Source organism: Thamnophis elegans, chromosome 5, assembly GCF_009769535.1.
Source record: "Thamnophis elegans isolate rThaEle1 chromosome 5, rThaEle1.pri, whole genome shotgun sequence".
Taxonomy (NCBI): domain Eukaryota; kingdom Metazoa; phylum Chordata; class Lepidosauria; order Squamata; family Colubridae; genus Thamnophis; species Thamnophis elegans.
In genome coordinates, this window is record NC_045545.1 from 25,506,218 (window position 1) to 25,650,396 (window position 144,179).

Consider the following 144,179-nt stretch of genomic DNA (forward strand, 5'->3'; position numbering starts at 1 on the left):
ACAATGATTTGATCTTTTAACCTGTGTCTTTCTCTCTGCTGCTTAGTAATTTATTTCACAGATTTTAAAGGCTGATACATTACAATAGCCACTTTCAGGATGCCCTGAAGCAGAGCCACAAACCATGCTGGTTAGGAATTCTGTGGAATGGACTTTTGAATGGCCCCAACTTGAGGAAAGCTAAGCTAAGCTAAACTTCTACTTGGAAGTTTATTTTTGATAAATAAGCTCAGAAACAATCTACAAGCAGAATTTTTTAAAAAATCTGTCTTATATTACATTATTCATATTTTTAATAATCTTAATTAATAATTCTAATTGTATTAAGGAAACAGGAATCATCAACAAAAAAGCCTAATTTGAAATTAAACAGGTATATAAATCAAGCTTCACTAAGAGTTTTTTTCCTATTAAATCTGGTAAAAAAAATAGAATTGTGTAATTGGCTAAAGATTCTATCACTATTTTTCTTTTTTCAGAAGTAAATCAAGACTTTCTAAAGAAATGCCAGTAAATGTATCACTGGTGGCTAAATTGTTAAAACGATGAGAATTTATTTTTTTACTGGATGTTCTTATTTTAGATGCAAGGTAAGGCCTATATGCCAATTCATTGCAAAAATAAAAGATAAAAATCTATAAGTCATGTGGTTTCTAACATCTTTCTTGGAATCCATATAATCTTTCTGAGCTAATCTTTATATTTCAGACATAGCAAATTATTTTAAACTGAATTTTCATTTTATATTTATCAATAATCTTTCTGAGCTAATCTTTATATTACAGACGTAGCAAATTATTTTAATTTAAACTGAATTTTCATTTTATATCTATCAATTGAAGAGTTTAAAGATTTTCATTATTAGCGTTAATGTTATATTTTTGAAAAATGGAGGGAGTTCTCCACATTAAAAAACTACTTACAAGTAAATTATTTCCTTTGCATGAAATTAAGTTTTTAGTTCAAATCAGAATATATGAAATTTCTGTTGGCGCTAAGGAAATGCACAGATATCAGAAATGGCTAATAGAGACCCAATTACTTGGTAACTGGCATGCATTGTAAAACAAAAGCGAAACAATTTCAGAGTAGAAAAATTGTCTATTCTTTAAGGAAGCAGAAATGTGCTTTGTAGAACTTTTGTGATATTGGATAACAAATGCTAGCAATAGGCCAATTTCACTTTCAGAGGAAAGAGCAAAGATGGTAAGATTTATAAAAATGCAAAGTATAAACACAAAGATAACTTTTCCATTTCAAACCATGCGAGCTCTAGCAAAAATCAATCTTTATCGTATTTATCAGTGAGACTGAGAAGCCAGTGAAGCTTAAGTGGGGAACATATTTTTTGGATTGTATATTATATTTTCCATAAAATTAGCTCTATAGTTTTCAAATACGAGACTCATACCAAAAGGAACTAACAAAACAAGGTATTTGATGTATGTGGAATTTCAATTTCTATCACTGCAAGATATATATTTTTCATACTGGATGATAAACAAATATATTCATGCCCAGATAGAGCCTTTAATTTTGTCTGCTTGTTTTAATGCAGACATAGCTGCTTATCAAGTACAGCTATTTTCACATGCAAGTGAGACAGTTGGATGCCAACCTAGTTAGACCACAGTTTATAAAAATACTAGTCATAAGCACAGAAAATAGCAGAACAGATACTCTGCACCTCTTTACAATGACTTCTCACACAGTATTCCTTATTCCTACTGCATTGAGCTACAGTTCAGGTACCATTTGAACAGATAGATGTGTAGCATTTATACACACCTAGTACATTAGCAATGGAGAATCAAATCTTTTGCTTTTTCAGACCCTAAGAAATGTAACACTGACTAGCAACTTGAAACCTGCTTGAAGTAGAGTATCCTGGTGTTTAAGGAACAAAAACAAAAATTCAGCAATTATTTTGTCACCTGTTCTGTGCTGTTCAAATGGCTTCTTTCTTTCTTTCCTTTTTTTTTTTTTTTTTTTTTTTTTTGCTTTCAAATACAGATCGGCCAGGCTACAAATCTTGATATGTATGGATGATATCTGTGTAATGTGTGTCCACAAGACACACACATTCAGACATGCTTCTTAACTTACACATAAGTTAAAATCTAGCTGAAAAAACACAATGCGGTGAGAGCCAGTTTTTGGCATGCAAATTGTCCTGTAAAAATAAGCACATCCATGAAACCAGAGGCTTGCTCAGGTAAAACATAAAACCACCACCACAGGATTTTTTCTCTTCGACGCTGGTTATTTGTTAGTCAGTTTCCCCTTGCACCAGGTGCAGTGAAAATAGTGGGAAGTGCACCTTGCTGCCTTTTCTGTGCTTTCCTTCCTTTTTCCATGCCAGGCTTTCCAAACTGGTGCTTGCATGCCAGCTGTTGTCCAGCATATCTGCAAGGTACCAGGATGGGGAAGTCTGCATAGAGCTTGCATAGCAGAAATATTTCTAAACCATTGTGCTCTTCCTTTACCTTCATGTTCACTCATGTTAGACTAACAAAAAGAAACGCTATCTCAGTACAAGCTTTATCTCAGCCACAGGTTCTAACAGTTATCCAAAAGTTTCTCCCACCCCACCCCTTTTTAAACTTACTTGATGTGAATGTTTAAAGCTGAAATACTACATCTGTACCATAGTCACCTCACCATTTACTCTGAGATGTTCTGAAGTTAAACCAATTAAATATTTAAAGTCATATGTGTTTATTTATGTGACTATATTTGTATGACATATGCTATCAACTGAAAAAAATAATCAATGAATTTGCAGGTGAGCTAATTTTGATATTCTTTTTGAGGCACTCCTTTTCTCACAGCTGTTAGCATTGTGTTCAAATTGTATACATTGACAAAATGCATCTGCCTCTGAAAGCTTGTCTCATTCAGCATTACTACTATTAAATTTATATATATCACAGTTTAAATTACACCCATTTCTTGAACGATAAAATGCTAAAACTCAAGTGTATAACTGCCAAAATACAGCCTTACTAGAATGAGTACAATTTACAAATACAATAATTACAATTTAAAACATGAACAATGTTACATCTAGAAGTAAATACTGTAGGACTGATCAACATGGCATTTTCTGAGAGAGAAATGTTGAATTGCTGATGCTTTCAACAGAAATGTCCTGAATACAGGATTCAGTTAGTTTCCCCTCAACAGCATATAAAAACCATCCAACCACTGCGGTCCTCAGTTATATGGATTTTCAACATACTTGCATATACTTCAGTTAGTTATCTGCCAGGTACTTTCCTGTAAAAATGATTAAAGGCATGTAAAAAGAAAAGTTAATGACATTTGTAAGGCCTAGATTTATTTTTATAAACACACCATTGTCAACTAAATATATTACCAGTTAAATCAAAGTGAGGTCTAAACAGTTGAAGAGACCATTATGAAACATGAACTTCATTGTACAGTTTTGTGGTGCAAGGGGTGGAAGTATAGATTTATTTATTTACTTATATACAGTTTGGAGGCTACGCAACTCCAGAAGTTTCTGGACATCTTACACTTCAGAAAAGAAAGAAGCAATTAGAAAAGCAGATCATATATATCTTCTGTGGGGTAGGGAGGGAGGTACACATGAAGCATAAAAGACTAAAAGCAATAATAAAAGGTACATTTTAGCACTGATAAATAGATAATAGATCACTAGATAAAAATGGTCAACCTTAGGTAAACCTAAGTTCACATTTGTCCACATAGTATCCTTCCTATGTGCTTAATGTTAGGTTTACGAAAGATGCCCTAATTAATTCATGAGCCTCGAGCCAATGAGTTGACAACTAAGTTGACAAAGTTCTAGTTCACATACAACTGGAACTATACTGGAGAACATTGGCCTGCTTCCTCCTTCAGCAAATTATATAAAATTAATATATTAAACTACTGAACATGGTTATAACATATAATCAACCAACCATCTGATAATACCTTTATTCTTTAATTGTCTCCTTCATCTGCTTAACAGACTGAGAAGATGTGCATGAGAAGACAAATGGGAAAATAAACAAGAAAGAGAAATTGCATTCTTTGCCTGCAAATGTGCAATTCAGTGTTTGATTGACTTGTTTTCACAGTTGAATTATGAACTAAAATATGTGGCTATCATTGTTCATGAAATGCTGAATTGGTAGATTTGACTAGGCACCTGCTAACACCTTGATGACTAGATGCAAATGACACTGAGACCATACTTACCACATATACTAACCCAATTCTTCTTGTTGTTGATATACAGTTCAATTATTAATTATTATTGTGGGCCTAAAACAGATGTTTAGACTGAATTTGGCATTTTTCCTACTGAATCTTTCACAAGATGAAATAGGCTTATAATTATCTTTAATATTACCTTAGGGAAAACAGAATTTAGCTTTTCCTTACCTGCTGCAAATCTCTTTTTTATAAGTGAAAAACGATACCCAGCTCCAACAAGTTCAATATCACAGCTGGACAGAGTGCTTCCTTCGCTGGTGAACTGCACAACCAGTGGTGAAGGTTTACTTGGTCCTTCAGATAACTGGAATCGTGCAAGCAAGGAACCCACTCCTTCAGACAGAAAATTCATTCAGGTACATTAATATAGAAAACAATGCAATCTTGTGCCTAGACTATAGAAAGCCCATTAGTAAAATTCTGGTTGTAACATTAGATTTGGATTTCATATTAGTCTTTTCACATGACAAACCTATGCCCTGAGATAATTGAAGTTTGTAAACCATCTTGTAAACTTTTTTTTTGAAGGCATGGGTAACTTAAAGTATTCATACTTTAAATCAGTTTATTCCAAATCATGCTTTAAGCCATTTGAGCCACTACTTGAGGAATTTAAACTACTCTAAATTGCAAAATGGCAAGGTATTCAATTAACCCAGGGGTCTCCAAATTTAGCAACTTCAAGACTTCTGGACTTTAATCCCAGAATCCCACAGTCAGCATGTCAAGTTTGAAAACCTTAGAATTAACCTACGGTATCCTTGGAATTCACAATTTATCTCAGATACACTGGATGAATCTAAAAGTCTTGTATTAGTATAACTATTACAACATGTAAATTTTACAAAGAAGTTACTACTATGGTAAACTTAGCTATGTTTGAAAACTTTGAAACAGGCTAAAGTGTCTGGTATCATGGAATCAGTCCATGGGTTAGGGTTAGGGTTATTACTAACAGTATATATATATATATATATATATATATATATATATATATATATATATATATATATATATATATATATATATATATATATATATATATATATATATATATATATATATATCCTGTTAGTAATAAAAAGTTTATTTTTAATATCTATTTAGGCACTCAGATAATATTGCCTTGTTCAGTTAGAGTTCCGTTTTGGTTTAATAGGTTACAAAGATAACTGTTCAATATATGAATATATTTTTGAATTATATAACAACATTGTCTGTATTGTTTGATACATATATACATCATACTGTGTGTATATAATCATATGTTTTCTATGCTTTCTATTCTATTCTATTTCAAATTGAATACCTTAACTACCAGATTAACTGGACCTTGAAAAGATATGAGTGATTGATCAAAGAATGATGAACAGGATAGAAAGTTTTATCAGGAATATAAACTTGTATGATTACCTCCATTTTCCGATTTTTGAGAAATATCAGGAATTCTCCACAATATCCTTTGTTGTTCAGTATTCCTAAAAACATGAAAATAAAATTGCTCAAGATAGAGAACACTGAAGAACATTTCCAGCAAAACTGTATTCCATTCTAGAATATACAGTAAAATTAAGTATCAATCCATCTAACTCAATTTGTTTATGTTACAGCTTCAATTTTTTTTTTCTGAATAAGGGGATAGAGTAGGGCTATGCAAAATGTTTTGAATTTGAGATATGTATTTATTTATTATTATTATTTTGACGCCTATCTCTAGGCAGATTATTCAAGCTTAAAACTGTTCTAATCTGTTGAGTCTCTAGTCTCAAAACTGTTCTATACTCAAAATGGCCCTGTTTCAAACTCAAAATAGAGTTATTTTTATTTTAAAATACTGAACTTCCAAAGTGGTCAAAAGTACTTTTTTAAAATTTAAAGTATTTTGAATTTGAAATGTTTAGATGCCATGCTATAAAATCAGTTTGTTACACTTATTTTCTGTATTTTAAGCTTAATGCTAAACTGTTAAGAATTCAGGAAGTTCCATATCCATTTGCATTCTGTACATATATCTCAGAGGTGTCAAACACAAGACCTACGGCCCAGATCCGGGCCGTGATATGGTTGGATCCAGCCAGCAGGGCTGTCCTGGAAAATGTAAGGGCCTGGCCCATGTCACTTCGGTCTACACAATGTAAAGAGGAAACATTGGGCCAGCATGGCTTCGGCCTGGTCTACCCAATGCAAAGATGAAACATGCCAGTAGTTTGGGAAGTGACGTCAAGCTGGCCATGCCCACCCAATTGGCCACACCCATCCAGTCAGCCATGCCCTCCCAGCCCCCCCAAGGTCAACCACAATCCTGATGCAGCCCTCAATGAAATTGAGGTAATATATTTGAATCAATAACTTGTGATACAAATAGTATCATAGCAACAATGGACCACTTCCTGGCCATTACTTTCCTGAAATTAAGTCTACAGTGAGATTTGCCAAGGGAAATCTGAAAACAAAAGTGATGGATAGATAGGTAATCCTTTCTGTTCCCACTCTGGCAAACCCTCTCTTATTTCTCAGCAATCTGTCATCTGTGTTTTTATCCTTGCTGAGGCATTGAAAGCCATTGAAAGAAGTCTCATCACTGTTATGTGCTATGAACTTTTTAAAGCAGGGATTAATTTTATAAATTATGGAGACTTTTAAAAGAGCTTTTGTTCATAGGTGTTATATTTTTTGATATTTACTGAATTAAAAATTAAAATTGACGCATTAATTGCCTTTCTCAAGATTATTTGATGGAATTTTTAAATATTTGTGCTATGTTTCAACATTGGCTGGCAAATAATTTTGATACTGAGGACCCTTCAGACAGTTTGGGGAAGACTTCTGGGGATCCTGAGACCACACTTTGAAAAATATTGCATTAAAGCAACCATGTCTTCTTTGAGGCTTCTGTTTAAAAATTGCCTTAAGGAGTTGACTCACTGAAGTCATACCTTTCCCCCCCCCCCTCACATTTGTGAAGAAGCCTGAAAAAAGTTATGGCTACCCTAATAAATTGCAGAAAGGCACTGTACTTCCACAAAGTCTGAAACCTTTATTAATAATTACAAAATGTATATGCCACAACCCCTAGTGACTCTGGGCTGTTTCCAATTGTAAAAACACATAAAAACAAATAAGAATACAAGAAATATCTTAAACACAAAAATAAACCCTTAAAAGGAACAGAGAAGGCTTCTTCTGAATGCTGTTCCCTCTTTCTCATCATACTTGAAATACTAAATACTTATTCAGACAAAGTTGTGCCAAAGTTTTAATCAGCATATGGCTCTTCATGGCTATAGCTTGCCAAGACTATTTCAGGCTCTCCAAAGATTTTGCTCAATTTCAGTTATCAAGAAAGTGCATTGATGGAATAAGAAAGAGGCAAGGAGCACCTCTGATTCATACCAAATGGCAGGTGGAAGCACAGCTTGTAGTTTTGTCACTCCACCATCGATAGGAACAAGGAATTGCACATTGTTTAAAGCTACTGGTGTAGTCATTGCCTCTATATTATACTTGTAGTCAATGCGTAGATCTGTGCTTGTGGGTTCACACCGCCAGTTCACTGCAAGATTCAGTGGAGTAGATTGAATACCCTGCGTTGATACCTTGCAAGACAGAAATAACATTTAGTATCTGTATGAGCCATCAGACACAGACAGGAAAAGAGTGTGAGAGAAATGTTTCATAATGAACACCTGAAGAGTTTGTTTGTTTGTTTGTTTGTTTGTTTATTGACATTTATAGGCCGCCCTTTTCCCTGAGGGGACTCAAGGCGGCTTACAATTAATAGGGAGGGAGTGCAAGACAGAACACAAGAAAAAAAGAAAAATGTGAATAAAAAGATAAACCAGTAAAACACAACATTCATTCAGCATTCGGGTGGGGCAAGGTTAAGGTCTTATCCCCAGGCCTGACAGGATAGCCAGATCTTGAGGGCTGTGCGGAAGATCTGGAGTTTATGCTTAAACTATGATTAGAGACTTTGCAAGATCAGAAAGGCGCTCACACCTGGTATTTAAGCATATCCACATTATAGTATGTTGCTTGTGGTTTCTGTTCAGACACTTTCTTCAAGTGAGTCATCAAATTTGGCATGTTTACCCAGAACTCCTTTGTGTTGACATCAGCATGAGTGCTGTTACTGCATTAATTTAAAACAGGAGGAACACATGTCATTTTCATCAATACAAAATATTTGTTAGTTTTGTATTAAAATTATAGTTAATTCCAGCTGAAGAATTTCCCTTTAGGCTAGAGGAAATAAACACCACAATGTGTGATCTAGTGGTGTAAAGAAGACCGATGAACCCATGTCACAGTCTCTTGGGGTAACAGATTGTTTTCTTCTGACTATTGAAATAGTGTTCATGCTTTTTAAAAACTAGATTTAAGCTAACCTAAGTATTGCACTAGAGCCAGTTTAATTTGGGAGCTTTGTCAAAGAACAGAAAAAAAGAGGTTTCAGTGCAATTAAAAAAATCAATTAATAAACCAACAACATAAGCCATAAACATGTCTTACACAAAAGTTGCAAAAATCACTGTTTCCTGTAAAAAAAAAACTTACTACAATGATATTTACCAGCAAAGAAGTTGAGGATTTGGCAAAACATGTTCCAATCTGTTGTAATTTGTCACACGAAATGTTAGAACAGCTGGAGCGGGGTTATTGGCAAAATGTCTAGTAATTCCCGCAGGAAATGACAGCACCATTTCTCCGGTAATCTTTACTATACATCTTCAGAATCAAAAGGATGCAGGCAGAGAAAAAGAGCACACAAATTATGCACAACTAGCGAGTTTTGAATCAAAACATATATATGTATACTTTAGTTTCTTGCTTTCAGCATATTCTACTCTCACTTCAGTCATCCATATTGACTTAATCTATCATACATTCATTTGGAAACATGAAAAATTGTGTTCAGAAATTTGAGCTATTGTTCAAAAGAATGCAAGTTCTTCAAATATGTCAGAATTACAAACTGAGTTATATCCACAATTTTCATCTTTTCAAAAATGACTACAAAATGTAGTCAAAATGTTTTAGAAAGCAGTTTTTAGAAAGCAAGATCAATGGCAAGGAAAAATCTATGAGTCTACACTCTTTGATTTATTATATTCCTCTGGAATTACATGAGTATAACATATGTCCTGAAGTAGCTTTAGGATGTATTTGTGCTGATTTTAGTGATTCTGAAAATGTGGTATAGTAGAATTTCACTAAGTGTACTTTTAAGGACAGAAGACAGAAGGAGTAATATGGCACTTGGTCTCCTCTTCTATTTGCTCCAAAATTTGTTCCGAGTTTCCCAGAGACTAATAGCATTGGGAAGTAGGGGAGAAAGAGAAAAACCTCTAATACAGTTCATTATCTCCTTCCAGTCGTGAGAAAGTACATTAGATTCTAATTTGTCATCCCTGGATATTAAGGGATATTTGAAGAATTAAGTGGCATATTAATACCTGGACATTAAGGGGTATATTAAGAACTCTGACAAAATGGATAGCATTAGGAAGAATATAATTAATCTTGGAAATTGTAATTTAAAGGACTGTCATTTTTAAAAAAAATATCATGTCCCATTGTCATTCCACATTTTTCCCCAACACATGTGTCTATAGAAGGCAAACATTTCCCATATGGCACCTGGCACCAACAAGGTTAGCTAAAATCTTAACAAATACCTCCCCAAAATTCTGCAAATGTGAATCAATACACGGAACATATCACCATTTATGGTGGACCTGTGAGGAGGCTAAACTTTTTTGGGAAAGGGTCAAAAATTGGCTGGAGGCAATAACAGGGGTTAAAATAGAATGGAAACCTGAAGTTTTTTTTTATTAGGAATTATGACTGCGAAATACAAAAAAGAAATGCAGTATTTAATACTACATATAATTATGGCGGCAAGGATTGCCTTTGCCCAGAAATGGAAAAACAAATTAATTCCAAGTGAAGATGAAATAATAAGAAAGGTTATGAACTGTGCCGAAATGGACAAACTAACTAAAGAAATCCAGGGAAAAGAAGAATCTGAATTCTACCAGATATGGGATAAATGGTATAGGTGGATGGAGGAAAGAAACAAAAATCAATGAAGGAATATAACAAAACTCAAAAAATAATAGTTATGAGTAAAATAAGAGGGTTAAGAATGGTGAAGTCCAAATGAAATACAATAGAAGGGGAAATAATATAAGGTGAGCGGTATTGATTGATGATTGCTATTATAAAGAACAGGAAGTTCCTGTTCGTATTCTATTGTATAAATGTGGTGTACATCTAATTTGTGTGTGTGTGTGTGTGTGTGTGTGTGTGTGTGTATTTTACATGTTTGTTAATAAAAATCTTTTTTTTTAAAGGTAAACATTTTCTCTAGATTTGTTGCTTTATTGTGAACAAATGCTACTCCAGAGGAAATGGGTGGCATAAATCCAATCCTGAATTGCCAGCTAAATGGGAAGAGGAAGGGAAGAAAGGGCATAACACTTACTTGTTAGGATCGGCTCCTTTGAAGTACGCATTCACAGTTTCAGTGAAAGCTGCAGCTACAGGGAGGGTGTCTTGTGCACCCATTGTTAAGGGGCTGGGACCTCTGGAAGAGCCTGCAACCAATGAAACCCAGACAGTCTTTTTCTCACTAAATCTTTTTTGTTCACTTCTTTCAAATCAATGTTAAGAAAAGATAGAGGTGGAGTTAAAAGTACAGGTAGTTCTTGACTTACAACCACACTAGGGGCCCAAAGTGGTGGAATAATTAAGTGAAGCATCACATGACTACAATTTGTGGTTTTCCGGTTTCCCACAGACTTTACTTGTCAGAAGCCAGCTGGGAAGATCTTAAACATGACTATAGGATGCTGTGACTTTTATAAATATGCAACAGTTCCTAAGTGCCTGAATTACAATCGCATCACTGTGGGAATGCTGTGACAAGTGCAAAGGCTGATGGTAAGTCACACTTTTTTTAAGCACTGTTGCAACTTTGAACGCTCACTAGAAGAATGGTCATTTGACAAGGACTACCTTTAAAAGCAAACTTGTCTTTTTAATCACAAAAGCAGTTTACAGATATATACAATATTTATGCATTTCTTTAAACAGCTAAGCCAATATAATTCAGACAATATCAAAACAAGAGGAATGTTTGATCAAAACATATTAATTGAAACACAGTTTTTTGCGTGGTTGTACAGTAGAACATGACCATTTGGGCCAATCATTTGAGGATTTCTATAATTGCAGTCTAGTGGTAAATGAATTTAAGATCATAATAATCTACTGGTAATAGTGAGTACTCAAATGTTGCTTAATATGAAAGAAAAAAGGGGAAGTCAACAAGAGAAAACCTAAAAATGTGTGCTGTTTGCTCAATATTATCCAAAGAAGACTTAGTGTTTAATAGATCTGATTACGATGTTCATAAACATGGGAGAATGGCTGGAGAATGACAGCCTTGGCTGGAAGGAGGAACAACCACACTAAGAAAGATAATCATTCTTGCCATTCCTTCCTCCTCTCCTAGTTTAAAACAAGGCAGCACCAAAAATTCAATATATGAGTTCTCTGAAAAAAAGGAGATTGTGTTCCAGTGGAAATTACTTTGAGATGTGCAGTTAGTTTTTTGTTTTATAAACCTCTGAAATAGGTTGAGAGACATAAAAAGATCATAGGTACCTACATCAGTCTGGTATCATTCAGTTGTTGATTAGAAATCTAGAAATTGAAGTCCTAGCATCAATGTTCCCTCTAATTTTTTTTCAGTGTGCGCAAAAAAGTATAGTGTTTGAGCGGCACATTTTCATGCCTGAGCACCTGAATGTTTTTCAAAGATGTCACTCAAGACAACAACGGCGTCCGAGGGACCCCAATGTGGTGGTAGCGGCTGACGCTTTGGGAAATGGGCGGGGGCTATGAGTTGTTGGAAAGGGACACACGCAACCCACACAACCCCGGAGTTGCTTACCAGCCTGCAATGGAATATAGAGAGGGGGGATTTATATAGGACTGGGCAAATGACAGAATCCGTGCTGAATTTTCCCTGGGAACCCCCCCCCCCCTTTTTAAAAAACATATATATTAATCTCGCCCTCTCTATTATGGATTTGATGAAGCCGTTCCATGCAGCGCCGGCTCAAATACTTTGTATTACAAAAGATGAGAATTTCATTAATTAATCATCTTCTACAAATCTCATTTTTAATACTTAATCAATAGTATACTCCCTCTTGCAGTGTGCATATATTTTAATTTTCAAAGAATACACTGGGATAAGAGTCAAACTTAGAAACCAAGTCAAGAAGAAAAGGTACAGATTTATTTTCAGGGCCATTTATGGATCTTGAATCCTTGTATATGATCAGCAAAAAGATAGTCTGTGATTTAAACTAAAACTAGAGAATGAGGATGATTTATTTAGAATGGGTTTAGTTAAACTGTCATGACTGAAATAGACTTGAATATATTATCGAGTTGTGAGCAGGTATTTTATGTGCAGCAGGAGACCACATTTAGTAGTTCAGAAAGCTTCAAGATTCAATATATAGTAAAGTATTTACTATAGCAAACCCCAGTCATTTACCTCTCTGTACATTGTTAAACAGCTTTTAGTGCTTCTGTCCAAAATTAGGAAATTCTGCTTTCTGAGTTCTAGGTTCCCTCAAAATAGGTAATTTTGGGCATCAGGAGTAAAAACCCTATTCCATACCTTCTCACTTACTGTCCTTGGGGATTATGCATTTTAACTTTTTACTACTCAGTTTTTAAATATCCTATTTAATGAAAGTCCTTCATCTCACCTGCCTTCAATGTGTATGCCCTATCGGAGAAAAATGTGAATACATTTAAGTACTTTTAAACTTCTAGAATAAATAAATAAAGTTCCATACATACATATAAACATAAATTAAGAAATAAATTAAAATAACTTATTTGTTCCTTTCTAACAATGCAGTAATCGTAACAATCATTCCTTCCAAACTCTTAGAACCCAAATAATTAGAAAAGTCCTAGTCTAAAGATTTTTTGTTGAGCAGATCATCATCCACATCATCATCATCATTATCATCCAAACTATCAGAGAACAAACGTGTTTATGTAAAAGACAGCCAAGAACAAACAGTGATGCAAATTAAAGACTGGATGTTAAAGTGAATATCAAAATGGTGTAAAAAAAGAGAGTCCTGAACAGTATTCTGGTAAAGAAAAGCATTATTTGGTCAACTTCTGCAAAAGATCCAGGAGAAAGTGGATAAAGATAAAATCTGGCAATGGCTTATAATTGGAACATTAAAAAAAATCGAAGACTCCACTTTGGCTGTGCAAGAGAAAGCTATTAGAACTAATGCAATCAAGGCCAGAAATGAAAAATTAAATGATTAAAAATGCAGATTGTGCAAAAAAGTAAAAGAAACAGTAGATCATATAGTCAGCTCATGCAAGATGACACAAATTGATTATAATCAATGACATAATGCAACTCCCAAAACTGATTCATTGGAACATTTGTAAAAAAATATATACAAGTTATGGAAAATTGGTGGGAATATTAAGTTGAAAAAGTTGATGATGAACAGGTGGGATTTTTAAATGCAGACTGATAAAGTCTTAGCTCATAATACACGAGACATAACTGTGGTTGAACATACAAACTGTGGATGAATTGATGTGGCAATACCAGAGGATAGTAGAATAGAAGACAAAGAATTGAAGAAGAACATGAAGTAACAAGATTTGAAAATTGAAACTGAAAGAGTATGGCATAAACCAGCTACGATAATCCCAGTTGTCACTGGCATACTGGGTGCCATACGAAAAAAAACTTGGAATTTAGAAGAAGAAAAATTCCATCTGTCAATTGCAAAAGGCCACAATACTTGAATTCACCTATATATTACACCGCTGCATTATGACATCCTAGATTTTTGGGAAGAACTTGATACGTATGGAGACCAACACCAGCTAAATAACTGGCAACTCTGATTTCACATTGTTGTGAACAGATAATAATAATACTTTATATTTTTGTCATGCAAGTGAAGGGAACAACTGTACAACAACCGGGATTAAGCCTAAAGTAAAAAAAATATGTGATTTAGAATTTGTCCAGGTCCCATCACAACTATGGGCCACTCATCGTTTCTCAAATACAGGAACAGATATCATCCTCCACCAACTCTCAGCCCATCACAAATATATGCCCTGCCTATGTTTTGGAGCTCTGCTTCAAAACTATTCTGAGCAATCTTAAGCATTTCCAAGCGATTGATCTATCACATTTCATTCCAATCTAACATACCCCCAGCACTATTTGACTACAGTATCTTGCATGCTCTCCCCAACTCAGCACCAAGTTTCTGCCTGTATGATTATTTCATCCTTCTACTTTCTTCCTGTTCTTCTTTCAGTTGACTCATTGATGGCTCATAAAGGAAATGAAGTCCAATAAAGACTTCCGGCTACCACGTGCTTCCTATTTTTGCAAAATAGCTTTGTTCTATCCTTACATTTTCAGGTGACCACAATTTGCATAGGTTGGTTGAAGCATAGTCTTGTTTATTTCTCCTTCTGTGTATGTTGTACTGCAAAGGCTCCCTCCTCCACAAACCTCTTTTTAAAAGTCTTTTGGCTGCAGTGTAGGCATGTTGGAATGCAGGTACAAAATTTCAGTGAATAGCAATAGCAATTAGACACATACCATTTTACAGCCCTCTCTAAGCAGCTTAGAGTCAGCATATTGCCCCCAACAATCTGGGTCCTCATTTTACCCACCTCGGAAGGATGGAAGGCTGAAAATGGAATTTATTTGCTTCCATGAATCTGAATCATCAGTTCTTTAATACTGCACAATTAATACTTATTCTGTATGGAAATAACAAAAACCATATAGTATAGATAGTCCTCAATTTACAACCACAATTGACCCCAAAATTTCTGTTGTTAAGCAAGGTGGTGGTTGTGAGTTTTGTCCCATTTTACAGTGTTTTTTGCCACAGATGTTAAGTTGCAGATATTAAGTGAATTGTATAATTGTTAACTGAATCTGGCTTCCCCCCATTGGCTTTGTTTGTCAATAGCCAGCTGAAAAATATATAAATATATGCCACTTGCCAAGCCCCTGAATTTTGATCATGTGACCATGGGGATTTTGCAACATTTGTAAGTGTGAAAAACAGCCATAAATCACTTTTTCAGTGCTGTTATAAATCAAAGAGTCACTAAAGGAATGATTGTAAGGACTACCTGTATAGAGAATTGGGGAATTGACCTTGAGAGAAATAGGCAGGAACTGTTATATAAATAAAGAGGGACTGAAACTTTCCTGAAGTCCTGGGAATCAAGATAGTATTTGGAAAAGACTCAGGCAAGGTTCTCCTTGATTCACTGGGATATAACAGGGTGAGGAGAAAAGTACAATCAGGGTAGCTTATCTCAATAAAGTGCTAATGTAGAACATCTGTCTATGATATGATGGACATAATCAATCAAGTACAGTTCTAGTTTTCTTGGGGAGTTAATTTTTTGGTCTGATTCACCCCAAAATGCTGACTATTATTCCCATTACTTATTTATTATAGCATCAAGGTAACAATGGGCAGAGGGAGGAGAGAATGGACCTGTGTTAATGTTAATGTTAATGGAGAGAACACAGAACAACTGTGCTAACAAACATCTGGGAAAGCACAGGAACAGAATGGGGATCAGTCAAAAGGTAGCAAAGGAAAAGACATGGATTGGTGGACCAACCCACAAAGGGCCAGACAATGAGCTTTACCTGCCCAAATGCAGAAGGCAAGAAAGAGGGGAACAACCAGTGAAGTTCTATGGTAGCACTAGATTGGTCCATTGGTAGCACCAAGCTAACTCCATTGACAATCCTCTGCCATACAGAGAGGAATTTGTAAAGCTGGCTTCAGAAGTGGCCAGGAGCTGTGAAGGAGGCAAGCAGCTTAGACCAGCGGCCCTCAACCTTTTGGGCACCAGGCAGCATGCAAAACCACGAGGGGGCATGGTTTTGCATGCTGCCTGCATTCTGAAGATGGAGTTTCACTTGTTTGCACAGACCAGTTGCTGGCATTTGGAGCGGGGAGGTCTGGCTTAAACTGTAGAGTTTTGCCTAATTCATGAAGAACAACAGAAGAAGTTGGACTGTTATAAATTCATAAACATATAAGAAAGGAGTCACCCAAGGAATTACACTTTTTCATTTAATTTCCTACAAATAGTCTCTACAGATTTGAATAAATTCATTTCCTAACACATGATCTTTTATGTTCAGGTTTCTGAGGGTTTTTTAAATTCTATTTTTGAGTTTAACAATAAGTAACATTAAGAATTGTAGTAAGTTGTTAGTTTAGCACTCTTTGGGTATTGTTGATTGTATTCCTATATATTTCCTGTATTTTTAATTACTTTCATTATTGTCAAAATATGACAATACATCTGAAATAATTTAAGTCTCTTCTAAGTTTTTTTAATGCATATGGAAGTAAACAAATCTAAATAACATGCATTTATTCACCTGAAAAACAGCGTTGTGCCAATGTGTCAACATTTGGATGTAAACACCTTGTTTAATAAGCTATTTGCAAATAGAATCAGCCTTTTTTTTCAGAAGATAAAAATGTTCTGAAAATACATTTCTGGGCAGAAATCATAAGTAACAGCATATGAATACATCTATTATGTAAGTCAATTTCTAATGTGTCTCACTCTTCATACCCAGATGCACAGATATGCCATTGCATTTTCCAGAATAAATGCACGGAGAATTGCCATTCATTCCAGTGCATTTATTTTTCAGGATAAATATTACTGTCTACTTAATTAGCATGAATGCACAAAATATTTTATTATGTACCATACTGCAGAGATTTCTTCAGAGCTAGGTTGGTATAGTGGTTAAGGCACTACAGAAATCAGGGGGCCACGTTTTCTAGTCCTGCCTTGGTTATGAAAGCAACTGCTCACTTTGAGCCAGTCACAGTCCTTTAGCCCGAGGAAGAAAGCAATGACAAACCACTTCCATGAAGGAGAAAACTGCCGAGGCTTGTTCAGTAAATTGCTAGAAATCAAGGCACACACAAAAAAAGAGGTTTGTTCCTACAGGGTTGGTCACCAGAACCAGAGTGTGTAGAGCTTTAGATGTAGATTGGGGTATTGATGGCTATTAAGTCATTGGCTGTTGTTTCCTTGAGATGCCAAGCCCCTGTCTCCTAAGTACCTGATAATCTGGGGTAAATCAGCACTTCTGCTGAGCAACACACAACAACCACCATATAAATACCGCACAGAATAGCCCAATGCACACACTCTGCTAGAGAGAAGCTCTCTGAAGATGGGGGTGTCCAGTCCAAAAGCTCGGAAGACCAAACCTCTGGTCCTGGTAACTGGCACATATATTTGCCTTCATTTGCGAGGTTTGTTCCTGATTCTCCCAAACAGTTATGAAGCATTGCGGTTGACATAATTTAATGGGCAGTCAAAAATTTAATAGGCAGACAAATATTCTTTTCTATTGTCCCAAGTGTTTCTGTTTTTCCAATCTGTTCCCAACCTAGTTAATCTATTAGCAGCACCCGATTATACCACTGTTACTATTGCCCTTTGAAGAATTGGACACTGTGGGATTGGAGTATTAAGAGGAAAGCAGCAGTTTAATGCATAGGCAGAGGAAATAGTTTTTTGCAGATACCTGGAAAGTGACTGCTGTTTTTTCCCAAAAATACATTGTCCTAGAGACACCTTTAATTTATTCATTTGTCAGATTGATATCCTGTTTTTTTTCCTTCAGGAACTCATTTTATCCTAAACAATAGCAACCCTGTGAAGGAGAGGAGATAAAAGACAGTGAAAGGCCCAAAGGAAGCATCCAGGGGTGAGAGTGGATTTTAATCTTACTTTCCTGTGTGCCAGGCCAGTTAGAATTTATCTGGATCAGTGGGTACCTACAATCCATGTGCTATATTTACTGTTGCAGATGGGTAATGCAAAGGTATACGGGCATGGGCTTCCATTAAGACATTTAATAAATAAGTGAGTGTTAAAATGCTATTAAAATAACTTGTCTAATGTTGGCTGATCTGTTTGACTTTTAATATGCATTCTGGGCGTGTTTTTTTTTAATGCTCTTTCAGAGCACATTTAAAAGTGCAAAGTTTTTGTGCTGATTTTACATGACTTAGGATGTGTTTATGAATTGTGTGCAGGTTTTTGAAGCAAGTCAAGTTTCAAGACTATTCATTCTATGTTACTTTGGTACTGATGATAAATAATTCTGCTCTTTTTTTCCTGTGCTGTGCTAACATCTATTTTTCAACTTTTGCTTACTCACCTAGTTCACTGTCTGGCCATATCTACAATTTCTATTTATTCATGCAGTTAATATAGTTGCAGATACTATTTATTAATACTAATAAATAGTATTACTATTATTAATACTAAAGTGTTAATGCTAATATTATTAAATATTACTACTACTTAAAATTTTATATTTATAAATACACATAATTATTAAAAGGAATTTTGCATTGGAGCATCAATTACAAAATTACTTTTAATAATCCTTGAAAACAAAAAAAAAAACAAAAAGCCACAGCACTGTGTTTAATTTAGTTGACTTGACTATTTTTGTTTGTTCTTTTCAGAGAGAGATTGCTTGCTCCTGTTAAGCTGTTAAAACATCTAGGTTATTTTTAACTGAAAATATATTTGTTAAATAGATTACCTTTTGTTGTTTGTGTGCCTTTACATTTGCCTATAGACTGTGTTGGAGTTTAATTTAACAAACTGAAACATTATCGAGAAAGTAAGGTGCTTCCCCCCCCCCCCCGATTCAGTCAATTCTATCCTTTATTAGATTTTTAAGATGTTTTGAAACAATTTTTAAAAAATCAACTGCCAATATTATTATATTGCAATTTGGGCATTGTGTAGTAGTGAACATGAACTGTTCCTTTTTGTATTCTGGCAGTTCTGGAGTGAAAAACAAGCTTTCAGTGTTTGAAATATGGATCTATATTGTCCTGAATTCAACAGATTATCAAAATATCTTATGCTGATATTTAGTCTACAGGTGTGACTCCTATTTATTTGGGAACAGAGTCAAGATTAATAAAGGATTAATGTCCAGAAAGGTGGTGCAAAAGAAGAGGTTTTTCTTGCATCCAAAAACAAATATTTGCAATTAATTTTCAATTCACCCTGTATAAAAGAATTTTGAAAGTAACAATTCTGACATTTTTTTTCTTCTTTTTTTCAGATATTCTCTTGTCCTTTGATAATTATAGAATATAATGCAACCTGAACAAATCCTCCCATATTTAAGGAAAGAATAGAATATATGCTTTTTGTCTTTTTTCTTTCAGTTAACTTCCAAAAATTCAAACAATGTAATTATTTTGGTTAGAATACATACTGTAAGTTAGAAACCTTGAAGTTCTGGATCACTTACTTCAATTTTAGGTTTTTTTTCCCTATTTCAGTTTTATCTTTCTATAATAGAATAGAATAGAATAGAATAGAATAGAATAGAATAACACAGTTGGAAGGGACCTTGGAAGTCCAACCCCTTGCCTAGGTAGGAAACCCTACACCACTTCAGATAAATGGTTATCCAACATCTTCTTAAAAACTTCCAGTGTTGAGGCATTCACAATTTCTGGAGGCAAGTTGTTCCACTGATTAACTGTTCTAACTGTCAAGAAATTCCTCCTCAGTTGTAAGTTGCTTCTCTCCTTGATTAGTTTCCACCCATTGCTTCTTGTTCTACCCTCAGGTGCTTTGGAGAATAGTTTGACTCCATCTTCTTTGTGGCAACCCCTGAGATATTAAAACACTGGTATCATGTCTCCCCTAGTCCTTCTTTTCATTAAACTAGATATACCCAGTTCCTGCAACTGTTCATCATATGTTCTAGCCCCCAGTCCCCTAATCATCTTTGTTTCTCTTCTCTGCACTCTTTCCAGAGTCTCCACATTTTTTCTACATCGTGGCAACCAAAACTGAATGCAATATAGTGTGGCCTTACCAAGGCATTGTAAAGTGGTATTAATACTTCATGTGATCTTGATTCTATCCCTTTGTTTATACAGCCTAGAACTGTGTTGGCTTTTTTGGCAGCTGCTCACTCTCTCACAGTTACTACTATTGAGCAAGATACCACCTACACTGTACCTGTGCATTTCATTTTTCTTGCCTAAATGTACAACCTTACTCTTTTCACCATTGAATTTCATTTTATTAGATAGTGCCCAATGTTCAAGTTTATCAGGATCCTTCTGTATCTTAAGCCTATCTTCTGGAGTGTTGGCTATTCCTGCCAGCTTGGTGTCATCTGCAAATTTGTTGAGTTCCACATTTATCCTTCATCCAAATCATTGATGAAGATGTTGAAGAGTACTGGGCCTAAAGCAGAGCCTTGGGGCACTCCATTGCATATTTCCCTCCATGTAGATGCAGTTTCATTGACAACTACACATTGAGTGCAGTTGGTCAGCCTGTTACGAATCCATCTGGTGGTGATGCTGTCTAACCCACATTCTTCTACTTTATCTAGTAGTAGGTTATGGTCTACTTTATCAAATGCCTTACTGAAGTCTAAGTAAATTATATTGACAGCATTCCTCTGGTCCACTAATTTTGTCACTTTGTCAAAGAATGCAATAAGATTAGTCTGGCATGATCTGTTTTGGACAAACCCATTCTTTCAGGTTCTGTTCTACTAGAAGTGCAGCTACCATATATACTTGCAGGTAAGTTGAGAATTTTAGATGCCAAAATATATCCCAGAAATAAAATAAAAACTAGGATTATTTGATGCCTCTTTTGTCTGACCAATATGTAATACATTATTAAACCCATTGTTATTATGGGATTGACTTTCTTGCATTTTTCTTTTGCAAACCACAAACAGGGCAGTGGAAAATAACACTAAAACAGTTGAATAATGGCTCATAACTTTTCTTCAAAGTTAAATACAACAAAAGCTTATATATCAAATATTATTTAGTTCTTATTTGAAATAACTTCTGATTTTACGTGCTTCTATTAATAATGGCTCATAACTTTGCTTCAGAATTGTAAATACAACAAATGCTTATATATCAAACGTTATTTAATTCTTATTTGAAATAACTTCTGAATTTACATGCTTCTATTCTTTACTCAGCGACATACTATAAATATAACTTATATGTTATTTATATAACAGCCAAGAGTATATGATTATTCAAGGGTTTTCAAATTAACTTCTATTTTTGAGAATAATAAATTCAAAAGCTATTCAAAAGCAATAAACCACTGCAGATGCTTTATATTATGGCCAGGCCATATATTTCCTCCCCACAACAGATGGACTTGAAATACAAGCATAAGCATTTATTTGTTAACATCTAAATACAAAGCTGAGTCTGGAAGTACTTCCAGATTGGAAATCTTATTTGGGGGGGGGGAGGGATACTACCTATCCGAAAGAAATTTCACTCTACCTAATCAAGAATACCTTTATGTGTGGATTAAATTTCAATTTGTTAAATACTATCCATCTTATTACTGAATTTGTCATAAAAAGTACTTAGAATAACTCATGAGTCATTAACTACACACCCAGCTCTTGGCTCAAAGAAAACAACCCCATTTACACACATCACCATATACAGGTAATAGGTAATATTCTCAAATCTTTAGTGCTGCTTTTGTACAGGGGCTAATAGTTCTATTCTACAAAACTCTTCCTGACTCAACAGCTGCTTTTTGTAAAAGTGCTTTGCAGAGTCATTTAGGATGTGGTTGTACATCACTGTTAGTGTAAGACGTGCATGTATGTGCATCTGGTTCTGGTGAAGGACAGATTTACCAGGGATCAACCACAGAGCATTTGAAAGGCATTTTCACTTCGTGGAAATCTACTTAAAATCCATTCATGTAAGTTTCCCATTTCAGATGAGAAGACGGCAGTCAATTTATTTAACCTGCCTTTCTCTTAAAACACTCAAAGTTGACATAGTGGATAATGTAAGTTTATAATATAACAGCCATGATACAAAAGATGAGAAGGAAAGAGGGAAAAATAAAAATGATTCATTCACCAACTATTTACACAAATGGCAATGTGGAATCAGGAAGAATCTTGGGGAGAAAAAAATCTAATGGGGAATTTTACCAGCAGGTTATAAGAAGCCATTGTAAGCCAATTGCCAATAAAGGAAGTTAATGGGTAAGTATGCCAATTCTTAAGTAGGTACACCGGGTACCTACTCTCCATAATTTCTAGTTAGAGTGGCCAAGAAACATGATGATGGAGACCAGCTTGCCTGAAAGGTCTAACTATGAAATGGTTATTCCTCTCTCTTTCATTGAAGCAATTTTCGAGGAGAAGCAATCTGGATAGGCTCCATGTAATTTCTTTTTGTAAAAGCCTAATCTTTCCATGCTTAAGGCATAACATCTACTTTGAATAGAATTAAGGTAATTATTAAGTCCTCGGTAATGTTTGAAGTTCCAGTCTTTTTCATTTTAGGGAATTTCAGTGTTGATTACTCAACTATGAGATCTAAATAATCTTTCTAGAATCTTCTATTGCATTTCCATAATGAAACAATTTCAAAGGTTTGACATAAGTAGTACCTTTTGCAATTTTTAATAATAAAAAGAAATATTTTCAGTTTTTGCAAAGTTTTGTTCATAACTAAGACAGCTTGGTTACTTTTTAATTTCAGATCCATAGAAGGAATTTTTCTTGTTTATCTATTGCATCTCTCAGACAGAGCTAATATTATTGTTATGCCTTATAGTTTAAAATTCTTAACATCTGGGAAACTCTTCCAATTTCACTCATTTTAGAGAGAGGACAAGGCGCAGTATTATTAATGGGAGTGGCACCTTAGCTTCACCGGATCTGACATGTGGATATCCAAGCAGCTTGGTTTCTATTTAATATCTATATGATATTTCTGTCTCCTCAGAGACAGGCTAGAACCTAATTATTTCTCTAAATTATCTGTGGATCCTGTCTTATTTCCAAACATATGACAACTGTGGATAAATGTATTCAGAGCACAATAGGGTGTTTGAAGCTGTCTTGCTCTTGTAAAAACAAAACATCTTTATCAGCTACTATCTAATTAATAGGAGTCTTGTGAGAAATGTAGGGAAAGTATATGCAAGTATATGGTTAAATTAAGCACAGTACTGACCACAATGTATAGATGTGTGTAGTTCCCAAAGATTTTGGAACCGAAAATAGCTAAATGGCTATTAACCCTAAATTGAACCAGGCATTGAATGTTTGAACTACTGGAACAGAAATAAGAGCTAAAAGATTAAGCTACCGTTCTTCCTTAAATTATTCGGTAACTTTCACTAAGGTCTGTATAATCAAAGCTATGGTTTTTCCAGCAGTAATGTATGGCTATGAAAGTTGGACCATGAGGAAGGCTGAGTGCCAAAGAATTGATGCTTTGGAATTGTGATGTTGGAGAAGACTTTTGAGTCTTTTGGGAATCAATTCTATGACGAGTTGCAGTATGACTCTACACATGTATTGCTAATATTGCTTACTTTGATCTAGTGCAATGCATTGTACATGAGACTGAATGTCATTTATAAGCTGTAATTTATGTAATATGCTGCTGCTTCCTTACAATGAACATTACAGAATGCTTTGGAGCACAGCAACACTGGCTGCCTAAAAGCGTCTATACTTCTTCAGCTTGGAAACAATGTACTGCAGAAAGAATATATTTATATTGAAATTGGGCTATAAAGCTCTTTAGAAAAATCATAAAAGTCTTTATTTGGTTAGCTTTCAATCTTTTGTATTAATTTAATGAAACCCAATATATTTTTTTAGAATGTGTTTTATATTTTTAATTATGTTATTCAATTTGAAGTGTCAATTGCTGATTTATTGTGTTTTGTTGTATTTCAAATAAACCAATTTAGGCATCAGAAAAACAATCTGAAAATAATTCCCATGCTGCATCTGAAATCTCACATTTTATAGATTTAGTGCTTATTTAATTACTATAATGGAATATGATTCATTTATTAGAGATTTATCTACTATGTTTAATTATATAAAATGTTCTTGTTTTATCTCTCTTTTAAAAATAACAACCTCAAAGATTTTGTTTCTTTGTTGGGGGGAGGCAATTTGGCATAATACAGAAACATTGGCACTGGAAATAACGGATGCTGGCTGGTTTGTTAATCTATAACAGAGGTGTCAAACTCAGAGCCCGGGGGCTGGATCCTGCCCGCGAGGTCCTTAGATCTGGCCCATGGGGCCGCCTGGAAACAGCAAAAAGCTGTCCCACAGTTCCTCTGCCAGCGAAAATGGAGTTCAGGATGGCAATGTGTGGCCCTCCCGAGCTTCGTTTTCACTGGCAGAGGGTTGCAGGAGGCAGTCGCAGCTGAAAACGGAGCTTGGGATCCTGTTTTTGCTGATAAAGCACTCGGGCCACCACAGGAGCCCCCAACACCAGTGACATCAAGCTGGTCACACCTACCCCGGCCATGCCCACTCCAGCCCCCCAAGGTCAAATACAACCCTGATAAAAGCCCTCAATGAAATCGACTTTGACACCCCTGATCTATAATATAATCTGCATCAGTGATTGTAATGCCAGAGAAGAATTCCAGTTTTAAAAAAAGGCTGCAATAGTTGCAATAGTTTAAGGCACTGTTTCTCAATCTTGGCAACTTGAAAACCTGTGAACTCCATATTGGCTGGGAAATTCTGGGAGTTGAAGTCTCCATATCTTCAAGTTGCCAAAGTCGTGAAACTCTGGTGGAAGGGAATGAAAAGACATTTGTCAAATTATTTGATTGTCTTTCTTGATTATAGATGACTACCCAACCATTTATTCTACAAAATTAATTGAAAACATAACATTATCCTACTTATCCTACCAGAAATTGATTTGTCATTGTTTATTGCCCAGATTGTATATTCATTCCATTTTCACTTCCATTTTCAATCAATTCCATTTTCAATCAATTCTATTGCATTCTTGAACATCTTTAAGTGTTCAAGCCTAACAGTCTCCAAATAATGAATCTATTTTCAGTTATGAAAACAGTCCACCTGATCATTGTGCATTTCATTCAGCATTTGATCTAAATTGTTATGGATACTATGGCCTTAATGAGAAGATCGTATGGACTTAGGGAAGAAAGAATCCAGGCTAGAAACCTGCTCTATTTACTACCTCAATATCTTCCTCCAATTCTGAAGATGTCAGAGTAACGTGAGCACAAATACATACATTATGTACAGTAAAATTGCCAATTATAACTGGGGAAAGTAACTTGATATGATTGTCATGCTTTACTGTAACAGATAAAAATAATAAAAACCACAAGACCATAAGAGAAAGAATTAAAAAACCACAATCTTAGCAGAATCATATCTCTGCATAACCAGCAATTTCATATTCTTCCTCTCATTTTTATTCCTGAATGAAAAGTAGTTTTAGCAACATAATATTGGATATGAAGGGAGAAGTTTATTCTTACGCAGTCTAACCACAGTCCCTGCATACCACATAAGGCGGCAATAAAGCAGCTATGGGAAGATTTGACTACACAAATACAGGTAGTGTTCTGACCCAGGCTTCCTTAGAAAGCAAGAAGAAAAGTCTTTGTCCCGGTGAAACCTCTTTTATTTACATCACTGTGAATTCCTTTCATTCACAGTCAGCAAGGCTTACCAAACAGTCTTTCAGAGGAATGTTTATCCACATGCACCTTATCTCGTTTGGAGCCTGCCAGGTAACTAGTTTCCAAACACAGGGCAAGACAAACCTTGTCTCTTATAGTCACAAACAGAACTTTCCACTCTTGAAATGACTGAATGAATGAATGGTTTCTTGCAAAAGGGCACTCCCAGTTTGCTCTTCTTTTGTTTCCTATGGGAGGGGCTAATCACCTCCAAGGTGATTACTTTACTCCTAAATTGACCCTGCTTTCTTAGTTGTTCTTGTCCTCTGGCAGCTCTGTGCATGCGCACACTGCGAACAGGCTCCAGCTGTTCTTCTGCCTCACTGCTAACTTCCTCTCTCCCTCTGATGCAGAGCCCTCGTCTGAGCTTTCCTCAACCCCCAGGACTGGCCCATGTTCTTCCCCAACCTCCTCACTGTCCAACTCTGCTGCCAGCTCTGCTGGCCACTGGTGGGCCACAACAGGTAGTCCTTGCTTAACAAATGCAACTGGGATCAGCAATTTTGTCACTAAGTGATGCATTCACTATGAAAACAACAGACAACCACAATGGATTTACAATATCACATTTGATTGTTGAGCAAGTAATTATGCCACATTAAGCAAGATTTCACATGACTTCAATTTGTGATTTTACCATTTCTCCATTGAACTCAGCTTGTTGGAAGCCACCTGTGAAATGTGCAAAGGACAATCCTGACCATGGGACCCTGAAACAATTGTAAACACCTGCTGGTTGCAAAGTGTCCAAATGTGATCAGAGGGATGATTGTAAATGTAAGGACTGGTCATAAATTTTTTCCAGCACCATTGTAATGTCAAATGGCCACTAAACAGGGCAGTCATTAAGCAAGGTCTATTGTAATGTGAAAATTAAGACACTCTCCACCTATGTGTTGCCTATCTGCTACCAACTCCTAAGTTATTATTTTCTTTGATTTAAAACCAAAATGAAACGTAAGGAAAATTACTGAACTGTTCATTATACAGACAATCAAGGCGCAACATAATATAATCTACTTCTATATAATATTTTTCAGAATATATTAATCACCTCTGATTATATTAAATCTTTTTACACATGAACAAATTTAATTATATAGAACAGTCAAAATGTCCTCCTCTGAACCTGTGCTATCAATACAAAAAGTATACAAGTAGCTAGGTAAACCTGAAATAGCTGGACTGCAGAGCTCATTAAATGTTAACTATCACAACCTAAAATTCTCTAAAGAAAATATTTTTCTTTCTCCATAAGAAAACACTATCAACTAAATGTATTTTAATTATTCAGATACACAATCCAAATCATTCTGAATACCAGCTACTAAAAATGAAGCTAATGAAAAACTTTAAAAAAAAAAACTTTTTAAGGCCACGTACTTTTCCAATAATAATAATGATTTGAAATGTTATTTTTGACATTTTTCATTGCCAGCAGTCCAATTAGTTAATGACTTTATATGAGAAAATGTCACAAGCTAAATTTTAAACACTTTCCAACCTCACATCACTCCTTATCATTATGGCCTGAGCTGTGCACAAGGGAAGAAAAACACTCCATGTATAATTAATTTCTGCATCTCCTCAAATCCAAAGCTGGAAGATCATTTACTCCCACTCTAAAGCCCCTAAATCATTTCTGTACATATCTATTACCTTACAATAGGCTAAAGAAAACTTCAGTTGTTGACTAAAACTTCCTTTTATCTTAAGTACAAGTATTTTTTAAAAACCCACCAATGACATCAGAATTCTTACTCCTGAGATAATGAATTTCATTGCTTTATATAATCAGTACCAGGTAACACTAACGACACATGTCTATGGATTATAACTTCTAAATGTGAAGAATCAGGAATGTTTTAAATATTTTAGACACATGGAAAATTTTATCATTAATTTCTAAAGTTTTCAGAATTATACACAGCAAATGAAAATCAATATTTCTAAATAAATGAATCGGTATCTACTTGGTAAAAATGGATCTTATGCATAGAGATCATTTACTTTAACATTTTTGTATAATTTGGGAATCTAATAGCTGAAGTTGGTAAGATTAACAATTATAACAAAACAAGGGATATCAGAAGCATTACTTTTTGGAATAGGGGAATAAAATTTGAATTAAAAAAGCCTATAATATGCTTTTTAATTTTATATATAGTACTATTTGAACAATTATGCTCCTAATGGATAGAATTGCCAAAATATAAATTTTGCACGGGTGTGCTATTTACTGTATATAAAAAAGCAGTTGCAAACAACATGATCTCTGTTTAATGGGATTATAATTTAATACTTGTAAGGACTAGTAAGGATGCAAAAGGAAGAGACCAAAGTTAATTTAAAACATGATTTTCAAAACCAGAAAAGTGGGTGTTCAAATCAGGGAGCGAGCACTATGACTCACATTTTTCTTGAGTCATTTTTTCATCTGGTTCTTTAAACAAAATAAAATGTATCCAATACAAAATAGTGCTTTCTTTCATGAGAATACATTTTGTATAGAGATTAAAATCACAATGGGTTCTCCCACTCTATCTTGGCTTCCAAGGACCTGCAGATACAGTTCTGCAGAGCAATTATTGAATGTCATTTGTACCTCTATAAGTGGCACAACCAAATAAGATAGACAGAGACTTCAACTAGTTAGGACTGCAGAAAAAATAACTGCAACCATCCTGCCTTCCATTGAGGACCTGTTTACTCACAAGCCAGAAAGAAGGCTGTGAAAATATCTACAGACCAGAGGTGGGTTCCTACCAGTTTGGACCAGTTCGGCCAAATAGGTAGTAATTTGGCCATGCATGCGTCTGAACTGGTTTTATCGGCAGCGCCATAAGCAGCACCATCTTGTTTTTTGCTTCTGCACATGTTTACTTTTGCGCATGAGCGCATAGTGCACATCAAGCACGTGCGTGTAAAGCTCGTCCCTGAGTGAACCAACAGTAAAAAAAAATCCAGGACCCACCCCTGCTACAGACCCCTCACATCCAGAACATGAATTGTTTCAACTGCTTCCCTCAAGACAATGCTAAACAAACAGACACAGAGACAGTTCCCTCCCCCATGCTATCACTCTGCTAAACAATTAATTCCCACAACACTGTCTAATACACTGGGATGTCAAACTACTTAGTAGGGCTGTATTACTATTACTCTTATCCTTCTCATCTTTCCTATTATCTATTTCCTTAGCTTCTTATGACTATAACTTCACTGTTTGTATGTCATGATTTTGTTGATTGCTTTAAAAATGTAATTTTTTAAAAGGAAGGCTGTGTTAAAAGTCTGCAGTTTAACATCTTTTATGGAGATTTATCAAATGTTTATTTACATAAATAAGTGTATATCCATATTTCTTAATATAAAAGTTAAATGCACACTAAATGCATCTTTAATATAAAATATCCAAAAACATCATCTGAAGTCAGAAGGCATTTCAAACTGTGAACTGATAGGCTAAAGGACACAAATGGATGGATACGATACTAATAAACAAATAAAAGAAGATCAAACAAAATTGGAACGAATATACTGAAGTACTGGAGGGTAAAGATGCCAAAATCCATGATAACATAGAAGTCATTCCCCACTTACAAGAACTTCTAGCACTAGACTACTAGCTCAAAACTCCAATCATTACCAACTTGGAAGGCTGTAGGAACTGACCCACTTAAAAGAATAGAGTAGAGTAGAGTACAGCAGAACAGAAAAGAACAGAACAGAATACTTTATTGGCGAAGTGTAATTGGATAAACATGGAATTTGTCTCCGGTGCATAAGCTCTTAGTGTACATGTAGACAATTAGGTAATATAATCAGTATACATACAAATATACAAATAGTATGTACACTCAAACAACAAGTGTACATACAAACAATAGGTAATATAAGGTACAAATAAAAGAAGGTAGTAGAAAAGATGAGTAGGATAATAGTAATATAGCCCTACTACAGGGTAAATATTCTTAGGCATAAGACAGTACTGTGATAATTAAGTGTTTAGCAGAGTGATGTCTGTGTGTAGTTGTTTTGGCAGACACAAAAAAGCAGCAAAGTTACAAACTATGGCAGCAAATCTGTAGAATAACACAGTGACCAAATGATTAGAGGAGATCAATCTACAGAGTAATATGGAGAGAGAGAGAATGACTGAGACTTAACACAGTATGCAAACTATTGTACAATATTTTTGATTTCACAAGCTTGCAAAATAATGCTTTGGATCATCCAACACAGATTACAGTGCTGCATGGAAAAAAAGATGCCAGATGTTTAAACTGGCTTTAGAAAAAGAAAATGAGATTGTATTGCTTATGCATGTAGGGTAATTGAGAAAGCCAAAGAATATGAAAAAGTCAGTATACGTTTCCTTGATTATAGAAAGGCCTTCAATGGAGTCAATCGTGTCAGTGTGCTCAGAAAAATGGGAATCCAAGAACATCTCATTGTCCTCAACTGGTTCTAGGTCAGCAAAGGAGTCAGAGCAGGTTGTAGATGCTTCCCTTATGTATTTAACCTATAGGATATATGTATACATGCACGCATACTTTCTCTCTCTCTCTCTCTCTCTCTCTCTCTCTCTCTCTCTCTCTCTCTCTCTCTCTCTCTCTCTCTCTCTCTTTCACACACACACACACACTCATACATACATACACACATTAAGGGAAGACCCTGATAGCCAAAATTGCAAAGGATTTGCGAGTTCTAGTAATAAAAGTTAAGTGAACAAATGGGATTAAAATTAAAGAAAACTAAACTGATTACAATAGGTATGGCAACAGCTAATTAATTATAAATGGGTAATTCATAATTTTAATCAACTGAACAACACTAATTTACAGGGGGGGAAATCACTTTTACTTTCTAAAAATACTAGTGTATAAGCCAAGCAGTTAATTAGTATAATTAATTAATTACATGTATTAATAGAACAATAGTTTATTAATTGTTTGGGATTATGATGGCAAATTCTACAAGTAGTAGCACAAACATTATCTTTATGTATATATAGTGTAATGACTACAAAATGCAAACTTGATTGCAAAGCATACTAGAAGCCTTGGTTGACAGAGTCAAGTTCCTTGGTGATCAGTAACTGAAGTTTTTTTTTATGTTTACTGTATAAGTAGCCTCTCTTTTTACCTTTATATGAAAATAATTATAACAGTCGAATGGACATTGTAGCAATAACCCAATTTAAAAATGATTCTTTTTGAGCCTATCATGTCCACTAAGTAGCCATAGCATTAACTATACTGAAAAGTAGAATAGGTTTCTTTATTTAGGAGAAGCCAATGGGCTTCTATTAAAATATAAGAAGAAGGATGTTTAAAGGTCCAAGCCAATATGCTATGCACTACTTACCTTCAAAAGTCAAATAAAACTTTCCTCTGTCAAACCAGACGAGAGAAGGCTGTTCATTCTCTGTATGGCCGGGAGTTGAAGCGGAATGGGAAAGGTTAAGGAGAGGAGAGAGAAGGACATAAGTGTGAGTCAGAAAGGCAGGTTATTAATCTCACTACAGGGAAAGAGGAGGTGCTGCAAGTTGTTAATGTGCAAGGAAAATTGGGAAGGATTTTAATCAACAACGGTCTTGTTTTGTTTTGGGAAGAAACAAAATAAGCAAGTATGGAATCCTACCAGATGGGAATAACTGAACTTCTGAAAAAGTGATTGAGATTTTTTTCTCTCTCTCTTCTTTAATGCTATTTTATTTTTTCTTGGTGGGGTATAATATCAATGACTGGTATCAGTTTAATTCCAATAGCTTTGTGTGGAATTTGCTATTTACATGTCTTTTCCCTTTGAAAATTGAAGCTGCAATCTTGCAAAGTTGTTTGAGCATGAAACATTTAAAAATAGAGAACCAAATAATGCTATAATTACATCTTAAAACAATCATGAATCAAGGGGAGGCCTGAAGACGTTTCTGAAGCCACACATGCACTATTTGTAAAGGTAACATACACTGTAAATCTGCTATAATGGATCTTCAAAATTGATGGCCTTCCCAAGGGGATGTTAATATCTGGCGCAGAGTTTATCCAAGTAGCAATGCTTATTTGAGATTAATAAACTGGTGGACAGAATTTCTGTAATGCTTGTTAAGTGCAGAGTTTTATCCATCCTTTTTACTTTATTAAAATTCCAAAGGAAGAAGCTTTTAACATTTCTTGTCAGCAATTAGAAGGTTTTTTTGACTTTCATTACTTAAAGATTCAGGCAACAACATGACTAACAATTGGAATTACGTGACCAACTTCCATTACTGAAATTAACGCATACCTAATTCTGAAATTCCTGGAAACAATACATGTATCCATATAGGCATGTATGTATGTATGCATGGATGTCTTTGTGTCTCAGTTTTGGAAGAAGAACATATATAATTAATTTTTGTGCACAATAGTAAATTTTGTTATTCCTGTATCAAAGTATCAAATATTATGTCGCTACTTAGAAACTCATTTGAGCATTCAGAAGATTGCATTTTTATGTGCAACTTGAGTTCCTCTATATCAGCTATGCATTTAATGCATTTGACTCTCATAGCAGTGAGAGTGGTAATGAAGAAAGCATTTTAAAAACACACAACTCTGCTTGTACGGTACCTGCAGATGTTTCATAGTGCCTTGCAAACATGGACAATTTGTCATTATAAGTATCATCTTCCGAAACCCACAAGCAAAAGAAATGCAAAAGAAAAACAATGAAAACACAAATTCTAAATGAAAACCTAATTAACCAAATCCACATTTATTACAATAAAAAAAGTTTTACATAGAAATGGTGGACACATCTCTTTTATTATCAAAGTCATGTTCAATACTACCACTAAGACAAAAACAAATATAAGAAAGGGCAAATGAATGAACAAAAGCTATGCGGTATTCTTTTGGACAAAGTATAAATGTACGGAATAAATCTCAGAAACTAAAAGAACAATGCGTGATAAAATAATGTAAGACCGAGAAGCATGAAATCTCTGTGCTGCTAAACATAATTCTTTATTTCAAATGAATGTGTGGGCAAACACTTCATTTTTTTTTACTTTCATAGATTTAAAAGTTTGTCCTTCCTAGCTCCTCCTGCCTATTGCATTTATCCCCTGCCCCTTTTTATTGTGAGCCGCCCGGAGTCCTTCAGGATTGGGTGGCATACAAAACAAAACCAATAAACCAATAAACAATACCTGTTGAAGTGGGTTTTTTTTAATCCAAGACCTTAATGGATTTCTCTGTTTTCAAGTATATTCCATTCAATCCTTCTTGCAATATGAATATTTTTTTCCCATGTATATCCCCTCTCATCGGATTTTCTGTAAATGGGAATAGCTTGCATGTTTTGTGATCCAGCTGTGATGAAGACCCAGGAAGAAAGGATCCTTCTCAAGGGACAAGTTCCTAGCATGTATTTTTAAATCTATGTTGATTGTTCAAATGAAAGGCCCAAACTAATCTTTGTACAACCAAGATGGGTCAACTGCAATTGCCACTTCATCCCCACAATACAAACTGTCCATCAAGTTTTTCCCTTCAGCTAGAAATTATTACATCCTAAGCCATTCAGGATAATCAGCACACCTTGTGACATATGCAGTTGGCCAAGCCCATTCCAGCTCATTCAATAACCAACTACATTACCAATTTTGACAGCATCAAGAGGCTTTTGGAGTAAATTATGCTTTTGAACAGATATGGTAAGTAAACATTCTTATTTTTAGAAGACTAAAATCCATTTATTGTCTTCCAAAGCCAATACATTCTGAAACATTCCCCAGTGTGTGTTCCCCCCCATCTTGTAAGAAAAATTTAAGGGAGATGGTTAAAATTAGGGTACCTGTGGGAAATACGGTCCTTCCCTCCGTCCCTGCTCAGCGAGAGCATGGGGAGAATACAGAATTTGACATTTTAATGATTGTTTTCTTCATTTAGAACAATGAAACAAATTTTTGAGCATGGCCACAGACAATCAACAACATCAAAAGGACAAAACAGCTCAATTTAATACAAAAAACTTATATTCTTGTGTTCAATAACACATTAAAAATAGTCTTAAAAGTGGTTTGCCATGAATTTGACCATTTCTTTGGCTCTCTGTAGTACAGAAATACAGATTCAACAAATTTCAAATGTAGAAATTAAGAATTTATATTTATATTTATATACACACACATACACACACACACACACACCTAGTTTGAGTTATTTTAATATTCTAACCATAAATAATGCTTAGCCATTCATTTGTAACACATAAGTAATCATTAAATATAACGATAATAAAATAAAATAAGAACCAATGATTTCTTAGCCATTTTTCTTTCATAATTCTCATAATCAGTTTGTACTACAGCCTGTCTATATCTCATTATATATTTAACAAAATATCCAAGACCATCAATCTACTGTAAATACAACTGGAATATTTGGTAATTTTAATTTCTATAGAAGGTTTAATTAAAGATATCTGAGCAGTTCCCCTAAACAAAGTAATTGTTCTAAGGTAAATTATATATGGCTAATTAAACATGCTTTTGTTTTATCAGTCTGCAAGATTTGCAACTGTAATTTCTAAAATACTCTTGATGTTTGAAGATTTGATGCATGTTCCTTAAACACTCTATTGAATAAATTCAGTTTTCTATAAAATGCACAAATACATGGAACACTCAGCTTCATGTACAATACAAACTTTTGAGTCACTGATGACAAAGTCTACTAAAAGATCACATTTTACAATATTATAGCATTGTGAGTTATTCATTCCACTGATTGATATACACTGATAAAACGTTCACGGTTTTATTGACTAACAGCAAATAAAAACAGAGATAAATAATGAATTTGCAAAGAAATCAGAAAAGTGCCTCAGACCCTCTTCCCAATTTCACATTATGCATAATAGGCAATGAAATTAAATTTAGATTTTTCAGAAAGGCAACAAAGATTTTGAAGCACTTGATTAAACGTTTAACAACTTATTAGTTGAATGCATGCTCTAGCCAAAAGGAAATTCATTTCCTAATAACAAAAGCAATTACAACAAAATAAGAGTTAAAAGATGGAAAACTTTCTGTAAAGGGTAAGAAATCACAGTGTCCAGCATGTAAAGAAAAATATAATCATATCAATTGATTCTGATTTCTCATATTGTCAACTTTGATTTATTGTGAAAGAATATTCAAACTGTTGCCATGTTGACTTCAATCAGAATAATTAGGTAGATAATCAAAATGCCTTTTCTGTCCACATAGACTAGAAAAGAGTTGAGAGAAAATTGACATAAGAGGGGCATAACAGAAATGGCGATAAAGCAGAATTTTGATTAATATTAGAATGAGAACAAATAACAGCAAAGAAAAGGATGTAGCCTAGCAATAAATGAGAATTAAATGCCACAAAATTGATGCATAAAAGGGCACAAATATTGATGAAACAAGAAACAGATCAAAGAGTAGATCTGAAATCTGCAGCAGAATGAATTATATCTGACAAAAGATTTTTTTTAAATAAAGTTATGCAATGGAAACTGAGGATGGCAGTGGGAATCACAATATATGATTCAAGAAGTTGAGAATGAAAACAAAAGTGAAAGAAGCAGCAAAGAAAAGGGCAGGAAGAACAAGAAAGACTAAAGAAACAATGAAACAAAAGGAAAGGAGAAATAGAGAATTTATGATTCTAACATTGCAGTTTTTTTAAGGGACAAATAATATCTTAAGTATTTTTTTTTCACATTTCAAATTTTTAGAAGGTTCATATAAAACATTTTTAGATGCTTTAAAGTTTTATTTTTATTCATTTTCTGCAGTTCATTTTTTTTTAAAAAACACATCTTGTTCATAACAGTATTTTGACAATGTCAATATGTAGCTAGTTCCTATTTTTTCTACTCACAATTGCATGTATTTAGCTTAAGTATATTTCATTTAGCAATGATTTCTGCAACTATCAAATGGTCAGATTGCTGTTCTTCTTTACAGACCCTCTTGAGCAAGTATAAATCTGGCCCATTCCAGATGTTTAAGTACCTAGTACCATAGTCCTTTGCTATTAAAACTACAGTAATCAAGGCAGAGGAGAAATAAACTTTAAAAAAAAACCTAGAAGGCACCAAGCTATCTACCGTGTAGTTTTTCCCAAACAAACAAGCTCATTCCTGATGAATTGCTGTTTTACTTAGATTTAGGCATCCACCACATGTGGTCATGATCTACAAAAATGAGGAGTTTCTCTCTGCAGGCAGCAAATAGTGGAAATTCACATTTTGTCTTTAAGTGGTCACCTCATGTGGCCAGAAGAGGAAACCTGACAATTCCCCACCTCCCAATTTCTACATTCCCACTAACACCACCGGGTTGAAGGACATGATTAAAAAGACCAAATTCCAGAAATAGTCTGCCAAGGTATGTGCCACCATGATGACAAGATGACTGGGCTTTTGGTCTGAGCTCCAAGCTTGGCAATTTGGTTGTGCACAGACAAGTACTATTCAAAGCACACTGCTGATGTCTCTTTGAACGGTGACAAAACATTTGCAGCCAAATTGCCAAGTTTGGAGTTCAGACCAACAGCCCAACTACCAACTTGAGCTACTTATAGTCAAATACGTTTCAGATTACTCTTTTTTAGGGGGGGGGGATTTCTTTGATGATAGACATTAAGGGACAAGAAAGATGCTCTTGGATATGGCCATCATTTTTATTTATTTATATTCCACCTCTATTAGTTTTTACAAATAATTCAAGGCGGTGAACATATCAACATACCTTTGTCCTTCTATATTGATTAGAAAGGTTGTGCTCTGCTATGCGGTTAGTTTTCTGCCATAGACTGTAGCAGAGAGGAGCTTATAATAGCAATAGCACTTAGATTTATATACCGCTTCACAGTGCTTTACAGCACATTCTGGGCAGTTTACAATGTCAGCACATTGTCCTCAATAATCTGGGTCCTCATTTTACTGACCTCGGAAGGATGGAAGGCTGAGTCAACCTTCAGCCCAGTCAGGATCGAACTCCAAGCTGTGGGGAGAGTTTGTTTGCAATACTGCATTTTAACCACTATGCCACCAATGGTTAGACACAGCAGCCCTTTCACATTCTGCTTTCTTTGAAATGTAAAATTAGAACACTTGGGTGAAACAAAGGTAGCTTCCCTTTCTTTTTCCATTAGTCTCTATTAAATTGCCAAGATATTAAAGAATATACATGACAATTCTATACATATACACCTTCTGAATAGATTATCCGAAAGCACATAGTTTAATTTAATTTAGCACAAAGCAGTAGTTTAAAACTATGTTGGTTTTAACTAAGAACTTTTTAATGTAAAAATCTGACATTGCATGAGATCTATTCCTTTCTTGCTCTGATTCCTTCTTGGAAAAAAGGCACAGTTATAGATGGAATTTTCTGTTCCAATGTATGTTAGTTAGGAGTGTGTTCTGTCTGTACAACTTAGGAAAAAATGAATGTGTATGCGGAATATGAATGTGTTCTCCTTTAGATCCTACTATCATATATAATCTGTGTAATACTTTTTGTAATCTATAAGCATTCCCCAAACTTTTTTGTATCAGGGAGCGGTTTGGGAAGAAAAATCATCTTCCTTGAAAACAGGGGGGAGGGATGGTTTCATGCACAACCTAGATCCTGCACATGTGCAGATGAACCTTCACTTGCTTGCTCCAATACTTCCTAATATGCTGCGGACTGTCACTGGCCCATGGCCTGGGGATTGGGGACCCCTGATCCATAAGATCCTACTATTACGTGTATAAAGGTTAGGGTTAGGGTTAGGGTATTGATCTAAAGAGAATCACAGCTGCAATTCTCTGTTATGATTTCCCCCCCTTTTTTTCTGTTTCCATGCAGCATGATGATAACAATGAAACAAAGAAAACATAACCAAAATAAAAAATTTCAAAAACCAAAGGATTTAAGCCATTCTGCTAACAGAAACTATTGTTCAAAAGAAAAAAAGTTGTTACCAATTGTAGGAGTAGTAGCTGCACTCAAGGAATTGGTGGATGAAATAGAAGAGGTGCTTTCGGCACGAGCTAAAGGTGCTATTGGAGGAGGACTAGATGAGTGAATTGGAGGGCTGAAAGGTCTGGACTATAGATAAACACAAAGAACATTAAAAATACACACAATAACCACTCAGTACTCAAAAGTATTCATAACTCTACATAGTCTTAGATTTGGGGATAAAGTGAGGATTAATCCATAAATATCAAGTAGATACTTACTCTGATTTCTCAGCAGCCTGGCTACAATTGATCACAAGATTCAATTTTAATCAATATAATCTTTGGTTTGACAACTTCCTCTCTTCATCCAAGAAGAGTGTGACACCAAAGATATGGGCGCTTTTGTTTTGTTTTGTTTTGAAAGCTTTGAAGAATCAAATTGGAATCTTTCCTTTCTTAAGGGCAAACCCATCCATTCATTCTTAAAAATCCCCAAACCAATCCCAAAACCATGTATAATTTTATCACATTTGAAAGGTCAATAGATAACAAAAGTTACATATTCCAACCTAATCTATAGGTTGAGAATTCAGCCTTTCAGGAAGTGGGAATGTTATAATAAGGATTCACCTGATAGGAGATTTAGACTAAATTCTTAGCTGATTTCCCTTTGCATCCCACAAACTTCAACTCTATCTCCATTGCTCTCAGATAACAGTTTATCAAAGGAGCAGAGCATACTGACCTACTGGCTTTCAGCAAGTTGTAAATTAACTAGGTGTTTTTAATTAGTTTGTAAAGGAAAGCTGACAATTTAATTCAATCTATGTTCAAGTCTAGGGTTCCATCCCGGGATGGAAAGTCTCAAGGGGCAAGGCAAGAAATTGAGAATTCCAGCATAGAAAAGTAATACACTTATGGGCCCTTGAAAATAAGGTCATAATAAGAAACTGTTCCAGCTTTAACTATAATGGACAAAGCATTAATGTGCCCAAAGCTAATGATGCTCCTGTGGGTTGAATGGTCTCATTTTTGGTGTCTTTTGGTGAAGCAAGAGTAGTACAATCTTATAGTATGCTGAATTCTGAATTCTTTGCATCAGAATGGCTATTTGGCTAGACTTCTCTGTAACAACTATCCAGTAATTCTTTCCTATTCCTCCTTCTTGGGTAAGACTAGAGTCATGGAAAACAGGTGAAGATATTTTAGCAAAAATCACATTCCAGCTCCATCTTTCAGTCTATAAAGTACAAGTCTTTTCCAATCCTATATTTTTTAAAAATAAATATGAGATTATCTTGTCAAGAAATAGATGCAAATAATAGCAACCGTGATTGATTTGAAATGATAAAAACTATAAATTATTATCATTTCTTTACATGAGAAAATCTTGATATTTTTTGCTAAAGTAATAATTCTAAAAAAAACTTTCATGAAAGCCAACAAAACTACCCCACAATTTTATATTTAATTCATTTTAAAAATCCAACATTAAATTATAACACACTTTTGGATATTTTTAAACGAAATCAAGAATTTAACTAGAGACAACAAACATAATTTTAGATTTTTTTATTCATTTACTTAATTATTATACTTCTATTCCTCATACTCATAACCAAGCCAGCCCACAGTGGTTAATATTATATATTTTTTTCATATCTACAGTGTTTAATGTCTCTATAGTAGGCAAAGAGATGTTCCAACTCAGTGCAGTTAGCAATTTGTAAAAAAAAATCTAAAACATACCACATCAACACCTGGCTTTCCCGGAGGTAACTTTGGACGAGATGGGGGTCTAGGAGGCGGTGGTGGTGGGGTAGGGCTGCTGCAAGTTGTCAATGGGGTCGCAGGGCGAGCAGGTGATGATGACCCTGAAAGAAATGTACACCATCAGTATGGGGTTAAGCTGCTCTCATGACAGCTCCCTCCACCTTTAAAGTATTTATCCCACAGGGTGGAGAGTCAATCAAGCTAAACAATGCAGTACCAGCTTGGGATTTGGGTCATGGGTTACTGAGTAAACATATATCTTCATATACGTGGACTCAAACTGGATGAAATAGACAGTTGCTAACCAGATAGGTCATCATGAAGTAGAAGAGCTTATTTCTCTGCTTTTGTGCCAGTGCAGTTTTTACATGTATGTAACAATATATATGCTTTGGCTATGTTTGCTTGCGTATAAACCTTACGAAGTTTAATTCGAAAGGAGCACTAGTTGAACTGCACCATTTTAGATTAAGTGTGGCTGCTCAGCATTCCAAAATATTGCCTTCTTTCTTTAATATTAACTTGTAAATAAATGGACGGTGAGCGATTGTTCCAAAAATTTAATCGGGGACGCTGCCATCAATTAATAATGATAAAAATAGGTACACTGCAAACCTGCATGTATTTATTTAGAAATATGAATATACTCCCATGTAAATGGATTTTCAATCTTAGTGAATGGTAAGTCACAGTAAAAAGAAGAATAAAAAGCTGGCAAATCAGATAACAACCAAGGACGATTCATGAAAATTAGTGAAAATCTGATATTACTCTGGAGAAAAATGCATGTCCAGAATTTAAGAAATTGATATATTTCTTACTATTTCAAGGTAATTTTTCCCAAATTGTTGAACACGTTTTCTAAATTGCCACTGACAGTTGTTAAACAAGCTGTTTCATCTAAGAATAATCATTCATTATGAAAGAATAATACTGAAACCGATTTAAGTCACATGCCAATGTAAATCCAACTACCATACAAATTCTTTTTGTTTTTGTTTTGTTTTTTTGCCAACGGACTAGAATGTCTTTTTTGAAACTCAAGAATATGAGGAATCTTTAAAAATTATCCTACCAGAACTCCAATATCGTATCCGAAATGACTTCCAATGACATTTAAGCTTTTACTTATGTTTGGTAACATCAAACATTTGTTTTAATTGGAAGAAGTCAAGCTGTGTCTTCTTTCTACTCTATCAGTATTCTTCCTGGAAACTAGAACAGTTGCAGCATGGAAGGAATTCACAGCATGGACTCCTTGTATACCCGGTGAGTGTACAGCAGTGATTAGTGTGTATCACAGGAAGGAAGTATGCTGCAGTTGCTCTCACGCTGCCAAAGGGAAAATATAAAAATGGCCCATAAAACTTGTAAGTATACATACTTATTACATTATCCGTTCCAATGAATAGTGCATCTTCTTTCTCCCAAGATGAAAAGTATATATATATATAGTACAAAGGGCTGCACAAAGCATTTGGAAGGGATGCTTTGTGAAACATTTGGGTGAATGAAGTGCCCCTCCTTAAAGAGTTAAAGCAGACATATCCTCCAGATAGTTTGGAGTAAATGCTGGAAGGATTTGTCTGATTGTCTGTGTAGTACTGTATTTGTGCATGCAATGCCACTTTGGGGGCAGTCAGCATAGAAAAATTGTACCTGCAAACAAATCCATAGGCAGCTAAGGAAGCGTTTAGGAAGAGGTGACTTGGATGCTTTGAAGATGAATACTTGGCTTGGGAAAGCCAAATATTGCAATACTTTACAAAGATCCCATTTTAAATATTTGGCACAGCCCTGTCAAATGACAAAGATTTATTTCAAGGAAATAGAGAAAGGATGTCTATATTCAACCAATCAGATTTTGGTGGTGTTTTCCTAAGTCTTAAACTGAACCCTTTAGCATCAAACAAGACATTCTTGTCAGGAGGGTTGATCTATCATGTCAGCATTAGTGAAACTTATAATCACTGACTGATCACATGCTTCATGCAGTCAGTAAAACACTCAGCTGCGAGGAGAGGGTGGATGGATGGAGCTTTAAAATACAGCATCATAAATTATTATGTAATATTTGTTGCATTAATAATGTTCCATTTGCTAAGCATGCTCTGAATAATTTGCTTATGCAAGATGAGGCTTTGGAAAAAGTTGATAATTTAGGTTTTTTAGTGACCCCATACTGCTGGAGTAATACATTTTTTGCTCTGAAACTAATTTTCCTTTCCTTTCCTTTTCTTTCCTTCCTGCCCTGCCCTGCCCTTTTTTCCCCTTCTTTTTCTTTCCTTTCCTTTCCTTCGTTATTGTAAAAAAAAACCTGCAAAATGATTGCACAAATATTCGTTGTGTACTGCTATATAGTTGAGATTTCTCTATTAGTGACAAATGAAATAAAGAGGGAATGTATATTGATGAATCTATGTCTATGGAGATTCTTAATCATCCAAGTCATGGTTGTCCCAAAGGTGCTTTTTTCAAAAGGGAACCGGACTTTCTTCTTCTCCAGTCAAAACTGAAGAAGCTTCTTGGATGAGAAGTGAAACGTCTTCAGGAAAAAACAAAGTCCGGTTCCCTTTTGAAAAAGCACTCTTGTCATGAACCTACACTATGAAACTAGTGGGACTTTACCTTTGGAAGAATACATCTATCTTCTGGAAACAGCAAAGAAGCTTTATATTCAAGGAATGATACACAGAATTGAAAATGTTTTTACAGAATCTTCAGATACCTTAGCAATTTTCTAAAATGTAATATTTAGTGTAGAAATTACTAGATAGTTCTGTCTCAAAATCAGAAAAAGAAATGGACACTTTTAATAGAATTGTCATTTTGTATCTAATGCCAATCAATTATTATGATAATTTTGGTGGTAACTGACATTTCAATGGGCTAGAATGGCTGTACACACACACACACACACTTTTTGTTATATTGTATGTTTCCTAGATAATTTTCTGATTGTTTCCTATTTTTTTACTGTAACCAGTAAAGTAGAGTAGAGTAAAGGAAAAGGAAAACTTTCCCTCTCTTCCATCTAATTATTAAGCAAATGTATTCATCCTTTTTGAGTTCTTGACATACATGCAGAATTCAGAATGACTGCATTAAGTTACATTATTTTTATTGGGACTGGTATCTGAAAATACATCCCTGTGCTCCATTTTAATCCACATACAAAACTTCATGGAAATCTGTTGTGGTAAATACACAAGAAGAAACTTCCTCAATAGCCATCAACTCTGTCTTTGAAAGTGCCAAAACAAGCAAAAACACAACAACTGCAAAATATATTGTAATAATTGATTATAGTTACACAGGAAAGGAATTTTGAAATAGGAAAGCATACATGTCTATAGATCCCTATCGTCCTTAACTGTACATATTATTATATAGAACTGTAAGAGATGCTAAAAGCCCGATTAGCTTCCAGTTCCAGTCACTCGTGGGAATAATGTGAAACAGATAATACACAATCTATTTTTGCACTTGCTTTTTATAAAAAAAGATGAATCCTAGATTGCTGTAAACAGATAATGTTGCAATTATATTGCAGATCCAACCCCAGGTCTAACTTGTATTTTTTAGGGAGAACATCTTAATCAAAATCAACTATCAAACTTCAGGAAAATAAAACACTTCAAGAAATAAGAGAAGCGTTTTATCCCAAAATAAAATGAACTGTGAAAGTTTGGTTTCCGGTTCTTTTTGGGAAAATAATTCAAATTAAAAAAGGATTTTTTCCACTTAGGACAATGATGGTGAACCTTTTAGGCACGAGTGCCCAAACTGCACGTGTGTGCATGCCCAAATTGAAAGGTGCATGCATGTGTATGAACGCATGTGCACAAATGCACACATACAACATGCATGTGCGCAAACAGGCGCATGTGTGGACAGGCACATGTATGGACATGCACGCATGCTCAGGAGAGACCTAAAGAGGTCAGATCTTTTTCTTCCATGAGCTTCTATTTCATCATTTGCAGGGAAACAGAAGCTCACAAAAGAAACGCCATGCAGATCTGACCCGGGGCAATGGTGTGTGTGCCAGCAGAGAGGGCTTCATGTACCACCACTGGCACACGAGCCATAGGTTCGCCATCATGGACCTAGAGCATTTTAAATGTGCAAAACTGATTCTTTATTTCAATGACAAGCCATACGAAACTGTTTGTAGCTAAGCCAGAAGTTATTCACTTCATCATCCATCTGTGGATAGATATATACAAGTTCTAAGCTATTCCATTAATCATATCTGGAACATATAAGGGCATTTCCTGCTTTAAACAAAAATGATAATTTTAAAGACTAATGTTAACATTTAGTCTGTTTCCTAAAAATAGTAATGATGAAATTTTCTATTAAGGAACAAAAATACAACATGGAAGGATAGGTTTTAAGACCCCTTGGAATGGGGTGATGTTTTGGGGTTTTTTTTTGCCTCAGAATAGCATTTGAATATATCTTTTTGTTCCCCTCTCTTGTTGTTCACTCTTGCCACAAAAGGCATTTTCTTTGAAAATAGGGATTATGTAAGCATCAACAGGGAGAGGTTATCGAAGACAAGAGAGTATTCTTCAGTCTCATCTTAGATGAACACATTATTGATTTCCTATTTGTAATTAGGCAACAGGTAGCTTTCATTTCCTTCCAAAATTGAATTGGGAGCCAGAGAAAAAACACAAAGCATATGTTGCCCAAAGGAAGTTACTTACAGGTCACACTCAAGAAATTATTCCCATATAAGAAGAAGCTACAGTTCTTTTTCAGACTCTGGACAATTGTTTTTAGTTACAAAGGGAGATGAGTTTAACTTGTTGCTTGTAGAAATAATGGGGTGCATGTTTCACTCTCATCCCTCCATTTTTATTTTCCAAACTACTCAAAGACTACTTTAGGAAAGGTATGTGCAGGGAAAGCAACCCAAAATGTCGCTCCCCTGAAGTATTGATTATTGATCTAAGATTTAAATACTTTACTGTCTTGCTAAATTCCCATCAGAGCTCCTATTAGTCTGAGAATAGCCACAAATATTTTCTTATCATCACAAAGGGAAGGAGTTTGTCTTGATGTCATTTGGAGCACCTTGGAGTCCGTGGTACACAATAACAGCTTCAGAAGTAGATGAATGGATTTCTTGGAGACTAAACTAATTTTTCATTTACCCATTGTTTGTTTCTTGGGCTACTACAGTCATTTGCTATAACCACACTTGTATTTCCAATGAAATAGCACTAAATATAACTTGCTATTGGGATTATTATATTGGGATTACTATATTAAGATTAAATTATTATCTCTCTTAAATTGAGTTCATCTCACGATGACTGTATGGACATGTCCATTTTTCCTCAATCTCACATCTAGAGGTGAGTGAAGCAAGAAAGACAAAATTGACTCTTTCACTGCTCATTATCTGTATAACTCTTATCATACCTGTTAGCTGATGTCTGGGCTGATTCTCATGAGGGTATAGCACTATTCTTGAATAGCATTACAGCTATCTTTTAAAAAAGAGCTTATCAGCTGAATATAAGCTAATTGAGAGGCTTTTTTTGATTGCCAATTAAAATTTGCATTCTCCCTGATCCACATCCCATTTAAGGAGAGTTTGGTTGATTATGTTTGTTGGGAGAAGTAAGCCAGGGAAGTCCACCAATCTATGTCCTCAGTATTTTCTGTACCATTTATAGGCACTATTCTGTGGTGGGGCAAAGATCACTACAGTGGACACAGGCAGGAGTGCACTGCTATGGGTTCTCCCACATTCGGGAGACATTATGGTCTGTTCAGAGAACCTCCAAATCCCACCCCTGGCTGGCCCTGCCCACCCCTCCCTGCCCTTCCCAGGAGTCTCCACGCTGCCTGTTTTGGATGCGAGGTAAGTGCAGGGCCCGCATGGAGGCTTGGGGAAGGGGGAAAACAGGCTTTCTGGAAGTTCCAGAAGGTCAGAATGGGCCCATTTCTGGCCTCTAGAGGGCATCCGGAGCCTGGGGGAAGCAGTTTTTGGCCTCCCAAATGCTCGAGGAAAGCCTCCAGAACCTGGGGAAGACAAAAATGCCCCCCCCCCCCCAGCCATGGTGTAGGAGGCTGATTAGGCCATGCCCACCCAGCAACCGGACAGAGAACCCGTTGCTGAAATTTTTGAAGCCCACCCCTGGATACAGGCCCTGAGAGGGGGAAAATTCTTCATTTAAGACTTAATATATCAATATGTGCAGATGTGATCTTTGCTGCTATTAAAGTGCTATCAAATTGTTTTTTCATGACTACTGATTATAGAAGTCCTGAATTATATAGATGAAGGTGGAAAGTCATGTTAGACTTCTTTTTTCTGCAAAAAGGTCAAGAAGGAACTGTGGTAACCCGGCAGAGCACAGATTATTTTCTTATGCTTTCCTCCTGAGGAAAATTGCCAAGTGAAGTAAATTAAATATTTCATTTCTTAATTCAGAGCTTTGATAAATTTAAAGAAATCCTGATCAATGATAATACATTTCCACCTTTACCTGGTGCTTAAGACATAAAGCTCATCAACAATTAGACATTCAGCAATGGTAGGAAAATAAAACATACTATCAAGGATTAACAGTTGAGTTGGGTCACAAGAGAACGGAATTAAAGAAAAAAAAAAGGCCACTGGGCACAGTACAATCAAACAAAAGGGAATGATTGATGCTAAAAGCCAAAAACAAAACAAAAAACTAACAGCTAAAAAGGCTTGTTGTTTCACACAGCAGCATTCATGGCCACACTGAAGCACACTCAAAGCTGTTTAGACATACCACTGGTGCTTCCTGTGCCACCGCCAGGGCTGGGTCCAGGTGATGACACCACTGTCCTGTAGGTAGGAGGTGGAGGGGGAGGTGGTGTTGCTCTCTGTCCCACCCCAAAATCTTTAGGAGATGCTGCTGGTGCTAAGTTATCATCTTTAACGTGGGTCTGCTCTGAAACTTTCTTCTGAACCTCTTCTAAATTGAGTGGAGAAGGAACATTGCGAGAGACTTCAGCCTCTGGAGGCTCTTCTGGGATTTCGGATGCCACAGGTGGGGACACCACTTTTTCCCTTGAAGTCACCTCTGGAGTTACATTTTCCAGGGACTGATCAGAAAAACTGATCCATTTATCCTCTGCGTTATCAGCAACAGAATTGGGGGACAATACTGGGCCAAAAATGTTGTCCAAGTCATTGATTGATGGTTGTTTGTCACTTTTGACCTCTGTTGCTGTCTGGTCATTTCCTGTGGTCAAAGTAGTTGATTTCAAACTTTTAACATCAACTGGTACAGTTAAGTTGTATTATTGCTCTACGTATGTATGGGGATTTTAAAATTCAAGCTACATTCTACCACAAAGACACTTTGATAACACATTTAAAAGGTGCTTTTGAGAACATAGTTGTGTGCAGGTATCCATATAACTTTGAGGTACATTCCATGTAAATTCAAAATCAAATATCATATGTTATATATTGATAGAGAAAATTACCTAGGCAACACAATTGACACTTTGACTTTATTACTAGATATTAGGAGAGAAATGGCCAAACTATAAAAATTTAAACAAGGTGATGTATGTACACGTATGAACATGTGTATTGCATAATGCATTGGATTATGTGATATGCAATGTGACATTGTTTTAGCAAATCAAAAAGAATATAATTCGCAATACATTTCTATGCTTCAGTTGAATCGTTATTATTGCCAAAATAAATTTTAGTAAATGTAGAAGAACATTTGACAACAGATGTGTTAAGTGACAGGAAATGATTCTTAATGAAAAATTAATGGTTGCTATATTCAAATAATTGTTGCATTACTTAATTTCAGTGCTTGGGATAATCTGAAATTAAATAAACAGTTTCTAAATTCTTTTCCTTCTGTGAAAGAAAATGTTTAAAGTTCAATATGTGTCTTAATATGTGATTAGTCATGATTCAACAAAAGTTAAGCAAATTTAATTCCCATTGACAAAGAGATACATCCCTGGCCTCCATTTTATCTGAAATGGCTGCAATTTTCCAATTCTGCGTACAAAATAGAAAACAATGTAGAACTATTTTCTTTTCATAAAAAAGAAGACTATTCCATATGTGCAGAGCTCTGGATCACAGCTAATAAGTACATTGATAGAATATAATTTCTGTAATTGATATTCTGTAATTATGAATAAATATATATAAAACCAAAAATTTTTTAGGAATGCAAAATTATACTAATTTTTTATTTCCCCCTTGCTGATTGCTATATTCCAGATAGGAGTGGAGAAGGCTGTATTTGAGAAACATAATCATTATATATTTTAGTATATTTGTAGTCTACCTTTCTATCAAAGTGTAGCACACCAAGGGAGGTAACCATCTACCACAGGCCATGTATATATAAATGAAATATTGATAAAAAGAGAAAAAATTCTGATCCAAAATGTTACATATGTTTGTAAAGCAATATTTAAAAAATTGAGTTTGTATGCATGGCTGTTTTCCTTATATAACAGAATCACTTGTTGATTGAGAAGAAACCCCTAAATGCATTAAGATTCAAGACATACTTAAGCTTCCCAACTTTTCTTATACAAAATTGAGTCTTGTAAGCAAAAGCTTACTAATAAAATTAAAATTACCAAAAAATATTCACATTTTGAGTGCTTAATGTAGCACAGATGACAGAAGCATTTCAAAATTTCAAGGGTTTAGACGATAATGTATTAAGCTTCATCAGTTATTTTTTGATATCTAAAAAGAGAAACCTGCTTAAAATATTTTGTGAACAAAATATTAAACACATACAGTACATGCATAATATTAAGAAATTGTGATTGAGTTCATATTAATGTTTCATAATGTATGCTAAACAAGGTCATCATGATTGTGCAGCCAAATGTACAAGTATTAGACCTGACTATTTGTGTCAAATATTCTTACCTACTCCAATTGTTAAAGGGGAACCAGCATGGGGAGGTGTAGCAGGAATGTTTTTGGGTGGAAGTGGTGGAGGTGCTGTAACATAAAAGGAACATTTCAAGGACAAGGATAGACAAAGCTCAATCACAAAGAATTGACAACTCAGTCTCATGTAGATGTAGCTGCAATTCAGAGAGTTCATTGTACAAGCAGAAGACATTTCCACTTGTGCAGGAACAACAGTTGTTAACAGCTTGCAGTTGTTAGTTAACATCCCATAATTTTTATGCAGAATATCTCTACCATCAGAAACACGTGTTTAATATGGAAGGAGACATAATAATTTTGCTAAACATTATACATTTTAAAATAACATAGCCATTTTAATGATAAATTTCTCTTCTGTTTTCTGATTATTTTTTCTTTCTAATATATTATATTGGCAGTAAAGGTGAGTTTTCATTGCACAGTTGAATTAATATCTCTGTTCCCACACAGTCTAATGAGCCATAATCCCTAGTAGATTTACTTCTTTTTTTATTTCACAATTTTTCAACTACACAGGCCCAACAAATTAAACCACTTTTTCCAAGAATTATTCTAACTTACTTCCAGATGGGAAGGGACGTGATGCATTTGGAGATTCTACACTGGAGTTCGCTGGTTGCACAGAACCCCAAACTTCACACTGATCTATGGGACCTGAAGCTATATATAAGCAGACATATAACAACATATTAATTTAGAAGTAACACAAGAACTTGATTCTTTTTTATTTCCAGTAAGAGTTTAACTCTGAACTTTAGGTATTACGGAATTGCAGCAGCTATTCAAATAAAAGAAATAAAAATAAATTAATCCAAATACTGGTAAGTAGTATTTTGAGTGTTTGTTTTACCATAAAATGTGCAGTACAATGTTGGAACCAGTGGCTTCCTGATGCACGCATCCATTTCACATTTCTCATTCATCTAATATGGCACATATTTTTTTAAAAAAATATCAAAATGCTTGTGAAAATGATTCAGATAGGGGCAAAAAAGGAAACAACATAGATTTGATTCCATGTTTTTCTTAGATTAGCAAATCAGTAGCCTGCGGAGCATAGATACAATCACAATAAGAAAGAAACAGCCAGCTGCATCTGCTCAAACAGCAGGGGACAGCATAATGAAAGCAGCATTGATGCAAAATCTACATGGAGTAATGGTATGGGGATGATATTGAACTGGAGCAGGTAAGATCCAACTTCCAATCATAGAAGTTAATTGGGTAACAATCACATTTTTCAATCCAAATTAACACATGGGCTATAGGAACAAACTCAAATAGAGAGAAAGCTAGGTATTCCCACCTGAGCCCCTGAGAAAAATGCAAACTATAGATCTAATACATAAATACAGTTTAATAATTTACCTTCCAATTTGTCTTCTTCAAATGTAGATTCTAGAGGTGGACCAAATAATGGTGCTAGGACAGCAGCATCTTCTGAAGTTCTTTTGCTACAGAAAAAAATAGTTACTTGATATCAGATGTGGTAAATAGTTTAGGTTAAAAAAAATAAATTTTCCATAAAAACAAATGTCAAACTTTTAAATGTCATTTTATATATTTACACAAGAATTGAGTTTTGTTGTGAATTGCTTGTTATAGATCTGCTAATAACCATTGCCATATCTATGTAAGGAAAATATGATTCACTGCAGCAACTATGCAGATTTAAGTTATACTAAAATATACAGTATACTGTTGTCAATGTAGCCATTCAATGCTCAAAAGTTTATATATGAACAATTTTATAAAATTTAATATATTAAAAAGAAAGTAGGTTCTTAAGTACTAATCCTTGAGAAATCAAAGAACACTATCCATATTACCAGACTTGAATACTGATTTGGACACATAAAAGTAAAACAGCCAATTTATTAACCTCACAAGAGCCACTAAAGACTGAAGATAGAATATTCTAAGTGTTGGGAGAATGGAATAGAATATAAAGAGTGGGTACATAAGAGGTGGGTAATTATAGCAACTTTACGACCTATGGACTTCAAATCCCAGAATTCCTGAGCCAGCCATAAAGTTGTCATAGTTGCCCACCTGAATAGGAGTCCTTTTTACTGTGTTTTATTTCATGTTATTCATGTTACTTTCTATAGTTGTAAAGGGAAGTTCAGGAACCATATTTTGAAATTGTTAGACAAATGGGGCTCAATTTCTTTGAAAATACCATTGTGACTTTCTGGTTCTGCAGTAGAAGCAGAGAATCATCTGAAAAAACTTCTTTAATATTTAGAAAATTGTGCCTACTCAGCTCTGGAAATCTTAAATTGAGCCTTTGGAATACTGTTCTGTTTCTTCAAAAATGCAGACACACATATACACATACCAACCAAAGATAAAACCCCCAAGCAAGAAAATAAATACTGGAAGCAGAATTTCACAACCAGTAATGAAAGTTCCTGTCTTTTTTAAAAAAGAAGCTTATTCAGTTTATTTACAACAGGCAATATGATTTAATTTGATATTTAAAAATTCAGGAAATTAAAATGTCAACAGCAAAAAGTTATCAGATATATGAATAGTTTACCCCAATATGTAAAATATTACACCTATCTTTTTGTATAATATTTTCCATCATTTAAAGGCATTTTGTTATATTTTCCATTCAAAGATATCAAATGATAGCGTAATAAAAGCAATAAATCCTCTAAAATATATCCCAGTAAAATATAATAAGAAAACATCAGAAAATAGATCAAGTGCCTAAAACCTCTATAAGACATTTTTTTTAAAAATCTGCCTGACATTTTAAAATGCCTGAGTACAAATAACATTTCAATAGATAATGGCACTAATGACAATTATACTTCAATTCCCTCTGATTTGTGTCTATATGAAATGGCTTACTACTAAAAAAAAATCTGTAGTTCCTCTACAATGAATTTATGTTGCCAAAAGAATTTACACATATGGTAAAAGAATTTAGGGGATGAAAACTATCCCCACAATTACTATTTCTTAAAATTGAATGAAGTAATGTGTCTACTTCCTGAAATGATTAAGGGATTTTAAAAAATAAAACAAACCAAGTTATATTTCAACAATTAGTATTAGGTCCCAATGCTTAGTTCTGGTCACTATTGTGTAAATTGGGTTAATTCTCTCTCTCTCTTCTCTCTCTCTCTCTCCCTCCCTCCCTCCCTCCCCCTCCCCTCTCCGTACCTCCCTCCCCCTCCCACTCTACGCACACACACACATGTGTGCAAATATGTGTGTACCGTATATATAAAACTGTGATATCAGATTGTTTATGTATTTGCTCTATCATAGCAGATTGGGATAAAAAAAGTTATTCTTCAAATATTTTGATTCAAAGTCATTTGATACCAGTTATTCCCTGTGTTTGTTCCTGGACATATTTAATAATCAAATGATATCAAAGAAATGTTGATCAATAGTACCTTTCCTTTTGTAAAACTCTAATGGTTCTTTTGGTATAATTTGTTTCTTCTTTGTCCAATGTTCTGTCTTAATCAATAGTTCATACATTACACATTTTTGGATAAACACTCAGAAAATGAATACTGTGATCCAATAAAATAATAAATCTATTATATTTTGAATCCATTTTATTTATGTATTTGGAATCTTATGAGTATAAATAATAGAGTAAGTAAATATAAATAAAAGGCAAGAACTGTCTTGTAAATTTTGTTTACACATTTCTGCTAATAGGCTGTCTTAATTTGATAATATTATCTGGCAACCAAGCTATCATATCTGTGAAAATTCGCAGTCTGATACAGATGGAAGTCCTCCCCAGAATCTCTAAAAGTTAGATAAAAAGTTGCATTATAGTATTCTTTTCATATTCAAGACATAAATAAAAAGGGAACACCATTTTGCATATAGAGCCACATACAGGGTTGGAAATTGGTGCTAAATTAGCTAAGAAACTATAATTTTATACATTTTTATAGAAAACAAATGTAGAGTAAATCTTTTAATGCAATCAAGCACAAAACAGTAATCCCTCTGCACCTGTCCTTTTTGGGAATAAGAATTCCACATCATTGGCAATTCAGTTTTACACTTACCTGAGAAGCTCTGGAGTAGGAGTTGAACGCCTGGGTCTTGCTATCTCTTCACCTAGCACAAAAGATACATTTAACATTGTTTTCTTGGAGTACAGTGTAGACAAACTGCCTGCTGAATATTAAATAAAACTGTTATAGCCCAGCAACAGCCTGTGCTGCATTCTAATTGGTCGGGCGAAACACAGCCTGTGATTGGTGGTTGTAATGACAGTTAAATGACAGTTGGTACCTGAGAGTATAAATACTGTGACAGTTGTAACATATTCTGAATCGCTTGTCATCTCGCAATAAACATCTTACTCTCTGATTCCATGGCTCCTGCGTCTATCCCTCACACAAAACATATACAATAAAAACCAACTGAACAGTGGACCCATGAAGATGTGGCATTGGTGCTGATCTGAGACCACAAGTATATCCCTTTTGCATAATATCGTGACTTTTGTAAACATTTTGCAGTTGAGACAATTAATTTTGCGGAATGCAGGAGTTATTACTGCAAGAACAATTCTGCTATGTGACCTCCTAAGCCAGTGGTAGGTAACATTTTCAGCACCGGGTGCCAAAAAGGGAGTGCACGCGCACTCATCTGGCCGCACCCGGAAGAGGAGCTCCAAAGGGGGCATACATCCACTGGAAAATGAACTTCTGATTTCCATCATGCACATGCACAGTGGCCAGCTAGTTTTCTAGTTACTGGCACGCATGATGATCAGTTGGCTAGCATGCATGCTCATGCCAGAAAACAGAATATCAGCTCTTCCAGTTTCCAGCACTGCTGCATGCACAAAGGCCAGCTGATCATTGCACGCATATGCACTCCATAAACCCGGAAGAGGAACAGGTGACGCCATGCATGCCAGGCAACATGGCTCTGTGTGCAACTTCAGGCACACATGCCATAGGTTCGCCATCACGGTACTAAGCTATGGGAGAATTCTTGTTTTAACAGGAATTCTCAACTTTCCTGCTTCCTAGCTCTTCAGCATTTTTCCTATTCTATCATACCACTTTGCCACTCTTTCATTGACTTTAAATTTAACAAAAGGGTATTTTCTTTCTTTGCTCATAAGACAAGTCTAAGGATGGGAAGCTGGGACCGAATGAAAGGCTATATATGGGTTCCATGATTGGACAACTGGAAGGAACACTAGTAAAACTGCTTTGTATGAAAGGCTACAATAGCTTTGGACAATATTAAATTATAATTTAATATCTCTTCAAAATATGATCATATGGCCAACAATTGTGTAATATTAAAATTATAATTAGGCAAGCTACATTTTTCTACTTAATGCATACTAATACTTAATAAATCAGGCAGAAACCTAACTGTGGCCGCTTAACAAATACAAGATTTCATAAAACATTTCAACTGAGATTAATTATGCCCCCAGTCTTTCTACATATACTATAACATTTCACATTCTTGGCAGGGATAAAATTCAGCAGGTTCTGACAGGTTCTGGACAACTGGTACTGGAAAATTTGAGTAGTTCAGGGAACTGGTAAATACCACCTTTGGCTCACCCCAGAGTGGGGTGGAAATGGGGATTTTGCAGTATCCTTGCCCTGCCATGCACACCAAGCCATGGCCACAGAACCAGTAATAAAACATTTTGAATTTCATCACTGATTCTAGGGCTACATATGTGTTTTTATGAAAAATAAATGCAATGAAAATATTTTCATTAAATATATGTATTTTTATTAGATATATGAGAATATTCCATTGACATTTCAATTACACTCAGAGAAATATATATTTTACAGCCTACTGATATGGTCTGTGCAGTCAGCTAACTGCATTCTGCATGGGCACTTTGATTTATAATGCATCTATTAATTATGTTTATGCATTTGTACAGAATTTCATAGCAGCATGCAGATGTATTCTCAATCTGTTCTGAGGTCTATTTCACTGATGTTCTGAATGCAATCTTTATTGTTAATTAGCTGCTGCTGGTCTTTTAGGATATGAAAATTATGAAAGAAATCTACCCCATCTACGGATAGTCACCAGTTAAAGCCCAATTTGCTTTTAAATGATACTTACTAGATAGGTTCCTCTTAACTGTACCCTAAAATTAAATACAAAAAAACCACAGTTTAGAATTAATGGATTATATTTATCTAAAGGGAATATTGCTCTCTTTTGAAATGCTGAAAAAACAAAGATAAATAATATTTGTAAAACAAAACATACAGTAAAGGATTCAAACATCTTTTGAATAGAGCTGAAGGTAAAAGTTACAGATGTATTTCCACAAGAATTTCACACATACACAATTTGCCAAAAAGTCCTAGAACAACATGTTTATAGCCCCAGAGCTGGATTATACTTTCATAAAATCTCATTTGCTTATACATTGTTTTATGTCTATTTTTTTAAAAAAGACTAGTATTGCAGAAGATGAAAAAAACAACCCATTGAAACAGAAAATAGAATTCTCAGGAAGTATGAAATATAAACAGGACATATCTGTGCAAAAGGTGTTCTTACATGCTCTTCTGATAACGCCTTATCTTATTCTATTCTATTCTATTTCTATTTCTATTCTATATATAAAAATGGCTGTGTGTGTATGTTCCAGCATAACTCTATAATGCCTCAAGCAATTTTAACTAAACCTGGTACACAGATGGCTTGCTCTCTGAAGAAAATACTGTGGGGTAAGACACCTCTAACACCCCTCGGGTGTGCGTTCTTTTAAGATACATCCTTTTGTGCCGTACTGCCATACTAGCTAATACTATACATTGCAGTGGAGTTGCCATAGTAACAGCTTCAAAGTACTCCACAAGGGTAACTCCAGAGTACTCCCTCAGTACTCCACCAGAGTACTCCCTCTGGTAAGCGGGAAAATCCAACATTAGAAATTACCTTTGGTCCGGACACCTTTCCTCTATAAATAAATACCCAGGCAACACCAGGTTATAGGCTAGTACTTTATATACCAGAATAGAGGGTGACAGAGGATTGGATCCAGAATGGTTATTCTGTCCATTTCTGCCTGTATTTTTCAAGGCAGCTCTTTTCTTTTCAAACCATATTGCATGAAATATTTTAATAATATTTTAAATGAGGCCATAACATCACATCCAAGGAAAAGGGAAGACCAAGAAGAACTGAACGATCAAGAGTTCAGTAGGGCAGATTTTAAAGAGAATAAAATGGGAAATATTTCTTAGTCAATGTGATCCTTATTAAGTTTGGCAAGTATCTCCCAAATGCGCTCTGCAAGATATGCGAGGCATATTCCCAATAAATTTAAATTAATCCTATGTAAAATAACCCGCAGTCATTTACACAACTGTTTGAACATGAATTCATGACCTACCGGGCTGCGTCTCTGTGATCAGCAAAAAGGAAGAGAGAACAGATACCTAGTCAGAGAGTGAAAGATCAGTAGTAAAAATGTCTTTGGATGGCAGGAGATCTAGTTTCACAAAATACCAACTTCAAAACTATTTTTCTTTAGATAGCTCTCTTCCCAAATCCACTTAAGGTCTTCAGCCTGTTTAAACTTGATTTTAAAAATGAACCTATACTATGAAGATACTTGCAGGAACAACAGCAACAGAAAATCCACATTTGCTTATTTTATCTAACATATTAATTGCTAAAACGTTGTTATAATTCTAAAATTAATTGAAGTGTTATAGATCTAAGTTTAATTAAAATTTAAAATTAATCAAAAACCATTTCCTCTTTCTTTATATATTTTGGGCAGTTTGGCAGACTGGCCTTTTCATATTTGCAATTACTTCCAGTACTTATTTGGAAATTCAAAAACATGTACACTGTCTTAAAAATGTCTGGCATACATTGTCAGTTTCTTATATTTTAAAACATTGGCAATTACTCCTTGTTTTGGAAATTGACCATACTTTGGACTTAAATATTCTAGTTATTTTTTTCTTTTTTCCCCCTGAAAAACGCAGAGCACACTTTGGATGTTGTCAATATTCATGTATCCCTATTATTTTTTTACATAACTTTTACCTTATATTTACTTTTGTCTCATTCTATTTATCATATCTGTAGTTAAGTTTTGTTTGTGTCTGGTCTATCTGCAATTTGTCAGCTCATTGAGATCCCTATTCTCCTAAAATAGTAAGAATCTGTTATTTCTGGTCTCTTCACTGTGTGTGTTTGAGACAGTATGTTTTATTTTTAGACTAATATAATACAAACTATTCTTTATATTATATATGTTATGTACAAAAGAGTCAAATACAAAACTCTATATCTTTTAAATATTGTCACATAAGCAATATCTAATAAGTTATTCCTGGAAGGGTCTAATTTTGCCACTGAGCCATGCTAATATATCTCCTAGTCTAGAAGAGTATGTGTTTATGAGTAATAAATTTGTCAATCTTCAATAACAAAATTAATTTGCAATAGGACACTTGCTGTGTGAATTCAGTGCAAATTCTCTATAGATTCTCTGCTGAGGAATTTTGAAGCTGCTTTGCTTTTCATTTCCTATCCTCTCTTCTTCTGCCTTTAAAGACATTTAGTAAGAATATTTCAATGCTTTATCGCAGGGGTGTCAAACTCACATTGTCATGGCGGCTTTACATGATGTATTTGGACTTTTCTCCCCTTCGCTAAACCAAGTGTGGATGTGGCCAGCACGTGATACATCCTACCTGGGGGCTGGGAGTTTGACAGCCCTACTTTATTGGGTCAAACTTTAAACCTATCTGGCTCAAAACTTGCAGGCTAAATATTCCCTAAAGCATCTTCCATCCATGCTATTTTTTATTCCATTCTCATTGGAAGATTGCTGATACTTTGACATTTTCCTGTTATACTGAACGGTATTTAATCTTCAAATCTTTTATCAAACTGTACCTCAAAAGTTCAAAATGAATTCTTTTACCTTGGAATCTCACTTCTCAAATCCTCACTGATTGCCTATTTATTCTAACAACTTTAGAAGGACAATTAGCTTGAGAGGCAACCAGGTGGCCTGCATGGATAGCATGGTTCCTGCTTCTTCAGGGAAAGCAAATGATTTAAATAATATGCAGCCATTTTTTATTTCCCATTAGTGCTGCTGGCAATATGTGGGGAAGAACTGTGCTACTTTCTCAAAGTCTATGTTTCCAAAACTGTCCTTCATTTATTCCTTCTTATGAAATGACATGAAGATGAATAACCTGACAGCACTACCTTCCCAAATACTACAAAATATGTATGTATGTGCATGTGTGCATGGACGCACGCACATGCGCGTGAGTGCACACACACACAAACTGTTTACATCCAATAAAATGAGTGTATTAGGGAATAAGAAGACTTCTTACCGGACTTTTCCTCTGCAAAATGCATTAAGATAAAGAAGAGAAAAAAATAGCATTTTCCACTGTGCATAATCCATGGAAAAACTAATGAAATGATACATTAAATATTTTACAGATCAGTCCTAAAGACATCTATTCAGAAATAAATTAATTTTAATTAAATTTACTTTCAAAAGCTCCCACGAATATAAACTTTAACAAGAAAAAGACTAAACTTTTTATAGACAAAAGAGAAAGTCAAAAAGAACTGGGCATTCGTAAAATGTATAGGCTATGCCTACTTATTCAGAAACAAGTTGTAATGGGATTAAAGAGGTTTGCCATAAATCAGCCTTCCTTAAGCTGGACATTTTTTTAATTCATGTTTTTCAACTCCCAGAATGCCCAGCAGTGGCCAAAGTTGTTCACACACCACTAGACAGTAGCCAAAATAGAGAAGACTATTTAGTGTGAGTACGCATAGAATCATAACATTGAAACATTGCAAAGATCCAATTACTCATTATTGATGTACATTGTAATATTTCTAAATGTGTAATCAATTAGCTTAGCTACTAATTAAAATCAAACAAATGTGATGGACCTTAATGATTATCTGTGACCCATCAAAGAGACTTACCATATTTTTATTATTTTGGTGCTATTTTATTTGTCTCTGATTAATCAGAAAAAAAATAAATTTAAAATCAGTTCCATTATTATCCATTAATGAAAAAAATGGTGATATTCCAACTACTTCAACATCTAACTAATATAATTGCCTTGAAAAAAGGTAAATACCAGTCATAAGGTTATTATCCTGGCTAAGAAGGATAACAAAATATAAAACATACTGGCTTCTGATAACATGGAATGATAAATATATTGGTAAAAAAACCTGACAGATTGTTCTCAGGTTTAGATTTTACACATATCTGTTGATGCAAGACATATTGTGTTCAATGAGAATTGCTCGCAAGTAATGTTGCATAGCTTTGCAATCAGAAACTATTAAACAATTGAATTGAGAAGAAAACTTACTGGTTATGCATTGGAACAGCACACTTCCTTTCGTAATAAAATAGAATCCAATTAAAATTCAACAGAAGGCTCTAAATACTAATTCCTTCACCAGATACAAAAAATGAAATCTTTGCTGCTGTTTCCTTTTCAGCCCATAATTATTTGTTTGCTATCTCCATAGTTATGAGAGGAGTTGGTTGAGAAGGTAGTTCTTCTTTGACAAAGTGCCACAAAAGGGCTTAAACGACACTGATCTTTTCTATCATGTGTCAATTCCTAATCATTTTCCCTTTTCTTTTTCCTTTTAAATAGTGTAGTATGTCAAAAATATTCCTTGCTCCCAAGTGCTCCCCCATCATACTTTTTCTATTGTGAGCAGATGGTCATTATCTAAAGTAGACTATGAAGTACAGCAAATCCTTGCTAAGTCTATTAGAGTAAGTAGGAAGAAAGAAGGAGGGAAATAGGGCACACTGATCTTTTCTTCTTCCACTAATCGTGTTGCATTATTTGGGCATAAATTCTCAATGATGAGTTGGCAGTATAACCATCTCACAAAAAATATTTTGTTAACACATCACCTTGAAGAACAGCTCATCAACATTCATCACACAGAAACATATCACCATCATTTTATTTGTAGAAAAATAATGCATCATCTAGTGGCTTAGAATACATTATTGAGCTAATCATAATGTTACTAAGAAGAGCAAATAATTGCTATTATTGCATTATTTAACGTTATTCCATTACATTTCAAGTAAACCTTGCTTTAGGCAGTGAGTCATGATTTTATAACAGTGATGTTTGAAGGAAAATTTTTAAGATGGGCTTATGTTTTTTGCATTTGCAAAATTCAACAGCAACGATACCTGAAAAAACAGTTTTAAAATACTGTAGCTCTGCTGCTCTCTAATCTCTTTAAAGAAAGGCATAATAAATCCCATCATAGAAAGAATTATAGCCAACAGATAGGCTGCCAGCATCATCCATATATCCTCCCCAAAGTCATATAAAGTGGAAATGACTTCTTGTTGAGCAACAAATGGAATATATAGAATATATGCTTTGTACCAGCCTTTCCTTTTATATTTTAACAGGGCATTTTTTTTTCATTTCTGTCTTAATACTGCATAAAGGTGCAGATTAAGTAATTTCAGACCTGCTCTAATCTTTGTCTTTAATCTTTTCAGGTGCTGCTTTCCAGCAAGAAACAGAGACTCACAGTGGATTTTCAGTTCATGAGACATCTAAACCTTAAATTTGCATCACTGAGTCATATATTCAGGAGCAAAAGAAGAAAATGTTAGTTATATAATCAATTCTGTGGGGCACAACAACAGTCTCGAATATAGCCTTCCAATTTGCTTCAAAAATATAGCACTTTTGAATTTAAATTGGTTATCTCTGGACTGAATGACATGACTTTATTTCTAAAGGAAACCAGCATTTTAAAAAGTGTTCCATTAGAACAAAAGGTGAAATAATAATTTTGGGACATTTCATATTTCCCCACTGTGTTGTTCTTATGTTGTTTTAGGTAGCTTTTCAACACTTAGAGCATTTTTAGAAAAGCTGAAGGGAAAGGAGAAATCAGCAAAAAGTGTTTTCCCCACCCCAATATATTAAATTCTATTTAATGTACATCTGGGTCTAAATCCATTAGATATATACATATGAACCATGTAAGCACACTTTCCCATATATAGTATATAATTCTCTCTTCTTAAGTAAATTAAATCTAGCTATTAGAGAATTTCTACACTACCATAATAATATTCCAATTACTGTATATACTCGAGTATAAGCCTAGTTTTTCAGCCCACTTTTTGGGCTGAAAAAAGCCGCCTCAGCTTATACTCGAGTCAGTGAAAAATTTGCCCGAAATGGAGGAGAAAAAGGGACGGGGCCATGCCGCTGGGTGACACTCGTGAATGGCCCAGTGCCCCTGTGAGTTTCCCCTCCCTCTGTGTCAGTTTGCCGCGCAGCGCGGACCGCACCATCCCCCCTCCTCACGTTCTAATGTAATGCAGGGCTGTCTTACGATTCCCCTTCCTCCCCCTCCTGCCGCTCTGCAACGATGTCCCACCTCCTCCTTGTTATGGCAAGCAGCCACATAGCGATGTCCCACCTCCTCTGGTACAGTGATCCAATGATAGGAATCACTGTGCCGTGTGTCATAGGAGGCGGGACATCGCTCCCGCGGCTGCACGGGACATCATCATCACAGCGGGACATCAGCATCATGAGGTGAGTGAAGTATTTCATTGAATACACCGCTAGTTTACTGTTTTTCTTTGAAATAAATATTCAAAAACATTATTGGTATCTATTTTTATTTTTGAAATTTACCGGTAGCTGCTGCATTTCCCACCCTAGGCTTATACTCGAGTCAATAACTTTTCCAGTTTTTTGTGGTAAAATTAGGTGCCTCGGCTTATATTCGGGTCGGCCTATACTCGAGTATATACGGTACTATTTACTTTTGTAATACTACCTGAACAAACTTCTTTTGAAATATTTTTAAAAGGGTATCATTTCTCCCGAATTTTGCTGTAACAATTAGAATCAACATCTGTACTATTACAGCACAAGTCCTTGAAAAAGCCGATTATATTCTGACTAGAAATACTAAAAAATATAAGGATTTCGATTCAGCATACTAACTTTCTGATCAAGGTAGCATGATGGACAACAACTCACAGAAACCTTTTTGCCAATAGCAAATTCCAAAATAAATATATAATAGTTTTGCACATAAAATTGAATTCAAATGCTGCTAATCAAGTGATATTACTTTTCAAGTCAAGAGATCACAATATTTGGTTTAAATGCTCCAGAGATTTTACGTTATGCAAACAATTGTACACACAATATATCTCACTAATATAAAGTATAGCCATACTCAATTTAAAGAAATGACACTGTACATTGTAAGTATAAAGCTATTTAAGTTATTCTTTTCATCATCCTGCATTCATGAAAAGCATTACAGCTCTAGAAACTTCCTTAAATTGCATGGCATCACTTGATTAGGAAGCTGCATTCTCTCCAATGCAACAAAGTCATCATTCTGATTAACAGCTTCCATGTCTTCCACAGTCCAGGAAATGAGTGTTACAAATCACCTCTTGAACTTGATTTCCATATACTACAATATAACACACTGTTGCTTTCAAACCCAGCTGCATCAGCTTTGTGAATTCATAATGATTGCAAGGTTCATTTACTGAAATAAAGACCACCAAATTGCACATACACACACAATGCATAAAAGTTGGAACTTCGTGCAGCAATAAATGATGAAGGCATAGATGTTATACCAACATTAGGTTTCAAACAATTTCCATGACTTTAGCTTAGCTAGATTTGTTTCCAGTTGTATATCCAATACGTTGTTGGATTCTGTGGTGTTAGAGCCAAATGATAGAAGAAACAAAGCCATATAGTTTCTTTAACTGGAAATACAGAAATTTATGCAATCAGGGCATGTACAGTTTTATTATTTACTGCTAATCATTTCTTATAAATCTAGTAATTAGTAGTACCCAGGGACCAATTGGGGAATGTCACAATTATCTTCTTTTTGTACTGCTGTTTTTTCCACAAAAGAATGGTCAGGATACTATTATTATGAGAGTGATAAACTTACAGACTTACAATTCATTTGCATAATTTTTGTGAAGGAATGCTATTAAAATGGTTCATTTCCAAAGTAGATATATAACTATCTACCTGATGAACAAATCACCCCATTGAGTTGTAGTTGAGTCAATTAGAAGCTAACCATCTGTGTGGGATGAAAGTAAGTACTATTTAGTGTTTAATGAATTAATCATCAGTGTAGCAGAAACAAATCTCAGTAAAAATTCTGGGTCAATATATTGTTTGAGTAACTCTGTTTGGACAGAGAAGCCTTGAACTGACTAATATAATTCATCCTCAGGTATCTGTAAAGTACAAACTCCCTCTAAGGTGTTCCGACATAAGACCATTGGACTTACAGTATATCTCTTTTTTACCAGTAAATCATACTTATTTGTGTGCCTTTTTCCAGAATGTCAGCCATGTGCTGCATTGGAAAAAGAGGCTATTGCTTTGAGGAACTGGAAAGATTTCTTAGACAGCATGATGAGCAGGTATCCATTTCTGAAAATGGGATTTTGATAAGAAATAAGAGTCATATGTATCTAGAAACCTTGGTGAATCAGCCAATGACTTGGCTAACTGATGTAAGGGTTAGAAGGCTAGCACATGTCATCTAGATCAGGGGTTCATTTTCAGAACCAGGCCACTGAAGTGGTAGGCGAGTGCGCGCACACACAGCTACATTTGTGAGCGAAACTATCCCTCCCCTCCCCAGCCACTGTCTCTGCCAGTCCATCAAGCTGGAAAGATTGGGGAAAGGTGATCTAGATAAATTGATGGTGTTCAGAAGCAGGGACCACAATGCAGTACTCTATTAGCAAAAATCACAGAATGCAGCCATCTCTGAACAGATAGGTGAAAGGAAGGACATACTGAGATAGTGCTATAATAGAGAGCATCATGTCGCTCTAGACATTGCCAACAAATTGGCCAGAATTACTCTGACTGAAAATATCAGGTCTTGAGAATTCTTGTCATGTTAAACTTCTAGAAATAAAAGCTTTGCACTATTGAGAGTAAAAGGTACATTATTCAGGTCCCAGTAATGCTACCCATCACTTCTGCATCTCAAAACGACTTAAATCTTTTATCTCTGACCTGCAAATTTTGAATGACATTCTTCATCTTTTTATACTGGATCCCTTTTGGAAATTGGAAACCCAATTTCCAATAACTGTTATAAAAATGGGAGAGCAAACAACACAGCTCAGTTTAATTTTTTTTTTTTAAAAAAGTCTGAATTGTGGCCATTTCATGACTATTTTGAATAAGTGGCCTCTTATTTCTCGTTCAAATGGTTTTCAAAATGCTTTTTAAAATATAGATCATATCCATGCCATGTATTCATTTCTAAAACCATAATAGCAGCATGCAGAGAAAATTGCTGCAACTTCTTTAAAATGTTCTCTCTTTAAAAGATCTGTCAAGAGCGCTGAGTAGCTATGGAAATCATGATATTTTTCACCATATCTTGAACCTAAAATGGTTTGTAGGAAGCCCTTATGCTGTGAAATACTTGACAAAACCAAATTTGGAGGAGATGAATAACATAAACTGATTGTATGGCACACCTGGAAAATAAGCAAAATACAATTTGGGAAGTCTTAGGAAGTAGCAAATTAAAAATATATTGCTTACCACTGGTGAAGGTGAAAGTGCAATATTGCCTATAGAAGCTTTCAGTTCATCAACAGTTGCTGCACTCTTAAGAGTGTCTTTAGATTGCAAAGGTTTAATCTTAATGTTGAATTTCTTGTGCGCCTCCTCTTCCTCTTCAGATTCACTTGAAGAATAAAAGTGCTTTCCTTTGGTAGGTAGATCACAGTTAAAGAGAAATGCAACCAATCTGTAGACTACAATACAACATTATTTCAGTTTCAGGATATGTCCATCAAGGCACCAGTTTTAAATGAATGGTATGATTCCAGTGGCATACAATACAATTTTAGTTCAGTACAGTACATTACATTGCAGTACAGTACATACGTTGGAATGAAGCTCTAAACTTAAAGGGGGAAATCAGACAGTGCTAAGCAGCTCGAAAGAAACCTTGAATATGGTCCACTGTAGAGATGTCTATTGAGATTCTCAGTCATCCAGGTCATGGTTGTCCCAAAGTTTCTTTTTTAAGAGACAACTGGACTTTCAGATTTTTCTTTGCTTGGATGTTTTGCTTCTCATCCAAGAAGAGAGCTGAAGAAGCTTCTTGGATGAGAAATGAAATGTCTTCAAAGAAAAAACAGAAAGTTCAGTTTCATCTCAAAAGAGCTCAATTGTAGAGAGTTCTCCACTATAGGAGCAGATGGCATCTAGAATCAGGCAATCTCTTCCCAGTGGCACAATATATATTTACTGGGAACGTAGGACTAAAAATGCTAATAATACTGGAATCCTATTCTTTTTCTCTCTGTTGAAATTTTTTTTCAATATCAGAAAAGCTAGACATTGGGAAGATTATGTGACTGAGTATGAGAAGGATTCTGGCAGGTGTAGCTAGATCATCTGTGAGCCCCCTATCTGACCAAGGAAGTTGCAAATTAAAAATAAAGGATATAGCCTGGTTCGTCTGGTCTGATGCTGTATCCTTCTTCATCAAGTTCAGGTGAATTCTGGTATGGCAAATATAGTGAAGGAGTCAAAATGTAAACATTCTTTTCTTTTTCCCTTTTTCCTCAAAACCTCATTAATGAGGCTTTTACTTATTCATTTTGAGAATGTATAACCCCTCCTAATTAAAAAAAATTGCTACAATAAAAATAATCATTAACAGAAAAAAAAGTAATCCTCGAGCTTCCGGGAGGATTAAAACGGCCTCCCCTGAGCTCTGTAGCCCCTCTGAGCATGGAAACAGGCTGTTTTCAGCCTCCCAGAACTTCCTGGACACCCATTTTTCACCCTCCCCGAGTCTCCGCATGGGCCCTGGCATCCCAAACTGGATGGGCTGGTAGAGAGTGGGAGCAAGCAGTTTTGGGTCCCTCTCAATAAGTCTATGTAATACCGCTATTGTATTAGGTGCACTGGATATCAGGGGGTTTTCAGATACAATTCAAGGTGCAGTGGTTATCTCTAAAGCTCTACACAGCATAGATATTGGTGATTCGAAGGACTATTTCTCCAATTTCTGCCTATTCTACAAAAAACGAGAATTTATGTTTTCCAAATCCCATCTACTGTGTGCTATAGAATATCCTCCACCAAAATTTAGCTGGCCCCAAATTTGCTGCTCTATAAAGACTTGGCTCTTCTCCCTGGTACTGGACATATGAGCCTGCTACTATTGTCATATAAATATATTTTTGTGGGGCTTTGTTCCTGACAGGGTGTGTATTTTATTTCTTTATCATTGTTTTTGTACTATATATTTTTTGCAACTCTGTTAGCTACCTTGAACCTGCTCTACAAGTAGATGATAATATACAGGCAGTTCTTGACTTATCATCATTCATTTTGTGACTGTTCAAAGTTACAATAGCACTGAAAAAAAGCTTATAAGCAGTCCTCACACTTGCAACCATCACAGCATCCCCAAGGTCATATGATAAAAATTTGGATACCTGAGATGTATTTACAATGGTTGCAGAGTCCAGAAGTCATGGATTGCCATTTGTGACTTTCCCAGCTGACTTTCAACAAGCTGTCAATGGGGGAATTTGTCTAATGACCACATGATTTGCTTACCAACCATAGCAAAAAAGATACTAAGATCAGATGTGATTCATTTAACAACCGAATAGTTCTGATTCCAATTGTGATTGTAAGTTGAGGCCCCAAATGAACATTAAATGCATACTGTACCTGCATACATGTCACTCAATTTATTAGGCAGTAAACATAAAAAAGATTTTAATCCAAACAGCTAACTTCCTAGGGGATAACTTGCAAAATAGTATTACTATATATCTACACTGTTTATGATGCCCAGCTACCTAACAAAATAAAGAATACACTTAGGGATTAAAGAAATATACTGTATGGTGAGAGATTAAACACTCTATCCAGGGGTGAAATACTCTAAAGTCTGCTACCGATTAGCTTTGTGCAGGCATGCGAATCAGTAGTTAAAAAATGCTTTAAAAGTAAAAAAAAATTCCAACGATCAGTTGTGTGACAATCAGCTGTGCTGTGTTATCATCAGAACTTTAAAAAAAACTTTTTAAAGCATTTTTAAACTATTGGTTCAGGCGAATTGGCTCAAACCGATAGCATTTCACCCCTGATTCTATCTTGACTAATTCACTAATGTGAAAACATTATCAGGAGAAATGTATTTTTCTACTATGAGGATGGTTTTCATATTAACAATATCTCTGAAACTGAGCTTCCCTTCAAACTGAGCTTCCCTTCAAATGATTTGCAATATTTTTTTTTTGTTTCCAAATCAAATGGGCAAAGTGTTCATATACATATGAAACACTAGATGGGGAAGACTAACAATTTCCTTTTATGTTTGTGCGGAGAGGAAGCAATATTCTTCTATAGGCATGCGTCTGACAAACTGAGGGAATGGACAAAGTCTTTGGTTATTTCCAGCTTGGAAGGATAACCAGTGAGCACTGACCAGTTTGCAGTTCTCTTCGCTCAGCTCTTGGCCAGGGAGGTGAAGAAACAGTGAAGTGTCACCCCACAAAGATATAATGCACATGACTGCATTTGTATTGGTTTGATGTCCAAATAGATCTTAAAACAGGGTACAAAACAGCTCAAATCAACCTTGGATACCTTTTAAACTGGACTGAGTAGTGTTGGGAGACAGAAGGTTGCTTATGTGGAAAAGTTCTAAATTTCTGATCCAATGAAGCTAGATTGATTGATTGATTGATTTGATAAATGTGTATTAGCCACCCATCTCGCACTTTTCAGCTCCTTCTAGCCTTAGTTTTTGCTGGAAGGTTAAAAAAAGTAGTTGAAGTCTCACTGACCACAAATTTGGGGAAGATAATAGATTCCATTACTATTTCTTTACTTTTCAGTGCTCCCAACAATCAGCAGAAGTTTATTCAGTTCGGGATCCTTTCAATACATCAGTAGGTGGATATTATTAGCAAGGGGAAAGATAGACATGGCTGATCTCTTCTATACATAATCCATTAGTTTCATGGGGAAAAAAATCAGTCCAGGCCAATTGCAGGGATGTATCTGGTAACTAGATATATCAGCAGAATACTTTACATGCAGGTGTTGTTACTGATTTTGTGCTGACTGATAGGATCAGCTAAAAATATAATTCATAGTCAGTATGACACAATAATAAGCATGCAAATAAGTAATCAAGTCTCACTGGAACAAATAATGTTTTAAAAGACTGCTGTCAACAGCGGGTTTTTTTTAAACTTACATATCTTTCCCAGTCAATCTCTGAATAAAATCCATTCGGAGCACCATTTGTTCTCTTCTGTAACACATAGTTTAAACAATGTTTTTGTTTTTGTTGTTATAAGAGGGGGGAATTAAAATGCTATAATTTCTTAGAAGACATGAAAAACTCGATGTTTTCAATGGAGGAATGCCCCAACATTGACCACTCCATTAAGAATAATTAAAAAGGCCATTCCAGGTTCTTTACTCTGCAACTTTCCATTCTTAAGCTCTCAACTATTCCAGAGCTGATAACCAGTGTAGGAATTGTAAGAAAATATGATAACTTTCATTGGCAAAGTACAGAATAGCAATAGCAATAGCACTTAGACTTATATACTGGTTCACAGTGCTTTTACAGTCTTCTCTAAGTAATTTACAGAGTCAGCATATTGCCCCCAACAATCTGGGTCCTCATTTTACCCACCTTGGAAGGATGGAAAGCTGAATCAACCTTGAGCCTGGTGAGATTCAATCTGCCAAATTGCAGTCAGCAGAAGTATTCTGCAGTACTGCATTCTAACCACTGTGCCACTACAGCTCTTATAAGTATAAGACAACTATGCAATAGATGATAACTCAGTGACAAGAGTTCCAGATTTAATTCCTGCCACCCCACATCATAGATTCATATAGCAGGTTTTTAGATGTCTTAGCCCAAGACCCTGAAGTCATTGAGAGAAATAATGCTGAGTTATACTGTGGGATATCCAATAAATTCTTGGCTCACAACACACCAGACCTAATTGTGATTGAAAAGAAGAAAGTGTGATAATTGATGTGGCAATATTGGGGGAATAGTTGGAACAGAAGACAAAGAATTGGAGAAGATCACAAAATATAAAGATCTTTGATACTGATTTAAAACCAGAAATATTTCTGTTGGGTATTCTACCAGATAATTATAATAAGGGGAATACAAATTTGATCCTACATGTATTAACTGCAGCCAGAATTGTATTTGCACAATGGAAAAGTGAAGAGATCCCTACAGATGATAATGTGATTAAAAAATATTAGAATGTGCAGAAATGAATAGATTAACACTTGCAATTAAGGAAAAGGAACAAACTGAATATTTTATGATATGGGATTTATTTTATCAATGGTTAGATAACAAAACAGAACTTAGAAACCTGAAAATATAAGAAAAAGATTAATGAAATAAGAGAGATTTGTTAAAAATAAAGAAGTATTATGATTTCTATTTTATTATTATAGAATTAATATAAATGTAATGAATATTGTTATAAACATTATGATTGCTATCTTTCAAACTATTTATAACCAGACAACACACTGTTTAATTGAAAATGAAACTTTGACATGTTAAAAAAGTAAAAAACTTTATACAAAACCCCCAAAAATCAAAGTATAAAGATCTGAAAATTAAAATCAAAATATTATAGCATAACCTAATTGTTATTGGCATGCTGGGTGCCACACCAGAAAATCTTCAACAACAGTTAGAAAATCTGTGCAATGATAAAATTTCCATCTGTCAATTGCAAAAGGACATACTGCTTGAATCCACCTATTTACTATGCTGATACATTATGACATGATTTCCCAGTGCTGTATATATAACAATAATAACAATTCTAGAATATTTAAAGGTTTTTTTTTGCATATAACATGCAGAATCAAGATGCATAGTTTCATTTCAAAATAATGTATTATTAACATAATATAGCCAAGGTTTTCTTTTATAAACACCATTTTAAGCCAAGCTTCATAAAACAAACATTCTGTTTTCCATTTAATTTATTTGAATTAATATTACTTGATTCCCCCATCCAAAAGCTTTCTATTACAAAACACTAATTAACGTCTAACCATGATTAGGTATATACAGTATATGCTTTAAGGTGATAGCCTAGAAAGCAGGAGACTGTGAGTTGTAGTCCCGCCTTAAAAATGAAACCTGGCCAGGTAACTTTGGGCCAGTCACTCTCTACCAGCCCAACCGACCTCAAAGATTGTTGCGGGTAAAATAGGAAGAGGAGGAGTATTAGGTATGCTCACCACCTTGACTTATTTATCAAAATAATAAAGGCAGGGTACAAATGTAATAAATAAATATGAACTTATAATATAAACACATAAGAAACATCCATGGTTGCTGCAGTGGCTATTGGCACACTGGATGCCATACCAGAAAGCCTTGAACAGCACTTAGAAAGTATGTTCATTGACAAAAAGCTACCCTTCCAATTACAAAGAGCTACACCACTTAGACCGTAGTTTGTGTAAAAGTGAAACATTAGTCATCCTATCTGGAGCACCAATGATGAAAGTACATTTCAATACATAACACATGAAGAATATCAAAGATGCATTAGGGAATTTTAAAGAAAAAAACAAAACTGTTGCAGTTTCAACATTGTAACCAACCCACTTGAAGCTTTAAGCCAATATTCACATTCTTACCGAAACTGCTTTTCCGCCTTCCTGGGTACATTCTGGTTTGCTATTGTAGGATGGATCATGAGGATGAGGGCTGGGTGGCTGGAATGGATTTTGTTTTTTGTAGAAAAAGGGTTAAAGTGTTTGGTGGTTTGACTTAAGAATAAATACATGAAAACTACATGGAGTAAGCAAGCTGAAAATGCACTTTCTGAAGGAATTATTTGCCAAATTAATGTTGCTATCAGCAGACTATTTTGGAACATAGAGTACCGCTCTATTCATCAGAAGTTAGGCATTGTAAGGGAATTCAGCTGACAGCTATCATGATTTTAAATATCATTTCATGGTCTATTAAGAGAACATTAGATTGCTATGTATTTTAAAACCTCATCTTCCTCTTCTCTCTCTTTTTCATCAGTCAATAGCCTTTTCAATTTTGTATTTCAATGCAGTATATATTTTCCGATAAAACTGGACAGATCAATTTTAGGAATAATTTAATTAAGCAATCTTGAACTATATAAAAGGGATAAGATCCTAAATTCATCCTGTTTGTCTGTGAGAAAAGAGATCAATACTATTTTGGTGTTCAGTAAGTTTTGAATAGTTGCAGGAAAGACGGTATTTTCTTAGGACTAGAAACTGTAGTCATGGATTGTATTGGGTTGTTACTCCAAGATGGGATAGAAACTATAAAAATTGAAAGTTTGTTTTATAATAATGGAGATGCCACATCCAGAAACTTGCAATTAATTCTTCAGTTTACTAAATAAACAGCTTTTCTTAGATTTAGGTTTATTCACAATATCAAACTTTGAAACTAGGAACAAAATTGAGCCTGATGGGAAATCTACTGACTGGAATATAGTCCCAATCATTCTAGTCAGAGTAAACATGTCCCACAAAGGAAGAAAATTTCTTATACCATTTTAAGAGACATTTAACATATTTTATAAACTATAGAATAGAAATCCCAAATGTACTTTTTCAAGAGGCAACTGTACTTTCTGGTTTTTCTTTGAAGATGTTTCACTTCTCATCCAAGAAGCTTCTTCAGAGCTGACAGGATAGTGGGGAATGGTGTCACAGCTGAAGAAGCTTCTTGGGTGAGAAGTTAAAGGAATTTTTCAAAGAAAAATCAGAAAGTCCAGTTGCCTCTTGAAAAAGCACCTTTGGGACAACCATGACCTGGATGATTGAGAATCTCCGTAGTCACATGAAAAGCAAATAATGTCATTTGAAAGAATGCAAAATTACTGGATAAAAATAATCTTTAGCTTCAGGCTTCAGCAGTACTGAAACCCAGAGAAAAGAACTAGGTGTCACAGACAGTGAATATACCAGACTAACAGAAGTAAAGATGAAGCCAAAGACTGAAGACAGAAGGCAAAGTTATAAGAAAGTTACCTGCTTGATAAGCTCCCTGTCTCATTTTAAATTTTTCAGAAATATGATTTTGCTTGAAAATGGAAAGATGGGAGGAACAGAAAACTACACGAGCACATTATTAGTATGGCTGATTTAATGGAAACTGTATCTGTGTGAGTCAATGCTCATGACTTTAATAAAGATTTGATTTGATTTAAACTGTGCGAGCCAAATTCTAAGCTGTGTGGAAAAAATATGCTTGGCTATTAAAAATAATTCACTAACCAAGATTGCAGAAAGTGGGAAGGAAAAATAAATCAAGACAGTGAGTGGCAGGGAAGACTTACTCTTTCCCCCTTTATTTCCTCAATATAAACTGCTTGTCTCCCCAAGTTGCTAGTAAGATAGGGCAAGGGCAAAACACAGATTTTAGGATGTTTCTAGGAGGATAATGAGGACAAAGGACAATACATCTGTCATGACATCATCATGCAAATGATCTGGCCTCTGTATTTGCTTCAAACACTGAGATCCAAGAACACAATTATTTCATCTGTGTGACAAAGCTATGGTGCACATGCTATATGCAAAACCTATGGGCTCCACTTTGAGAATGATGTAAGCAAGCTGGGATGTGTTTAAAGAAGAAAGGACTGTATTTTGTTGCCTCCATGTCCAATAGCAGCTCCAGGAAAGCTACCAACTCTTTCTTGTGCTTAGATCAGTGGTGGTTAAACTGGGGATAATTACCCAAATTGACAATTTGGCCCATCCTGAGACAATGGAACAACTCATAAGGGCTTGTTTGTGAGTTGAAGATTTGGATGGAGACAACTATTACTGAGATGTTTGTGTAAAACAATAGAGCCTTTTTTTCTGTGGGAGTAATGACTCCAACTGGTGCAGAATGTGGTGGCACAGATAGTAAATGTTGCCAGATATTTGGCACATGTAACACTACTTTTGTGTGAGCTGCACTGGTTACTGGTGGATTTCCAGGTGCAATCCAAAGTACTATTTGGATTACCTTTAAAACCTTGCATGGCTTAGGACTGGGGTATCTGAGGGATTACCTTTTTTCAAGAGTTTCTACCTGTCCAACCATGTAAAGCAGAATGATCATGCTGCACAACACATTCTGCACCAGTTGGAGTCATTGCTCCCACAGAAAAAAGGGTCTTTAATGAATAGCTCCATTGTTCCAAGGATATGCCAAATTATAATTTTGGGTAATTATCCCCAGTTTAACCACCACTTATCTAAGAATGTCAGCTGGCAGGACCAGAACACAAACCTTTTCTGCAGTGGCCCTTGCACTATGGAAACCCCCCCCCCCCAAGAGATCAGAATAGTTCCAACCATGTTAGCTTTTCATAATACCTTAAACATCTGGCTGTGTACTGGAGCCTGGGCCACTGACTATGTCAAGGACCCCATTTCCTGGCTATGTAGCCATGTATCTTGCTCCTATGTATATTTCATTGAACGGGTTTAGTATTTTTATTGGTTTGACTGTTTTATTGCTTTATTGTTGCCCATATTCATTGAGATCGATGGCAATAAAATTTTGATTGGTTGATTGATTGATTGATTGATTGATTGATGGACTGACTGACTGATTGATTGATTGAATGAATGAATGAATGAAATTAGCCGAGACTGGGAAAAGGTGTAATTTGTCAAGCAGTTGAAGAACCACTAGTTTAAATTATCAGTACAGAATAGACTGCTCTATGAATGGGATCTGAGGAATGAATCAGCTTGCAAGTTAGGAAAGTCTATGTCTTTTTTCTTCTTCTGCTGAACAGAGCTTTGACCAAACTGTTATACATAAGTGTTCCAGGTGTGGTCTACTTTTGTTTAAAAAGAAAAAGGGGAAAATTAAATGCAATGAGGGGACATAAGGGGGATGCAGGATGATGTGTAGATGCCAGCTTTTTTCAACCTAGATTGCAACTACAAGCATTTCTACCCAATTCAGTTCTTCAGAAATCACTGCTATTGGGCTGAAAAGGAATTATGTTAAGGTGGGAGGATTAAGGATCTTGGGTCAGATGTTCAAAAAGTTAGATCAGCAAAAATTGTATTAGGACTTTTCCAGAAGACAAAGCTCATTCTCAGCAGTAGTAAGAAGTGTAATTGTGAGGAAGCAAAAGATGCCTTACTTCACAGAAGACACTTTTAAAAAGGTATCTAGAAGGCATATACTTCTATATTAATAAAACCTTCCCAACTCAGAACTCAATTAAAAGAAACCATTTTTTATAATAGATGATTACTTTAAAAAAGGAAATGAAAATATTCTTTAAGTTTATCACTTCTTAAAAAGGATAAACATATGGAATTCTATATTTCTGTATTGTGTAAGGGATTACACAAACTTTTTAAAAGAAAGAATGGGAGAAACTTTCAATCGGGAATTATAAAATTGGTAGGTAGAGGATGCTGGTCATTAATGATGAGATTTTATATGATTCAGTCCACAATTCAACCAATACAGCTTTGCCCCCAAAACTAGATGGACATGCCAGCTAGAAGAACCAACATTCACCCGTGACATAAATATGCTGGGAAAATGCTTTTTTCTGGACATCAATTGGACTTCATGAATCCAGCTCATAATCCATGTACTAGAAGTTCATTCACTGTTCAGAAAAGTATCATCTGGAAAGGCCCTTAGGATTCAAAATTTCTAGGTCTTCATTCCTTTTTTTAAATAACATTTTTATTAAATTATAGAATAAAATACAAAAATATTGAAAGCAAATAATAGGAGTTTTCTGGGTCTTCAGTCTGTTTGTGAAGATCTGTTGAGCACACTCAACAATTACCCCCATTTTTTTTCTCACCAGATAAATATGAAGAAGCCTTCTGAAATCAGGAACCAATATAAAACAAAGTTAAATTTGTATCTGAGCCCAACATTCTTTATGGCAAACATAAAGTCTAATAGCCGAAGTAAGTTTCTTTCTAAAATTAGTTCTAGCATGTATGAAAATCTTAAGCCCATAAATGAAAGCAACAATAATTTAAGAGCAGACCTTCTTTCTTATTTCTATTTTTTCCTGGTTGTGATGACCTTCAGTTCATTTTCTCAATTACAGAAACTGCTTTTCCAATTTTAAATCTTGGTATAATAATTGAAACTTTTTGAAATTTGAAGAGGAGGTAAAGGCCTTAGACTAGATACAAGTAAAATCAAAATATATTGAAATGTATTATGTAAATTTAAAATATAGAATATTCTACATTAACTATAGAATATAGTGAATATATTCAAAATATTAAAATAGAAATAGGGAAGAAGATTTAAGAACGCTTAAGGCATATTTTCTATAGGATACAACTAGTTGAAAATAAAGGCTAATTTAAGAAAGAAATATCTTTAAAACTTACAGTTCCATCTCGGTCTGGTGATCCTCTGTAATAAAATTAAAATAGGTTCTATTACTATATGAAGTCCAAAAATCTACATTAATTTAATTATCACCACTGCTCAATAAAATAGCTGCACTGAAAATGATTCTGCTTCTTAAAATCATATTTTTGCTTCAAATGTTTCTAACGAAACAGTATAATAAAAAAAATAAAGCAACAAACGTATCCCCAAAATCAAATTATTAAACTGCACTACTGCCTCTGTACATAAATCTCATATCATAAATAGGATTTTTCCTCACTGCCTCCTTAACCTACATTCCTCCCATCTTTAATTGGCAAAAATTATGCCAACATCAATTCTGTCACCCCCTTTTCCCAGGGGACTTCAGCTTCCAGATTCCAGTCAGCATGGCTACAGCTGAGGATTCTGAGTTGGAATCTGCAAATGTGGAAAATGTCAACACTGGGGAAAGCTGTTCTGTACACACATTTGCTTCCCTCCGCATACATTCACACATATATGGAGGGCTAGGCAACTGCATGACCTCAGAGATGGATATTCACTAGAGGTTGGGTAGCATGAAAGTAGTGTACTTATTTATACAAACTGTGGTGTTTCACAGGACTCAGCAACATTCACACAACATGCAAGCGAAAAGGCCCATACATTAATAACCACCCTAATTGGTGTAGCAATAAAACAGAGTTACCAATGCAAAACCTCTATAAATTTCTGTTTCCTAGAATGCTTCAAAAATGCCTTTCTCGCTTAATAAAAGGCATTATTTTCATCCACCTCTCTCTATAATTATTTCAGAATTGATGCTGGAGCATCACTGAAAAGACATAAAATAATCAACAATTGAATTGTATAGAGCAGTGATGGGCAACCTTTTTGGCGTGGTGTGTCAAAAATCGGCAAAAAATCGAGCATAACTCGCGTTGTGTGTCACTTCGACAAAAACATAATTTTGCGCAATTTATAGTTTAAACTACAAAAATGTATAATTGCAATATATAATTGTATTTAATAAACCAAAAACAAATTATTTAACATACCTGCTTAGTAACTTCTTTGTTCATCAGTCAATTTCGTATGTTGCCCTTGATATTATTGAACTTGTTTGGGGTGCCGTGAACCAGGGCTGTGGAGTCGGCTGCTTCCAGCTCCACGTCCTCATCAACATGCCGCTCCAGCCCGCCCCTCCTATGAATATTCCTAGTGACGTGAGGGCGAAGAATATGAATATTCATAGCGGGGGCGGGCCGGAGCGGCATGTTGATGAGGACGTGGAGCTGGAAGCAGCAGACTCCACAGCCCTGCCGTGAACTGAGATAAGTGTGGTGCGGTCATAACCGACAGTCCCAGGAGTAGACTCTCTGTGCCGGCCTGACTGGAGAGAGGCGCGCACTGTTCCCGCGCTCCTCTCCTGTGGGTCCTCCCTCACCACGCTGATGACATATGTGCGCACGGCACGCACGCCTTACCAGCAGCCCCTGCGCTCAGAAAGGGGCGGCGGCGATACAGTAAGTGAGTGTGGGCAGGGGAGATCACATGTCCCGCCCCCCCCGTTCCTCCAGCACAGATTCTTTCATCCTCGGCGGCCGTGCAGGAGCCGAGGATGAATCGCATGAAATCCTGTGCGTGTCACCCCAAATGGCTTCGCGTGTCAGCACTGACACGCGTGTCATAGGTTCGCCATCACTGGTATAGAGTACTTGTTGATGTCTTTGTTAATTCATCTGTTTCTAAACTATATTTTGACTAGCTCATTAAAAATTAGATTCTAGAGTGCTTAGAAAAGATCCTTTTAAATTATTCAGAATAATGCTAGCATTTAGCTTGGTGAACCTACAAGGCTAGATGTCATTCATTGTAAGTTCCTCCTTTTAACATTTCTGTTACTGGATTGCTGTGATTGAATTTCAGCGCTGTTATGAAGTTATGAGTGTGACTGTCAGGAAAACACCTGGATAACTGACAACACAAGTTGACTCATGTTTACATCTCCATCTCCTATTCAGATGTGTTCCTTTCATGTATAGTCCATATTTCTTTTTAATATAATTCAACCTAATTCAATTTGATTCCTTGGCAGGATGTGATTTTATGTTGTGAGCAGGATTTCCAGGAGGGATGGAGTGTATTCCACAGCTCAGTTCAGATAGTTTGTGTGAGAGAAAGAGGGTGAACACAGTTGCTCCTTAATAATCTCAGATTATATCCTTGATGTACAGTAGATAGTAGGGGGCTTCAGTTTGGCAAGATTCTGTCTATAGGTGTGGAACAATAAAAAAATCTGCCTGGAAGAATCACTACATGTCTTTCTTGATTTGGGGTGTGTGTATGACACAGATATGTTAGATTACAATTTCAACAGTTCTCAGTGAATGTGGCCACTGCTGTAGGATATGTCAGCTAAAGGATTTTTATGGCTACGTCAATATACATCCTTTCAGTCCTTGAAAAAGTATATCACAGCATAATTTGCACTGCCCTGAAATCTGAACCCTAATCTGTCTCATTAAAGCTTGTAAATGGATATATCTTTTCAGGCTTACTGTAAAACACTGAAGGGCAATGATTGGTCAATTCAATTGGTGGTGTTTTCCCATCTAGTTAGTGTTAGCAGCCACTAGGAAAGAGCATCAGCTAATGCTCTCCTTTAAGTGTGACAGGCAGGCATGAGTGAATTTGAGCAGTTATCAGGATGGAGACCTTGGCCATCTTTACACACACAAACACACTCACTCACACACGCACACACACACTTCACTACAAACATTCGTTTAGATAATTTCAGCTGGATGCCCTAGGCTACAATCTGCATTAGTGATGCAGATAGTGCACCCCAACTGTTTTATGGGCGTCTCTAACCTGATGCTAAGAAACAGCCTGTGTGCTAATACCAACTGGACCAGAGGTGGGTTCCTACCAGTTTGCACCTATTCGGTAGAACCGGTTCGTCAAATCTACCGAACCGGTTAGAAGAGGTTCCACCAGTGGACCCGGAAAGCAGGCCACACCTACAGAAGAGGTTCCAAAAATTTTTGAAACCCACCACTGAACTGTACATTCGATTTCTTAGCTGATTTGCCTCCACTGCTTTCCTTTTTTATACACATGCAAGCATACAAACACATACATGTTTTCTATCTTTAATCTACTGCCTCATATATTTAATAGGCCAATAAATCCAGGAGTTTCAATGCACTCAATGGGGCTCCCCCTTGTCATTTTAAATGGATTTTATGAATAGCTGAAAGCATCTTCCTCTAGCACCTTATTAAGTAATTTAGTCAAACCAAGTCTATGGTAAAGTTTTACCTCTTATGCAAAACTTGGCTTCACATTTTGGGCAGGACATAACAGAACTTTCTAGAACCATTGAAAACAATACTGTCAACAATGAGCATGGAGAATTCCAAAAGAATTATTCCTGCCTTTGGTTTATTCCAGCTTTAACCTTTGAATATACTTAACAGAGCAGAATAGAGATGGAAAGTGGGACATTGGGTGACATTTTCTCTATTCTGCACATTTAAACAATTTAGGGGGTGGAGGTGATAAACTATTCCATAAATCTGATCACAAAAATTATTTTATTTTACACATTATGCAAAAACATGATTTAAAACATGTCAAATAAACATAATTAAAGGAGAGGCATTTGATCAGCAGTAATCATAGTACTCAAAAAAATGGTGCAGGATGATCAAAAGAATTTTCACATATGTCAAAAATGGAAACATTCTTGTGAATTTCCTTGATCTCTCTACTTTCCAATTTTTAAGCTTTTTTGATATTTGCTATGAAACTTCTCAGGGGAAAAAAGGTGTAGGTGTGGAAAAATGTCTTCGAGAAACAGAAAGCAGCAACATACTTAAAATATTTTCCCCCTCACATATCCAGGAACTGTTAAGCATCTCACCCTGGAAAACAGTTTCATTTTAAAAACTCTTGTAAACTAACAATAGAATTTTGTGCTATACTGTAACTAAATAATCCAAGTCAATTCTTGACGGACATCAGAAAAGCTTTCTTTCTTTCTTTCTTTCTTTCTTTCTTTCTTTCTTTCTTTCTTTCTTTCTTTCTTTCTTTCTTTTTTTCTTTTTTGAAAATTGGGCCTCTACCTTCAGTAAGTCTCTATATTCACAGTGTTGAATGAATTCAATCAAACTTGCAAGCTTCATTTCTTTGACAATTTAGATAAAATATAGTTGTCCTATTAGGGAACCAGAGAAATGAGCAACTGTGCTTTCATTGTTTGTGTAAAACAGCCTCATTCATGAAACAGCTCCAGTTATGTATGTGTGTGTTGGTTTACAAATTCATATTTATAGGCCACCCACCCAACTAAAACATTATTTTGAATGACAATTAACAATAAATTCAGAATCACAAAAAAAGGAAAAGTGGTGCATTAGATAAACAGATGAAAACACCAACTAAAATAATCCATGGCATAATAAAATTGCCATCAAGGGACATATTCCCAACACAGGACCTTGGCTCAGTATTGAAGACACCAAGATAGAAAGCAGGAGACCACAATTCCAAGTCCTGCCTTAGGCATGAAAACCAGCTGGGGTTCTTTGGACCAGTCACTTTCTCTCAGCCCAACCCACCTGAGAGGACTGTTGTGGGGAAAATAAGAGAAGGAAGGTGTGTTAGATATGTTCACTGCCTTGAGTTTTATTTATTTTTTTATTTGTATCCTCAATAGTTATTTGTAAAAATGATAAAGTTAGGGTTCAAATACATATATAGATACTGTTAGAGAGGCCGGGAACCACGAGAGGGAAGGCATACCATCTAGATCTCATTAGAGGGCACTGTTCTAAGGGTGGGACAGGATCCAATCTAACTCTCTCTATCTTCAGACTGTTAATTCACAGTACATACTTACGTGGAATCGGTATCCTTTTCTTTCTTCCGTATTCCAAAGGCTTTCCTTGTACGCTTTTTCAATCCTGTGGAGACAGGAGAAAAAATAATGGGCTATATCAGGCAGCTTTAAACTGGGTTAAGTCATACAGTAGATCAGTGGTCCCCAACCTTTGGGGCAGCAGGCACTGGTTCTGTGGAGAGAGGTTTTTCCATGGACCGGAGAAAGCGTGGTTTCGCATGCTGACTGCATCCCATGGATTGGGCTTCGCTTGTTTGCGCGGCCTGGTTTTTGGCATGCCACAGCCCGGTGCCAATCCACAGGTCGGGGTTTGGAGACCCCTGCAGCAGATGGCTTAGCGGACAATCCGATTCAACATACTTGGCAGTAAGAGTTGTGCTTTAAAAATAAACAGTATTGTCATATAACGAATAAAGAATTATAGAGGACTTTATATTACACAGCTCAATAGAATGTAGAGGGCTTTTTCATGCAAAAGGAATGATTTACTATGAGTTTTACTGGTTTAATAGACAATTACAAGTGAATAATGGTTCTGTTAAAGACTAAATTATAAATGGCAAACTCCCTCAGCAGAGTAAATAAAACTAAATATTTTAAGAAATAGATACATTTTTGTTGTTTTTTACAATGCTATTTTGGTATTCCTGTCATACTCTTCTACATTAATAAATTCACACACACATACAAACAGACACAATTATAAAAGCAAACAGTTTTGATTGACATTACTTATATTTATTATATTATATTACCAATTACATTATTTATATTTTTTAAATGCTGAAGAGAACAATATCCAAAACTTCCCATCAGAGGAGATGAGCCAATATGGTCTAGTGGTGAAGGTGCTGACCTCAAAACTAAGAGATTGTGAGTTCTAGTCCTGCCTTAGGTGTGAAAGTCGACTAGGTGACTTTGGACTAGGTGACTTTTCTCAGCCCAGCCCACTTTACAGGGTTGTTGTTGTTGGGACATGAAGAAGAGGAAGAATATTAGGTATGTTAGCCACCTTTAGTTATTAAGTAATTAAGTTTACTCTCTTTGAAAAAAAAAGATAAATGAAAAAGTTCTTTTTATCAAACTGGATGAGAATTTAAAAAAAAACTAAATACAGAAGTGTCAGCCTCTGCTTTGCTGCTGCTTCGGCTGCCATTGAAACGGGGAGGGGGGGCATGGTATTTGGGAGGGGTTTACTTGAGGAAGATTCTGGAGTTCTGCTGCCTGTTGGACTGCACATGCGGAGGAGGTTCCCGCCAAGGCCAACGGCACCGACATTCCATCTTGGTGATGCCTTTCGAAGTTATCTCACACCTGACAATTGGGAGAATTATGATTGGACTGCAACTGGGATGCCAAGGGGTGGGGAATGGGATATTTTAAATATCACTCGCTTTCGCGCCTAAATAATCAGTCTTCGCTTTGCTACGCTTCTGATCATTTATAATTAGTAAAAGTACACTTGATTTCTATCAATGGAGTCTTGTGGTTTTCTTTCCTAATTACTCAATGAAGGAGTGCTGACAAGAAGACACTGAACTCACAGCAATCTTCTACAGTTGAAAAGTTGTTTAATGGACCTGTAATTTGGTAGGTTACTATTTTTTAAATAACCTGCCTGCAGCAAGTTGTTATTTAGTTATTTTCTTAGAAATCTATTTAGTATCTTAACTAATACACTGTAGGGGCTATACAATTGCTATTTTTGTTTTGCACTTATCAATGTTTTAGATTTATGACCCGGGTTACAATTGCATTAACATAATAACGGAGGAGTAAATGTTATATTGTATGATTTATTCTGGTACTTGTTGGATTATTATTGTATTTACTTGCTTCACTTTGTTTTCGTTCTTATACATTTTTGCTGGTCATTGACCAAATAAACATTATTGATTGCTACTATCAGTTCTGCCTTCATTGCAATACAATGCTGGGAACAGAAGCATTGCACCTATCTTCACTTAGCTTTAGGGCTGCAAGCGATTCCATACACTTTCCCCTGTGGTATAATCCATCTCCTTTTTTTCAATCCTTGAATGAAAATAAAAACCTTCCCTGAAACCTCCCTACCCATGTTTACATGAACATTGTGTAAGCCAGAACAAAATAGCTTCTCTTAGCTTCGCAGAGCTAGCTCACAACTTGTTGCTACAGTGACACCCACCCATTTAACCTCCAGAGGTCAAACTAATGATTGTCTTGCTACTCAGACACACCTTCGTTTCCTGAGAGTATCTTTAGAGAGTAGAATCTGCACAACTGTGTTAGTTTGCTGGGGCAACAGGGTCATCAGAAGGACAGATACATAAGGACTGAGGGTGGAAGCAGAGAAAATCTGATATCCTAGGCATTGTGTAACCAGACCGGGCTACTGCAAAGATAAAACTAAAATACACATTTTGAACAGTCCTTCCATCCAACGAAAGGCTACATCAGAGATTATAAGGAGTCAAATCTAAATCTGCCATGGAATTTGCTATGCATTGCAGCCAGCAACGGCAGTTCTGAGTCTTTATAGGAGCCAAGGTGGCGCAGTGGTTAAATGCAGCACTGCAGGCTACTGCTAGATCAGCAGGTCAGCGGTTCAAATCTCACCGGCTCAGGGTTGACTCAGCCTTCCATCCTTCCGAGGTGGGTAAAATGAGGACCCAGATTGTTGGGGGCAATATGCTGACTCTCTGTAAACCGCTTAGAGAGGCCTGAAAGGCCTATGAAGCGGTATATAAGTCTACTGCTATTACTACTGCTATTGCTATTATACCTTATGGAGGTAATCCTCGACTTATGACCACAATAGAGTCCTACATTTCTGTAAAATGCTAAATGAGACATTTGTTAAGTGAGTTTTGCCCCATTTTACTACCTTTCTTGCCACATTTGTTAAGTGAATCACTACAGTTGTTAAGTGAGTAACCCAGTTGTGAAGTGAATCTGGTTTCCCCATTGATTTTACTTGTCAGAAGGTCACAAAAGGTGATCACATGGCCCTGAGACATTGCAACCATCCTAAATATGAGTCAGTTGTGAAAGCATCTGAATTTCGATCACGTGACTGTGGGGATGCTGTGATGGTGTGAAAAATGGTCATAAGTTCCTGTAACTCCGATCACTAAACGAATGGTTGTAAGTTAACGACTATCTGTGTAATAAAGGGATTTATAACATACTTGTCTAAGGTGACCAGATTTTAACATTGGTAAAGAGAGACACCATTGACGGGAGGGGGAGGGGCGTTCTTGATTAAAAAAATTTTAAAAATCGGGACGTGGGGCAAATTGTTCACATGTGCATGCTCACATTTGTGAACCAGTAAGATTCACCACTGGTCCTAAGTCACTTTTTTTAGTGCTACTGTAAATTGATTAGTCATTAAATGAACCGTTGTAAGTCAAGGACTAGCTGTACTGTTCTAAACAAAAAACCTGTAACCATATATCCCCATATCCATTAGTCTGATCAGCCCTTGTAACATATATCACAGCCTTCAAGATGGGGACATCTGCAATAGGAGATCAAAAAAGATAGTTTTCAATTATAGGCTGGAACCAGCATCTTGACTATTCTGACTCCCCACAACCCTACTTCATGTTAATATAAAGAAATTAGGTGGATGCAATTCCATATTTAATTCAAATTGACTTACAATCGTCTGTGTGTGTGTGTATGTATGTACACAGTATATCATATACATATAGCATTGTAAAAGTGAAATTTCCACCTATTGTCACTCATATACTGGGTTCCTAAATTTATCTAAGTTCCTGTTAATTTTAATCGTTTTATATTGCTGTTTTATTGTATTGTAAGCTTCTCAGTATCACTTTGGATAGTAAGATGAGTGGCATATAAATTTAATAAATAAATGAATAATACTCATTAACTTATCATACCTATCTATAGATAAATGCAAAAAGCAATTAAACAAGCATTTTCAAGAGGAGAAAAGTACCTTGAGTCTAAAAGATAACCTCTTGGGATTAGGGGGCATGATTTTGTTCCTTGATTTGGCAGATATGCCATCTTAGCAAAACGTTTCAGAATCCAATCCTTAAACCTAAATCATAGTTTGCCGGTTGCCTGAAGAAATATCATCTGTTACTGAGATGGATTAGAACTAGTTAAACAACAAGCCTTCCTTGAAAGGCAGGGAAACCAAGTTGCTTAAGCGTTTTGAAGCAAATATCATTTAAAGGTCTTACTTAACTCCAAGTGATCTTTTGCATATTGGGGAGGTAAGTAGGCTAAAAACAATTCAGCCTTTTATTTCCTATCAATTCTGGCGCAAGGTGATGGTTTAAACCCCCCTCCCCACACATCAATAGCGCGGAGGCTGAGGAAAATGAGAGCGGAGAATCGAGCTGCTCATTTTTCCGCAACCTGGCGGGGCAGAGGAAACGAGGTGGCCTCAGGTGACAGCCCTTTGGAGGCGTCGCTTCTCGGGCCGAGCCCAGGTGTGTCTGTAATAAAGCCCATGGTAAAGTGGTTGCCACCGCAGCTCCAGCTGCCTGGTAACCGGGTCCTGCCCCTTTAAGCCACCAGAGGATGGGACGGAGGCGGAGAAATCCTTTCCATCCCAACCTCTGTCCGGTTCCTCCGGCGCTCCCATGGGTCGCTGGGTCCTGGAGCCGTCGCCCTTACCCCTTTCTCCTTTCACGTGCTCACTCCCCACCCCATGCGGGCGGCGGAGGGGAAGGAGTCTCTGGTGGCTGCAGCAGCAGCAGCAGCAGAAGCGGTGGTGACGGCTGGAGCACAAATCCGGGCAGGTGGCTCTGGATCTCCCTTCCCCGAGCATGTCCCGTTGCTGCTGGTGCTGCGGCGGGAGGAGCGAGCAAGCCACCGACCGACCCCGCACGTCCCATCGCCGACTCCAACTCGGCAGGCGAAGGGGCGAACTCTCATTAGCAGCGGGGATGGTTAAATGTTACATCAGAAGATTGATGGGGTATTTTAGAATGCAATCAGTGCAATAACAACTAAACAGGCAGGCATGCCAAGTGGCACAGGACGGGCAAGAATTTACCAGGGGCTTTTTAATTAGGGGTGGAGGGAGATGGACCTCAATTCAGGACCGCGTGAGGGAGTCCTGTTTTTTCAAGCAAGAATTCTCAAAGAGCAGTTGCTGCTGCGAACGAAAAGCAGCTTTTAACCCCAAGCACGATGCCACGAATGTCACTATTTCCATCCGAGCCGCCACCACAATCCTTGCATGCCGGCAAGAAAGAGGAAGTGAGAAGAAAAAATAAATAAATAACCACCCTCCCAAGCAGCTGTAGCTTGCAAAGGGCAACGTTGCAATGAGGGTCGTACTCCTGACCCTCTAAAACTCTCGGGAAACTCCTTCGCAGCCATGGGGGGGGGGACCCCATCACAGGAGCAGCCCCACTGGCGGGAGAACGACGGGACAGCTGCGAAAAGGCACAAGGGGGGGAGATTGACAGCAAGGGTCCGTCCCACCGCTCACCTTAAAGCTCTTGCCTAGCTGAGCTCTGGGTTTGCAGCCGCTGCTCGCCATTCCCTCAACTCAGAGTATGGAGCGCGCGCAAAACCCTGCCATGCGGGACTCCCCGCAAACCTCTTGCATATTCCCCCCCTGCTCGCTCCGTCTTACCAGATTTCCGGGGGTATCTGTAGAGGGAATTGGACGGGACATCCACCTCTTCCACTCTGGCGTTCTGCCGGCTGGTGAGCGCTCCCATGCTTCAGGCACAGCGGCAGAGGGTATCCAGGGTTGTGGAGGGGGGCAGAGAGGAGGGGGGTGCGTCAGCTTCCCAGTTCGCGGCAGACCTTTTCTAGCCGGCGCAAAGGACTTCCCCGGACTTGCTTTGCTGAGCGGGGGCTTTAGTAGAAAGGAAAGCAACTTCAGAGCTGGTATCAGGCTGGCAAAGGCTTCCCACTGCCGGCATGACTTTGAAGGGCTGGCTTGCTTTCCGTGCGGGCCGACGTGGAAGGCAAGCAAGCCAGCCCTTCAAAGTCATGCCAGCACTTTAGCGTGCCCCTCGGCCGCCATTCAGTGAAACATGTTTCGCTGAATGGCGGCCGAGTTCTAAACTGCCGGCATGACTTTGAAGGGCTGGCTTGCCTTCTGCGCGGGCCGACGTGGAAGGCAAGCAAGCCAGCACTTCAAAGTCATACCGGCACTTTAGCGTGCCCCTCGGCCGCCATTCAGCAAAACATGTTTCGCTGAATGGCGGCCAAGTTCTAAACTGCTGGCATGACTTTGAAGGGCTGGCTTGCCTTCTGCGCGGGCTGACGTGGAAGACAAGCCAGCCCTTCAAAGTCATGCCGGCACTTTAGCATGCCCCTCGGCCACCATTCAGCAAAACATGTTTCGCTGAATGGCGGCCGAGTTCTAAACTGCCGGCATGACTTTGAAGGGCCGGCTTGCTTTCCGAGTGGGCCGATGTGGAAGGCAAGCGGCAAGCCAGCACTTCAAAGTCATGCTGGCACTTTAGCGTGCTGGCAGGCAGGGCTGGAGCGAGCGAGCGTGCTCCGTCCCGGTGGGTGCATGAGCGGAGCACTTTTCCAGCGCTCCTGTGCCTGGAGAGCTCCGTCTGCATATGAGCTGGGATCCGCCGTTTGCACTCCCTTGCTCCGCCCCGCCACCCGCCTTCCCTATCTAGGGCCTCCTCCAGCAGAAGTAGCAGAGTCGCGTCGAGCTCCTCTCTGCCTTCCTCCGTGCTCTTCCCGCCCGGATGCCCAAAAGCCTCCCAGCCCGCCCGGCCTGGGGCAAGTCAGCTGCAGTGCAGCAGGCGGCGATCCCACCACCATCTGCCCGCTCACTCACCCCGCCCATCACTTACTCTGAGTTCGGAGAAGAAGCGGTGGCCCCAGGTGGCTCTTTTCACGGAGGCTTTCCCACGGCTTGTCCGGAAGTGGGGCTGGAAAGGCGAGCTTGCTCCCCCGCCCATCCACCCGCTCAGTCGCTACGCTACCCCACCCATGCGAGCGGCAGGGGATGGGCGGAGGAGTGAGTTGAAGAAGGCGCCAAAATTAAGCGGGATCTTTTGGGAATGGCCCAGGACGTGGGAAAAATTATGAGAAGGCATGCCTGTCCCGCCAAATGCAGGACGTCTGGTCACCTTATACTTGTCACTAAGCATTTTTAGAAGAATAACAATAACAAATAACAAAACCTGCCATCCTGGGCCCAGATGGGAAGCCAGGTTCTGCCAGACACAAGCCAGGACAAGTGAGTGATGGAGGAGGAACACCTCCTTAAAAAACCTTGGGCCAGCTGCCCCGGCTGGTAGCACCTTGTAAGGGCCTCTTTCCAGGGTTACAGCAGAAGGTAGTCAACGGTTTTGAAGGCAGAAGAGGGCTCTATGCCCCAACGGCAGATAAAGCAGCAGAACCATCTTATAGGAGAAGGGAAACTCTGATTACAAACCTCCACTGCCTTGTGGTTATATCTACTACTGGAAAAGGCTTCAGAAGTTAACCTCGAGGCAAAATCCGGAGCCGGAGTCCCAGAAGCAGTTCGTGACTGTGTACAACTACGTTCTGGTAACTCCTGCAATACAGCTGGAAGAAATGGTATTGGCTCTGCCATTCCATTGGACTATTTCAGCGATGTGCCCATCTGCACCACGCTTGCCCCGCCCACTGCTCACTGATTGGCTGGCTCCCCAATCGCCCTGCCCATCTCTAAGAGTCCTATCTAAACCTTAAAGTCTTAAAGCAGTCAAGTTTGAACATCCCTGGGTTTTTTTTCTAAAGGATTAGGGGTCCAAGGGTCTTGTAACTTGACAGCTTTAAGACTTGCACACTTCAATGCCAGAGTTCCTGAGCCAACATGACTGGAGGAGGAATTCTGGAGTTGAAGTCCACAAGTCTTAAAGCTGTCAAGTTTGAACACCTCTGGGGTTTTTTTCCCCTAAAGGGTTAGGAGTGCAAGGGTCTTGTAACTTGACAGCTTTAAGATTTGCATGCTTCAAATGCCAGAGTTTCTGAACCAACATTTTGGTTGCTAAGCAAGAGCATTGTTAAGTGAGTTTCACCACATTTTACAAGTTGGCCACCCCCACCCAGTCACATGGCTGGCATGCCACTCCCACCCGGTCACAGGGCTGGCAAGCCACTCCCACCCAGTCACATGTTTGGCAAGCCACTCTCACAAAGCAGGCCACACCTACAGAAGAGGTTCTAAAAAATTTTGAAACCCACCACTGGTATAGGCCCATTTAATACTATCAATTAAATATATTTTATTTTTTGTACAAGGTACTGCATCAGGTATTGCATATAATCCAGGTATTTAAACCATTCCCAGTATTTTCAGAACTTGAATGACATAAAATATTTTGTGTAAATTTAGTGTAAAGTCAAATAATGCTTTGTATTTTTCTGACTCCTTCAATATATTTCATTGTTGGAAAAAAAGAGAAGAAACAATTATCTTCAGAGAAACAAGAACAATTTGATTGGTTGGCATGGCCATTTGATATGCTCATTAATATTTTACTGAACTTCTTTACAAGAAAGAATAGCAGATGTCACATAGGGGACTAATGCTTAGAAATGCTGGCATGAGACAGTAGTCTTATAATGCAAAGTGAAAATATATTTTTCAGAGTATAAGACACACCTTTTTCCTTCAAAAAAGAGGCTGAAAATCTGGGTGTGTCTTATACACTGAATACAGCATTTTTTTGCCTTCTGAAACCCTGCCCCCTTTACCAAAATGGCCGTGCATAGCTTTTAGGAGGCTTTCAGAGTGCTCCTGGGGGCTGGGGAGGGCAGAAATGAATGAAAAATGGGCCGTATTTTTGCTCAATTGTGCCCCCCTACGTCTCATGTCTTTTTTAAAAAATTGCCATTTTGCTTGTCGTTGTCCCCCCCGGTCCCCCCCCCCCCGGAGCACTCTACAAGCCTCCTAAAGGCTATTCATGCCCTTTTTGGGGGAAAAAATTGGAACCGTTTTCGCAAAACATGGGCCATTTTTGGAAGGTCTGCAGAGTGAAAAAACTTTTTTTAAAAATTTGCCTCTTCAAAGTCTTGGTGCGTCTTATACTCCGGTGCATCTTATACTCTGAAAAATGTGGTATATAACTCTTAATTTAGGTTAGAATGTTGGAAACCAACATGGCTAATAGTTAAAATATCAAGATCCGGAGTCATACAGAATTGTAAGTAAACATAATGAAAGCCAATTGGGTGTAATTAAGGTACCAGACTAGAAACCTGGAGAGCAGAGAGCAGACGATTCCAAAGTCTTGCCAGAACTGCAGGGATCCAGGGAGTCACCAGAAGCCAATATTGAATTGAAGGTGTTAAAAACAATAAAAAAACAATAAAACCACAACATACTTGTAATAGAACATTCCAATTATACTTGTAATAGAACATTCCAATTAAGCACAGGTATCACACTCCCTCCAGATTAATCAGATATTATCTTTGATATCACCAAGTTGTCAAAGACACCATCTATAGTGAGATATTATAACTATCTAAATGTTTCCATAAAGGCAGATGGTCGTTTTACAATGGATTCTCACTTACTTATAAGAGGAAAACAGATTGAGAATTATTTGAAAGAAAAGTGATAAATTGTTATTTTTAAGAGATCAGAAAACCACCCCTCAACTACAACATTTTGGAGGAGGAGGAGGAGGAGGATGAGGAGGAGGAGGAGGAGAAAGAAGAGGAATAAATATTCAAAAGTTCCCTCAAATAATGATTTGCCACCCACTCTTGATGGATTGAAGCAATATTGCCATATTTTTTTTAGAGTTAGAAATGGTTAGGACAGCTAATTTATAGGCAGCTTATTTTCTTTTATTATATTAGCAGTTTATTAGTTATTCCATATTATTTCAGGTTAGAGGTAGAGGAAAATATTTCATGAAATTCAAGTGAAATGATAAAAGTTGTTTATCATACATACATTCAATCTCTGCACACCTTTTGCATATTTATATTGTTTCCACAACTACTGAGTGAGAGATGAGAGATGGACACACTCTCACCCTCAGAAAAGTATCCTTCTGCTGAGGAGCCAATGTCGTGACGAGATGGTTGTGTGGTCTCAATGCTCTGAGACCACAGCCAATACTTTTGCCACTGGGTGGTCCAAACGGGCCTAAACCATCCCGAAGAGACGGTGAACAGGAAGAATATGTCTTGCTGATCTTGGGGATATCGCAAAATCCTCGAAAGAAGCAAGAGAAGATCTTCAAGCCGGTGACAAAAATTCCAGCCACAAGGCTGACAAAGTCGGGATGGCCCAAAACAGAAGGATACAGAAAGAGAAAGTGTTTCCAGCTGATGAGGGATTTTTATTGTTTTAAATATGAGTCTGCCTATAAAACTCAAAAACCAATTTAAATTAAAGAATAGAAGAAACAAGTGGTGGAATTGAATTTGGAATGGTTTTGGACAGTGGTTATCTTACTTTTTAAATGTTATTTACATGGATCGAATCTATGCAAGCCTTTTGAAATGGATGGATTAAGCGTTCTTCTTCTACCTTCTCTTTGTGACTCTCTGTAATTTACAGACTAAAGCTTTCTGCTCTTATTGTTGTGGGTATTTACAAAAAGAAACTCTTTAAGAGTGTCTCTGCTCTGAAGGCTTGGAAATACTCGGAGCTTTGAGTATTCAAAATGGAACTTTTTTCTTCTTCTTTTCTTTCAGATTGCTTTGACTTGGAGCCTCAGGGCTTTGTTCTCTTGGATACACACTGATAAGAATGCACAGATGTCCCTTTGATGTTCAACCAGCGTTCTTTGTGAACCTATGCTTTAATTTTGTTGATCTTCTAAGCCAGAGTAGCTGTGTTTGTCAAAATGACACACACCCAAGGAAAAATAGAGGTCTTGACTTTGCAAGATATACTTTCAGAACTACAGAAATTATTAAATAGAGAAGAGAAACAACTGGAATACCTAGAGCACATAACAAGAAAATATGATGAAAAAAATGAAAATGTTCATCAAATGCAAAACGGGGTGATTGAAACACAAAACACCAAAGTAGAAAATGAATATAAAGAGACTAAACCTGCTGATATCTATGGTAATTGGTTTTTTCCTGAAAATGGAATACAGAAAGAGGAATTAAATGGAGAGGAAATCTACTTCAAGGGTCAAGATATACAAGAAGATAAAATTAAAGAACCTATGGACTTAAAGAAAGAAATTCCACTAGCAAAAGTTTTGATAACACTGCTGACAATCAAAGACAAACTGAATAAGGAAACAGAAAGAGGGCATCAAGATTATATGAGAGATCTTATAAGCAAGGAGTTGCTAAGAGAAGTCCATACAAAGCTGATCAAGAAGATGACTAGAGGATTGGTACCACAAATTGCAGAAGATATGAGATTGTTTTGTTATTGGAAAGATACAGGTTGATAGATGGAAGAATATAACTTAAAACTAGTTAAACTTAGTGAAACTTAGTAATAATAGATATAATTAAATAAATAATTGATAATGATAATAATGTATACAATGTGTTGTGTTATGATAAATAATAATTGGATATGAATATTGAATGGTACTCATGAAAGGAAGATTAGAAATCCTTTTGGATTATATACAGAGGTTAATAAAAAGAATTAAATTAGATATAGTTAAGTTTTGATTATTAGGAGGAAAATGTTATGATACAGGATATAGTCAAATAAAGGAGGGATAACGATGACAACCTATATACATGAGTATAATATAAGGAAACTGGATGAAAATTGCAAACAGTGATTTGGAAAGGAGGATTAGAAAAGTCTGTTATTAAATATTATGGATGTTTAGCTAGAATAAGACATAAGGATTCAGTGTTATTGGAGGATTTTAGAAATATTAAATGAAATGCCAGTATGTGGTTATGTATTAAATTTTGGTATAGTTTATGATGAAGGATGTTTAAATAATTATAGTCAAACATAAACGGAGGTATAAGAGTACCATGTATAAATATTTGAGTTAAAATACTTGAGTTAATATGAATTATGCTTGATGACTGTGGAAGAGATGCATGAAAACCTTTTGTAACCAACTGATACACTTTCTACAGTATGTATGGATGAGAATTTTTAATTTTGTTTTTATGTTTAAAAATAAAAAAAATGGCAAAAAAAGGAAAAGTATCCTTCTCTCTAGTGATTCAAGTCTGGACATGCAATTGAATTTTCTGGAAGAGCTTGAATTCTTCACGGAAATTTGGGGTGTAGAAAATGCATCTCTTAATTTTCTGTCTTTCCCTCTGCAGATATTGTACAAATCATTAATTTTAAAAATAAAATAAAACTAGTGTCTTACATCCCCCATCAATAAATATATTGCCTTTTCCAGGATTAGTTTATCCTTCCTGCAGTAGATTTTCGTATGCTAGGTATACACAGTCTACTCATCTTGTTAAATATTTGCAAAATGGATGTATACACAGTCTACTCATCTTGTTAAATATTTGCAATGGATGCACCAGTAATCATCTGAGGCATTTTTCACTACAGAATATAGAATTATGGCTTTTTCTGGTCAAGTAAACCAGAGTTTTTATGATCGCTGTTTAAAGACAGTTATACAGGAAAATAATACCTGACTTCATAGTTGCATATCACAGTATTAGATTTCAGTCTTGTATCCTCAGATACTGATGTGTTAGGTATTGTAGACAGTAGAGAAGGTGACTTTGATGGAGATATGCAGGGTTTGTTGCCAAGACAAAAGTGGCCAAATCAGTTTTAAGTCCAGGGTAAAATAACATTTCATTCATTTTGAAATAACATTTCAGGCAGACATCTCCCTAATTTACTGAACAATGAAAGGAGGAAGAGGTGCAGCACAATCAGACTTGCAAGATTATTTTATTATAGCAAATCTCAATAGGAGTAGTTTTAGTCTTCCTGTGGAATTGATTTCCTGCTCTGGCTTACATTGTGGAACTGACAGGTTGCTTGCACTCATAGCTCTCTATCTGATAAATAAACTATACAGTACTATGAGCTGCAAAGTTCCCAGTTCAAACCTTAGCTCAGCTCAGCCTGATGAAGATATTATATACCATAAGGCATATCATTTCAATCAAATTTCACCCATCTGATCTAAGAAGATGATACTGTACAACACAATCCAAATAAATACAAATGTCCCAATGTTAAATTACCGGTAGTTCACATTTACAGTTGTTCTATAAGAGCAGTGGCCCTGCAGGACATTGCAACATGGTGGCAGAGAACAGAAGCCAAGACAAGTCTCAAAGGTGCTTTTGCAAAAGGCAACTGGATTTTGTTTTTCCTTGAAGATGTTTGTTTCTCATTCAAGAAGCATCTTCAGTTCTGACTGGAGATCGCTTCAAAAGTTCCCTTTAAAAAAAACCCCCATCTTTGGGACAACCATGACCTAGATGACCGAGAAGCTCAATAGACATTAAGATGGTCCCTTTAGTAACCTATATGGACTGCTATGGATTGGTTGATTGGATGTGCATTTGGATTTCCTCAGCTGGAGAAGCTGGTGAATGGGGCTATGTTTGCTACTGAGATGTGCTGCGTGCTGCCACATTTGCTGCATTTCATGCCTATAGGTTAGGCATACTGAGGATGAACCTGTGCTTGTGGGCCTGGTGCTGGATGAAGGAATGGCTTGGAAGATGGGCTTCATTTGCAGCACTGGTGGTTTGGGTCATGTTTTCTGGGTTTGCATCCATTTTTCTGCCAGTGCCTCTACCCACATGATCAATATGACTCTGTGTGACCCTTCATTTGATGAGACTGACCAGAATGCTAGTTTATGGAAATTGGTGACTAGGCAAGGATGATGAGGTGGTTAGACCTTTCCTCCTGCAAAGTCCATCTTGCCTTCATCTCTATTAGCTCTAGAGAAGAGATGAACATGTGGTGTGACTCCATCTGTTAGGTAGGTGCCTCTGATTGTGTGATTCCCCCCTCCTTTGGGTGAGACCAGAGGAGAAAATTGGTTTGGTGGAGGTAAATTTGAGATTTGAGATTTTGAGAGAGATTTTATTGACATTTGTAGGCCGCCCTTTTCCCTGAGGGGACTCAGGGCGGCTCACATAAAATCAGGGAAGGGGAAATGCAGACAATAACAAAGACACATATAATAAAAACAGTAACCAACATGCATTCATCATTCGGGAGGGGCAACTATCTTCATCCCCAGGCCTGACGGGCTAGCCAGTTCTTCAAGGCTATGCGGAAGGCCTGGACGGTGGTGAGGGTACGAATCTCCACGGGGAGTTCGTTCCAAAGGGTCGGGGCGACTACTGAGAAGGCCCTCCTCCTTGTAGTTGCCAGCCGACACTGGCTGGCCGATGGAATACGGAGGAGGCCCAATCTGTGTGATCTTATTGGTCGCAGGGAGGTGATTGGCAGAAGGCGGTCTCTCAAGTATCCAGATCCACTACCATGTAGGGCTTTATGGGTGATTAACAGCACCTTGAAGCGCATCCGGAAATCGACAGGTAGCCAGCGCAGCTTGCGGAGGATAGGTGTAATGTGGGTGAACTGCGGTGCACCCACAATCGCTCGCGCGGCTGCGTTCTGTACCAGCTGAAGACGCCAGATGCTCTTCAAGGGCAGCCCCATGTAGAGCACATTGCAGTATTCCAGCCTAGAGGTCACGAGGGCCCGAGTGACTGTTGTGAGTGCCTCCTGATTCAGGTAGGGTCGCAACTGGCGCACCAGGCGAACCTGGGCGAATGCCCCCCTAGCCACAGCCGTCAAATGGTGGTCGAACGATAGCTGTGGATCTAGGAGGACTCCCAAGTTGCGAACCCTCTCTGAGGGGTATAGAATTTGACCCCCCAGCCTGAGAGATGGAATATTGGTGGAATCCTTGGGAGGGAAACACAACAGCCACTCGGTCTTTTCTGGGTTGAGCACAAGCTTGTTAGCCCTCATCCAGTCCATAACCGCCTCCAGGCCCCGGTTCATCACGTCTGCCGCTTCATTGAGTTGGCACGGGGCGGACAGATACAGTTGAGTATCGTCCGCATATTGATGGTATCTGATCCCGTGCCTGCGGATGATCTCTCCCAGCGGTTTCATGTAGATGTTGAATAGTAGGGGGGATAAGACCGAACCCTGAGGCACCCCATATGTTAGGGGCCTAGGGGACGATCTCTGCCCCCCCACTAACACCGACTGCGACCTGTCTGAGAGGTAGGAAGAGAACCACCGCAGCACGGTGCCTCCCACTCCCACCTCTCGCAGTCGTCGCAGAAGGATACCATGGTCGATGGTATCGAAAGCCGCTGAGAGGTCAAGGAGAACCAGGATGGAGGGAAATCCTCCATCTCTGGCTCTCCAGAGATCATCAGTCAATGCGACCAAAGCGGTTTCTGTGCTGTAACCGGGTCTGAAGCCTGACTGGAAGGGGTCGAGATAGTTTGCTTCCTCCAAGGACCGCTGGAGCTGAAAGGCCACCACCTTCTCAACAACCTTCCCAAGGAAGGGAAGGTTGGAGACTGGACGATAGTTATTAAGGACAGCTGGATCCAAAGATGGCTTCTTTAGGAGGGGTCTCACCACCGCCGCTTTCAGTGCGGCGGGGAAGTTCCCCTCCCGAAGAGAGGCGGTCACGACCGCCTGGATCCAGCCTCGTGTCACCTCACTGCTGCTGGTAACCAGCCATGAGGGACACGGGTCCAGTACGCAGGTGGAGGCACTCACAGCCCTCATGGCCTTGTCCACATCCCCGGGGGTAACATCCTGAAACTCAACCCAGAGATGTTCCATCTGATCCTCTTGTGCCTCGGCTGGAACTGCAGGGGTGGAGTCCAAGTCCGACCGAAACCGAGCAATTTTGTCCGCTAAGAATTGGGCATAATCCTCAGCTCTGCCCTGCAAGGGTTCCCCCGCCTCCCTTTTATTTAATAGGGAGCGGGTTATCTTAAACAGGGCGGCTGGGCGGGACTCAGCGGACGCAACCAAGGTGGCTATGTGGGATCTTTTCGCTGCCCTAAGCGCTCTGGTGTATTCCTTGGTGCAGGTGGTTACCATTGCTCGGTTCGATTCGGACTTATTGGACCTCCATCGGTGCTCTAGGCATCTCCTCCGGCGCTTCATCTCCCGGAGTTCCTCGGTGAACCAAGGGGGTCTCCGGGATCCGCCGCCTCGGAGGGGCCGTAGTGGCGCAGTCCGGTCGAGGGCCTCTGATGCTGCCGAATGCCAGGCAGCAGCCAAAGTCTCTACCGGATTGTGGGCGAAAGAATCAGGAATGACCCCAAGTTCCGTCTGGAACCTTAATGGTTCCATGAGTCGCCTGGGGCGGAACCACCTGGTCGGTTCCTCCTCCCTACAGTGGGGGTTTGGTCTCTGGAAGTCGAGCCTCAGTAGGCAATGGTCTGACCACGACAGGGGTATGATGTCGTTACCCCTCAGACCAAGATCACAGATCCACTGCTCCGAGAGGAATACGAGGTCGAGCATGTGACCCGCCGAATGGGTTGGGCCCCGAATTACTTGGGTCAAGCCCATGGCTGTCATGGAAGCCATGAACTCCTGCGCCCCATCAGAGTTTTCACCGAGCGAAGGCAAATTGAAGTCCCCCAGGACCATCAACCTAGGGAACTCAATTGCCAGCTCGGCTACCGACTCGAGGAGCGAGGAGAGGGCTGCTGCAACGCTGTTGGGAGGCAGGTACGTTAACAGCAAACCCACTTGACCCTTGAGGTCCAACTTTATCAGCAGAGACTCACACCCGACAAGCTCCGGAGCAGGGACCCTACGAGGAACTAACGACTCCCGGATGACAGCGGCCACACCCCCACCCCTTCCCTGGGCTCTCGGCTGGTGCAGCACCTGAAATCCTTCTGGGCACAGTTCTACAAGGGGGACTCCTCCCTCTGGGCCCAGCCAGGTTTCAGTAATACATGCCAGGTCTGCCCTCTCGTCTAAAATTAAGTCCCGGACGAGAGGAGCTTTATGTACCACAGACCTGGCATTTAGCGACAGCAGCCTGAGTCCAGGGTCCTGATTACTTGCGCCATCTGGTCTCGGAGTGGGACTCACAGGGCCGGAAGGAGGGATCTCTGTAATGTAGCGAACCCTCCTTCCCCGGTAATGGCCTGCCCTGAAGTCCCCGCCGTATCTGCCCCTCCCTGTTACGACCGTAATACCCCGACCCTCTCCCGTGTCTCTAGTTCCCTCAACCACCCCCATGGCCCCCGCTTCTCCCGGCAGGTCCTCCGAATCAGACATACTCATTCATTCACCCAAGCAGTCCCCACAGAAAGTTAAAACACATAAAAATACAATGATAATGAATAATAAAAGTGGGATCATTCACTCAAGCACATACAATCCCATGCACTCATCATACCAGATAAAAATTGCGCGGTTAAACGGTTGTGCGAATTGGTGAAGGCAGGATCTTAGGATTGGCCTTCTCGTTAATAAGGTCTAATGGGAGTCCGATAGAACGCTGTAAATGGTCCAGAAAAGTATATGTCCAAAAAGAAATACTAACAATGTCCACTGGAGGGAGTCTAAGTTCTTGGCACACTGCCTCTCTGATGTAATAGTGCTGGATGATGGTAAAGGTTTCAGATTAGTACCCGTGATGGAAGAAATTGGAAGAAAACCCTTACCAACTAGTGAGTGTAGCAGAAAAGGTATTCCTGTGATGTGTTTGTGTATGTCTATGTGTCAGTATGTCTGGGTACAGTGGGAGAGATGGACACTGGGCACCCTGATGGCACTGGGAGCCAATGCAGCTGAAGTGTCTCAGGGTGCCTGGCTTCCCTTTCCTGGATGGATGGCATTGAGCACCATAAGAGGAAATTGAAGGGCATGGATTGGAAGATAATGCAACCTTTGGGTGATATTGGCAACCCAAAGTATTACAATGGTGATAGGCATGGGGAAATATGGCAAGAGGCAAGGGGAGAGCCATTTGAGGGGAATGCACTGGTAGGATTGAGGTCTTCTATCAGTTTCGTGTTCCAACTCATTGATCTCAATACCTGTATCCAGCCATCAGACTTTCAGGGACTTTCAAATGCTTATTCTCAAGGCCAGATCAGTCTGTAATAAAGCCTCCCTCAACTGTGATCAATTGTTGATTAGAGGGATGACTTGGCACATATTATGAAACAGAATCAGCCAATGCGCCTGTACAGACTTCCTACACAGAAGCTTCCTTGTGGCATCCCAGAAGCTGGCACTATTTTGGAAGTGGTTATAATTCTTGCAATCTGAGAAGTGCCTTTGTTCAGCACCATCGTAATTTCAAACGGTCACTAAACAAATAGTTGCATGTCAAGGACTATCTGTAGGATAAACATATCTTCACCCAATATTTCTTCTCTTCTAGCTTTGTTTTTTATCGTTTGTATTGTTTTTAAAAATAATAATAACAACTATCTGGTATTTATTAGCTAACTTGTTTTTAGCCTAGTTGTATGCTGCACAGAAGGGTGGCTGAGTGGCTAAGACGCTGGACTTGTTGATCGAAAGATCAGCAGTTTGGCAGTTCGAATCCCTAGCGCCGCGTAATGGAGTGAGAGCCTGTTACTTGTCCCAGTTTCTGCCAACCTAGCAGTTTGAAAGCATGTAAAAATGGAAGAAGAAAAATAGGAACCGCCTTTGGTGGGAAGGTAACAGCATTCCAGGCACTTTCAGCATTTAGTCATGCCAGTCATATGAACACGGAGATGTATTCGGACAGCGCTGACTCTTTGGCTTTGAAACGGAGATGAGCACTGACCCCCTAGAGTGAGAAATGACTAGCACACATATATGTGCAAGGAAAACCTTTATCTTTATGCTACCTAGAGTCACTTGTTTGTGAGATGGGCAGTTATATAAATTTGAGAAATAAAAAAGTCAACAAAGATGAAAGCTTGGCTTTCATTCAAGATGGTTGTTTAGTCAGATAGGCAATGGCTTGTACTTCAGGAGATGTATTAATAATGGTGTACTAAATGTTATTGGATGGAATCTATTTTTGAGTCCTTAAATAGCTCCCAAGAAATCTCTGGCACAAAGGTGACAGCCACAAACCACAACAGAGATATAAATCTCTGAGAGAGAAGAGAAGGATAAACAACAAATTAAAATTATCATTAATTTTGTTAACTACCAAACTGGAGGTGGCTGAGAACAAACTATCTCAGCTGCAAGATCACAAGAAACTTGTTAACACAGCTATAAGTGATTTAATGAAGTCTAATAATAGCTTTCAGGACATATCAAATACTTAAAATGTCTTGGATCCAATATATGCATGGTAGGAATTCCCAAAGAAGAGAAAAGGCATCACTGTGTGAAACATTAGTTTTGTCAGATTAGATAGATATTGAGAAGGGCCATTTTGTTCCAGCTTTTCTTTTTCTTTAATAGCTGAACTATCTTGACCATTTATTGTGACCTTTCTCCGTTTTGCTGTGAAAAATTCAGTCCCAAAGCCAATCTATTGGTAAATGAGCAAGGAAAGAATAAGCCTCACATGTTCTTTTCCCCAGATATAGAACATGTGTATATGCTCAATTCCTCAGTATTATAATGTGACTATTTTGCACATTGCACTGCTAATATGCACTGTGCTTAAAGTGAGCTCGCTATTGAATCATTGAACCACAGAGTTGGAAAATATTATTTAGGTCATTGAATCTGCCTTGAAAGAGCGTAGCTGAACATAATATCTTTCTCCCAAGATGAGCATGCTGCTGAACCTATTAACTCATAAACTGAAGAACCGAACATTAGTACTAATGGGAAACTGATCATCCTAGACCAAGGCAAGTCCAAAAATGCTAAAGAATTCCTGGAAGCCTGGCCCTCTGAGAAATTGGCTATCAACAGGCACATAGAGATATACAATATCTATATACCATACAAAAGAGATAATCACTAAACCCAAAAGGTACAAAAAGATGAGAACATCTCCTTAGCAGCAATTAATAGCCAGATAAGCAAAAATTAACTTAACCAAGACTAACATTAGACTAACAATCATGAACAATATCCCAATCAAGGAATTGCCAAAGAAGTTAACAGTAAACAGCCCAACAAAAGAACCACCAAGACCACCATGAACACTGGCAGGGCAAGTCACTAGAATATATAATAATAACAACAACAAAAAAACCATGCTCCCTACTAGCACTTATAAAGTTATGTAATTTGGGTTAAAAAAAATTGCAAGGAAACAACCAAGCTCAGAGACCACCAAGGACCCTTCATTTCAATACTGAGCTACAAATATTCTCTTCCATCAAAATGAGGGATTGTGAGCAGTCCAGGAAAGGATCCAATTGGCGCACTAGACAAATCTGTGCAAAGGCATACTAGCAAAAGGAGAGTGGTGTAAAAAAGAAAGGTCCATGATCTGGGGTACCCACATTGCTGGGGGGGCTAGGGCTTGATTGCTTTCCTCCTATCAACCTTGATTGGAAAGGATTATATACAGTATATGAAGGAAAGAGGAGAACCACCATAATACAGTGTCTTTCACTCCCAGGCCCTGAAGCCAGTTCAGACCAGAGGTAGGTTGCTCCCGATTCGGGCCAGATCAGGCAAACTGGTAGTAACGGTGGTGGGAAGCTCCGCCCACCTGCCTGGACACTTATGCACATGTGTAAAAGTGTTGCGAGTGAACCGATAGTAAAAATATTTGCAACACACCACTGGTTCAGACATCATGTTCCATAATGGTGAAAACCACCAAGAAGTCCAGGAAGGTTGCATCACCTCCATCCCAAGCCCTCAAAGATCATCAACAAATGTTACCAAAGACATTTCAATGCTATTCGCCAGGGCTGAACCCAGACTGAAAAGGATCCAGATAACACATTTCATCCAGGACTCTTTCTTCCAACCATTCTCTCATCAACCTTCCCTAAAAAGGAAAGATTGGAGACAGACAAAGATTGTTTAGTACTGTGAACAACCCCACTGAGGTTGTGGGATCAAAAGATGGCCTCTTGAGAAGGGGCTGCACCACTGCCTTCTTCAGACCTTCTTTAGACCAGACAGTACCACTCCCTCCTACAAAGAGATATTAATCACTGCTTGTGTCAAACACATGCCATCTCCTTTGACTAACCAGTCAAAAGGGCATAGATCCAGAACACAGGTGGCTGAACTCGCAGCCCTAAGAATCCTGTCCACTTCCTCAAAAGCTACCACTCCTCCCAGATAACAAAGCTTAGAGGTGTCTCTGTCACCTTCTTATTATCTGCACAGCCAGATCTAACTCTGAGTGGTCAAGTAACTTTATCTGACAGATTCTAAAAATATTCCTCACAGCAACCTTGCAAAGGTTCCTCTGCTCCTTCTTACCCAGGAGGGATCTAGTTACCCAAACAGGGCTGATGGTTGGCTACCTGCAGATGCAATAAGGACAGTGAAGTAGTTATGCTTTGCTGACCTAATATGGGCTCTTACGTGTGCTCAGTCAGCCTTGATCTTTTCTTCCTCCAGCTGTGCTTTAAGCACGTCTTATGGTACTTTATTTCTCTGAGCTGCTTGGTAAACCATGGGACTCTATGGAAACCACAGACAGAAAGAGTCCACACAAGGTCAAAGGTTCCCATCATCAGCTCATTCCAAGCTGCAACGAGAGCCTCTCCCAAATAGTGTAACAAAGTATCAGAAAAGACCCAAAACTCCTGCTTGAAACTACACTGGCCCATCAGGTGCCAAGTAGGATCAAGTAGGCTCCACCCACCTGAAATGGGAGCCAGGTAGGGGTTGTTTTGTTTTTGTTTTGCTCTTTCCTTTCCTACTTTCTATTACTTTGTGTAACTTTTATTTTCTGGATTAAAAAGTTTTAATAAAAATTATACATAAAAGGTCATTTGCTCCTTTCTATTTATTTATTTTTTTAATTGTAAAATGCATCAACGTTCTGACAAATTGTCCTGAGAGCAAAATAATGACAAACATAAGATTTCCTTCCAATAACCTACCGGGTTTGCAGCAGGGGTGAGTTCTGGCCAACTTTACTGCCGGTTTGCTCGTGTGCATGCTGGATGCACGCTGTGCGCACATGCACACTTCAATTAAAATTGTTCTGTGCATGCGCTTGTATACAAGATGGTGATGGTGATGACAGCGACCGGGGAACCAGTTCAGGGGCTTGGCAGGCTTGGGTCGCTGCTGATTCTTAGCGAGGGCCGCCATACCAGTACCAGTTTGGCAAAACTGGGCCGAACCTGTAGGGACCACCTCTGGTTTTCAGGCATTACAATAGGCAGACAGGCTCTTTTGAGAAGACAAACCTAGTACTTTAGTTTGTGTCATGATTTTTTGGGGTAGATTTTGAGAGAGCAATGGCTGATCTTTTTCCCAAGTTGCACGTTGTTTATCTAATCCTATCAGGGATGCTTTCAACCAGCTGAACCTTTTGACCAATTAAAAGGCTGCTTCACAAAGAAATGTAATTGCCGATGTAAGATATTCTCTCTCTCTCTCTCTCTCTCTCTCTCTCACACTCTCTCCCTCCCTCCCTCCCCTTCTCTGCCCTCCCACTCAACCCTCCCTCCCCTCCCTCCCTCTCTCCCCCCACCTCTGTCTCTCTTTCCTGCCCCTTTTGAGTCAGCATGGACTACTGGAGAAATGCCTGTAGAAATGTGTAGCATAAGGTGACCAGACGTCCCGATTTCAGCGGGACAGTCATGATTTATAACAATTTGTCCCATGTCCCGGGGCGTTTTTAAAAAGTCCCGATTTTCTGGCTTCATGTTGAAAGCCCAGTGGATTTGCTTAAGAAATCCTAACCGGGGCAAGAAAAAAGACACCCTATCTAACCTCTCTCTCTGTCTCAGTACTTTCATTGAAGATATTAAAATGTTAAAGCAACAAAACGGACACCCCCGCGCCCCTTTTACCTCATTTTATAAGAAAAAATGACCAAGTACCATAGAGCTCCAGGAAATGCTTGGCTAGAGAAGCCGCGAGTGTTACTTCCTGGATTTTCCGGAGGGGAGGGGCACAGAAGTTGGAGGTCGGCTCGTGTGGAAAAAAATGATGGCAAAGTTTCTTTGAAAAATATTTCCCTGACTAATTTCACCATTTTAATTTGCTCAGTTCTTTGTATTAACATCTATATCATTCTGGATTGACTTGGAGTGCTCACTTGTCCCTGCTGGTAAGTGAACTGGGTTTTTTTCTTTTATTTTTTAATGTATTTTAAAATAATATTTTACTTATTGTGCATAGCATTTTTTAAAAGTTTTATTCTGTGTGGATTCTTTTTTTAAATTGTCTTAGACTATTTAAAAAAAGATTCTATCCAAAATACAAAATACCAGCTGCAGTTATTCACTTAAGAACTGTGGCAAGAAAGGTGGTATAGTGACCAAAGTTACAATGGCATTGAAAAAAGTGACTGATGACCATTTTTCACACTTAGCAACCATTTTCACACTTAGCGACCGTTGCAGCATCCTCATGGTCACGCAATCAAAATTTTGATGTTTGGCAACAGATTTATATTTATGATGGTTTCAGTGTCCTGGGGTCATATAATCACCTTTTGACAAAGTCAAATGGGGAAACCAGATTCACTTATGTTACTAACTTATCAGCTGCAGTTATTCACTTAAGAACTGTGGCAAGAAAGGTGGTATAGTGACCAAAGTTACAATGGCATTGAAAAAAGTGACTGATGACCATTTTTCACACTTAGCGACCATTTTCACACTTAGTGACCATTGCAGCATCCTCATGGTCACGTGATCAAAATGTTGATGTTTGGCAAGAGTTACAATTTATATTTGTAAATTATAGTTATGTTGAAATAAAAAAAATTACAATACTATTTTTGTGTTATATGAAAATTTTTGTTGCTCCATATAAAATTTTTAATCAAGCCCCACCCCCTGCCCCAGTCAAAGGTGTCCCTCTTTACCAATCTGAAAATCTGGTCAGCTTAGTGTAGCATAAAGTAAGTATCAAATATTAAACCTGCAGCAGTTTAAAAACACAGAAAACATGTTTTTTAATCTACTCCAATGTGCCTTTTAAAATCAAACAACATTTTATATTAAGACCAGCCAGGAACCAAAAAAAGTTATAATATGTATGTTGATATTTAGATTTTAGTGACCACTGTGTCCATTGGATTAATAATAATGTTTCTTACAGATGAAGGATTATTCATTTGAAACATAAGTAATACTATACATTTGCACAGGGACCATGTACATTATATTGCCAAAAGTATTCGCTCACCCATCCAAATAATCAGAATCAGGTGTTCCAATCACTTCCATGGCCACAGATGTATAAAATCAAGTACCTAGGCATGCAGACTGTTTTTACAAACATCTGTGAAAGAATGGGTCGCTCTCAGGAGCTCAGTGAATTCCAGCGTGGAACTGTGATAGGATGCCACCTGTGCAACAAATCTAGTCGTGAAATTTCCTTGCTCGTAAATATTCCACAGTCAACTGTCAGCTGTATTATAAGAACATTAAAGTGTTTGGGAACAACAGCAACTCAGCCACGAAGTGGTAGGCCACGTAAACTGATGAGCGGGGTCAGCGGATGCTGAGGCACATAGTGCGAAGAGGTCGTCAACTTTCTGCAGAGTCAATCGCTACAGACCTCCAAACGTCATGTGGCCTTCAGACTAGCTCAAGAACAGTGTGCAGAGAGCTTCATGGAATGGGTTTCCATGGCTGAGAAGCTGCATCCAAGCTATACATCACCAAGTGCAATGCAAAGTGTTGGATGCAGTGATGTAAAGCATGCTGCCACTGGACTCTAGAGCAGTGGAGACACATTCTCTGGAGTGACAAATCGTGCTTCTCCATCTGGCAATCTGATGGATGAGTCTGGGTTTGGTGGGTGCCAGGAGAACGGTACTTGTCTGACTGCATTGTGCCAAGTGTAAAGTTTGGTGGAGGGTGGATTATGGTGTGGGGTTGTTTTTCAGGAGCTGGGCTTGGCCCCTTAGTTCCAGTGAACTCTGAATGCTTCAGCATATCAAAAAAGTGTGGACAAATCCATGCTTCCAACTTTGTGGGAACAGTTTGGAGCTGGCCCCTTCCTCTTCCAACATGACTGTGCACCAGTGCACAAAGCAAAGTCCATAAAGACATGGATGACAGAGTCTGGTGTGGATGAACTTAACTGGCCTGCACAGAGTCATGACCTCAACCCTATAGACCATCTTTGGGATGAATTAGAGCGGAGACTGAGAGCCAGGCCTTCTTGTCCAACATCAGTGTGTGACCTCACAAATGCGCTTCTGGAAGAATGGTCAAAAATTCCCATAAACACATTCCTAAACCTTGTGGATAGCCTTCCCAGAAGAGTTGAAGCTGTTATAGCTGCAAAGGGTGGATCGACATCATATTGAACCCTATGGATTAGGAATGGGATGTCACTTACAGTAAATTCATATGGGAGTAAAGGCAGGTGAGCAAATACTTTTGGCAATATAGTGATGTCCCTACCATGTATGGACATTCAAATTACTTAATCAAATCAAAGAATGTCATCTTTTAAATGTTAAGAGAGATTGCTGCCGAAAGGACATACATCTTTAAACCCACTTTCTAAATATTTGAAAAGATTCATTTTGCTGGCTTAAGCCTCTTACTCATTTATGAAGTATAAATACTGAACAGAGAACATTGCAATCCAGCTGCTATTTAGCCTCCAGAAAATATTATACGCACTAGGTATTTTTAAGGTACATGTTGCAAAGCACCAGTCTTTATATAGTTTGAAAAGTCACAGCTTTACAATTTGGAGGTAGAGTTTGAAATGGTGCTAGTTCGTCACAAATAAACCTAAAGAATGGAGGTAGGTTAGGAAGCACAAATAAATCTCCAACGATAAACAAAACTCTACACTACTTATCAATAATAATTATGATGTCATCTAAAATATATTTAAATATTTCCAGACTAGCCTGTGATTCTTTTTCAGTTTATGCTATTGCTTATTTCTATATGGCCTGTGGGCAAAATGGTTAATAGTCAGCAACTAGCTGACTTTGGCTGATCTTGAAAAATGCTAACCAGGCTCAGACCTGATTAGATGGGAAATCACCAGGAGATCACAAAGCCGTGGATTAGATTTTTAAAAAGGTATCTCAGCAGAAGCTACCCTTGAGAAAACAATAGAGACATGACTATGTAGTCATCATGCATTGAATTGAACTCCAAGGGAATTTTCAGAAAGAAACAGCCATTCAGAACAATAGATAAGATCTAGCCAAATTTAGGCAACCAATTAGACAACCAATTCATCAATTTAAGTAGATTAAAACAAAAGAAGCCTTAACAGTAAGGAAATCAATTGTATCAGATCATCAATGGGACAGACTACTTGCAACAAACAAGCCCTATTAATTCTAACATACTGTATTTTTCAGAGTATAAGACACACCAAGGTTTTGAAGAGGCAAATTAAAAAAAAGTAGGTAGGTAGATAGATAGAGTGATAGAGAGGGAGAGAAAGAGAGAGAGATACAGTAGGTAGGTAGGGAGAGAGAGAGAGTAGTTAGCTAGGTAAGTAGATAAAGGGATAGAGAGAGAGAGAAATAGAGAGAGAGAAAGAAATACTGTAGCTAGATAGGGGGAGAGAGTGTAGGTAGGTAAGTAGAGGGATAGAGAAACAAATAGAAAGAGAGAGAGAGAGAGAGAAATACAGTAGATAGGTAGGGAGAGAGAGTAGGTAGGTAGGTTAGTAGGTAGGTAGAGGGATAGATATATATATAGAGAGAAATACAGTAGCTAGGTAGAGGGGGAGAGAGAGAGTGTAGGTAGGTGGGTAGGTAGAGGGATAGAGAGAGAGAAATAGAGAGAGAAATACAGTAGATAGGTAGGGAGGGAAGGAGAGAGTAGGTAGATATGTAGGTAGATAGAGGGAGAGAGAGATACAGTAAATAGGTAGGGAGAGAGAGAGAGTACACTCTTTGTACACTCTTTGTACACTCTTTTTCCTGTATTATAAGTGGGCCATCCAATTCTGGCAAATCTTTTTTTATCAAACAAATGTTAGAACATGGCGATGGGGTATTGTCTCAAAGTCCTCAAAATATTGTATGGTTTTATAGCTGTTGGCAACCTCTGTACAAAGAACTGCTTAATAAATTCCCTTATATTAAGTTTATGGAAAGTCTTCCGTCTTCTTTTGAAGATGATGTTTTGTTTACGCCAAATCAAATAACTCTAGCTGTGATAGATGATCTCATGGCATCTGCTGGTGACAGCGACCAAATAGAGGAGGCTTTTACACAGTACGTTCATCACAGAAACCTGAGCATTACTCTCATACTACAAAACCTGTTTTTTCAAGGTAAGAAAATGAGGACAATAGCTCTGAATTCCAAATATTTTGTTTTATTCAGAAGCTCCTGTGATCAAATGCAAATTGTCACACTGGCCAGGCAGATGTATCCCACTAACACAAAGTATTTTTAGAAGTATTCCAAGATGCCACTCACAAACCACATGGGTACCTATTAGTAGATTTGTCAGCCACCACTCCAGAATCCTATAGGCTAAGAACGGGACTCTTCCCCACTGATTGGCCTACTGTTTATACAATGAAAAAGAAGAGTAAAAAGTTGTAGCCCGGTTACCTTAGCAATAGTTCATTTAAGATATCAGAGAGGTTACGTAGAAATTGGGGGCTTTTAAAAATCTTAGTAAAGTCTGGACCAAGACAGAGAAAAGCCATCTTATGCAATGCTAATAATGACCTGGTGGGGTCAATAGCAGAAATAGCACTGAACACCCTAAAAGGAAATCTTCCTCTAAAACTTTCACAATTCCGGTCTCTAAAGAGTAAGAAGGGTGTCATTAAAAAACTGAGTGATAGAAAGGTTTCACTCAAAAAGAAGAAACAGATCATACTTCAGTCGGGTGGTTTTATAGGTCCCTTACTAGGGGCTGCTATTCCTCTGTTGACTAGCCTGTTAGCCAAAGTTGTGTCATCAGATGGAGCAGCTACAGGGCAGGACGCCTACTGTGGGGACTATAGCCATTAACCGGTTGGATGATGAGATGCGCAACATACTTCAGAGGCATGATTTGAGTGAGGATGACAAGATTAAGCTTCACAATTCTGTACTGCAGAGGTATCTAAGACTGACCAGGCAAAATGAGTCTGAAAAGGACAAACTGAATCTCATTTATCCACCGGGAGAGCCTCAGCCACTTCCAACATTACCAGAACAGCCACCACAACCAACTCCACAGACCACCACTATGGATGATACCCTAAGCGGTGTGAGCGCTCGTTACAGGAAAAATGCAGAACTTTTGCTGAACAAAATGAAACAACACCAGGACGTCTCAACCTGGGATGATCGGGGTACCTTTTTATACAAAGGTGTACCTATTCCTGGTACTAATATTTTAGACTTGGTGAAAGGTGCCTCGCAACACCGAGCCCCTACTGAGAAGCGGAAACCTAAAGAATGGGAAGATTTTATGAATGCTATGGCTGAAGTGAATGTTCCAACCTCTGTGTTGGGGTCTACTGCTGTTAAAGAGCAAATAGAAAAGTTGAAAGATACTCTGGTTGTTAATGATGACACTGCTGCTAGCCCCGACTCTGTTATGACAGCACCTTTTGGGGCTCAGAAGGCTATGTTTACAGGCACACCCACTAGCCCTTGGACAATAAAATCTAGAAGTCGGCTCAGGTTTGGTGACTGGCTCAATTTTTAAAATGAATAAAAACACAGTGATACACGTAAAAACATTTAAGTCTTTTTCTTTATTTTACAGTAAGGCATGCATGCCTGCATGCACTGGTGATGGTTACAGGGTCCAAGCCCCCTCCCCACCTTTATAGTTTTTACAAACAGCTTTACCATTTGATCATTTTTAATATCTGCATTGGAGTACATCTTTAAAATATTTTCATAGGTCACTCTTTTAGTACGGTTCAGTAGAAAAAATGCACAGTGTTGTCCGCAGGTCACAGCACTGGTGTGTTGCAATTGGCATTGGTGAAATGTGTACTTCTCAGCTTGCTGCTCTAAAAACATCACTATGGTGCAGGAAAGCTATGGCTATCTGGAGGTCTTCCATAAGAATAAAAAAATTCACCATATCCTGGAGATGGAAAGTAGAGGGCCAGCCAGTACTCGCCAGGAAGAGTGTGAGGATGGGTATTTATGATTAATCCAAACGGTCTTTTGGAGATCTGTCTCTGGGGTAACAGGTCACAAGGGTAGACCCCTAGAAAGGCCGTATTTCCAGAGAACAAGTGGAGGAGTTGCTGTGTATCCATACTCACATATAATCAAAAAGTACATTCCTTGTGTGACTTATTTCAATAAGGTTTTCAAAGATTGCATAGAGTATCATGTTAACGGTGTTGGGGAGGGGCTGTGCAAATCTAATTTCGGCTCTGAGGGTACCGTTCCTGATCAATGAATAGTGCTCAGAGCATCCCTGATTAGGATTCAAGTCAAAACAATACAAAGTATACCCTCAGTTAAACTTTTCCCGGCTGATTAACATCTGTCTGTCTTTCATGTCTTTGCCTGTTGCTTGCACCATCTGCATGTACTCTCTCACAAAAAGACCATGCTCATAATCAGGCTGAAGAGCCTTTGCGTGGATCTGTTCACCATCACGATGCAGGGCGCAGAAATTGACATTGCAGTGTTGAAAGTTGAATGGATTTCTTTCATAATCCCCACTAAAAGCTGCATTGTCCACAAACCCAATCACTAATTGTTTAGGCAGTTGACCCAGAAATAGATTTTCCTGATTACACACAAGACTACCTGCGGGAATGCTGTAAACCTTCATCCCCAGTCGATCAATGGGGTATTTGGCATTAGAGGTGAGCAAAGCTTCTGCATGGCCAAGGCGCACTCCCAGGGCTACTGTTACACATTTTACAAAGAGAGAAGCCTCCAGGAGTTGCACTTTGTAATTCTCATTGCCATTCTTCATCACACAAAATTCATTTCTGCTTCTTGTGAGTTTGACTTTCACATCTATGCCATTAATTAGCAGTCTGTCTTGAAAAAACAGATCGCTATGCAGAGGCCCAAGCAGGTCCCATTTATGACTACCGGCCGTGTGTCTCGCTCTCGCTTTGAAACCAGAGTTCCCAGCCGCTGTCAGTAGAGTACTCTCCATGAGATCTGAGTCATCTTTGTAAAATCCCCCAGAAGTAAATTGGGTGCCCAACGCATCACCACCAAAGTTGAGAATCAGTTCAATTTCAGCCCTATACAAATAGCAATGATGGCTCTGGGTAATGAGTCGATCGCCCAAGGTAACATTCAGCTGGTTAAACAGAGATGCTATGGGGTAGTTGGCCAGGGCCACCCTTGCCCCATCATCAATATCCGACCCGTCCACTTTTACAATCTTGCAACTCACATACAGGAGGGTGTTGTTTAAATCCGTGTAATGCTCACCATGCCCCGTGATGAAAAATTCCAGGGGTCTGTTGGGCGTTAGCGCTGATAAAGGGGGGATCTTGATATAGGTACTGTTTTCAATACTGGTCTGTGTAGGTGCCAGTTGAAAAAAATCTAGTTCAGATTTAACACATTCCTCTGAAGCAGAATGAATAAATGACATAACGTATTAGAATATGTCTTCCTTGTCACAGGGTTTCCTCTTCTGCGCACGTCTCCTCTTGGCATGACAGGGCTTTTTTACAAGTCTTCTCTTTTTAAACGGAATAGGTGGGCCCAATGCGTAATTCTTCCTGGCTATGGACAGCCCTGATCCATCCTGCCTGTTCTCAACAACATGTGATACAAGATCCCCCGCAACATCTCTGGCAATGTTTTTGGCAGCAGATTTCACATGCGGTTTTATGATTTCTAATCCTCACCTCAAAAAAGGCATTGCTTTTTGAAAAAGTCCACGGAACAACCCTCCTAAACTGGTCCCGTACATAATGGGGGCTCCTCGGAAGCCTGAAAGGCCTCCTCCAGCTTGTGCCCTGTAGTAAGCCACATAGTCTTGAGGTCTCCCGTGCTCCTTGTTTACAACCATCCTTCACTTTTCTGAGGCCTAAAATGAAGTTTGACAATCACCTTCCCGTGATAAAAATGCACGTTTTTGTCCTGGTCGGTTTTGATTTCTATAGTAACGGTATCGATGTGATGTTTGCTGACTGGCACATAATGTGGATGGTCATAGGTCATAGTTATGAAATCATTGTCTTGTCCCTGCACAGTTACACAGCGTAGTAACAGCACATAGAAATCACTTACTATCTGGAGCTCTACAATGTCTGTGTAAACATATAAGGTGCTGAATCCAGGGAACCTAACAGATGTCCAAGTTCTAACTAGAATGGTATGAGGTTCATCTCCTTTAAGATTAATTTTTCGACCACTGAATCATAATGTAGGGTTGTCCTAGGTCAATCCTTGGCATTTGATATGTTTGTTCATATTTTCTAACAGTTGTCAGATGCTTTTATAATACTCGCTTCTCAAAGAAAAATGCCATTTCTTTCTCTCGTTAGCAATTTCAAAATATCCAGGAGAAGTTAATGTATGCCAACTATGTGGATACTGTATCTCTGCTAGACCTACTTCCCATGGCCCTGAAAGATCCAACGATCTCACTAATTGAATAGTAAAATTAAAATTTTTGTTTTGGGGGAAAATTGCTGCTGATGCATTGCTGGGGAGGGTGATGTAAAAATCTGACATTTCAAAGATGTTGTACTTCAGTGGCCTTAACCCAACTGTTGAACTTCTCTGGCCAGCCATTCCATTTGACTAGAAACCCTCTGTGTCTCCCCCGCCCGCTTTTTTAGATAATTTTCTCTATTCTGTATATATGCTGTTGGTCAGATGGAACCTTTTGGAGCTCCTCAAAGTAAAAAGCTCCCTCTACCGAGTCACCTGCGTAATCATTTAATCTATACACCATTCTTTCCCCCCTTGTCCCCAGTTCTTTGATGATGAATATCTCATCCGTATAGGTTTGCTGATAGCCCTTTTCAAACTTCCCCTTCAGTCTAGATACCCTGACATGATCCCCCGCCTTAAGACATTTTTCCTTTCTTTTACTTTTTAAACCTACCCCATAAAGTCTCAGTCACACATCCCTTTTGTTAGACAAATTTACGGCTTTAGGAGCAGTCCCAATGCTATGATGGTAAGTGCTATTGTACCCCTGAAGAGTGTCTGCCAAAGTGTCCACATACTGATGGGTATTTCTAGTTGTGAAATATCTCCAGAGTTTGTTTTTTAGGGTTCTATTAAACCGCTCTATAACTGCTGCTTTAGTTTCACTATGTGTGACAAAATGATGAGTGCTATAACGTGTTAAAAGTTTCTTCAGCGTCGTATTCAAGAACTCTTTACCTGCATCTGTCTGTATTTTTCGGGATGCACGTCCTGTTTCAAAGATATTCTGGAAGGTGGATGTAAATTCCCTCCCTGATTTATCAGATAAAGGGGAGGCCCAGGCACATTTAGATAACACATCGATAACTGCTCAGATGTATTTTTTTCAATGGTTTTCTTTAGAAATTTTGGAGACATCTATGAGGTCGGCCTGCCATTGATGATCTAAGCCGGACACTACTGTTTTATTTCTAGGAAAATTAATTCTTGCAGGCTTATGAAGCGTATAAGCATCTTGCCCTGACAGCCACGTCTTGACTTGCTTCATGGTCAGGTTTTTATCATGTTTTCTAGCTTCCTGAAAAAGGGTATTTACTTCTCCATAACTCCCTACATATCCTGGAGCATAATAAATATGGCTTAGAACCTTTTCATGCTTCATTATATTGAAAGAACACTGACAAATAGGGCAAGCATAGACATTAACACAATCTTTTATTGGCTATACAGAGTTCAGAGGATCATGTCCCCTCCATCAAAAAAATATCCCTCACCACCACTATCAGAAGCAGAATATAGAGGTGCATGACATGCTATTTTACAATTTGTTGAATCTGTATTCCACAAATCATGTCTGCAGCAGCAAGCAAACCAGTCTTTACACAAATTGCAGCTCTTTAACTCACTGTTTAGATAGTGTGGTCTCTGGGATAGCTCAGAATCCCAGTTATAGTCTAGATCATAAAAATCTGCAGAAGCTTTGTGACCGCGGCAAATAGCACTGGAATATAAAATCGGAGTGTCTTGAAGAGCTTGCTGTCTAGGAGTTAATATTTTGGAGTCTGCAAAATATAAACCGCATCTTGTTAGTGAGTTATCCACTCCAGTGTCATTTACAACATCATAAATAAAAAAACATATTTACTTACCATTGCAGGGCAATAATGAAGCATCATTCGCTGTTTCACATACTGGCCAGTAAGTACTCTGCACAGCATCATTAACATTACAACACTCCATGCTGCAGCCATGCAAAATAGGTCTGAATAAAAAAATTTCTTGATCATAACACTTGCAACAGGGTTTGTTGTATTTTGGTGACAGGGGTCTTGTGTCAGAGCATTTGATACTGGCTTTTGCTGTTGTTTTAAAAACATCTTTGGAATCAGAGGTTGCCATCTTCAAGAGACTGCTGAAATTAAGGCAAACTAACCAGCTCTTGTAATGACAAGTGTGCCTTGTGCATGCCAAGAATCACAGGAGAGTGGGGTGGGTGGGCGGGGTAAGGCATGTCCGGGCATGTCCCACACATGTCTCTTGCACATGCCCAGAATCACAGGGGAGTGGGGTGGGTGGGCGGGTAAAGCCTGTGCGGACATGTCCCAGGCATGCATGAACAGGCTTATCCCCTGCATGCAACCTGGTGGGGTTGCCTATTGTGAACATTTTAATTCCTGTTAATATTCCTTGTCTTTTCCTGTTGGTGGGCTTCAATCTATCTAGAAATAAATACCTTTTAGAGAAAAAATGGTTAAATGCAGACTCCATGTCTCAACAAAAATTAAAACCAACATTGCCTAGAAATAAATACCTTCTAGGGAAAAAAAAGTGGGTTTAAATGCAGACCTTAGGAGATTGATTGCAAATAAAAAACATTTTTTTATTTCACAAACCCCCCTCCCCCCTTGAATGTCCATAGAATTAATCTAGGGTTAAACTAATCATGTACACAGAGTCTTGGCATCTTTCTTGATGGGGTAAGTTTCAACACGTCTTATCTGAAAAAATAGGGCTAGGATATTGCACAACACCTTATCTGTTAGGGCTACTCATCATGATGGGCTTAGGCCAATACAACATATCCGGCTAGGGTTATGATCTTGTGAAACCTGCACCACGTGGGGTCAATTATGCATATCCCAGCCGGGGAGGAGGGCTATGCATGTCACATCCGGAGGGTGGGGGGCTGTGCACGTCACTTCTGCTTAGGGGCATGATCTGGTGATGTAATCAGCATGTGGGTTTAGATTCCAAAACATTTAGACTTTAGAAGTCCCAAGCTTTAAAGTTTCTAAAGCTAGCAGCAGCAAATTGACAAGATTCAATACTTCACATATGATGGCATTAATGAAATGGAATGTACAAATATAATTCTGTAAAACTCTTTCAGACCCTGTTATAGAAAATAAAGCCGGAATGCCTGGTTATAAAGCAAGGAAAATGGATTCATGGGAAAATATGAGAAACACAAAATTAATCTATCTTTTCGGTTCTGATATTTGGCCTCTAATTTTAGTATTTGGGTAATTTACAAATAGCTAGTTATTGCTGGATGAGGTAGTCTAAGGTAAAGGTAAAGGGGCAGTGCTCATCTCTGTTTCAAAGCCGAAGAGCCAGCGCTGTCCAAAGACATCTCTGTGGTAATGTGGTTGGCATGACTAAAGGATGAAAGTGCACGGAGCACTGTTACCTTTCCACCAAAGTGGTCCCTATTTTTCTACTTGCATTTTTTATGTGCTTTAGAACTGCTAGGTTGGCAGAAGCTGGGAAAAGTAATGGGAACTCACTCCATTACATGCGCTAGGGATTCAAACTGCTGAACTGCAGACTTTCTGATCAATAAGCTCAGCGTCTTAGCCACTGAGCGACTGAGTCCCTTGAAGTAGTCTACAAATATCAAATTATAGCTTCACAAAACTGGGTATAATTATCAGTTGACAAAAACATGTCACAGCTCTCTGGGTATATTCCTCAAACAATCTACCTAGATGCATTACCCTTTCCATTCACCCTACTGCTTATATGAAAAGAATAACCTTGCTATTATTTTAAGATCTATTTAAGCTATCAGTATGGGCAATGGGCTGTAAATTAATAAAGACGTAAGATATTATAGTACATATCAAAAGTAATTAAATACCCAGTGTATCAAACAGACCAAGATAATAACCAGGAAAAACATAACTGAAAATTGTTCCTGAAAATTGCAGTTTTAAATAATAGCTAATAAAGAAAGCACTACAACATCCAGTGAAATGTTTTCTTTTAAGGTAAATTATTGGGTGCATTCTCTAGTAGTCAAGGGGACAAATTGGCTAAGAATGTTTTATCTCTTGCAATGCCAGAGGTAGTGATCTGACAGGGTTTATTAGCTTGGTCTCTGCTTCCTCTGATGTGAAACAAAGAGGAACCCATATAGTGAAGTTACATACCATTACTGCCTAAACATTGGCCACGTCAGTTTTAGGCAACTTCCACACATTCCTGGTCTGACACCAATTATTTTGGTTACACCTTTATATATATGACAGACAGCAAATGAAGCTTCAGGCCAGAGTCAGATGTAAATGTCAAAATGTTTTACTTTCAGTTGGCACCTTATATAATATATTCTTACATTATGTTCAGTCCTCAGACTAAAGAATGGTTATTATCAGCAAAGAACTATAAAAATCACTGCCACAAAACAGAAACAGATGCCAAATTCAGATTTAAATATTTATGTTTAAATATTTATTTAAATTTAAATAAAATGTATTTAAGTATGGATATTTAAATCAAATATAAATCATGGTACTATTTATAGAAGTTAGTTGCTGTTGTCACAATGAAAACAGCCACAGTTTAGAGATTATTGATAAAAATATCCCATAATACAGTGGTGGGTTCCTACCGGTTCGGACCGGTAGTGGTTTGGCGGCCTGGGTTGCTGGAACCGGCAGTGACTCAGGCCTGCCACGCCCCAAACTGGTTCTTGGTCAGTGCCGTCAGCACCACCATCTTGTTTTTCAGTTCCACACATGAATAGATCATTTTAATTGTACTGCACATGCACTCATGTACGTGTAAAGCGTGCACCCAAGTGATCTGGCAGTAGTGCCGGCTGAAACCACTCCTGCCATAATAAGCCATTGTATTCTACTTTGGGACAAACAATGGCATTTGGAAAAAGGTTTCCCCTGAGCAGTGGTGGATTCCGGATTCCGCTCCAACCGGTATGGTTGGAATGACCTCGGCATCACCCACATGCACTTGTGTGGTGCGCACGCACATGTGTGCAGTGCGCACATACATTGTAGCTGCAAAGCCTCCGTGATGCTCCATCTGCTCGGCGGAGCATTGTGCAGGCGCTGTATGTGCCATGCACGTGCGCGGAAGCACCAACAGCTTTAAAACATGGTAAGGAGCTCGGGCAGGTGGGCTGGCTCTCTAGAGCACCGTGGAGCACTGTACTGGAACGGTGATCCGGGCAGGCTCCGGTATGCCCATACTGGGGCATACCACCTGCAACCACTGCCTCTGAGTTACTTATGTTTGCAGGCAGGCTCATGGAAAAAGAAGGATGCCCTGAAATATTCATGCATTTGTTGATTCGTCTATTTGAATTGTATGAGCGAGTAGGCGGCTATATAATTTTCTAAATAAATACTGCTGCATTGACATAGAGTTACAGTGGTTTATGAAACAATCAACAGAAGCATCCCTAATAGTTAAAAAAATCCACACTAAATTGAAATGTAACTAACTAACAGCAAATCAAAGTTACAAAATACAGAGATATTAGTGGTAATGAAAAATAAACAAAACCAAATAACACTTCAGGGAATAAATCTATTTTAAGTAATTCAAAATGAAACAAATTAAAGACAGGTACAATAATCTATTCAAATGCTATTAAGGAAAGTTCTGTCTTCAGTAATTTTGCAAAATGTTAGAAAAGGTGCAGAACGTCTTCCTACTAAGAAGGGAGTTTCCTATGAGTCCATAATAGCTTTTATTCCTTTTACTTCATGAAAATAGACATGACCAAAAATATGACTTCTGCAACAGAGTGGTCAATGCCTGGAATGCATTGTACCTGACTCGGTGGTTTCTTCCCCAAACCCCCAAAACTTTAACCTTTGACTGTCTACTGTCAACCTCACCCCATTCCTAAGGTGCATAAGTGCACCAACGTATCTACCATCCCTGTCCTAATGTTTCTTTTCATTTGTATTCATTTCATGTATCCAAAATCATGTATTAGATAACATACATATACATATGTATGTTATCTAATACATGCTTGAAGAAATATAATGATGATGATGATGATGATGATCAGATAGGAAAATGCAATCTTAAAAGTACCCAGGCTCTAAGCCATATTCAGATCTCAAATAATTAAGAAATTTTAAAAGAAATAAGTTGCTCTGATAAATAATATTTTTGCAAGGATGGCCTGATACAATGTATTATAACTATTATATTTCAATATATTATTATGGGGAAAAACCAGCCTTTTGTCAAGTTATGATTTACTCACTAGATTAAAGCCTATGAAGAAAGTTAGCTAGTTTTGCTCGCGTTTGGATGTTTTGCAGGAGACCCTTCTTGTCTTTCTTGGTATCCAGAACTCCATTCCAGTCACCCATTAATATGCAGGATCTATAGTCCCATTGTATTAACAGTATGGAACATTTTGTAAAATTTGTCTTGTTGATTGGGAGCATATATTCCCATTAAGAGCATCTTTTTCCCTTCTAATACCAATTCTATTGCAATATATCTTCCTTGGGAATCTGTTTCAATTAATTCAGCTTTCATGTCCTTTCTTAGGTATATAAATATACCATTTTTCTTCTCCGAGGTGGAGGCTACAAAGTGTTGTCCAAGTCTTGCATTGATCAAATATTTCTGGTCAGTTAAACTAATATGTGTCTCTTGCAGGCAAATTATATCATTCTTAAATTGTTTCAAATAATGATTTATTTTCTTCCTTTTCTGTGGTGAATTTAAGCCATTAACATTCCAAGTTAAGAACTTAGTTGTCATCTTTAGCTCCCTGAAGCTTTTTAAGAGCCCTCTGGAAATCCTGTAGTTTGGCTTTTGGCCTGGCTCCTCCCACCACTTCTGAACTAAAATCTGTGACTTCTTTAACCATTGCGTATGTTTGTTGCAAAGCTTGTTGCTTTTTTAATTCTTGTTTTATACGCCTAGTGACCATATGGGTTTGCCTTTGCTCCTTCGCTTCTTCTAGTTCCGGGAGAGGAAGTTGGTCCACCAGTAATGATCCTTGGGTATCTTGCTGTCTGTTCTGTCCTTCTTGCTCTCTTTGTCTGGGTCCTGGAGGGGGGGATGTCCAGCCTTCAGTATATTGCTATAAAAATCTTTAGCCTTCCATACTGAGTTAAGACGATATCTTTGTCCCTGGTAATTAACTGCTAACCCAGCTGGAGCTTCCCATCTGAACTGTAACTGATGGTTTTTGAGCTCATCCACTAAAAAGGCATAGTCTTTTCTTGATCTCAACATTTTGGGTGGTATTTCCTTCAAAACAGTCACCTCCTGACCCCCAATTTGCAACTTGGTTTTATAAGACTCTTGTAATATCAGATTCCTCGTATCCCTTGTAGCAAAATATACCACAATGTCCCTTGGGAGTTGTTTTTGTCTGGCAAGCCATGAATTAACATGATATATCTTGTCAATTTGCCAGTCATAGTCCCCTCCTGGCCGTCCCATCAGTTGATCAAAAGCTTCTGAGAAGATCTCCTTCAGATTTTCTTGGTTTTTCTCTTTAAGGCCCCTTATCCTTAAAGCAAATTCCATCTGTCTATACTGCAACATTATAATTTCATTTTCTGCATCATCAACCTTGCGTTGGGCCACATCTTCCAATTTATCCTTGATTCCTGATACATAGCCAGATAAGCATTTAAAAGCCTCTAAAATATCATCTCTAATTTCTTGATTACGAATCTGGACCAAACCCATGACTTCTTCCGACAACTCCTTAAAAGCAACAGAAATCTTTTCCTGTATTTTAATTTCCATCACAGCTGCATGATCTTTAAAAGCATCATTTAATACTTTTTGCAATATTTCTCAAGTCAAAGATTCCCCAGCAGGAGTAGGAGGGGGTTGGGGGGGGGAGTAATGACTATAATTTAGTTGTCAGAACAGGTGAACTTCCAGCGCTTTTAGAGGTGTTAGTTGGTTTAATTTGCTTAGATGCCATTTCCTCAATTAATCTTATCTTGCACCCAGTTGATAAATCCAGGCAAGCCGCTTGTTCCAGTAATTACTCTGTAGTTTACCAATAAATCACTACTAATTTAATGATCTTTAAATGATCTTGAACTCTATAATAGTTTGCGCTCCGTGAAAATCTGTAACATCACAGCACAACCAGGCCTACAAAACTCTTTGGCGCCATCTTTGTCTTTCTGCCACATAGTTTATCAGAAGGAATTTTTAGAAAAATGGAGTTAAAGTCTGTAATACATACAATTAGAAGTTCTCTGGTATTTGTCTGCCCATGTTGGAATCAGGTATAAATCAATCGTTGAGCTGGGGGTGGATGTATGCCTTCATTCTGCAAAAAGGCAGAAAAAATCCAAGGGGCAGAGAATTCACTGGGTTATAGGGCGGCTCACACCTTCCACACCCCAGATTTATCTCCTGGGGGAGGTTAAATGGAGCACTTCCCAAACTCAGCTTCTCACCTCTCCTTTGCCCGAAGGAGAGGTAACCAATCTGTCAAACAGCTGATGGATGCTGTTTAGACAGCTTAACGCAGCCTCGGATCCGGAGATGCTAAAAACGAAACAGCTCCCACAGACAACGCCCAGACTGGAAGCCCTTTTTTTGATATGATGGATGATATGGAGCTAAGAGATATCTGGCGAGAAAGAAATGCAAGAAAACAGGACTTTACATTCTTTTCTGATAGATATCAATCTTTTTCCAGGATTGACTTCATATTAACAACAAATGATTTGCTTTCTAGGGTAAAGAAGATGAAGATATATTCCAGAGCATTAACAGATCATAACCCAGTTTGGATGGAATTGGAATTTGGGAAGGAATCTAGAAGGTCTTGGAGATTAAATGAAAATTTATTTAGATATGAGAAAAATGTTAATGAATGTAAAAAAATACATATAGACAGCTTCTTACTATAGAAAGAGGTGTATTACAGCTAAAACCCTTGAATGTACTAAAAGAGGAAAAGGCAATCCAAACATGGTTTCAGTATGGACAGTTACAGCCCAGATGGAAAAAAGATCAGAAAATTGGTATTACGCAAAATGAGGACAATTTACTAAAACAAATTAGGGATCAAAGTCAAATGCATATAAAAAGGTTATATAATGTATTAATAGAAATGGATTCGGAAACAGAACTAGTTAAAGACTGTATGATGAAGTGGGCACAAAATTTTGAAGAACCAATAATGTTGGATACATGGAAAAAGATATGGTTAAGAAATGTAAAATTCACGCAAGCCCAAAATCTGAGAGATAATTTTTATAAGATGTTTTATAGATGGCATTTAGATCCTAAAAAACTGGCTTGTATGTATCCGAATTTACAACCTAAATGCTGGAGATGTGATTGTGTTGATGCTACATATTACCATATATGGTGGGCTTGTAAGAAGGTTAAAGCATTCTGGATAAAAATATGGTGGATTATGCAAAATATTTTAAAAAAGAGAATAAAATTTACCCCACAGTTATTCTTGTTAGGTATAACTACTGATTGTACTGTTATAGAGACTAACTTGATTTTGTACTTAATAACGGCAGCAAGACTGTTGGTGGCGCAATACTGGAAGAAGGAAGATTTGCCTACTATTCAAGAATGGACATTAAAAGTAACAAACTTAGCAGAGATGGCTAAAATATCAGCATATCTTAAGGATCATTCAGATGTTAAATATAAACTGGAATAGAGAAGATGGATTGACTATATTCAAAATAAATACGGGACTAAGAAATTCCAGATAGTTTATGACTGAAATGGCGAGGAATGATATAATATGTTTAGAGTTAGCCCAACAAAGAGGAGTTAAAGCACAATTGAAAGAGGACACTAACTTTCTTTTAGTTTATTTTAAAATGTGTTTGTTAAAAATTTATACCCTGTATTTGCTCTGGGAAGTCACGGGGGGGGGGGGACATTGGGAGGGGGTTGGGTTTGGGGTGGGGAGGGTGGGGGAAGGGAGGTAAATATTTGTAAAAGCTTTTTAAAAAAAATTTCAAAAAAAAAAAGAAAGTTAGCACTCACCCCACTTAGAAGAATGAAATATTTTAGAAAATATTAAAAAGGCAGAATATTATATTTCCCTGGCTGAGAAATTGAGACAGAAACTCAGCCCCAAGTCCCTGCCCCCAGCAGATATTTTGGTGCCAGTTTATCTACAAGACAAAAGACTGAGCCAGCCTAACTACAAAACAAAAGGCCTTCAGTTCCAGGATGATAGAATTATCCTTCAGGGCAAAGCCATTCAGCCACAATAGGAATTGCTCTTCATTACATCACCCAGTAAGGTTCAACCAAACTTGATTCAGACAAACATGACTCCACATGGGAGTCTGCAACCAATAGAGTACCTGCCCTTGCCACAGGAACAGGAAGCTCAAGGCAAGGCCCAAGAGAGGGTATAAATATCTCTCACTCTCCACTCCATGTGCTCAGCTGCCCAGCACCTAAAGCCCATGTGGTCCTGTCCATCAATAAAACCATCTTTCCAAACCATCTGCCCAGGATCTAAAGCCCATGTGGTCCTGTCCATCAATAAAACCATCTTTCCAATCAGCTCCATGTTTCCACTGTCTTTCTCCCCATTTGGAACGGAACCCAGAGGATATTTCTTCCAACACTTATAAAAAGTGTTTTTAATAAAACCGGAAGCAAGCTGCATTAAAAGACACTTCCTAAAGCAACCAAAATGGAAGGTGGAATGTCTCCTTCTGGATTATTTGACACTTTCACTAAATACTAGATTTAGTTTCAGATATTTTGGGCCACATCCAAATCTTCCCTGAGAAAATCTTTACAACCTCCTTGGAATCAGCAAAAAGGTTTTTAAAAAACAATAGCTGTTCTGTTTTTTTTTAATATCAATCCTGATTCTTCCTTTACTGGTTTTAGCTAATGACTCTGAGTTGTAAACCTAAGAGAAAAAAACAGCTATCTACATGATACAATTCCTCCATTATTTTATGATTCTAGCACAATATTTTTCAATCTAGGCGTTTGGAAGATGTGTGGACTTCAATTCAGAGGTGGTATTCAGCAGGTTCTGACCAGTTCTAGAGAACCGGTAGTGGAAATTTTGAGTAGTTCGGAAAACCAGCAAATACCACCTCTGACTGGCCCCGCCCCAATCTATTCTCTGCCTCCTGAGTCCCAGGTGATTGGGAAGAAATGGTGATTTTGCAGTAACTTTCCCTTGGAGTGAGGAGGGAATGGATATTTTACAGTATCCTTCCCCTGGAGTGGGGTAAGAATGGAGATTTTACAGTATCCTTCCCCTGGAATAAGGAAGGAATGGAGATTTTACAGTACCCTTCCCCTGCCATGCCCACCAAGCCAAGCCCACCAAACCATGCCCACAGAACCGGTAGTAAAAAAAATTGAATCCCACCACTGCTTCAATTCCCAGGATTCCTCTGCCAACATGGCTGGCTGACACACTTCTTCAAGATTCCAAGGTTGAGAAACACTGTTCTAGCATGTCTCCAATCTATTCTTCATAAGAGACCCCTAAAGCCTTTCCTCGTAGTGAGCATTTCCAAGCCTCCCTCACCATGCTGGCTGTTCCTTTTTCTATACATCCCTAAACCTCTCTTTCTTCAATAAAAGAACCAGAATGCCTGGGAAACAGATTACATCCTTTGCTCTAAGAAAGAGGGTAGGTAAATTAAAGACAGTGTGCAGGCCCTGAGTAATTTAGGAGAAAGATTTTTTAAAAAAAACACAAGTGTTTTAATTATGGAATCCTTGTGAGTCCATCTATTAATTGCAGCTGAAAGTATCTCCTGCATGACAGTTTAAGGAATGTATTTAGAACAAATCCATTTGGTACTGTAGCTTGTGATCAATCAATATTTTTGGCTTCTTTTATTTCTCTCTTTCTTTCTTCCTTCTTTTTTTGGGGGGAAAGCTTTACTACATTGCTAAAGTCATCAATCAGCCTAGCTATAAATGTTTCAGAAGCAGTCTCAGTGGCTATGCCTTCCTTCACCGCATGAAGCAATTGTAAAACTGCATTGACTAATTAGAATAGATGGCTCCACTATGTTGGATTTGAGGCTTTTTTCCGGGTCCTTTTTTTAAGCACAGGCTTAAAACAAGGACCCGGAAATTAGATTGGGATAACTAGATTGGCAGCTGTCAGACAAAGGCATTCTTGCTATCCTCAATGAGAAAACTTTCCTGGTGAGGAGGCTAAGATAAACATGATTCAACACAGGCAAAGATTGAGAGCTTTATGAACCTGGAAAATAGGTTTCTTAAATGCTTTCTTATCAATCCCACAGGAAAAATGGAGCTTTCATTACGTGCATGGAAGCTTAGAAGCGATTTTTTTAATTCGATAGCTTGCTTTTCCTTGCTGATACAATTCTAGAAATATTAGAAGCACATCTCACAGGCAATGCTTTTAAGATACAGTACTTAGTATCTTATAGCAAAATGTAAAACATTTCAAACATTAGGGTTTTGTTACGAGAAAAAGGATTATTTCCTTTCATAGCATACCTGTTATAGGTCTAATACATAAGTATAATGACCCCTGTGGCTATCGAATGTCACTAATAACAAGCAACATAGCTTTCTCTACCATCAGATGTTATGGTGTTATTATTAATATTAGGCGTTGGATTACAATTAATAAAATTCAATGCTCGAGAAACCATCATTAAAAAGAAGAGCTTCAAAAAGTATTATACGTTTTATACACACAAGAATCAAAGCATCATTTAGCTGAAATTCTGTTTTGGATTGCAGCTGCTAATCCACAGAAATCAGTATCCTAGAAGAAGGCCGGGAAGGAAGAAAACCCAAATGGCATCCCATGGTTTTAAAAGCTGCAAATACACCATTTTTTAGCTCATGTTTAATTTGCTGCTTATTCTAGAGCTCCTTCTATTCTTTATACTTATTTCCTCCATAAAAATGGCATATATAAGTGAATTTAGTTGGCATTATATAGTTGAGATTTCAGCGTATATTTGTCCCTTTGAAAGCCACTTTGGTGTAGTGGTTAAGGTATCAAGCTAAAAACTAGGAGTTGGAGAGTTCTAGTCCTGCCTTAGGCAGAAAACCACCCAAGTGACCTTGGGCCAGTCACTTTCTCTCAGCCCTAATCAGTGATGCGATTCAAAAAATTTTACTATCGGTTTTGTGGGTGTGGTGTGGTTTGATGGACATGGCTCAATGGGTGGGACAGGGGAAGGATACTGCAAAATCCCCATTTCCACCCCACTCCAGGGCAAGGATATTGTAAAATCCCCATTAATCTGCTTTCCAGCTTCCTTCTATGCAGGGCAACAGAAGATGACCCAGCCGATCAGCTGGGATCAATTGGGACTTAGGAGCCAGCAAATAGATGGGGACCAGCCCAGTCAGAGGTGGCATTTGTCGGTTTTCCAAACTACTCAAAATTTCTGCTACTGGTTTGCCAGAACCGGTCAGAACTGGCTAAATACCACCTCTGGCCCTAATGAGGAAGCAATGGCAAACCACTTCTGGAAAGCCTTGCCAATAAAACTGCAGGGATTTGTCAGATCCTGACAATCTGTGAGAATTGGATATGAATGAACAGAAGGGGGGAATAATTCCTTTGGCTTATTTTTTTGCTTTTGGAAGTCTAAGAAGCGTAATCAATTTCATCTCTTTCCATCTGGAACTTACGTTCATTCTTATTAGATAATGAGCCATCATTTTCCTTCTTTGCATTGCTGCACTGAAGCCCCGCGGTCCTGGTATCGTGTGGAATATCAGCTGAGTCTTCCATCTGTACTTTTGATTGCAGGGATCTTACAAAAAGTGCCACTACCCTCTGAATCTGCAGTATTCAGAGAGTAGGGAATGACTTTGAGTCATCAGCAGTAGCCTCCATCTTCCCCATCTTTCTGGGAAACAGGAGAATAAAATCTCCCTCTTTAACTGACTGAAATGAATGCATCTCTGGCAGCGCCATGGCAACCAGGTGGTGAGGAAGTGATGTCTCAGAAGTCTATTATGACTGAAAAAGTGAATGGCTAATAAATACTCCTCAGTTTACCAAAGCTCTCCTTATCTAATTGTAAGGGGGATCAGTTTCATTCTTCTGCAAGTTCCTAAGAGGCAAAGAGAATTTCAGTCCATGCAGCAAACCCACAATTAAGACTATAGATCTTTCCACATCATCATCACTTCCATTCTCCAGTCCTCTAAAAGACATTTAGGGTAAGCCTCCACAAGTTATCATGGAGTCAGGGCTACCTCAAAAATTGAAATATTAATTTAAAACAATCCATCTTCAAAGTGACCAGCTTCAAATTGCTGGAGGCAGGGGGAAACTCACCACCCAACTGAGTTTCCAGACATCCTGAAATAACATAAATGCCCTCATCTGCCTCTGTGCAGAACGGCTGTCAAACTAATTGCTTGTACATCTGTTCTCCCTCCGTGACCTTTCTTCCTGAATTTTGTGCAATTTTGGTCAAATGACAGTACTCCCTATAAAGGAGAGCTAGAAAGACAACAAACCACATTTCTCTTGAAAGACTGAGATCCAGAGATGAGTAGTTCCTACAGATGGGGGAACAGATTGCCCACAACTATCCAGAATGATGATAAATTGGCCTTTGGTCTTCCTGTCAAACCTGACTGGAACTAAAACCAACAGGCAAGAACTTTTAATAAGGATCTTCATTGGTTTCTTTTTTTAAAAGCAAAAAACTAAAAGAATTCTAAAAGAATTCCAATGTCTGCTGTATATCAAAACAGAGTCCTGTACTGCAGGGGTGTCAAATCGATTTCATTGAGGACCACATCAGGGTTGTGTTTGACCTTGGGGAGCTGGGGTCCTCTTGGCCAGGGTTGGCATGGCCAGGGTGACATCACTCATGTTGGGGGGAGCACCTGTGGCAGCCTGAGCACTCTGCCAGTGAAAATGGACTCCCAAGCACCCTTTTCGGCTGGGAGAGCCTCCTGCAACCCTGTGCCAGTGAAAATAGCGCTTGGGAGGGCTGTGCACAGCCCTCTCAAGCTCTGTTTTTGCTGACAGAGGCACAATGGACCAGTCCTCCTCTGTTTCCAGGGCAGCCATGCAGGCCAGATCTAAGCACCACATGGGCTGGATCTGGCCCGTGGGCCTTGAGTTTGACACCCCTGATGTACTGTATATAAAATGCTCTCAGTGTCGTTTCTCTGCCTCTACCTCCCTCCTGCACAGTGGGTTGGATAACACTCTCTTTTGGGCTGAAGACTGGCTTTCCATCTACCTCTCGTTTTGGTAAAAAGGTTGATTTGTGTTTACTATGTGAGCACTGATTCTCACACTCACCTCTCAGCATAGCTGAACTTGTGGAATCACAGAAGTCCAGACTTGCTTTCAAAGTAGCAGTGAATCCTTATATGGAACTGCCCTTAATGGTCTCTTGGGAGCCCCTTTTAAGTGATTACATATTGCTCCATTATGATGTAAACCAGTCTGTTGTGTCAGGTTGTATTTGTGTGGGTTTTAATACTCATTCCCTGGGTCACAGCTCGAAATTTAGCTCATCAGTATACCGCCACAAATGCTACATTTTAAAAAAAATAAATCCTATTGACACTGCTTAATGCGAATTGGGCCCAACTGAGTAAAACTGCCCCGATGTTGGCACATTAGTACCTAACTCTTCACTGCTGTTTACCTCTACAGCATAGATGTCTGGAAAATAATGGCCTTGTGCTTGAATTATTCAGAAGATTCCCTGTGACCCAGAATCTATGCAAAGCTGCAAATACTGTACCAATCTCTGCAGATATACTAGCTGTATTAGTAAGTACTTTCATATGTTTTTTTCCCTTCTATGTATAATATGGCTCTCAAACACAGAAGTAACTTATCCACTTTAGATCAGAAGTGGCTAAGATCTTCCAGCTTCCTAGGGACTAAATTTGATGTGCCTTCTTGATGTGGAAATGTTTAGAATTCTGCCTCTACTTGAATAAAATGGCCTCTGGAAAGACAAAACAGATTTCATTCAGGCAGCTTCCAGTTAGAAGCAATAATAGCTGAAGCCATTTCTAGCACTCACATGCAATTTGCCTTGTACCTTTTTTTAATCAGAAAGCCACCTCCTATCTTTTTACCCTCAAAATAAAATAGCCTGATGTAGACATCACGCTGCATGGCTGCATTAATTGTTGTACTTTGAAATGCATCCAAGCAACCACTTTGTATGGCCCAAAAGGATCGAGCTGCTGGGTTGCACATGTCATTGGCACATGCGGAGACCAACCCGCCATCTGTTCCTTGCTGCCTGGAGGCTTCTTTGACTATAGGTGGTGTATAAATTTTTCAAACAAGGATATCAATGATTTTGTAGTGCTAAGAAACATCCCGGGCACTCAACAGTCTGTAAAATAAAAAGAAGAAGAAGGAAAAGAGGAAAGACACCCTTGGAGTGGCTGGGGAAAGAGATAAAGTGTCAAAGGAGAATCTTGGGGGGCATAAAAGATGGAGGAACTAAAAAGAGCAAAAGTGATAGGGCAGAGACATACCATGTTTTTCAGAATATAAGATGCACCAAGATTTTGAAGAGGCAAATTAAAAAAAAGTTTTTGACCTCTGCAAGAATTGCCAGTTTTTCACAAAACGGGCCCATATTTTGTCAAAAAAAGGGCATGCATAGCCTTTAGGAGGCTTATAGAGTGCTTGGGAGGGGGGGGGAAACGAGTGAAAAATGGCCATTTGTTTTCTCATTTTTGCCCTCTCCAGCCCCCAGGAGCACTCTGGAAGCCTCCTAAAGGCTATACACGGCCATTTTTGTGAAAAAGGGGGGGGTCGGGAGGCAAAAAATGCTGTATTCAGTGTACAAAATGTGCCCAGATTTTCACCCTCTTTTTTGAGGGGAAAAAGTGTGTTTTATACTTTGAAAAATACGGTAGCTCAATACGAGGGCAAGTTTAGCTAAGGAAGAAAGTAAGGGGAGTTTTTACTTCATATGCAAAACTTTTCTTTCAGAACTTGCAGGAAATAATCTTTCTTCCTCTCTCACTTCATACATGGAATTCACTATGGCATTGGCAGAAAACCGACAATGCTTTTGTCCTAAAGACCTTTATAAATTATTTTAAGGAGTTCCTTTTATTTAAACAACCACACAATGTTGTCCCCTTTGTAAAACTACAACCACTGATTCTGGGTACAGAACAGGGGTGGGTTGCTGCCGGTCCCCGCCGGGTCTCACGAACCGGTTGGTCACCGGACCCGGAAGTAAGCCTGCCCCACCCCCAGCCCTGTATACCCGTCCTGGCCAGATGGTATTTTGTCCCTTCTGTCTCCCCGTTGCTCAGAAAAGCAACTTTGGGAAGGTCCTTTGCAGGTTCTAGGACGCCTGCCGCCACCAAAGGACCTTCCCGGAGTTGCTTTTCTGAACACCGGGGAGACAGAAGGGACAAAATACCGTCCGTTTTCTCCGTGCTCAGAAAAGCAACTTCGGGAAGGTCCTTTGGTGGTGGCAGGCGTCCTAGAATCTGCCTGCTAGCAAAGGACCTTCTCGAAGTTGTTTTTCTGAGCATATAACCCCCGCCGCTTCTGGACATCTATTGCAGTCGCGAGGAGCTGAGGAGAGCACAGAGTAGAGCATGAAGGTTCTTGGCACTCTGGGAAGCCGCGAAAGCAGCAGGGAGAGGCGCGCAGCTTGGTTTAGACTCCAGGGATGTCACAGCAGCAGCCTCAAGCACGCCGATCTCAGCGTTTTTCGCATCGGGGCGTGCTGCTAGTGGGAGTGAGTGAAGACCTGTTCCGGATTGCTGGTGGTGGAGGTGCGGGCCCATTGCCCTATGCTCAGAAAAGCAAGTCCTGGGAAGTCCTTTGCGCCGGCTACAAAAGATCTTTGCTCAAACCCTCTTGCAGCACGCCACGATGCGAAAAATGCCAAGATTGGCATGCTTGGGGCTGCTGCTGCAGTGTCCATGGAGGCTAAACCAAGCCATGTGCCTCTCCCAGCCACATTCGCAGCTTTCCAGAGTGCCAAGAACCTTCGCGCTCTTCTCCGTGCTATCCTCGGCTCCTCGCGACTGCAATAGACGTCCAGAAGTGGCGGGTGCAGCCAGACTGGAGAACTTTCTCTCTCTCTTCTCAGCAATGCCTTCTCAGTGGAGCTGTGGCAGCCTGCCTGTCCCTTTCAGGTACTTCGACCCCCAGGAGGGAGGGGGCCAGGGGGGCATAAAGAGAGCCGCAGCTCCTCTGTGAATGGAGAGGAAAAAGTTTGGCGTCTTTCTGCCATTTAAAGGCTACAGCAGGGAGAATCCCAACTTTTTCCCTCTCCCTCCATTCAGAGCAGAACTGCTCCAGCCTTTCCCCCCCACACATACACACGTTGCCCAGTAATGGGGCCAGCCTGCTCTGTCCCGCAGTATTTGGGTGGCAGGGTCCTCTGTTTTGGGGGGGGGGGAGAATTTGGTTGCAAAAACGCCAAGGGGGAGGGCGCAGACTTAGAGGGGCCTGTTCCTTCTTCTCCTTTTCCTCTCAGCCCTGCAAATCCAGAAATCTCCCCCATTCCAAGCAGCAACTGAGACCATGCAGGGGGGGGGGGCAGGAGAAGATAGTCGGACAAGAGAAGTTGAAAGTCAGGAAAGACAGAGCAATTGTCCAGCAAGAAGAATTTCTGCAAAAGGGAGGGGGAGGGGACAACTTCCAAAGACCTTTTGCTTTTAGCCATAATTGCCATCAGAGTAGATGTTGGGGGGCAAGGAAGAAAGGGATCCCAGATGCCCAGAACCTTGAAGAGGTATGCGCAGACGGGGTGACAGGGAATCGGAGGAGAACTGGAGGGGATTCCCTGAATCGTCTTCCTTTGTTCCCCTCCCTAGAGGGAAGACCAACAGGAGGCTCTTTTTTGCGCGGGGGAGTAGGCTGCATGGTCTCCGGGCTGCACCCTTTTTAAAAAATATTGGTTGAAGTTGGGCCCCCATCCCTCTTGGAGCTCCTCTGCTTGTCCATCCACAATAGATTGCCAGGAAAAAGAAAAGAAAAAACAGGGAAGGAAGTCTATAAGACTGTGGCAATGCTCTTAAATTGCTTAAGAAAGGAAAATCCATCCAGGGAGCAATTTTGGAGCTCCTCTGCTTGTCCATCCACAATAGATTGCCAGGAAAAAGAAAAGAAAAAACAGGGAAGGAAGTCTATAAGACTGTGGCAATGCTCTTAAATTGCTTAAGAAAGGAAAATCCATCCAGGGAGCAATTCTACTTTCTTTAAGGCACCTACCAGTGGACCTTGGAGACAGCTCTGTGTGTGTATGTGTGTATTTTCCCCAAAAGGCACGGGGGGGGGGGGGAGTGCCTATCCCCAGCTATGCATTTTCCAGATTCTGCAGTGGAACAAGAGAGAGAAAGGGGGGAGGGGGGAAGGGGCAGTTATCCACTATCCGGCTTGTGCATGAGGAAGGAGAATCTGCTTCTCTTCCCCAAACCGGCTGGCCTGTTAATTTGAAAATGGGCAAAAAAAGAGAAGCATATTTCACTCATATAACTCTGAGAAGTGTTGAGGAGCTGAGGGGTGTGTGGGTCAGGGAATTCCAGACTGGAAAGATTGTTTTGTATTCCAGTTAAATTAGAACTGGTTCTTTGCGAAGGATCAGTGAGAATTTTGAAATATTGCAATAAGGCCCAAGAAAAAAATAAAGCAGAAAGATTTAATTAAAGGAGAAGAGAAAGAATGGTAAAACATCCACTAAAGGCCTTTCTAATGTGTTTTCAATTGTAGGATTGGAAGTATTTGATTTACGGTATGATTTAATGTTGAAAAAGAATAATCTTTATCAGTATAAATAGAGGTGTATTCTTCAACCTTTAATACAATTTGCAAAAATTATTGTAGTAAACTGAATACCCCTGTAGAACATAACTTCTCACAACAAAAAAAAGCAATTTAATGGAGAGTAAAGTAAGATTTTGCACAGGCAAGAAAAAATGTATAGAATAGGTGGTGCCTGGCTCAACTGGAAGTAACTATGAGACGGATCTGTGAGATGGAAACTTATCAAACAGATCCAACCTAGGAATGAGAAATTTCTTGACAGAAAAATTAGAGAAATGGGATGTCTTCATAAAAAGTGGGTATACCATCACTGGAGGTTTTTAAGAAGAAATGTGTCCATAATAGTATAGGGTCTCATCTCATGCTTCCGCAGCGGTTCGACTAGAAACTTTCAAGGTCCCTTCCAACTCTGTTATTCTTTATAAATCTCTCCACTCAGTCTGACCAAGAGAATGGTGCAGGGACGTGCAGTCAGGGGAGGCAGGGGAGGCAGGGCCTCACCACTGTCATCCTGAAAAGAAAAAAAAAATAAAAGGAAAAAGGCTGAGGTAGTTGCTGCCAGAGTCACAGTGGATGACTCTGCTTAGTGCTTAACTGCAGGAGGAGGCGAGAGAACCATGTGCCTCCTTTAGACTATCTTTATGATCACTTGAGCAGAGTTAAGCAAGGGTTAAAAGCTGAAAAATTCCTTATGCAAAGGAGGCACGTTCTCTCACCTCCTCCTGCAGAGGGCACTTTTTTTAGAGGCTTTCTTTAAACAGTTAAGCAGAGTCATCCATTGGGGACTCTGGCAGCAGCAGCTTTTGCCTTTTTCTTTTTACATTTTTTACATTTTCATCATGGCAGACAAGAGGAGAGTTAAAATCCTCCATGACACGTAAATAAATAATTATATTGTAAGTAATTTGTGTGTGTGTGTGTGTGTGTGTTTGTTTGTTTGTTTCTTTACTTCACTCAAACAAACTCCCTCTCAATTTTAGAGAGAGTTTGTTTGAAAAGAGAGGAAAGGGGGAGAGGCAGAGAGGGCAGCTTGTTTGAGAAGAGAGGGACAGCCCGCCAGCAGAGGCAGGTCTTTTACTCACCTCTGCTGGCAGGCTGGTGCTTTCTTTCTTTTGCCAGGCCCAGTCCGCTGGAGCTTGCCACGCCGGGGGAGGAATGGGCTGGGTGAGCTGGCTGGCTGGGGAGGGGGGAGCTGAAGAAAGGGAGGCTGGAGCGCTGCAACCTGGATGCCGGTCTGGGCTGGACTCGGGGCCCGCTCTGCTGCTTTCGGCCCAGCAGGCGCCTTTTTCTCCACAGCTGAAGCGCCGGCCGAGGGCAAGGAAGAGGCCAGGTGGGCCTGGGAGGAGGTGGTGGAGCGGGCAGGAGGTGGCTTTCGCTCCCACCTCGTCCGGCTTCCTCCTTGGCGGGCCTGCCGGAGCTCTGGAAAAAAGCGACAGGAGCTGAGGCTAGCCACTCAGGGCTTGGAAGTGGGAGCGGAATGTGGGTCCTCCGCTCCCAGAAAGTTTGGGGAGGGAAGTGGGGCTGGCCCGTTTCCTCCCAGGGCTGCTTGGAGATGAAACCGGGGCTGCGGAGACTCACCCGTGCCGGCTTCTCTGGAGCATGGCTGGGGGGGCTAGAAGCGGAGCTGAGCCTCTTGCCGCTGCGGGCCTGGCTTGCGGAGCTCAAAAAAGGGAGGGGGCCTCTTGGAACACCCCCCACCCCTCTTTGCCTTTCGCCTCTGCGGCTCTCGCACCAGCCTGGGTACTCCTGCTGGCCTGCGGCTCTGGATCCTGCAAGAAGGAAGTGTTTGCCCTGCGGGGCAGGCAAAAGCCGAAGGAAAGCACCCCGCCACGTCTGTCTGACATAGAGGCGCCCCGCCCCTGCACTGGGTTGGACATAGCTGCGGGGCGTGGGACACCTCTATTTCAGACATAGCTGCTGCGGGGCGGGCAAAAGCCGCTTTCTTTTTGCCTCACCAACCATAAGCTTCACTGCACGTCACTGGAATAGTGATAAACAATATTTGGAAATGTACAGCAGGTGGTCTTCTGACAGTAAGATCTCATCTTATTGGCTAGTATCAAGGGGAAGATGACTTTGAAAATGCTTCATCTTCCACCATAACATGCAAAATGAGGTGAGGACTGGCTGAGAGGGGCAAGCCAGGCCAGGTGCTCCTCCATGTGAGTGACATCGAGTTGGCCATGCCCATCCAATCACATGACCGTAACTACCTAGTCACGCCCACCTGGTCACATGACCTCCAAGCCACTGCCATCCGGTCACATGACTGCCAAGCCACTCCCACCCGGTCACATGACCACCAAGCCACTCCCACCCAGTCACATGACCATTGAGCCACTCCCACAAAACAGGCCACACCTAAAAAATAGGTTCTAAAAGAATTTGAAACCCTTCACTGGTGCAGAATATTAAAAAAAACCTGTGCTACCAAAAGTTGCTTTTCATCAAAAATGCTCTTTCTTGCCATATGTTTGTTTGCTTGCAGTTTTTATTGTTGTTTGTAAGCCTCTCAGTTGTGGTGCAAAAAGTAGGCAGCTATATAAGTCTGATAAATAAATACATTTTATAAAAAAAAAAGACCCAGCTTAATTATCAACAACATACTAAAATTGCACCACTGTATGATCACAAATTCTAATTGAATTTCATAGACAGTAGCAGCAGCATTCTCTTAAATTCAATAAAATCTAAATATATTGCTAAAAAGAATTTGAAAAATGGATTGCCACAATTTTAAAATGTTCAGGTACTCTACTGAAAATGTTTTCAAAGGTCTACCCAACAAGCAAAGTATGTATGTATATATCTGTCTGTCTATCACTTTATCCATCTATCCATCCATCCATCATCCCCCATCCATCCATCCATCCATCCATCCATCCATCCATCCATCCATTAGATTTAGATAAATATATGAATATCTTCTCTCATAAACAGAAAAGCACATACACTTTATTTATTTACTGTTTGGCTATGATAATCTGCAACAGAAATAAACAGGTTTAATTGCAGTCTTGAGGTTAATATGACCTGCTGCTATTGTCCCCCAGATATAGAGAAAACAGAAGTTGAGCAATTCTATGGCAACTTGCATTATTTTGTTTTCACAACAAACAAACACACACACACATACACACATACTGGAAGCATACTAATTATAGATGTTTGAAGCAAAGCAGTATCTGGAATAATAGAAAAAATGTACAAAATAAAGCAGATCACAGACTAATAGAATTTTGCTGAGACAAATTCATGTTTACAGGAAATGCTTTCTTCCAGCAGCCTAGAAATTAATTTACACCTGGAACTACAAAATGAGCAACCCCAAAAATTAAACTGACTCTATATTCCCTTAGCAAAGATGGTCAGGAAACCCAAGACCTAATCTCAGATCACAAACAAATGAAGAAAACAAAGGATTAACCAACAAGATACCATCTCGGGAATATTTCATATATTGTGTGGTGAAAATAAAGAATAGATTTAGTATCTGATGAGCAGAGGGCTTGTAGAACTCTGGGCTGGAAACCATGTCATTGTTGAAGTTGAAGCAAACAAAAATATCTTAACAAACAATAAAAAGAACACAAATGGTTGGCTGCTGATACATTAAAAGCAGCTGAAGGAAGGCAAAGGCAACAGAGACCTAGAAAAAATGTTCTGGTAAACAATGCCCATGAAGAGACAAGCAGTGACAATGAAAATAGGCCCATTCAATTTATCCATAATGTGACAGTGTGCTGATGTGTAACCAGTGAAGCTGCCCGTTGACAACACTCTGTGCTTCTTGGTTGTATCACTTGCCCTGAAGTATCTCTAGCTGGCAAAAATTTATCTTTTTTTTTTTTTTTTTGCTTCCAATCACTTCTGCTTGTGGTGAGTTTAAATCTGGAGTGCTATTTGTTACATATTCAGAGTACAACAAGTAATAAACTAGGGGGATAAAGCTAAAGATTTTCAGAGATTTAAAATGTCTTTGAAATTAAACCCTGAGGGATATCTACTCAAACTGCAGCCCATATTGGATGAGTGCTTTTAATGGCCCCGGAATGCATGAACAGAGAAGAAAAATGGATCGTGTGTGGAAGAAAGTACTGAAATATTCTGAGGAAGGGACAAAAGAAACTGCTTTAATACATCAAACTGTCCAAATATTATTATTAAATAAGGAACAAAAGTTCATTGACATCAACACATGAAGGAGCAATTTGAGCTATTGGTGATCTCCCATAAAGTCCTTCCTGTCTGGGGCTTGGCCATCTCCAAGATCACTTTGCTCCAAATAAAATCTGCTTTCTCTTGCTTGCTGTGAGTCCCCACTCCTTCTGCTGCCTGAAATGAGGAGGCGTAGAAACAAGGATTCCCTGCAGGAGGTCCCCTGCATGGAAGACTCTCCCACCAGCTGGAGGAACCATAATTTCACTTTGGATTCATAGGAAGTTTCAAAAAACTCATTTTATTCAATTTGCATTTGGAGAAATCGGCAAGAATGGGCAAGCAAACTGAACAATTGTGCTGTTTTGAAGATACAGGTTACAACCAGGGAAACTTTTTACTACCTATTCTGTGGGCGTGACCTATTTTGTGGGTGTGGCATGGCATCATGTGACTGGGAGGGCATGGCCAACTTGATGTCACTCACCAGGAGATGTCATGGATTTCGTAAAATGTGGTGAAGCTCACTTAACAATGCTCTTGGTTAGCAACCTAAATTTTGGCTCAATTGTAGTCATAGGTCAAGGGCTATCTCTGCCTATCTCTTGGCAGTCTTGGCCTAGTAAACTCCTTCTTCTTTCTGGCAATTTTCCTCTCTGTTAGAGGCAACAAAATAATCCAGACAATGTAAGGTTTCCTGCTGCATCAGGGGGTTGGACTAGGTGACCTCTGAGTAGCCTTCTAGCCCTAAATTGCTGTGCTGTCTTTCTTTCTTTCTTTTTTGTTTATTTGTTTCTTCCTTCCTTTCTTTCTTTCTTTCTTTCTTTTTCCCTTCCCTCTGTGAGAAGCAACTGCCCCCCCCCAAATAACTGCTGAATGTCACTTTGCAAACCTCCTTCCGAGCAGCCTATCAATTTAAAGCAGGACTCCAAAGTTTGCAGCTTTAAGACTTGTGGACTTCAGCTCCCAGAATTCCATAGCCAGGCATGCTCAGTTCCAATTTAAAGCGATAGCATTTGTTTTTCTCCTTTGCTGAATCTCCGGGCTGAAAAGTGTGTTTGTTTGTTTGTTTTTCTTTCTCTTTCTTTCTCCCTTCCCTCCCTCCCTCCCTCCCTCCCCCTCTTTCTCTTTGTTACTTTTTAAAGCTTTTTTCCCCTTGCCTGAACCGGCAGGGGAAAAAACTTTTTTAAAAAAGCTTCTGATGAAACTTCTGATGGGTTAACAGGTTCAGGGGCGTGGCCAAGCCACCATTACTACCGGTCCTATTTGGTACACTAGTTTTTCACTACCTTTTCTGGCATACTGTACTGTACCAGGAGGAACACACCTCTACCCGTAACCACCCATCTCCTGAAAGTTTGAAGCTACAACAGCACTGAAAAAAAGTGTCTTATGACCAGTTTTGACACTTTACAACTGTTGCAGCATCCTCACGGTCACATGAACAAAATTCGGATCAAACTGGCAACTGGCACGAATTTATGACAGTTGCATTGTCTTGGGATTATGTGATCCCATTTTGCAACCTTTTGACAAGCAAAGTCAACGGGGAAGCTGGATTCCCTTAACAACTGTGTTCCTAATGTAAGAACCGCAGCAATTCAATTAACAACTCTGGCAAGAAAGGTCATAAAATAGGTCAAAACTCACTAAACAACTGTCTTGCTGATCAACAAAATTTTTGGGATCAGTTGTGGTCATAAGACGAAGACTACCTGTACTACATAAGGCAGTGCTTCCCAAATCTTGATAAGTTACCCAAAATTGGATAGTCTTCTGGCAGTGCCCACTCTGGGCGTACGGTCTATGCTTGTGGGCCAAATTCTGGCAGAGCATACTCCTGGAGCATACAACCATAGAGCATATGCCTAGAGCAGCCACTACTGGAAGACTCGGTTTGGAAGCCACCAAAAAAGCCATGCTGACATGGTGGCGGCAGCAGCGGAGGTACTCTTGCTCTGCAGGAAGAGCTGGGCCAGGGCATTGTGAGGCTGGGAGGCGTGTGAGCAGGAGCACAACAGCCACTCATGCAACCCCCCCCCCTCCAGCCATGCAGAGTGTCATTCACTGGCATTTCAAAGGCGCCAAGCTGCGAGAGCCGGGTGGCAGCGAACAGGCGCTCATGCGGCTTGGCGATATCCCTAGGTCAGTGAATGGCACTGTGCCCGACTGCAAAGGGGGTTTGCCGGGTGGCTGCTCGTAAGCATGATCACTTCATGGCTGCTGTGCTGTGCTGCTGCAACAGCGCAACACAGCTGTTCGTCCCTGAGGCTGTGCCCGGCTCTTTGGGAGCCTGTTCGCAAGAGAGCAGCCACCTGGCAATCCCCCTCTTCAGCTGGGCACAGAGCCGCTCACCAACCTAGGGTACCCCATAGGTGCCAAGCAACGCGATCACCTTCGCTCCCTGGTTCCCGCGGCTTGGCACCTTCGGGATACCGCTAGGTTGGTGAGCAGCATTCTGCCTGGCCGGAGGTAGGGGGTTGTCCAGGGGGCTTATTTGCAGTGGGGGGCTTATATTTTTGACCACCAGAAAAATGTGGCAAGGCCTTAGTTTCAGGACAGGTTGTATTTTTGGGGAAACACAGTACATTTTGGAGGGAAATAATGACCTACAAACCTATTAATCAATGACAACTGGAACATTTAAACGGACTTAAAATGTTTTGCCTACATTGGGTAGAATGAACCTTCTGATAAATGGTTTGGGGTAATGAGAAGTTTGGGAAGCACTAGTAGAAGGTGACATGATTTTTAATGACTGCAACATGATTTATGCGGCTTGTGTTTATACATTGCTTTTATGTTAATTCTCATATTCTGATAATTATTGTGATGTTAGGCATGGTATGTTGCTGCTGCTCCCTGCCATTTAGAATTAGAGGATTGAAACAGCGTAAACAACATTTGTAATGAATAAATAAAAGCACAATCTGTGTGCCATAAAAAAAATGTTCAGATGGTGTGGTTGAAGCTTACGTGTATAAGGCTAGATCCTGTTAATATCCTTACCATATGCAGAAAACAAATGTCTAGCCAGAATGCATATGAATATGCTGCACAGATAGCACTTTTATGTCAAACTACATTCAAATAGCTAATGTCTCATATATAACATATGTTTCCAGCTTTTCAGGTCAGTCATAGTGCCCAAATCTTCAGCAAGGCAAAGGTTTGGCCCAAACACTCACCCAAAAGATATTTCAGCAGTATAGACTTGGCCAAGCCATTTCAAAGAATCTCCTGCAACTTCTCAGTTTTTACAGATTCCATTGTGTTTCAGCAGTAGCACATAAAAAATGCACCAACATGTTGGCAGTATTTTGATCTACTTTCAAACCACTTTTCTTGATTATCATCCTATGTCACACTTTTGCTTTATTTTATTTGATCTTTAAGTCTTCTTAAATGGATGAAAATGGATTACCAGGAGCCCAAAACTATTCCTTTTTCAACATTGTGAACTCAGCTTATTTGGGTCCTGGTCAGTTCATTATTTTACTCATTTTATTTTCAGCCTTTCCTGTTCTCTGGTATGCTTTTAATTATTTTTATTCCATGGCATATTTTCCTTTAAATCTCCCTGTTTCCCTTAGTTCTAACTTCCCTAGATGTGAATTTATCCTGCTTCTTTCTTCTAGAGATGCTTCAAAATATTTTATTTCCTTCTAGTATTAGAACAGCTACATTAAAGTAACAAAAATATACTTCAGTCTACTTCTCCATCACGCAGTAAGAGACACTAGTACATAGAAGCCTTCATAATAAAATGGAGGTTCATTCAGTCTATTCATTGGTTGACCAATGTCTACGTTGATAAAATCAATAATGTACTATTTTTAAAGTATTGTACTTGTAGCAGTATGTCCAATACAGGTTTAAAATGTTTCTGGTAAGGATTATATCACAACTACAAAACTATTATTTTGCCTTTCCAACAAATTTGATACAATAAAGCTTTAAAAGTGGATTAATAATAATGCTAAATAGTCTTAAAATGTTTATTTTGAGCCAAACAAGTTTCACAGGCTTATTTGTTGTATGTTTAAAATTACTCTAAAATCCATACTTTGGCACGTACTGTGGCACCAATTAAATAAACAGGGCAGAAGCCACATTAATTTGTCCATTTATTTCATAGGTTAAGTCCATAAATGACTGTGTTTAACTTCAACCAAAATACTTTATATTATTTGAAATACAGAAATTATAAAGTAACTCTTGTGGCTCTTCTGATTCGAGGACTTATTTGTATAGAATTTGAAAAGCCAATCTCTGTTTTTCTGATATACTGAACTTCAGTTCTTCAGTCTCACCCTGAGTGTCTTGGAAAAATGAAGATTGCGATTAAGCTTAAAAAAATAATCCCAACAATATTCCAACAGAGTTCAACCTGGTCATTCGCAATCAGACTGGATAATAATATTACCTTTTAATCTTTTGATGTTCAGGGTCTTCTGTAAAACATTATGCTAATTAGAAGTCAGGTAACCAATGATCAAACTTGTCTTAATGAGAGTATATATAAATATGTTCTTTTCACAGCAAATATAACATTCTTTGATCTCCAATAACATAAATTTATGTGCCTGTAGATATTTTGTAGTACAGTGCACTCAGAAAGTATTCAGACACCCTTCACATTTGTCAATGTTATGCTGCAGCCTGATTCTACAGTTATTTACATTCATTTTTTTCTCATTAATCTGCATTCAGTACCCCATAATGACAAAATGAAAACAATTTTTAAAATGTCTGTAAATTTATTAAAATGAAAAAACTAAAATATCACATTGGCATTCATACCCTTTGTAACAACACTTGGAATGTAATTCAGGTGCCTCCCATGTCTCTTGATCTTTGCTGACATGTTTTTATACCTTGGAGTCCATCTGTGGTAAGTTTGTGATTGGACATGATTTGGAAAGCAACACACCTCTCTATAGAAGACCTCACAGCTGACAACGCATACTGTAGCAGAGCAAAAGCCATGAGGTCAAATGACCTGCCTACAGTGCTCAGAGACAGGATTATTGCAAGGCACAGATCTGGGGAAGGCTACAATAAAATTTCTGCTGCACTGAAGGTTCCTAAGAGCATAATGGCCTGCATAATTCTCAAATGGAAGATGTTTGGCACAACCAAGATTTTTTCAAGAGCTTGTCGCCCAGTCAAACTGAGCAATTGCGGAGGGGAGGGGTAGTCTTAATAATATAGCTTTAATAAGGGAAGTGACCAAGAACCTGATGGTCATCCTGACAGAGCTCCAGAAATCCTGTGTGGAGATGGGACAGAGTTCCAGAAGGACAACCATCATTGAAGCCCTCCACCAATCTTGGATTTATGGCAGAGTGCTAGATGGAAGCCTCTCTTCAATGCAAAACACATGACAGTCCGTTTTGACTTTGCAAAAAAAGCATTTGAAGGCCTCTCAGACAGTGGGGAACAAGATTCTCTTGTTTGATAAAATCAAGATTGAACTGTTTGGCCTCAATTCTAAACATTGTATCTGGAGGAAGCCAGGCACTGCTCATCACCTGTCCAACATCCCAATAGTGAAGCATGATGGTAGCAGCATCAGGCTGTGGGGCTGTTTTTCAGCAGCAGGGACTGGAACTGATCAGGGTTGAGGGAAAGCTGAATAGAGAAAAGTCAGTGGTGGGATTCAGCCAGTTCATACCACTTTGGGAGAACCAGTTAATTTTCTGAGCAGTTTGGTGAACTGGTTGTCGGAAGAAATCATTAGGGCAGAGAATTGTTGGGTCAAATTTGAATTCCACCACTGAAAGTACAGGGATATCCTTAATGAGAACCTATTCTACAGTGCTCAGGACCTCAGACTGCACCGAAGATTCACTTTCCAACATGACAACAATCCTAAGCATACAGCCAAGACAACACAGGAGTGGCTTAGGGACAACTCTGTGAATGTCCTAGAGTGACCCAGCCAGAGCCCTGACTTGAACCCTATTGAACACCTCTATAGGGACCTGAAAATGACTGTCCACTGACGGTCGCCATCCAACCTGACTGAGTTTGAGAGGATTTTCAAGAAAGAATGACAGAAAATTCTTCAATCCAGGTGTGAAAAGCTTGTTTAGTCATACCGAAAAAGACGCGAGGCTGTAATTGCTGCAAAAGGTGCTTCAACAAAGTACTGAGTGAAAGGTCTGAATGCTTATGCCAATATGCTATTTCAGTTTTTTATTTTTAATAAATTTACAGCCATTTCTAAAATTCTGTTTTTACTTTGTCGATATGGGATACTAAAGTATAGATTAATGAGAAAAATACCTGCAGTATAACAAAATTAACAAAAGTGAAGGGGATCTGAATACTTTCTGAGTGTACTGTATATACCACAAAAATCATTTGTGTTTAGTTATTTCACATATTTTAAATTAAGTACAATGGTAATTAATCCTAATATTACATATGGTGCTCATGTCTGTTATGAAAAAAGTAATTTGTAAAGGAAAAATGAAAAACAAATTATTAATAAAATATATTAAAATATCAATAGTTCCTCCTATTTATCCCTCCTGGAAAAACACACCATAACTGGGCTTCAATTATCTAGGCTCATCTTGCAAACTAGGTAAGAAATTTAAAACACACAGACAGAGATACATCATTAAAAGAAATGAATGTAAATGTGTTCAAATCATTCAATTCCAGACTCTATATCCTATAATAGAAAAGGCCAATCAATTTCAGGAATTTTAATCCTTAAATAGGCAATTTCCATTGTTGGAAATTCCTGAGTTCATAAAATGGCAAACGGTAATCTAATCTCATTAAGATCAGTGAAAAGATTTGGCATGGTCAAGAATAGGCTGCAGGTAGCATTTTCATGATTAGATTAAAGGAAGCAAAATCCAGGCAGATGTTTAAACAGGGTTTGAAGTGGGGTGGGAGTGTTGAAATGACAAATCTGGAATGGATATGCATCATAGGTGCAATTTTCAGGTTTGAGACGCAGGCCTTTGCAAGTGTCAGTCATTTTTTGTCAAAACTATCTCTGTATCATCTACAGTATGGAGACCAAATGAAATAGAGATTTAGTACTCTATTTATGTACTAAGTGCTCTAGTTATGCGCTTAGTATTTTTAAACCTCATCACTCCATCTGTCATTGTGATCTGTACACCATCTACATTTCAGAATTGTTATCATAACTCCATAACATGTTTTCTTTGGCCTGGACTTGAGGTGCTTAGAACATATGAAATCAAAACGTATTCATCTTCATTCAATTCCGTTCCAGAAACCAATCAGATGGCCTTACATTCTATTACATGCTTAAATGTATATACGTCAATGTTTTATGTAAACTCTCATCCATTTTACTCTAGTAAATTGTTGGGCAAGTCTATCACCCCCAAATTAGTTGCCACTTAAAATAGTGAGAAGTTTTGGTCTGCTTCATGGGGTGGTGTCCCCCAGTTGCCCACAAGACAGGCAGCCCTGGCCCTAGGCACCCTCTTTGGAGGGGAAGTTGTTTTGCCCCCTAAGCAACTACTAAATCTGGGGAAAAAATCCAGACAACTAGGTAAAAAATCCCAACTGCCACTAGATGACAGCAGAGAGCTAAGGATGTCTCTTATTTCTTTGCTGCCATCTGCTGTTGTCCCTAATCAAACTGCCCTAGCTAGCTGCAATGCAACCTACTTCCCATCCTGCTCCCACCCATTACCTTGACCTAGCAAATGCCCAGCTTGCAGGGTGGCTATGTGGTAGACCTACAGCAGATCATAACCAGGTTGGGTGGCTTCCAAGCTGAAGGCCCAACCGGCTCCCCCTATTCCGTACTGCAGGCCCAAGGAGGCTGCCTTGACTTCTTGTACTGCTGCCCATAACCCACAGCTACAACTGCTGCACATGCAAGCAATGATTGCAACCGCGAGACTTTACAACCAGAAACCTTATACAAACAGATAGATATCAAAAGGCTCTTCCTTTAGCCGATTTCCACCAATTATTTGAAGGGCATACCTTGAAATAAGGATAAATACCTTTTAAAAAAGAATTCCATTACATAAAATAAAACCTTTCCTCTGAGAAGATTGCAGAACATCTGCTCAGAATGATACTTGACATTCTATCTCCTCTTTCCCCCCCTATTTTTTAAAGTGACAATGTTCCCTCAAGCATCAATTTTGACTGAGGGGGGGGGAGAACGATTGGACCAAACCAAAAACATCTCAATCTTTTTGGGCAACTACTTCTCTCTTTCCTTGGCCTTAGACTATTTCTACAGGCCACAGACTGTTGGATTTTATTTTTCCATCCTGGGATTAAAAAGCTCCATGAATAATAATAATAATAATAATAATAATAATAATAATAATAATAATAATAATAATAATAATACAGCAGCTCCTCAGATGCACCAAAAGATCTGACCATTTGATCACTGCAAAGGGTATCTGGAAAGACAACTATCGTCATAATCCAAAGCTGGGCTTTTCTTTTTTCCTTTTTAATCAATCCTCAATAACTGAGACTAAATGACAGAACCTCCAGCATCCTCATGATCTGCCCTGCAAATGCTGCCCTCAGAAACAGCAGCAGAAACACCGAGGCAGAAGCAGCCAAAGGAGGACCTTACCTTCCATCATGGTGGCAGAATTGCATTCCTCAGTTTTCACAGAGGCTGAAAAAAATACGGGAAATTATGACTCCAGTTGAGCAGATGCTTCATGTAAACTCTCAGTGCCGGGATCTCAGATGCATCGCTGGTGAAGCTGTCAGAGGAAAGAGGGGGAAAAAAGGAAGGGAGGGAGGAAAGGAGGGAGGGGGAAAGGAGAAGAAATGTGGGGAATCAAAACAGGAGGAGAGTGGGCTAAGGCAAAAGGCACACCATGGATGCTGCTGTGACTGTATCACCTACAG

General features: G+C 38.4%; 2 protein-coding genes across 2 annotated transcripts; both read right to left on the reverse strand.

The window, feature by feature from the left end:
- Nucleotides 1-3,256: 3,256 nt before the first annotated feature.
- Nucleotides 3,257-85,629, reverse strand: SGIP1 (SH3GL interacting endocytic adaptor 1). Its single transcript, XM_032217806.1, has 25 exons — nucleotides 85,579-85,629; nucleotides 80,115-80,206; nucleotides 75,220-75,244; nucleotides 70,477-70,554; nucleotides 68,027-68,083; nucleotides 65,246-65,300; nucleotides 64,330-64,505; nucleotides 58,045-58,056; nucleotides 56,067-56,078; nucleotides 54,782-54,806; nucleotides 52,726-52,777; nucleotides 50,042-50,127; nucleotides 49,235-49,327; nucleotides 48,647-48,721; nucleotides 46,506-46,961; nucleotides 39,697-39,821; nucleotides 37,966-38,092; nucleotides 31,336-31,395; nucleotides 10,736-10,847; nucleotides 8,821-8,976; nucleotides 8,248-8,380; nucleotides 7,642-7,844; nucleotides 5,662-5,726; nucleotides 4,417-4,581; nucleotides 3,257-3,279 (listed from the first exon to the last, which is right to left on the reverse strand). Exons 1-25 carry the CDS (start codon nucleotides 85,627-85,629, stop codon nucleotides 3,257-3,259), a joined length of 2,514 nt encoding a protein of 837 aa, XP_032073697.1.
- Nucleotides 85,630-109,490: 23,861 nt separating this feature from the next.
- On the reverse strand, nucleotides 109,491-110,600 carry LOC116508953 (uncharacterized protein F54H12.2-like). Its single transcript, XM_032217810.1, has one exon. The coding sequence runs from the start codon at nucleotides 110,598-110,600 to the stop codon at nucleotides 109,491-109,493; it is 1,110 nt and encodes a 369-aa protein (XP_032073701.1).
- Nucleotides 110,601-144,179: the final 33,579 nt, after the last annotated feature.

Excerpts from the sequence above, each read along its gene's own strand:
- SGIP1 (XM_032217806.1), bottom strand. The coding sequence starts at position 85,629 with ATGGCGAGCAGCGGCTGCAAACCCAGAGCTCAGCTAGGCAAGAGCTTT. Across the intron at positions 65,301-68,026 it reads AGATTGACTGGGAAAGATAT|AATTCACCTGAACTTGATGA; the intron begins GTAAGTTTAAAA and ends TTGCCATACCAG. Across the intron at positions 64,506-65,245 it reads CAGACCAGACGAACCAGGCT|CTACCAAAGGAAAGCACTTT; the intron begins ATATCCTTTATT and ends ACTGTGATCTAC.
- LOC116508953 (XM_032217810.1), bottom strand. The coding sequence starts at position 110,600 with ATGTCATTTATTCATTCTGCTTCAGAGGAATGTGTTAAATCTGAACTA.